At 42.0% G+C, this 144,179-nt stretch overlaps 1 protein-coding gene across 2 annotated transcripts; it reads left to right on the forward strand.

Annotated features, from left to right (window-relative positions):
* The first annotated feature begins 7,755 nt into the window (after positions 1-7,755).
* Positions 7,756-86,148, forward strand: CYRIB (CYFIP related Rac1 interactor B). Of its 2 annotated transcripts, XM_080339336.1 has the most exons (13): positions 7,756-8,526; positions 43,805-43,883; positions 55,508-55,544; positions 67,968-68,050; positions 74,050-74,171; positions 76,573-76,678; positions 77,716-77,852; positions 78,481-78,558; positions 78,657-78,773; positions 79,867-79,946; positions 80,909-81,035; positions 82,394-82,464; positions 85,098-86,148. In XM_080339336.1, exons 4-13 carry the CDS (start codon positions 67,978-67,980, stop codon positions 85,159-85,161), a joined length of 975 nt encoding a protein of 324 aa, XP_080195462.1. In that variant the 5' UTR covers positions 7,756-8,526; positions 43,805-43,883; positions 55,508-55,544; positions 67,968-67,977; the 3' UTR covers positions 85,162-86,148. The 2 variants fall into 2 exon arrangements, with proteins under 2 accessions (XP_080195462.1, XP_080195463.1); XM_080339337.1 differs by lacking the exons at positions 7,756-8,526; positions 43,805-43,883; positions 55,508-55,544; positions 67,968-68,050 and adding an exon at positions 66,860-66,938.
* Positions 86,149-144,179: the final 58,031 nt, after the last annotated feature.

A 144,179-nucleotide genomic window follows, 5' to 3' on the forward strand; every position in this document is an offset into this window, starting at 1 on the left:
CCCCCTCTCTGCCTCATTCCGTGTAGCCCCTCGGTCTTGCAGCAGGGACGCGTGTCCCCTGTTTGCCATCTGGTTGTGTGCGGGTGCTCTGAGCGCATCCCCTCCGCGCCAAACCCAAAGCGTGTCACACTCATCTGCAAAACCTTTCACATGCTCGGGGCCGGAGTCTGTCATCCGCACAACAGCGTGTTGTGCCTCAGGACGCAAGTGACCCCATTAAAACCACTTAGAAGCGGGCAGACTTACGACTGTCTCGCTGCCCTTATGTTTCTCTCTGCTCCCATGTGGGTCCCCAGGCCCTTTCACATCCCTGCCTGCGTAAGCCGGTCTTTGAGCAAACCATAGAAATGTTGTATTCTCTACATCTGCCCCTACCATCCTTTTAAAGGAAAATTGAACTGCAACATAATGGGAGCACGAAGAAACAGGTACCATTTGCCTTTTCTTGGAATAGAAGAAGATATAATTTAAAAATAAAGAGTCCTGTGAACAGTGTAAGAAAGGAATCCTGATTTTCTCCTGAGTTGGGTTCTGTGAACCCTGCGTTTCCCACTGGAGCTTTCTCGTTGTGAAACCTCCGGGCTCCTCTGTGTTCCCAGCTCTTCTGCCGTGTCCCCAGTGCCCCCACTGCAGCTCCCCCCAGTCTCTCTCTTACATCTCACCAGCCGGGCATGAGATGACACGTGCAGGGTGACTGGGCGGTACACACGTGCTGTTTGCTGTCCTGCATCATAAACCAGATTCCCAGGGGACAGCAGGCGGTAGGTCCTGGGACAGGGAGAACTGCTGCCCGGCACAGGCCAGGGGCTCATGGGCTCTGAGTGATGAGCCTTGCTCGGAAGCACATCGAGTCATAGAACAGGTTGGGTTTGAAGGGACCTTCAAAGCTCATCCAGTCCAACCCCCTGCAATGAGCAGGGACATCCTCACCCAGATCAGGTTGCTCAGAGCCCCGTCCAGCCTGGCCTGGGATGTCTCCAGGGATGGGGCATCTACCACCTCTCTGGGTGACCTGGGCTGGTGTTTCACCACCCTCATTGTCAAAAGTTTATTCCTCATGTCCAGCCTGAATCTCCTCTCTTCTAGTTTAAAACCATTATGCCTTGTCCTATCGTAAAACGCCCTTCTAAAAGTAGAGATGCTGTACTGCTCCATCTTTTGTACTCGGGTTAGTTGGTTTAGGACCAGCTTGGTGAGTGCTGTAGGATGTTGTATTTTGCCATGCGGAGACACCTCACCACAGTGGCAGAAAACCAGTGTGTACAACTGGTCTCAGTATTTGTGTTTTCCTCTCATCTAGAACTTAGACTGCGAGTTGCTTGGAGCAGGAATTGCACCAGTTTTACTGTAAAGCACCATAAGAGTCTTTCCAACTTAGTTTTTTTATGTATGAAGTTATTGAAGTTTAACAGTGTCACTTTAGACATTTAGAAATTATCAGAATGGGACATAGCATTGACAGGCTACCTAAACATGTTGCTTCATACAAGAAGTCCAAGGCCAGAAACATGGTCTAAGCTTCTCTGAGTTGCAGCCTGGTACCTCACAAGAGAAGACTATTTTGCTTCTTTCCACTTTTAAGCTTATTCACTGCCTAAGACAGGAATCATTTAGGATAATGACCATGTATTTAAAAAAACCCACTGTTTTGTGATGCGTGGTCATGGCGGGAAGCTGCTTTTTCTAGTCCGATCATTAACAGAACATGCACCTAAGCTCTGACTTCAGGAACCCAGATGTCTCAAATGGGACTGTATCCAGATCAGTATAAACAGGCACAGAATGTTTCCGAGCTCCTGCGTGGGATTTATCAGCTGGACATAAAAAATATTATACTTTCATCAGTTGGGTAGGTTTGGAATAAGTTTAAGTAATTGCAACGTGCAGTGTCAGCTTTACTCCTTTTTCCTTCTAACTGAATATTAAACAGCTGCATCTGGTGCTAGATTTAGTCCTAGGTGCCATATTCACGCTCAGGAAAAAGGAAGAACAAGGCGCCTGGTGCGCAGTGTTGCAGTTGCTCAGCAGAGGAAGCGTGTAAGTGCAAATCTATGTGTCTTGTTTTATGGCAGCCTTCATCTGCACCCACTCTGTCCCTCACAGATTACGGCATGGGGAAAAAGCCCTGGCTTTCCATTTCCTCTGCCAGCAAACTCTGCTTTGCAGTTAGACTTTTGCTTATGTGAGCAGTAAGGGCTCTGTTTCTCTCCTTCAAGGCTTCTTAAAATGATGAGTCTCAAAGACTTTAGAACCCAAATATACGTACCATGCAGGTGATGGGTGACTGGGAATTTCTTATCCCACAGAAAAATAGTGGTACCTACCCACTTCAGATGAAGTCACTGGATGGTCTACAAGAAAATGTATGTACTGATGGAAAAAGGGTTTATTCAAAGTTCTCTGCATTCAGCAACCAGCTACACTAAAATGATTGTAATGTCTGCTGCTCTTTGGAGCATATTGATGGAATTGCATGAAGGTAGCAGTATGATGGGTACAGCAGATGACTGTATCATAAGTGTTATTTTAAAGAGGAACGTAGAGTTCGTGGGCCAATAACTTCATCATAATCTTTTCTCCTCCCATTATTCAGTAGCCTTGTACTCAGCATCACCTTAGACCACGAACGAAGATTAATTTCATTTACAGTAGTTCAAATCAGTGTTGCAAAACTCATCCGGGTTGTGATCAGCTAAATTGCATTCTGCTTTTCAGATGGGAATAAACAGGCAGATCCTTTCAAACCGAACCAGTGGTGCAAGGGCAGAGTGGTGGTGAGACAGGGCGGCACGTGGGTGCCATGCGAGATGGAGGAACACGTGCTGTGGGATGCAGCCTCAGATGCTGGTCCTTGCTCACATCTCGCCCAGCAATGCCCAACACTGTTGTTTTGTGAAGTTTGTGTTTGTTCACTGAATTCTGAAAGGAGCCCCTGGGACTGATGCTCTCCAGAGCCTTTCCCTGACGTGCTTCAATGAACTTACCTATTTCTCCACCAAAAGATTGCAACATCCCCTGTGATCGGAAGAGGAAACTAAGGACTGATGTAGCAAAGGAAACAGCTGAGGCAAAGTGAAACCATCTCTTGACAATGTCCCTTCGCAACACCTCGACACAGCCCAAAAAATCACTTAAGAGCCAAATGCTATTCTGAGGCTTCCAAATAACAAATGAATTAAGCACTTTGAGGCAAAAGGAAAAAAAATAAACAATAAACAAAAGGCTCCAATGATGACATCACTACAAAAGATGTGATCAAAGTAAAACACCAGGCTCATGCTCCTGAGCTGGGCAGAATTCTCAATGCAATCGATGAATATTTGTTCCCATCAGGGCAGTACAATTGTGTTTGCTCAAAAAAAACCAACCCCAAACAAAAAAAATTATTGGGTTCTCTTCCAGAGACTAATGAAACAATCTAAACCTCTTAAATATTGCCTTCCCTGTTCTCTGAAACATTGATTCTGTCCATTAACTGGAATACTATTACATTGCTGATTGAGCTGAAACATTTCGAGGGGAGGACGGGAAAGAGGCTTTTGAGAAAGTTCCAGTTCAGATATATGGTTTATTTCCTACCGTGGTCCTGGTGGTTTGCTTTATTAATAAACTGGTTTGACTGGGGGCTAATGGGAGGTCAAGTGAAACGCCCGCCACTCTACATTGTCCTCCTGATCCACAGCTGCCTCTGACTTAGTGAAGCTCTTACTAAAGGCACCAACTGCTACCCAGAGTAAATGCAGTGACATTCAGGAGCTTTGCTGGACAAAGGTGCCTTTCGCTCAAGCAGCCAGGACCTCCTGAAGTGGCCATCGCTTTTCCGTTACGCTGAGCAAATCCCTGCTGAAGAATGGGTGTGTAACGTGTTTGTCCTCACCTGAGTGCCATAAATATGGAAGCGCAGTCTGTGGCCGTGACCTCCTGAGCTTGGTAATGCAGGATTATCTCAGTTGCTTAGCAGGGCTCTTCTGGAGCCCTCAGCACAGGACAGACATAGACCTGCTGGAGAGGGTCCAGAGGAGGCCACAGAAATGATCAGAAGCTGGAACAGCTCTGCTGTGAGGACAGGATGAGAGAGCTGGGATTGTTCAGCCTGGAGAAGAGGAGGCTCCAGTGAGACCTTATTGTGGACTTTCAGTACTTAAAAGAGGCCAGTAAGAAAGATGGGGACAGAATTTTAGCAGGGCCTGTTGTGACAGGACAAGGGGCGATGGTTTCAAACTAGAGGAGGGGAGATTCAGACTGGACATGAGGAGGAAATTTTTTACACTGAGGGTGGTGAAACACTGGCCCAGGTTGCCCAGAGAGGTGGTGGATGCCCCATCCCTGGAGACATCCCAGGCCAGGCTGGACGGGGCTCTGAGCAACCTGATCTGGGTGAAGATGTCCCTGCTCATGGCAGGGGGTTGGACTGGATGAGCTTTGAAGGTCCCTTCCAACCCAAACTGTTCTATGATTCTCTTGCTGGCCAGCTCACCTATTTGTTCGCAGTACAGGTTTTACCATCGTAGTTCCTGAAAACACGTCTTAGTGCAATGGTGGCCATGTGGTGATCACTGAAGAAATTACGTATTTCACAGACTTTAATAAGCAGCTTAAAGATCTCAGTGATTAATACCATGTTCTGCTCTATTCTATAACAGGTCTACTACTCTAGTATATGTTTCTATTTTCCAATACAGAAAAAATATGGTTAAAATAGCTGCAGTTCCTCTTTCCACCTTCCCTATGCTTACTGGTCTACAGTCTTCTTTCTAATGCAGGCTTAACACCTGCCATTTGCTCTTTATTCCTCTTTTTGCTTCCTTGTCTCATACGGGTGAGCTGTACTGTTCCGGAAAAGCAGCAAAATGTGAAAACAAAATAGTTTTATATTGTAAAATCACCATTATCTTAGATCACGGCCCAACACTGAGCCCTCGTGCATCATTTGACTTGAAGAAGTGTTTATTAATTGAGAGCACGCTGCATATGTTCGCTGGGGCTCCCCATCCAAAGAGGCCGAGCGGGTCATTTGCAGGGAGCAATTGCATCAACAGATGAGCAAACTCAGAAAATAATCTCAGACTTTGTAGTGGCAGAAGAGGAGATGACTAATGTAGTTAATTAGTCACGTGAAGTGACGGGGCACAGCACAAGGAGAGAATAGACTTTCACCGGCTCTGTCAGAGTAAAAAAGGATGAGCTCATGAAGCACTTTGGTTTCTCCACTTGCCACCTAAATATCAAAATGACCTTTTTTATTCTGGGGGGGAAAGGCATTTTGAGCTTGCGAGTGCCTGTCTCCATGCAAGTATAAAGCGATGTAATTGTTTGTCATTACGGGATCTGGCAGCACTTGGAAGCACCCAGTGGTTTGACCTTGGCTTTTTGTTTTGTCTGCACTTTTCAAGATTTGTGTAGATCACTCACATTTTGTTGCAACTGTTTATGTTTCCAAAGAGCTACATTTATGTCAGAGGATTGGTCCTGCCCAAAACGAAAGCCCTAAAGGACACTGCAGTGTGAATGTGACTGCTCATGCAACCCCATGTCTGCTTGCCCTGCGCTCCAGAAGGTGCAGAGGTCTGGAAGGGGGAGGGCGAAACCTGATGTCAGCTTTATCTGAACTGAAAGGTGCTATCAACCACAGCAGCGTGACAGGGACCTCTGCAAAGCTGCCTCTCCCCTCCCTTCTTGAAACGGTGCTGCGAGAAATCTCCTCTTTTTAAAAATAAATCTTTGTATATCGGATGCTTGCGCTCTATTTTCATCCATGTAACAGAACAGTTAGTGGTGTTTCCACCTCCCTGCCCAGACAAAGAAGGTTGTTGTCCCTGCTGAGGACAACTGGGAGAGGATGATGCCCTTTTCTCCTTTTGGCTTTCTCCCCTGGGCTACCATTAAGCTTAAAAGTAGCCCAAGTATTCTAACCGTGCGTGGCACCTGGGGGCAGGTTTGCTTCTGTGTTTTTATTTACCTATCTGTCTATATATAATATAAAGTCATCTCTTGTCACTGGTAGATATGCACACATCCATAGTACACATACATCCAATAGTACATTTGGAGCTTAATCTTTGCTCTGTGAAAATTCTCTGACCCATTTTCTTGCCTTAGTGTCTGTTATACCTACCTGGCAGCAACACAAAGCCATCCACAGGCATTTAGGACCATAAGAGCTGTTATGTCCTGTGACTACTCCTTTATTTTATGATACTAGCTGGCAAATGTAATCTCTAATTTTGTTTTTTATGTTTATTATAATAATAACCTAGCAAGATAATTTTCTATTTAGAAGGAGCAATTAAAAAAATTAAAAGCGAAGAACTAATAGAAGATTGATGGGTTTTTTAGTCATAAAATATTTTCTACAGCATTCAATATTTTTTTATGCTTCAATTATTACGTGGGATGTGGATGTCTTAGTATGCAGCTGCTGTCAAAGTATCAGTGATGCTCTGCGTCTGGGTGTTCTTACTTGTAGTTCTGAAAGATGAGATATCCAAATCAAGGGTACGTTACAATTTTGGAGGGCCCTAAAGAGTAAATATTGTTATAAAACTGTTTATGGTTTCAGTAGGAAATTTTCCTTGTCCCACCTCAACCTGCCAAGCCCCGAGCAGATGATAATGTTATGACCATCACAAATCATTCCTCTTGGGAAGGAGATGCCATTCTGCCCAAGCTGCTTCTGTGGGAATCTTCTTTCATGTCTTCTTGGACATCTGCTGTTTGCTGCAATCTACACAAACGTCGAGGAGCCTCTGAGCACTCCCCGTTCCCGTGGTAGGTGAAGGCAGCAGACAGGTATGGGATGTACTAGCCCAGGTCTTGCCCGAATGTTACCCCAGGACCAAAGCTAAAGCACGGTGATTTCCTTTGAGTTAATCAGGCAGGTTTTGCAGCTCAACTATACTCACAAATGGCTTCCTTTAAATCCCAGGCTACTCCTTTATCTAGAATACTTTAAAGTTATTAGTGTAGGGAATCCGTATGTCTTGAATCCTACCACGTTACGAAAGGAACTAAGTTTATCAGTTTAAGTCAACATCTACAGATAGCAAACTAAAAGAAGATAAATATGTTGACATATGAGTAAAACTGAGTTCCTTTCCATTTTTGTTCTTTCTCAAAGTGCGTCGGGGGGGACTTTGGTGTTCCCTTACATTTGGCAGTTACCAAACTGGTATTTGGCTCCTGAAGAGGAAGCAGCGGAAGCGGTCGGACTTTCACATGGTCCGATTGCCTCTTTCAGATTGAATAATCGCCTTTGCCAGCGGTAACGCTCCGCTGTTCGAGGCTGCGGGGAGTTCTGTCTCGGCTGTGTCCCTGTGCCCCTGCCCTGCTCGGGCTGCATCGGGTCCCCAGTGTCACCCAACACAGTGCGAGCCGCCCTTCGGCACCACGGGCGCTGTAGAGATTACAGGTTACTTTAAGAAACAAAAAAACACAAGCAGAACTTTTTATTTTGTTTTCTCTCTGTGCATACGTGTAATTTGACTGACGAAGCAAGCCCCAAACCAGGGTATTTGTGTTATCACCCTGCTTTGGCACATTAATCCACACCACAAGCAGCAATAATTCGGGGTGTGCGGTGTCCCAGTGTCACAACACCCAAATCCCAGTTGGATACGGGCAATAAAAAGGTGAAACCTTCATCAGTAGGATGTGTGCATGAAGAGGAAAGTACAAAATTAAGTGCATGAAATGCCCTTAAAATATATTTTTGTGCTTTTAAACACATTTTGTGTATATTTTCCATTTTAGGGGGGACAGGGAGCAGCTCGCCTGGGGTCAGTGGGGTCTGACAGCTCAGAGCTCACCAAGGGATGGGACTGCGAACTTTTATTTTGTGCTTAGATCTTACAAAGTGATCCCCCTGTGAAGAAATTTATGCACGACTTCCAGTCAGCAACCCCGCTTTTCGCAAAGAAACCTCATTTTCTTTCCCATCCCCGCTTCGCCTACAGCAAACATTTAAAAATCCCTGAGTCAGGCCTTAAAAAAAAATAAAATCAAAAATCACACAAGTGGCTTAAGCAGCGATCCGTAACGTTAAGTGAGTGGCTTTGATGAGTTGTTGTGGGAGGCGGGGGAGCTGCGGGAAGATGGCCGCCCCCTCCCGCGCTGCCCCGCGGCCCCTTTAAGGATGGACCCGCTCGCCTCCCGCCTGCCCGCCCGCCTCTCTTTCGCTCCCCCGCCCCTGCCTAAGACACTGGGAGTCGAAGCAGGTGCATGCGCACTGCGCTGGCAGCCTGGCGCGCTTGCGCAGTCACCTGCTGGCCGTCCACCCCCCCACCCCCCTCCCGCCGCGCCGGTACATCCGGGTCACCGCACGCCCGCCCGCACGGCCGGTCCCCTGTGGTGCTGTGCGGCTCGCTGCCCCTCCCCCTCCTCCCCCCTCCCCCCGGCTCCGGCGCTGTCGCATCCGCGCCCTCCCCTGCGCGGGGCTCCGGCCACGCCGCTGCTGTCGCTGCCTCCGGCCGAGCGGGGGGAGGCGGCGGCTCGGGCTGCCGTCCGCATCGCCGTCCGTAGGGCGGCTCGGTGAGTGTCAGCGGCGCGGCCGGTGGGGGGGCCGGGCGGGGCGCCTCGGTTCATCCCCCGCGTTCCCCTCAGCGCGGGCGGCGCGACCCCCGCTCCGGGGCCCCGGCAGCCTCTGAGGGGACGGGGCTCCCGCCGCCCCGGCTCCCATCTGTTGCTCTCCCCCCAGCTCCCCGGGCTGGACGCGCTTCCCCTCAGCAACTTCTCCGCGTCCCGCCGCCGTGCCCGGAGGGGCTGCCCGCCCGCCGGGGCCGCGGGGCGGGGGGAGAAGCGGCGGCCGCTGCCTCCCTCGCCTGGGGGAACCACGCTGAGCTAAACCGCCCTCCGCCGGGCTTCCCCCGCCGTCCGGCCGGGCCGCTTCCCCTCGCCGCGGCGGGTCGGGGGCGGGGGAGCCGCTTGCTCCCTGGTGCGGGCGGCTCCGCCGGCGTGTGGCGGCAGCCGGCGGTGCGTCCGGGGAGCCCGGTGTGGGGCGACCCCGGCACCTGGGGACGGGCAGGAATGCAGTGACAGTGTTAATGGTTAACCAGGGGGGAGGACACCTCTTGAAGGGACGTCTGCGCGCTCTCAAACGTGCAGCGAGTTAAGCAGAATACAAAAATCGCTGCGAATTTGGCATAGCTGGGGTGCATCCTGCAGTTCTGTGATGCCAGGACTGTAATTCCAGGTAGGGTTAAGGTGAATTCAGAAGCTGTAGCAGGAGGGTGTTGTTTCTAACCTATTCATTAAATAGCTGATAAAATCAAATTTTAATTGTATTTTAATTCTTTCTTGTGCAATTTAAGGACATGTGCAACTCAGTTCTATTTTGTTACTTTTTAATCTGATAACACATCACACACAGTAATAAAATAAGGGAAGTTTCGTCGCAGAAACATTTCAGATATCGAAGAAATCAAGTGACTGTGCATTATGAAGCTTCTTGAAGGATTTTTCATTTATCTTTTTCTATTCGAATGCATCGGCATCCTGGATCCACACGTCAGTGACAGTATGACAGCTGTCTTTTTGCTGTGGTGGTGGAGTCGTACTAACATTTAAAATCTGTCATTCTGAATTTCTGATAAAGTAGCGTGGAAATACAAGCATTGAGTAGCGTGTATGTTAATCCTGAAACCAGTAAAATATTTTCTAGATTGATCAAATAATCCGTCTTCTTTCACGTTACCGCTTCTGTTGTTACAAATTGCCACCTCTGTTTCGATCAAACTTTTCATACTTACACAAACTGTTTTCCTTTTTTTGTGCTCTGTTTGGACTTAAAGTAAACTTGTAAATTAACTCTCATTTTGCGTAGTAAGTTGTGGCAGATAGAGGTACTGGACAGGAGACATTTAGCAGTTAACCTGAGGTTGCCAAGGTTGGAATGTGAATCCAGACATAGAAGGTTCCACCGGATAAATGTCTTCATTCAGCAAGGTGCATTGTTAGACATTGCAAAACATACCTTCAGTTCTGTGTGGTAAGTTTAACAGCAAAAACCTAAACCACGTGAATAAGATACTGCTCTCCAATGAAACAGGAATGTTGTTTTATGTTTGACGTACAGAGAATATTCCATCGTTGAAACGGAAGCTTTCAATAGAAGAGCAGATAGCTTTTTATCTGAACTGTCAACTCTCTTATTGCGTATGTTACCTGTCAGAGAGTAGGGGCCATGGAAAGAAGCGATTCCAGAATCTATTTTAAAATATCCCTTTCAAAAAGTACCATGATTATATGAAAGTAAGAAATGAATTTGATCCTGTCTCTTATACAACTTCCACTTGTCATCAGGTGCTCTAGATTTTCTTCATTGTTTGCGGTTTGGCTGGGGCCACCTGAGGTGACGGATTATTGAAGAGATTGTCTTCTGGAATTCTATACCTCTTCATATGAAACCTTTTCTGCGGGAGCCATACTGACTGTAGAAACGTGATGTTAGTGGGTTCTGTTCTTGCATACGTAACTGTCCTGTCCCCTTATCTGAGTTTTGTAGGGGTCTTAATGTTAAAGAGAAAATGGAAACTCTTTTTATTGTGTCTTTTAGTAGTTATAGATCTTGGCAGAAAAATTAATAGAATGCAGTAGCTAAAATGGCTTAGGGGCAGTTATGTGGGGAAGATAATTCAAGGTGTCTGTCACCAGACTTCTAGTGGTGCTTACTAGACACCTGGAATTACAAATACTGTCTCTTTACAGTATTATTGCTAACTGCTGAATTATTGAGTAATACACTAAGAGAAATTGGCTCTGTCATTTGGAAAAGCCTGTGTAGGGGCCACTTTGGATTCGTGTAGCTGCTTAAGCACGCTGAATATAAATGTAGGTTTTTTTCCCCTTGCTGTATATCTAGGAGAATACACATATATAGACAGCCTGCAGCACCCTTCCCCCCCACCCCTGACTTTGATGGGTTTTTTTTTTTGGTTATTGCCTGCTCGCTGTGAAATAAATGGAACTAATGCATACCCCGTAGTAGACAGGCAAAATTAAACCTTACATGCAAGAAGTCGGATTTGGTTTTTAAGCAGTCAGGTTTGCTTGTGTGTTGGGTTTGTTTGGGGGTTGTTTTTTGAGTGTACATCAAGGTTATCACCTTCACCTGTACTTCTTAAAAGCTTGTGCTTTTATAATTACATTGACAGTTTTAATCATTGATTCAGATGGGCTTAAGTTAAGAATAATGACTCCTGTCTTTTAAGGTAATGTTAACTACCCTGAAGGGTATTATAAATCAATTTGATGAGACTTACTGGCTTTTAAAGTGTTTGAAAATACATCTCCAAAGCTGAAACATTTTGAGTGTTGTCCAATTGCATCTCATGGACTATCAGCTGTCAAGCTACAGGTGAGGTACACAGTGCAGGTTAATGCATGTGCTGAATCCACACCAGGTTTGAATGTCAGTGCCAACTCCTGTGCTTAGGACTGGGATGCAGAGTCATCCTGGTCATCGTTTTGGTCCAGCTGAATCCCCCCAAGTCTGTCAGGATGGCTGCAGAGTGATGAGAACCCAGGGGTCTGGGGATGTGAAGGAAGCTGTGCTTGAATTGGAAAGAGTTAAGTGCCGGGGAACATAAAGCATTGGAGCTACTTACTAGCTGTGGCACCTGAAATACATCTATGAATTAAGCAGAGTAAGATTTATTTCAGAGTATTTCCAGCTGTAAATGATGGCCCCTTGTATGCACCTTTTTGACATCTTTTCTGCTCCCACATGTTTGCATTTACCAAGAGCACTTATGAATGAAGGGACGGTCCTCTGTGCTTACCTTGTAAATCTTCATTTGATATTAATCTATGGATAATCTTTACTTAAGAGTATTAATATTTTCTTCCTTATGGTTGTGGGAAACTTAACACCTCTAACTACCCAACATGGACAAGTCTGCTTTTTCTCTTCATGTGTATGAAGAAACATGTAAGAAGGGCTTATTTGATTGCCTTTAATTTCAGGATCTCTTATAAATTCACCTCAGTTCCCCCCGTTCTGTGATTCAGGAATGTTCTCTCAAGTGCCACAAGTTGGCTGCTGCAGCTGGCAGAGTGTTTCAAACTGTCTAAAATTTGCTGAGGCTAATGGGCTCTCATATAGATGCTGTTTAACATTTGCAATTCCAGTGCTTACTGGAGGTATATGTATTGCAATTATATACACAGCATAGCTTAACAGAAACTGGCAACAATCAATCAGCAGTTTTAGAATTGACTAAGTAAAGCTGGAAGTATTTTTAGTTACAGCGCTTTCTCTTGTGTTCCCCATCTCCTGTGGTTTTGATTGCATTCTTCTTTTTAGAAATGGCATTTTGTCTTCTCTGTCATGTGAAAGCCTGATGCACAGAGAATACCTTCACTGTAGAAACAGTGAAACTCGTTACAGACTAAGCATATTGAAAGGTGCAAGTGAAATGGTGCATTCTTTTGCCTTTCACTCATGATAATTTGAATTTCAAGTTCCTTGTGAACAGTTGTAGATGTGAGGCAAAGGCTGACAATGTCCTGCTCCATGCGTGTATGTGGCTTATGAACTCATATCTGTTGGTAGAATCTGTCATCTGGTTGTGCTCCCATCTTCATTTACTATTGCTACTGAATCAGGTGGTCTTAGTGAAATATTTAGTAATTTGTTTCTGGTTAATTCTGGAAGTGTTAGTACTGGCTGTGAGGTTGATTTGTAAAAGGACTTTAGGTACCAGACTTACTATTTTTGAGTACTCTTTAACACTACTTTTTCAGCACCTAGAAAAAGCATTTTTGTTTGTAGTACCTAGACAAATATTGGTTATTTTGTGTATATCAGGAAGGATTATTTGCACTAACCTGAAGTTCTAGTATTGCGTTTGGGTAATGATATCTGACTGACCAAACCTAGTATTGTTTTCTGCTACATGGAATCATTGTGGGACTGAAGGAAAAAATGGAGACTAAATATTTCTGAAACAAAGAAGTTGTACTTATGTACTATCTTAAAGTGTATAAAGTTAGTTTCTTCTAATAGTGTTTGTATGGGAAGATTTATTTTTATTCATTTACTCCAGTTCAGTGGAAGTGCTGTATGGTTTGTGGTCTGTTTACTAAGTGTTTGGCTGATTCTCTGGCTTGTATCTATAGCACTTGGGATTCCCAGGTGGCCCCTGTGCAAATAGTATAATTGGGTCTGGGACAGCTTAGCTTGTGAGATCCAGTCCACTCAGTTTGGTGTGGCTGTAGCTACAAAAATAGCATGCCTTGCAAAACAGGCCTTCTGTCTGCCACCCACACCAAAACCCAGAGCTTGATCCTGTAGGCAGTTAATACGTTTGTCTGGAAGGCTGATTCCCATCAGCAGATGCTTTACCTGAATTGGTGACCACCAGGCAAAGAAAAAAAAATTGTGTCGGTAATCACTTTATAAAGTGCAGCAGAATGTTGTCCTAGATACACTTTGAAAAACACATTTTACTTCGGACTGCAGGGCTTAACTGTTTCCCCGTAGCAGGAGGCAATTCTGTGAGTGAATTCTGTTTAACTGGCATACTTCAAAAGACTCTTAAATTCAGCCGTGAGGCAATTCTGGTTCTCCTTCAGTACTAGATTATTAAATTAAATGGAGTGTTAGCGTGAGTAACTTTTTTCTGGTGTACTGTATAAGGTAATAGATGAGTTCCTAGGAGCCCTAGTTGTAAATTAGCTGACTGGAAAGCCCTGTTTCTGTGACTAGTGGCTCTAGCAGTTGTGTAACTTCAAAAGTTAGATCTAATTTTTTATGCTCCCAGTCAGGTGTGGCACTGGATGATGGCTGGTTCTCCTTTTCAGTGTAGCAGTCTTGAGGGTAACGTCCTCATAGGGAAAGGAAATTCTTGTCTTTTTGTGTTGGACAACAAAGGTGTTTGTTTCGACTTCTGATGTACAAATCAGTTTGACCTTTCTACTGAAAAAAATAAGTAGTTTTCTGAATTGTATCACTGCTGGTCTGGGAAAAACGAAAAAGCTGTAAGCATTAATAAGAAATGTATTCATAGCTCTTATTTTTTTAAAGCCAGACCTTCCTGTTTAGTGTCCCTGAAAGTGAAACTTCTCAAGCAAAGTGCGTTCTGGGTGTGAAAAGCCAGTTCATTTCTTTTTGTTATATTTGCGGCTTTTATGTGCCGAGACATACAGTTATTTGAAAATGTTCTTTCTTAACGTGGAAGTGAAATATGTAACCACCAGACTTCATGAGGCTTCATCTCAAAGATAAAATTGCTAACCTTTTATATAAATGAAGATCACAAAGACAAGGCAGAACATTATTTAAAGATTGCTTATGTGTAGTAGTTAATTGATTTAGAGTTTAGATTTCCTGCTCGTGTGTAGAAGTCATATGTGGATTTGTCAGCTGAATAGGCAATTGGATTATAATGATACCTTTGAAATTTTTGCCTGGAGTACTTGTAGATTACTTGCTGCTTGTTCCCATGTTCAACTGGTTGAAGTCATATTCTCCTAAATGCTAAAATAGTACTTTAAATGCTTTAACTTTACCTTTGCATCTCCGAGTTCAGAGCTGAATTAATTTCTTAGCAGTAGTAGCAGAACAACGTGACCTAGTCGATATCTCCTACCTTGAAGTTCAGAGGATGATCTTACACAAGGCTTTCAACTAACCTAATAAAACCGAAGTTGTTTTCTAATATTTTCTGAAGTTTCTGGTTTTAGCAACATTCACACTCGTTATGGAGAGACTATCCGTTGTTCTGTAACTGTGGCTTCCTAATAAACAAAGAGTAGAATCATGTCCTGATAGGGAACTTACTGTAGGTGAGACTGGCAGTAAAGTCTAGTAAATGGCAGTGTAAGAGACTATTAAGACCTAATACTTTGTGCAAATAATGTTACATAATATTAATGTTAATATTGTGTCAGATTTTCAAAGGAATTTCAGTCAAACTACTTCAGTAGCTGCCAAAAGTGAGGCTTGGGAACAGATGTTGTAACTGTAGTCTTAAAATCTTTTGACAGCTCTTCAAATAGCTTTAGTGTTTCTCAGCTTTATAGTGGAGTGTTTTTGCAGGGCCTACACCTCTTACTTTGCTTCTCTCCTTGTCCCTAGTCCAGAATGGGCCTCAGTTTGACCCCATTACAGTCCTATGAAAACTCATGCTCTAATAACCATGTATCCAGCCAGGCAGCATGGGAGGAGAAATGGGTTTGGATGGAGATGACAGCTGAGGTGAGGAGTGATGGCAATTAACTAGGAGGAGGAGCAGCATGCTTTGAGTTGAAAGCAGGGAAGGATATTAATTAGGATCTGAGACTGGGTTGGGGACAAGTTGTTCAAAAACTAGTGGAGGGGTTTGAGTTTGGCTCTGTGGAGAGTATCAGTCAGGTACCGAGGAATGATGCTGCCCGTCACACAGTACCTTGGGGACATCAAGGGAAATGAGGATTTGCCAGACAAAGGAAATATGGAAAAGAGCTGGCAGGGAGAAGGCTGAACAGGATAAGTAAGAGCAGAAGCTGGGATTTTGTAATGAAGGCAGATGGGTCTGTTGGATAAGGAGCTCGAGATGGTGAGAGTCAGAAAAACTGTGAGGAAGGGACTACAGTGAAATAAAACATACTAAGTTTTGTCCATTGCTATTGGTAGCTATCATGTCTTCACTGCGTTAGCTTAGTATGTGTTACTAGGTGGTAGAATTCAGTGTTGTGACCATGTGGTTCTGTTTCTGATGTGCCATGTAGCCATGAGGATTAATTGTCTGGGCTTATCTCCTAATTAGGAGTTTTTACTTGGTCTTTTCTGTTAAGCTGCAAAGCAGTGCTCAAAAGTAAAGAAACTGCAGAAAGCAAGCACCCTTGAATACATAGTTGTGTGCCATTTCATCCATTGGAACCCTTGCTTTATCCCTAGCATGAAGTGGCTGGTGTTAGTTTAGTGAACAAAGAGCTCAATGGTTTGTCTTAGTTCCCTAATACCTTACCAGACACTTCCTAGGTCGCTTCAGAGATACAATTAATTTCCTCTTGGATAGTCTGGTATGGCTTTCTGTACAGTTATTTATTATCAGGATGGTCTAGTGAGATGAGGAAGTGGTTTCCTTCCGATTTTACGCATGAGGAGCAAAGGCACGAAGAAGAGAAGTTCAGCTAGTTTTGCATGGTTAGAAAGGACTGGAACCTGAGTCTTTAGACCACTTTACATATTGCAGCCACATCCTCATCGAACTTGCAGCTTTCTGTTGCTGCGATTCCATTTTAATACCATATGCTAATAACTTCACAGTTGTTTCCTGTGTTGGTTTGCTGTCTCTTTGGACATGTAGCTACCATAAAGGAGTTGGAGAACATGGTAAGGTTGCGTTTATTGCAGCAGCAGAAAGTGGCCTTTTAATTTTGTCATAAAGGCAAAGTTATTTCTTGTTTCTTCTTGTATGAATATGTTGCTTACTCAGAGAAATGAGGAAGGATTAATTCTACCCTTGTGTGACTCTCAAGAACTCATACTCTGGTATTAGTAACTCCCACAAACTTTTGGTATCAATGCAGGTTGGTGTATTCCTTAGCTGTACTGCATTCACACAGCTTTAGGGCCGAACTTAAAGGGCTAAACTGCCATGTGTTGTAAAAAGACACCTATTTTTAGTGCTTAAACATTATGGAAAAATCGAAGTGGTGGTTTGCAACTGTATTAACAGAATTGTGGGCACTGAATTGTTTTCCTTTATGGTGAAGAAAGGAGGAACAAGCTGACTTATATTTTTCAGTTGGGACTCTCTGAGTCAGTTACATTGCTCTGCTTGGCTGTTTAATTTGACAGATAGTTCTGTGCTACTCTAGCCGCTGGAAGGGAGGAACCATAAACTCTTCCTGGTTTGTAGAGCCTTGTGGCTTCTCAAGTTTCTCTTCAGAAGAGAAACCATATCAACCAGTGTAAGAAGTATAAAGCTGCTATTTCTTCTGTCGTTAGAAGGAAGGTTAAAAAGTCTTTGCTACCCTGTTTTCTGTTTGTTTATCACACAAAGTTTTTCTTAGGAGCTTCTGTTTAAGACAAATCCTATGAATGAGGCTTATACTGGTTAGAAAACTGTATTGTATTTAGAAAAAGAGAGTATTTACTCCTGGGTAAAGAAAAGAACAGCAGCCTCTGCTGATGAAGCTGTGTTTTTTTGCCTTTTCTTGCCAGGCCTACTGTGTTGGCTTATGTTCAGTTAATATTTGGCTGTTCAGCTTTGCAGCTAGCAGGACTAAGAACACTTTTGCTGGAAATTTGCTTTCTCTTGAAAGCTTTGCATTCATTGGTAGGAAATCTCTTTTGGGGTCTTAAGGTAGAGATTTTTCTCTGCTGCTAGGGAGGGGGAATGATCACAGGAGTGCTTTTGATCTGAAGATTTAGTCTATACTCAGGGTTTCTTAAAAGCCCAGCTGCCTTCTGATGTGATACTGAGTATGTGACAAACATTACTTGAGGAACTTTCATGTGGAAAAGGACACTTAAAGATTTTAAACAATGGGAGCCTCAGGTGCTGTTTTCTGGCCTTAGGTAGGCTTTTTGTGTGTTTAGTTATGTGATCTGTCAGCTCTGCCCACCTTTACCTCTGTGGGTGGATTTATGCAGTTTAAGTATCTTCAGTTGAAGTCAAAATTGTAGTGACACTCTATAAAAGAACATGAAGTGCAACATGCTGAAACATCGCTAAGTGTGGGTGAGTCAGGACAGCTGGGAGTAACAGCCCTAAAAGAGAAAAGGAAGTACAGTCATGATAAAACTTTGTTAAAAAACAAAACAAAACCAACCAACAACAGAAAACCCCCACAAACAAACAAAAACACAACAAAAACAACAAATCAGCAACCATCTTGTCTCCAGAGGATGGGACTGCAATAAGGTGATATAGTTCATAATGTATAGTTACTCTATTTGTGCATAGATTTTTATATGCATGTGTCTATATCTATAAAAATGCATGTGCATCCACGTACCTTCATGTGTGTGCAGACACTTTTCAGTATGGTTAGCTATATTATATCTCAATGCAATGCAAGTAAGAGCACTTAGTATCCCAAGTAAATTTGAGCTGATGTAGACCCCACATGTCTTACTAGCAAACTAATATTTTAATTGCTAGCCAAAATACTTAAGTGGTTTTTCAGGCCTTTATTGTGGTATGCCAGTGATACAGGCTCTGCTTATGCTCATGTTCCATCTGTTGGGGACAGTCCTCTCTGCCAGGGGTCAAACACGTGTGCACTCGCTCATCATGGCACACTATGTGCTGCTGACAGTTGTCAGGAAGTAAAAAATACGAGTACAATATAGTTCACTTTTCAAAATGTGTTGGCTTTACAGCACTGCCAGAATGATTCAATGCTGCTTAATTTTATGTTCTTGATGTATATGCAGTAGCTTCAGAAAAAGAACTAAAAGTCACTAACTTAAAGTTATTCGTATTTAGCTTCCACAATTATATAGCTTTAACTTCCTCAGAGAACGTTGTCTTTAGTTTTAGTATTTTTGCATGTTGAAAATTGAAAGCCAAATGCTTTATTTCAAATAAAAAGCACGATTGCTGTGCTTAGAATTCGTCTATTAATAATTCCTGGTTCTGAATAAGTGTTAAGAAAAAAAAACCCACAGCAAACTAAATTTAGTTTAGTCCTAGTAAAATGCTGTTCTCAGCAAAAGGATTAGGAGATTCATTTTTTTTTCATGTGTTGTAAATGAGCACAGATTTGATTTAACAGTTCAAGATATTTCTTAATAACCTAATCATAAGAAAAATAAACTATTTAATGTTAGTACTTAAGTGTATCTTTTTGCAAGGACAGTGTTCAGTCTTTTTGGAGATGGTATTAAAGCTCATCTTTGTAAGTTCAGAGGAAGGAAAAGAAAAGGAAGACAGTGAGTGAAAGCCTTGTTAGATATGTCTGAATAGTCATAGTCATCTTAGTATTTTATAAATACCCTAATTCTTTAAAGTACAATTTGATGCTCATGTGTAGTTTTTTGTTTGATTTAAAGCTGGTTTAGTTAAGATATTCTTCTTCCCCTTGCCTTAGGAGATCCCAGAGTATGTATTTCTACACTTCATCTGCTGCCCTTCACCGAAGGAGGGCACCTCATAAAAGTATTTTTTCTCTTGTCAGACAGTTACTGTGCGTAACACCATCTCTTCCTTACTGCTGTCAGCTGTGCTCTGCTTTGTGAATTGCTGAGCTGCTGCTTCAGGACAGGCTTGTAATGGAAAGGCAAAGGCTGTGGAATAGAAGGAACTGGAAGGCAGGGTTCATGCTCTTGTTTTGCGTGTGATCAGATAGTTTCACTCTTACTGCTCTGTCCTCTCTAATCCTCTTTTATTTGGCGTTTATATAGAAAGCTCTTCTTGCTAGTACACCAGGAAATATCTGGCATAAGTATCATTCTTTGTGTTTTCTTTCTTTTGCTTTGACCAACCATACTTTGCTACTTTATTATCCCCTGAATACTCGTAAAATCAAATAATCTAAATTAACTGCTGCTAGTAGCATCTAATTCAGTAGTGCAGTAGCTCTGGTTGTTATCCTAGTGCTTCTTTCATTTAGCGTCATTAGTACTTGTAACCATCTCTACAGAGTTGAGGCTGGAACTGCCTGAAAAGGAAATGGTTTGAATTTTGCGTTTGAACTTCCTTTTTTTTCTTTTTTCCTCCCCCTCCCACTCTTCCTCCTGACTGAGCAGGTTGAGGAATCCTGGAAGCACATTTCTTAGGGTCTGTTTTTCAGCTCTGAATGCAGGGCCAGTTGGACTAGAAGTCCGGACAAGTTTTGTGTGAGCCGTGCTTTGGAACTGGGGATGGCTCCTTGAACAGGACAAGTCTTTTTTTTCCCTTTACACTGTGGTTCTCAGGGTTTCCCAGTACTTGTAATTGGGACAGACTGTAGTAGTCTGTTTTTCCTGACAAATACTCCTTTTGGGTCTGAGTAAAGCTTGCAGTACAGAAGCAAACCTTTATTCTTTGTGAAGAGCTATGAGCACAACTTTTATCCTTTCCAAAATAGTGCTTCCAGAAAAAGAGGATAAAATTATCACTTATGCAGTGGAACTGATCTTCAGGGTCAATACCTAAAGCTTTTCTAGTATCATTTGAGCAGAAGTAGTAAATTCAGCATCTATTTTTTTGTTAACTGGGTTGAGTTGTGTTTATCATAGGCTGCAGATAATACCTGTTGAACAACACAACTCTATCAGTGTCTGTTATCCTATGAAACTTTATAATGGCATATATTTCTTAGTTCATATGGGAATAATTCTGAAAATCTGGATGGGCTTTCATAGTTTAACTTAAGAAAAGCAGAAGACCTTTTCCAGACTTCTTCAGGTAGATGTCGTCTGTCCAGCCCTCCACGCCTTCCCACTCATTTTGTAGATTAATTATGAAAAGAAAACATTTTGAGGAAGTTTGACACAATAAATGTATCCTCAGCCTGGAAAGGGGCAATGAGTTCCTCCTTTGCTGTAGCGCCTGCTCCAAATAGGTGACTCCGTGTACCTTGCAAAATGGCACTGATTTAATCTTCGAATAGAAATGGTGTGGTCATGGTTTCTAAATATGCTGCGTTGTTGTTAAAATAACTAGCTAGACTCCAAATGAATTATATTGGAAAATATTTCTGAAAGCTACAGCCCCAGACCTGTCCCATGCTTAATGAGGCTTGCACCTTTTACGTTTGGCGTACGTGTATTAGTTTTATCTACACATGTGTTTATAGCAAACCACAGTACATATTGAGATGGAAACAGTATGTCAGGGCTTTTAGCTTCTCCAGAGCAGAAAGGATGGAAAAGTGTTGTCTAGTCTATTTGCCTGGTAACAGGGGATCAGTTCTGTCTGCTTGTCACATTCATAGGAAAATTATTACATTTGCATTTGTCTCATTGCCCAGCATCTGACTCACTGGAAGGCATGGATGGTAATGCATGGTCTGATGTGTAATACATATAAACATACTATTTAAAATATATAAATATAAAAATATATTTAAACACAATATCGAATAATAAGTGGTATGTGAGTTATTGTTTGTTTCAAAACCTTACAGACGGAGTATTTGGTTGAAAGTTGCACTGACAAGACCGACTGTACCAGCAGATCTGGGATTTTATTTCATTGTCTTGTTGACTGAGGTGCTCTGATCACAGTTGTTTAATTGTTCTGATCATGCAAATGTGTAGATGATTTAAAGAGGCCCATCTATTCTTCTTTGATGAAATGATCTGTAGTTGTATGTTCCATAAATAGGAGTAACTATCCAAAGGTAGAATTTGCTTGTTTTAAGTTAAATTTTCCTTTCTCAAGCCTTGGTACTGGTTGGGCTCCACAAAACAGAGTTGGGGAACTGGTCTGGATTTCAAACGAGTTTTAACGAGGGAACTTACCCACATTAACTCAGTGCTGTTCATGTGGGTATAACAGAGGAAATAAGGCAAGAACTGTTGCTTCTGCTGGCAGTCACAGCTTAAAATATAATAGGATAAAAGCTTTTATTTGAAGTGCTAGAGAGATCGAAGGAAACAAATACAGATCTTAATTTTATACTGAGCTTGCTCTTTAGAAAGACATTGTCCTTAAAGGTATTTTAACCATCTGCTTTCTCCCATATGTGAGGGATTGTTTATGTGTTGTTGGGTTTTTTTGTGTGGTTTATTGTTTTATGGTTTTGTTTTTCTTAATACATTAATTGCAAGGAATTAGTTTGCAGTAATTCACTCGTCATCAATGCTAAGGCCTTTCATTTATCTCTGCAATCCTTTGACGAAGTTGTCTGGCTGTGAAAAGCCCCAGATTTTCTTCTAACAGGAAAAAAATAAAGGTGTGCAGTTCTCTTGTCTGTGTCACTGCAGAAAATGAGCCAAAGAATTGAACGGGGACCTGTGTCAGTGCTGTATGTTCTCTTGAATGTGAGGCTTCCCCATTAAAGATCTTTTCCTTTAGCATGGTCTGTTAGCTTTCTGAAAGGAAACCTAAGGATGTGACTCAACCTTGCAGAAGGAAGGAAACATGAAATGCAGGCTGTTCTCCTGTTTGGAACTTAACAGCAAACCTTTGCAGCGGGCTCAGTATTATTGCTAAATAAGCGTAGAACCACTGTACAGTGCATGGAAAGTAGGGACAATACAGCCATGGGCGTGTTCTTGGCTTTGTGAGAAAGACACTGCAGTTAATGACATCTTGCATGTAAATAAAAAAGCAACCTACCCCTTAATTTAAATAATTTCGATCCAAAGGAGTGTCAAGTCCTTTTCTTTCTTCCCCCCTTTCTGATGATGTGGGAACAAAATCCTTTGTATCCTGATTGGTATGAGATGGGAGTTCGAGAGGGTGGATTCAGGTTTGCTGACACTGGTGTGCAAACAAGCGAGGTGTGGACAGGATGACAATAATACTACTGGTTCTCCATTTTTATAAATACTTGAGTCATTTTTTCATTCAGAAGTCTGAATATAATGATTCCTGTCATCTGTTTATCACTAATGAATTTCTGCTTGGTACAAATTTAGAAGTTGAAGTTGTAAGCATCAATATTAAACGTCATGTTTTGTGTCAGGCTTTTTTTTTTGGTCTAAAAGTAGCGTGCTAGCTAAGGAATGGAAGATGCAGCAGCCAAACAGTTATGTCTTTTATTACATTCTTCATCATAAAACACAGACCAACAACAACAAACCCAAACAAACCACTAAAACCATTGCCCACCCCGCAAGTCACAACTGGTAGTCCCCAAAGCAGAGCATTAAAGAAATATATGAAGCTTCCAGAAAATAATCTTACTCTAATAAAAGCTGAAGAGTTAAAAACGAATAAACAAAACCACACCATACTGTCATTGCCTTTTTCTGCTTGTTTGCAGAAATTCGATCTGCATGAATTTCAGAAAATGATTGACCTAGTTTCTTCGCTGGTAAATTACTATATATGCCTACTTTCTGTAAAATCTGGTCATAGACAAAACTAATGTTTAAGTTGATTGAATATCTTAGAATGTAAATATAGGATTCTGACTTAAACGTCTTAGGCCTAGAGTCTCTTGCTTTGCAAGTCCAAATTTTGTGACTGAGTTAAGCTTCAGTTAGTCTTTTTTGCTGCTTTGTACAGCAGGAGAAACAGGTTAACCTGCGGAATGGAGTAGGAACAAGTTCTCCCTGCTTTTATTGGTGTGAAGCTAATGTGCTAAAAAGGGGGGAGGGGAGGGCAGGAAGAATGTACTTGCCAATTAGCAGCTACTGTAGTTGTCAAACAGAGCTGCACTTAATGTTATTCAGTGTTAGACAGTCTTGTTTACTATGGAATTGTACAATTCGGCTACTTATTGTTTGCTTACTTTTCTGAGCCATATAGTTTTTCTCTATGAAAATACTATAAAAACTGGATTATTGATACTGGTCTGCACGAGATGAATCTTGATAGCTTTTGCTGCTTGAAAGTAGGATTTTTCTGCTAAGAGGTGTAGTTCAGATTGTGTGTGGTATTTTTTTCGTTATTGTGATTCCTGTTTGTATTAAAATATTGTGTAAACTAGCTATTTTGGTGGCTTCACTTTTTCTGAAGTTAATAGCATTCTATAAATTACACACATAAGCTATGTGAAAAAACAAGAGCAAAAGTGTCATGAAAGCTATTATACTATAACATGCTTCCCCCACGCCCCCTGATTATACCACCACCTCCCACCTACCCCACCCCATGTCCCCTATTTCCATTTATCCCATCTGTGGGTTTAATCCCACCTTCCCACTTGGTAGTGCCCTGCGCTTGCTGAGTGTGTTTCCAAGGTGCTTTTCCATTTCTCTTCCCCCCCCTGCCCCGGCTTTTCTAGCATGCCAGGCTGGGGTGGTGGCAGGTTCATCCCCGCATCCCACCGTGGCTCCTGGGGCCCCATCCCAGTCGTGCTGAATGGTTGAAGGCTCAGGATGTTGTTGAAGGTCTCAGGGATGTTGTCATTGGGGGTGAGCAGCTTTGCAGGCAGGGAGAGTGAGCTAATATGGTTGGAGATGGCTCTGCCAGTGCCAGCAGGGTCCCCAGGCATGGGGATGCTGCTGAGACTGTCCTGGGTGATGAAGCAGTCCCATAGCATCTGCTTCTGCAGTGGCTGGTTGTCCGCTGGGCGCCCAACAGCTTGGGTGTGGGGGGCAGCACAGCGGCTGGGGATAGCGTTGATGGTGCTGCCCCTGTGGGGGTGGCCATGTCTTGAAGGCTGAACCTTGCAAACCACCCCTTCATGTCCTGGTAAACAGGAAAGCCCAGCAGCAGCACCAGTGTGGCAGGAACTGCTGCTCCCCTCTGAAGACTGAAGGGTGTGTAGTGTTGTGGTTCACCCTGGGGGTCCCAGGGGCTGCCCAGGCTGGATGGGTCCTGGGACCCCCAATGGCTTGGATGTGTAGGGGAGCAGCACAGTGGCTGAGGATGTTGTTGCTTTGTAGTGCCTCCCTGGGGGTGCCTCTGTTGTTAAGGCTCAGCCTTGCGAGCTGCCTCTTCATGTCCTGATACCCATAAAGGTATGGTGGTAGCACCGACCTGGCTGGGGCCACTGCTCATCTCTGAAGTCTGAAAGTTGTGTTGTGGTTGGCTCTGGGGGATCCCAGGGGCTGTCCAGGTTGGAGGGTTCCCAGGGCCCCACAGGGCAGCAGCTGGCAGAGATGCAGCATGATGGCCAAGCGTGGTGGTGGCTTGTGGAGGCGGGTTCTTGGCCATCCATGGGGTGCAGAAAAGCGGTGTCAAAGAGGCAGCCACAGGGAGCTATCTGTAGACCTGCATGGGTGAGTGAGAGCTGTGCTGGGCCAGGGGGACTCTCTGAGGTCACCTGCTGAGCCAACCCTGACTGTTGGTGTCCCCTGGCTCTGCACCAGGCATGTGGAGAGCTTGTGGCTGGGGCATTCCCTGTGGGGTGATCTGCTGTGCTGACAGGATGGGGTTGCAGATCAGGGAGGAGAATCGCCTGTGGGAGGTGAAACAGAAGACATGTCCCCAGGTACTCAGGAAAATCTTTGTAAAATGTGTTTACTGGGCAAGCATCACCCAGGCAAGGGCAGGGATGCTTGCACAGGATTACTGAAGCCCTGTGGTAAAAATGCTGGGAGGATGGAGGTGCCAGGGATGCTGATGGTGCCAGGGTGCCAGAGCAGAGGGGGTACCATACCTGCTGGGGATGTCTGGGGTACCGCTGCTGCTGGGGGTGCGCAGGCTGCGGGGAAGCACCGCTCCTGCATGGCCTGTCTGTACAAGTTTGCTGAGCCTGAGAGAGGAGCAATAGCTGGTAGCCACCTCTGCTCTTGCCCCCGAGAGCATCCCCAGGCTTCAGGGGTCAGGGTTGGTCCCTACCTCTGGTGTAGAAGGTTTCAGGATGGACAAAAGGCTGGAGCATCAGGCGGACCAGTGGCTGCACAGTGGGAGCTGCACTTCTGGTGGTGCCGTGATCCTTTCTATCTCTTGGTTGCCAGCTGTGGTCTTCTGTTTGAGGGTTGCCTGGGAGGGAATGTTGGGGCTCCCTGTGTTCCACCCCATCCCCAAGAGCCTCCCCAGTTCTTCACAGGGAGGGAAAGGGCTAAGCGAGGCGCTGGGGTGCCTTTGCCTCTACAGGCAGCTATGGACAGGTGAGGTGGAGGTGTCACACTATACATAAGGTAGAGGTTTGGTTGTATAGTTAGTGGTGGTGCAGTCAAGAGTCTCTGGGTGAGGATTAGGGGGATAGAAAACAAAGGAGGTGACATAGCGGGATTGCCCAGCCAGGATGTAAGCACCAAGGAGTTACTTTATGGCAATTAGGAGAAATCTCTGGATCGGTAGTCCTTGTTCTTATGAGAGGTTTCAACTTTCCAGGCATCAGTTGGCATAACTGTACTGATGTGACAAACAGGTCAGGGAAATTCTTGAAGTTTGTGGAAGATAATTTCCTGTCACAAGTACTCAAGTGAACCAGTGAGGAAGGATGCCTTCCTAGGCTTGCTGTAATAGAATCACAGAATGGTTTGGGTTGGAAGGGGCCTTTAAAGCAACTAGATGAATGTGATCTGGTGGAAGATGTCCTTCTTCATTGCAGGAAGGTCGGACTAAATGACCTTTAAAGGTCCCTTGCAACCCAAACTATTCTATGATTCTAGGTTTCTTAGAGTCCTGTCCAACCTGAACTTCAGTGTTTCCAGGGATGAGGCATCTGCCATTTCTCTGGGCAACCTGGGCCAGTATTTTACAACCTTCATCATAAAAAATGTCTTCCTCATGTCTGGCCTGAATCTCCCCTCCTTACGTTTAAAACCATCACCCCTTGTCCTATCACAACAGGCCTTGCTAAGAAGTCCGTCCCCATCTTTCTTATAGGACCCCTTAAGTACTGAATGGCTACAGTAAGGTCTCCCCAGAGCCTTCTCCAGGCTGAACAACCCCAACTCTCTCAGCCTATGCTCATAGCAGAGCTGTTACAGCCCTCTCGTTATCCTTGTGGAGATCCTCTGGATCCTCTCCAACAGGTCCACGTCTTCCTGGTACTAAGGGCTCCAGAGCTGGATGCAGGACTCCAGGTGGGGTCTTGCCAGAGCAGAGGGACAGAATCACCTCCCTCAACCTGCTGGCCATGCTGCTTTGAAGGCAGCCCAGGACACTTGTTCTGGGCTGCAAGTGCACACTGCTGGCTCATGTCCATTTTTTCATCCACCAGTACCCCAAGTCCTTCTCAGCAGGGCTGCTCGTAATCCTAAACCAGGTGTAGGACTTTGCACTTGGCCTTGTTGAACATCTAAAAGGTTCACATAGGTCCCCTTCTTGAGATTGTCCAGGTCCTTCTGGATGGCATCCCATCCCTCAGGGGTGTCAGCCACACCACTCGGCTTGATGTTGTGTGCAAATTTGCTGAGGGTGCACCCGATCCCAGTTTTATTGATGAGGACATTAAACAGTACTGGTCTGAACACAGACCCCTGAGGGACACTGCTTGTCACCAGTCTCTACCCAGATGTTGAGCCATTGACCACTACTCTCTGGATGTGACAATCCAGCCAATTCCTTACCCACCAAACAGTTTAGACATCAAATCCAGTTCTCTCCAATTCGGAGAGAACGATGTTGGGGGAGACCGTGAAGTCTTTCTCCCTTCACAAATGTAACATGATTCTCAGCAGTCAGTGATGAGTGGGGAAAACCTGTTTCTAGATGTTTCTCTCATCTGGTGATTTTCACTGGCTTTGTGTTATACATCCATGGTCTGAACTGCATGTTTCCATCATGTTCTGTTAAGGATATGTAGTTCATCAGAATTGGAAGAACAACTTAAAACAGTGTGGTACAGCTTTGTTTTTGGACTTGTGTTTTAATCACTTATGTGGCTTTTAGCCTCCTTTAGCATCAGCAAAGAAGGAGCAGTTTCACAAACACACGGTCGAACCTGCTCAAACAGCAAAAGTGAAAAGAACTTTTTTGCTCTCCAAAATCTCTGAACAGTTTGTCCTAATCTGAAGGTCATCAGAAGGCAGTAAATAACATGCTGTTGAGGAAAGCTGGAGTTTAACTCTCCCTCAGACAATAATTATGCTTTTTATTTTCTTGTGACACTATGCTGCTAGTGCAAATAGCCAGGGAAACTCTTACCTAGTGCTGGCAGTTAGTGGAACATCCTAAAAATCCAAGATTTTGGTGATGTACATTTCATGTTAAACGTAAGCCCTGCCAAGAAGTTAAACAGCACATTATTTCAGGTTCAGATCTGTTTCAATATAATGCTGCATTTCTGATCCTTGCAGAAATCTATTGCAAATGTGACTTATCTCTGCCCTGTGGTCATTATTTAAGACCTTGTTTTACTAACCTGTTGTCTTGAAGCAAACCTGGGATAAGCACTAGCCTCCCCAGATAGTTCTGACAACTGTTTTGTTGGAAGATAATTGGGAAGGCTTATCTTTGTAGTGGCTTCCTACCCGTGAAGAAACCCAAACCAAACCCTAAACTGTATCTGTGTAAAACTGACTTAAATTGTGTATCTAACTGAAACAGTAATTTAGCAAAAGAAGTATTTGTTAATGACTCTTTTTACAACCTAAAATAATTTTTGTTGCAGAGCAGCAGCTTTTATGCATGTGTGTAAAGAGGATCAGGAAATGACTGCAGTTCCAAGTGGTTATTGTGCTGGCTACTGTTAAGGTAACTGGCATAGTGCTATGATGGTGTCGGGGGAAATGAATAAGATTTTACTTCTTCCAGCAAGTTCTTTTTGCTGTTGTCTTCTGTTGTACACTGACAAAGTATTTCTTTTTATTTTAAATCTCAGTATTCATTAAACACAATTTGACTAGATTTAACTTTAGATGGCTGCATTTAAAACTGTCTCATGGACAGTATTTTTCTTATGATATACCTGGAAACTATGTTAGGTAGAAGAACTGGGCTTGGCTGTGTGAAAGATAGGCTGGAAGGTTTAAAACACAAACCTCACCGTTGATAAATCTATTGTCTGTAAACTAAGATGATAATACAGTCTCACTGCATTAAGTGTAGTGTTCACAGTGGCACAACTGAGTTTTCTAGGCAACTCTTGATTACTTGACAGTCTCAGTGTTGTTGCAGTATTTAAAGCGTAAGGCAAATGGCAGAGGAGTCTTTGTTTAGCGTTAGGAGTTGAGAGGAATTGTGTTGAATAAGCTCGCAAAGTAAAACTGAAATCTGTTTGAGTATATAACAGTAATATATTGACTGATATGCATTTTGAGTTGAGGGCTGTGCGTTCTTGGGATTGGAATTACTCCGAAGCATAGTGATTTTCTATGAGTTCTAAAACCTTTAGAATAAAAGAAGGTTGTTGAAAAGTCACAGTGTTGACTCTTACCTGCCAACAAGAAAGATGAGATTGTTTGTAATGGAAGATGCAAGAAAGCTGTAAGTGTATGTATACTAGAAGTGTGCTTGACAGGAAGGACTCCTCTGTGGCAACACAAGTGTTGATGAAAGTTTGACAAAGCCAGACTGCTACCTAACCCATAACTACAGCTGCTTTATTGGAACCAGTTACAGTTCTTTTCTCATCTTTCTTCCCCTCTAATTTTTTAATATTTTCTTTATTTTTTTAAATTATTTTTACTTCCCACTTTTTCTTGCAAACTCTTTTTGTGTTGTACAGCAATAAAAGATGTATCTTTCTGTCTCCCCCAGGAGATAATGGGGACAGGTGATAAAGTGGTTAATATTACCTCCTACCACTACCTCTGTCTAGTAGTTCCTTCTTGGCTTAAATAAACTGGCAGCAGTTCTTGTCAATGTTTATAGTTCATGATGTTCATTTTCAGTTTCAGGTTTTTAAGTCTGTGTATCTCAAGGCTTTTCTTCTGATGGTATCCAGTTTGTAAAGAAGTGGCAGTAATTCTTACTAATCCAACTGTGATAAACTGTCGTCACTGACAAGTGACTTATGGGAGACCTCAAAGGGTTATGTCTGTAACCGTCTTATGAAATTCCAGCATCCTTCCTGTTTTTGCATGGATTCTAAGGTCAAAAAAAGCTGGTCATTCGGGCCAACTGATCTTACTGTTGTGGGGAGGAGAAACAGGTGTTGGCCAGATCTGATAACAGAACAGATCTTTACGCTAGGAACCACTTAGTGTCTTGCAAATACCTTTTAAAAAATGTCCCTCCTTCAAAGTTGTGAAGGCAAATGCTTTAAGCAAAAGTTTGGAGATAATCCTGTGATCTTTGTCACAAGTGATTGCTACTGTCAGTGTGCATTCAGGAGTAACATGGGACTGACTGCCTTGATGCCAGCTTTTGAATTATGTGCCTTTGTGCCAGTTTTGTTTAATATTCATTTTGTATGTACTTTAGGATATAATGGGGGACTCCACTCACAAGGAGATATTTCATTTGCCCTTTGCACATGATTTTTCAAATAGATACAAAATGTAAAAGCAATCTTGCATACTATCTCAACATAGAAAGAACCAGGAATGACGTCTTGATTTTTATCTCCTTTCTACCGTGGAAAGGAACAAACTGCCATGACTTCTCTTGCCAATAAAGAATACTTTTCCGCATTTCTTTGAGTATAGCTGTATAGAGACAGCGTAAGTAATGTTTTAAAACCAGAAGAACATTATTCTTGACTGACAGAGCAGATATCACGTCTTGCTTAACTTCCCCTTTTAGTCAAGTAACAGTGGTTAGCTGAAAGCTTGCCTGCACTTAACCTCAATACAATGCAGCTGTATAAATTAATGTTTTGAATAGTTCTGAGTTAAGAGATTTATAAGAATAAGGCTGGCAGCTGTAGATACTTCTTCATTCTCCCTGGCATTTCAGGTAAGTTCAGAGTTGACCTCTTATTTGAATAATTTGCTCATGAAACTTTGGACAAGGACTTGGTTCTGTATGCAGAGATTTCTCAAAGAACTGTATTATTTTGGCCTGATCTCTTTTCTGCAAATGATTGGAGGACAAGGGGTTTTTTTTTATGTCTTTCCTAACTACACTGAGCATCTGGGACTGCTTGCTCTCTGCCTTCAGAAATGGAATAAAAAAATACATATATTATGCATGTGGGCAGGTTTTGGTTTCTCTAACTTACAATAACATCTATTTTAGTCTCCGAGTATCTATTTTGTAAATAGGGAAAAGTAGACTTGGCTAGAATTTTTGAAAGCAGAAATGAAGTCTTAAAGTTCAGTCGCTTCAGAAGTGCTCATTTTTCCTTAAAATATCCAGTTAGGTATTTTAAACGAGCAAACAGGCCAGGAATAAATTTTTATTCTTCAACACAGGGCTACAGGCTAAGGAAAAGGCTGAAAGCTACGAATTTGCATTCTGGGATTGGTGTTTATAGTAGTGACTTTGAACTGTGTTGCAACACTTTTGACTGCTTTACTGATTTGAATATCTCTGATAACAGTGCTTGCACATCAGAGAAGCCTGTTGGGAGTAAGTGTGTAGCTTGATGGCAGATGAAATCCACTACTGACAGATTCACGAATAGTGACACAAACAATATAACTTAATAAAACTATTGTTAATTAAACTTTCAGAACGTTTTATTGTTAAAACTTCTGGAGAGCTCTGATTTTTGATAAAGTGCAGTGATAAATTAAGATTAAAACACTAAACTATTATGATGTTCTCTTGTAGAACATGTTTCTGACTGTCAACTTGTGAAAGGTTCTGATGTGGCTGAGCAAAATTTAGATTAATTTCTGTGTAGAAAGAGCGAGTTGTTTAGGGTTCTTTGCTTCGCTGTTTTTCCATTGTAAATATCTAAAGTGATGTAAGATGTGAAATGCATATCTCATAATAAACCATTTTATTCACTTGCTAGGACACACGACTGAACTTTACACGTAAAACTGATAGCATTAAATATTAATTCAATCTAAACTGGGAATTTTCTAACTCTTCTTTTGTATATGTGAGACAGCAGCTTTGTGGGAGCCCAGGACGGAGTACAGTGACTCTTGATTGAAAACCTTTTCATGAACAGAAACATTTAGAAGAGTAGATAGATTGGGTATAACCATCAGGGACCTAGTTTCTTCTTTTTTTGTTTTGGTCTTTTGTTTTGGCCCTGTCTGGGCTTGATACACAAGATGGAAAGGAGAAGTGTACTTCTTCTGAACTTCCATGTCATTCTGCATAAACATGACTTAAAGCTACTTGAGTTTGGCTCCTGAGCAAATGATGGCTTTTGCTGTTCATCTGCTCTTACCAGTCATATAAAGGTCTCAAAGAAAATGAACTAAGTACTCTGCTTTTGGCTTTATGGATTATGGGCTTATGACAAAGTAGAAAGAGCTGCAGTTGAAAGGAGGTTGAGAGTCACTGCCCTTAGGTAGTGTAGCTTTTATTGGCTGGTAGAAAGGTTATAACTATGTTTTCTGAAATAAATCTGTTTCAGTGGCTTGGCACTACCTCAATGAACCTTTTTGGAACAGTGATCCTTGACATCAGTGAGTGCTCAAGCAGCTCTTTCCTACTATGGGCAGCGCGTGCTCAATGGCAGAAGCCGAATGTCTGTAAAATACTGTTTGATAATTTCTTATGATAATCAAAACTTTGTTAGTGTATGTACAGGGGTTTATGGTAATGAAGAAATTACTTCCTTATACTTTAATTTCCTGCAGTGCGTTGCTGTCACAGTGCTGTGTATGTGAGCAACAACTGTGAAGGAGGCTTGAGAAACTGCCTTGCAAATAAGGGCTTTCCTACAACTAACATGAATTAGTTCTTGTCAGTGTCCTTTGTGTTTGGTGCCATTTTCCAGTATCACCAGGATGTAACGCCATCTATGGAAAGTTCTGGATGCCTAAAGCTATGGATTTTGAAGCCACTTCTTATAGGAATGGTACCCCTTATTTGCAGGTTTCAAAGTTGGCAAAGGAAGTACAATGACTAATGCCTCTGCTATCTATTAAAAAGGTGTCATGGAAGACAGACTTAGAGAGGTACCACCTTTCTGAATGAGCCTTGTTTCCCTACCTAGCTTCTTAAGAAAAATATTTTTCCACAGTTTCGTGAGCTGCTCGATAAATTCTCTGTTACTGTACGTGTTCGCAGTTGTCTCATAAGCGTGGTGTTCGTGATCTTGGAGAATGCTCTGGCTGACCAACAAACCAAGAAGCTGGTTGTACTTTTCCGGGGCCAGTTTATTCTTCAGAATCTTGGTATATGAGGTAGGGTAGAATTTGTGAATCTTTCTAGTGGTTTGAGTTGAGCTCTGGATCGTCATCAAGACCACAAACTTATCTTTGAATCATAAGGCTTCCCCATGAGAGCGTTTTTTTTCTATACATTTTATTTTAGTACACCCAGTAGAATGTAAATTGTACTCTTACACTCATTTTTCATCTTAAAAAGTTGTCCTAATTTAAGTTCAATGTTCTTTTTTAACAAGTACATTCTAACTAGAGGATGTTTTATGACGCTCTGCTGTAATAATCCAACAAAAAACAATGTTACAGTTCATTGACCTGAATGAAACTGGTTTTGTTTTTCTGAAGCATGTTTAACATGTGCATCTTGTCCTTCTTTTAATTATGTTTATTTGGAATCTCCATGGAAGGTTAACTTGATCAGCAGTTTGGAACACCTGCATAATGGTTTTTTGATTCAAAATAGTTTTAATAAAAGATTTTATGGGTAGAACTATAATCCATTTGTTGAAGTGCAGTAACTGTTTATGTCCAGGATTAGATTGGAGTGTCTCAAATGATTCGTTAATTTCTTGCTATCTGTAAGGCCCAAGAAGCTTAAGTTTTCAACAGCAGAACAATAGATTTCATTATTTTTCAGGTTGACACATGAGAGTTTAACATCAATATATTTGCCAGGTAGAAATGCAGTATCTGATTTTTGGAGTCTGTACTGCTTCAGCAACTTCTGTTTGTAATGTGGAGTAGTGCGGATATTTCAGAGGTGTTCTGCATGTGTGCTTCACCCAGTGCATCCTCACTGACTGCCTTTAGGGTCAATAAAGAGCCTTTTCTGTGCTTATCCCCTTCAAGATTCAGCCAGTGAGACCTTTACCAACTCTTGCTCTAGCAGAATTCAAAGGCTGCACACCTGGCTGTAGTCCTGCTGTGCTTTGCTTCATTACAGATGAGAAACTGAGGTACAGCAGTGTTAATTACCTGAAAGCAAATAGGAAGTCCATAGCTAAAAACTGGCATCACATGTGTGTTTCTTTAGTTACTGCAGCATTAAACTGAGTATATGTAGTTGAATAACTCCTAATAAAACTTGTTTGTAAGATAGAAGCAAGGTTAGTAATTCCCTGTGAAACTTCTTTAGCTCCTCAGCAATGACACATTGACTGAAAGTATATCCGAGTGAAAACCTTTCATCCTTTCAGATCTGGTAGAATTCAGTCATGTTGTGTGGTGTTTTTTCTTCTATTTTTGCTGATATTTGTATTCTTAAGCAAATAACTGCATTTCCACAGAAAAAATATGGGCGATGAAGGCCCAGAAGGCCAACATCCATTTCTAGATTTGGGTGATAAGACATTGAATAAGTTAATATTTGTCTTGTTATTAAATCTTTGAAAGCCAGCTTAGGTTTTATTGAAAGGCAAGCTACCAAAAGCCACTTGATCAGCCAAAGGTGTTTTGCATTGCTCTTATGAAGTTGGCTTGCCTGATTTAGTATGCTTTCTGTGATGCTCATGACAGCACTGGAAAGCAATTTTCTGGTTTAGCCACAGTGACAAGCATATCTTTATTAATGAGATTTATCATTACGTAAGTCTTCTCGCTTCCTCTGGCTTGTTGTTGTCATATTCCAGTGTTCAGGGATTGCTGGCAAATGTCTGCTGTGTTGGAAAGTTCCTACTATAGGAGGTTTTGCTATAAGAACACCCATAAATCATCTAGTTCTTTGGCAGTGTCTTTGCCACATGAAATGTCCCTGATAAATTGCATAAGTTCATGAGTGGCAATGCAATTAATTCCATAGTAGGTAATGTTTGTTCTAACCCGTGATGAGACTCAAACTAAACCCCGTCTATTGTGAAAGTTAAAGACCTTCACTTATTCTGAGACTCCTTACAACAGAGATGATACAGAAGTTTTCAATAGATGCACTGAGTGAATCTGAGGCCAAGAAGGGTTTAATCAGTCCTGTTATAGCTTCTGTAGGTTCTATAGGTTATTTAGCTTCTCCAAGTACTCTTAATTGTGTATGTGTGTGTAGCCTTTTCCTGTCGTTAGCCAGACACGCATGTGGTGTACAGCTAATCTGTGCATCTGCACCAAATCCAACACTCCCTGTGGGCACTGAATCATAGTCCTCAAACAGATGAGTACTACAGCACCACATGATGGAGCCAGGTCCTTCCTCGAAGGCACGTGTCTGTGCTGCGTGTGCACACACTCTGTTTACACCTCTTGCCAAGCTGGAGCTTGCACTGCACTTCCATTACACACTTCCATTATCACACCTTTCCAGATATTGCGTTTCTGGAGAGCTCAGGAGTCCCTGCCTTTCATTTTGCTGAACATAAACCTCATATGCTCTGGTTGCCCGATGCGGTAAGGGCCCTATGGGTTTCTCATGAGGGAGCAGCCTCAAGCACGTTCCACCTGTAGAGTGACTCTTGTGTCACGTGGTTTGAAAGCACTTTACAAATGGAGTCCCTCATCTAAATTTGGACATTGTGGAAGCCACACACCTTAATTTCAAGTCTGGTTACACTTATTAGTGCCATTTATCCCTGTTACTCTACTATTCTTGACATTCATGGACCTAGGACTTTGAGTGCCTGAAGGTATGTCCAGTGCTTGTACTAATGGTGCTCTTGTTGCACGTCCTTGCATCCACTTCCAAACTTAATGGTAAGTGGATGAAGGAAATCTGCTACAGCCACGTCTGGTGCTGGAGTTTTACTTACGTACAGCAACTTTGTGTCTACTGAAATTATGATGAGCGTGATTCTACAATGCGAGTTTTACGTTATTATCTGAATTTTATGTCGTACAGTGCTTCATGTGTATATTTGAGTTTTGTGGCTGCATTTCTTCATGAAAAAAGGTATTTCAGAATCTGTTAGCCTTCAAGTAAGTCCTTCTAGCTGTATAGTAGGAAAAAAGCTTTGCAGTGTGACAAGTCTCTTAATAAAAGTAGGGTTTTTTTCCTACCTCACTGCTGTTCCAGGGTGAAGTTCGATTTGAAAAGGATGAACTGACTCCCTTGTTGCATGTATGTAACTATTTGAATGCTGGTGTTTGTTATTTCAGTTCAGCAGAAAAATGTAAGACTTGTTCTTAAATGATTCCTTTGTTACTCCAAATACAGGGTAATATAGAAAAATTGCTGTGCTTCTGTTTTGACAGAGGTTGTAAACAGGCACGTTAAATGTAGGAGAAATGCTTTTGGAGATGATGGCATCTGCAAGTACACTTTGAACAAAGACCTTGTGCTCTCTCAGTGCAGACCTAAATGGGAGGATGTGGGAGTGTAAGAGTGGCTTAAAGTTCATCAGATTTCCGGTACAGAAACAGGACTCCAGTTGCCTTTCATGTCTCTCTAGTGAGAAGCGGATGTAGAAGCTGAGGTAGGCTGCAGACAGCCTTCTGGGGGTGAGACTTCCTACTCAAAGTCTCAAACATGAACTCTGCAGTATCTTTTTTTTAGGCAAATATTGGATTCTAAAAAGATCATTCAAACTGTTTAAGTTAAGAGCTTAAAGTATTTGCACATCAGATAAAGTTAGCCACTGTAAACATGGCTAAGAGCTGGAAGTAATGCCTGTGAACTAGTCTCTGTGAACTAGATAACAAGGTTGTGTAAATCCAGCTGATTAGGAAACAGGAAAAAAACCATATATTGACCAGCTATCTAGATCCAGGGGTTCATAGCATCTCTCCTCCCCCTTCAGAGACTCTTTGGCATAATAAACTACTGATTGTAGCATAAAGGAAGCCTTAACTCTAATCTGTATTTGAGGACTCTTGAATTCAGCGTCTGCTTGTAAGCCAGGCTGATGCCTCGCTCAGCTGAAGCTGGGACACTTCATGAATAGAGGTTTAAGGGGTGGATTCAGGAAAGACTAAACACAGCAGAACCTGGTGAGAAGGAATTTTTATGGAGTGTGAAAGTCTTTGGGTTTAGTCTTCGCTTACAATAGATCTCTTTCCGATGGAGATCTTAAAACTGTTCTTGGAGAGTTTGGATATGCACCTTCTATGTTCTTGTTAAGTTACTGAAGAGTTGACATAGATCGCTTGTACCTTTAACTGCTAAAGCAGGGTCTTCAAAAGCAGTCCTGCTGGTCTGCTGACTCTGGTCACACAGGGACCTTCTTTCCCTTTCTTTCATTGTGCCTCTTTAATCTTTTTCATTGTGCTTCTCAAGAGAGTAGAAAAATGAGGACTGGTCTGATGTTAATTCCTGCTTTCTATAGTGTAATTAAAACCTTTGGTCAGGTGTTGGGTATCCAAGGAGCAGCCATATATTTGAAGAGATATGTAGCATCTGTACCTCAGAATGAAGAAACCTTCCAAGTTGTGCCTGTTTATGGCTAAAAGTTTACAGGTCAAAGTGTACATACCAATAACTTGCTCCTGACATCTGATTGCCAGAATTATCAGAGCGTTTGCAAGGATTGCACATTTCTCACCAACTTTTTGTTCCTCCTTTGTAGTGTGTGAAGAACATCCTCACACCAGCAGTAGGAAAAGATTACTCCTGTTTCAGTCTGTGTGTAACTGTAGGTACCTGCCCTTTATACCCTGCTATGGAAACCTGTTCCATGACTGATCTGGAGGACGTGTTACCTGTGTCCTGCCTCGTCATCTCAGAGCTGAGTCATTCAAAGACTTTAGTCGGTCTCTAAGAAGTAGCTCAATTTTAAAGGGGAACTGAAGAAAATTTTAAGTCCAGCCTCAAAGGTATTCTTGACTGCCTGTAGTCAGTCTGTCTTACATTAGTGTATTCAAATGATTGTGTACAGTACAGTTGCACTTCCACATTTGTCTTTGAAACAGAGGAATATGGTCATTGTATGGTTTAACCGAATAGGTGTTTAGCAGTTTTGTTTTTCTCTTTTACATAAGAGTTGCATTCTTCCTACTGCTGCACTGCATTTACAGTAAATATAGGCTCTGCACCCCAAGGTCCCTCCTGGATCTGCAGCACATTGTATTCCCAATTGCAATTAATAAGTAATAAAATAAAGCTGGTAAAGGGTAGTCATCTTCTAAGACTCAGTCCCTCTGTAATACTGAAAGTTGTTTTGCAAACCTTTATTTGTAAGGGAAGGTGTTAAAGCATGCAACGCTACTGAGCTCAAAATATCAAGGCCAGTGTTTGAAAGCTGAGATATGGCACTGACAGGAGAAAAAGTGTTCACGGTTAGAAATCCTTTCTATGACTTTGGAGTAATTTACAGAGGAAAAGCTGGTCAGTATTCTGTTCAGTAAATTATACTTGAATGACGTGTTGTGTGGGACTGATAATGCTTTAAACCTGTGGCAAAGGTTTGCTGGGGGGACAAGGGAAGGTTATATGTAAGTCTTTTTCATCTGTCTTTGCAAATCTTAATTAGCTCTACAATCTTGATTTACACACAAAATTAACTTCTAGTACATGAATATGTTTTGATGCTTTCCAGCTCAAACATATAAGGAAGGTCATATTAAAGTCCTGTGACTGTTGAATGAAGAAAAGTACTAGTTTGATGTTGAAAAGGGTATCCCTTGGGGGCTGTGTTGTTACCTGGAAGGAGAGCTGGGCAATATTCTGGGAGTAAATAGTTTTAACTTTGTAATGTGTCATAGCATTGTTATTATTAACTGTATGATGTATAGTTGAAGCTCAAACTATTGAGTTTTAGTATTATTATTTTCGTCTTAAACACTCAGTTTCATTGCTGTCCTGAAAGTAAAGGTGTGAGAACTTTCTCCACTGCGTAGAAGTAAACTACTGGGGATTTTTTTAATAGATATCTGACCACCAATTCCTCAAATCACAGGAGAATCTCCTCTTTTTGCTGAAAATTAAAGTTTTGGCAATATATGTTGGTGATGCAAAAAAAAAAGTAGTCAATTTTCGTGAGAGATGAAATATTCAAACAACTTTTGTCAGGGATCTTCATGAATATTAGTATTTATAGGTTTTCCTGTTTTTGTAGGACACTGGATGTGTTGCTTTCTGCCTCTTTTATAGCTGCCTTGCTCTGAACAGTAGCCTGTCAGCAGCTCTGCAGGGATTACTTTGCTCAGTTTGTGTGCTGTCTTATGTCTCGCAACAGAGTTCTTTATAAGCTACCATAAGCCTTCTGACACTTAGTTATCTTTATGGGTATTTATGTGTGTGGTATTTTTTTTTTGGTCTACTCTGCTTTTCAGATATATCTTAACCTGTTGATGGGCTGTTGTCACTGTTTGTTGTGATCTGTGTTGGGGAGGTTACATCACCTCAAATCCATGTTGCTGTCTCTCTGCGCTCTCTATGTTTGGGGCTCGGCAAAGTCAAGCACAGCCAAAGATGATGTGTGAAACATGATTTTACATGCAGCTCGTATCAGTACAACAGTGTTGGGTGCACAAGCTAATGCCAGGTGGAGTTATTCCTAAGTGTACTCCAGAAAAAGCTTTTCATTTGAAACAACCTGCATATTAAGTTGTGAAATCTGTTTCTCCGGGCTTTTGAAGAAGCCCAATCACAGAGGAAATGAAACGGCATCTTGGGCCACCCCAGATGGTCACCTTGATAGTGTCCTTGGGAGGTGAGTGTCTGCCTGCAGCACAGGTTATTGGGTTGCAGCACAAACCCATCGAGGGTTTGTGCAAAATTTAGGGAAATGCTGTTTTGATCTCTGTTTCCCTCTGCATCTCAGCCCTGAGTCATCCCTGTTACCTGCTTGTGAACACTTACAGCCAGATCCAACACAGGACTCACCTGGGCTGTGAGTGGCAGCCTTCCTTCAATGGTGGCGAAAGCTCAGCGATTATTTAAGGTAATTTTAAGCCTCTACCTCAAAACTGCTATTTCTGGCAGTCAGTACCTCTTTTGCCAGTGTTTCAGCAAACTGTATTGCATGGAGTACTCTGAATCTTTCAGTAAAACGTGCTGACCCCTGTGTTTACTGGCTTTACCATTCTCTCCTGAGAACCGCAGGTACTAATAAACTTCTCAGAAATGTTCTTCCTTGTAGCTCCAATGAGCGCAAAACTTGCAGGCTTGAGAATGGTGACTGTGATTCTGCCTGTTGAAACACGTATGCCAGAGGAAAACAAACACTGTGCGATTCGCCGAAGTTTTTGCATCTGTATGTTTAAGAGTTTTCTTGAGCGTGAATTTTGTGTGGAGAACAAGATCTAATCAGGTGCTGTACTTCAGAGTTTAATTCCGCCTTCCCCTTAAGTGACAAAACTAATGAAGAAAGAGATAGTTGCTCAAATGAAGAAGTGAAGTTTCCCTAACTTACCAGTAACAAGTAAGTTTATTGTCTGCTGCCTTCTTTTGAACTCATCCTGCAAAGCTATGCCAACACAATGTGTGGAGGGCAAGCAAGGATACCTTCTGAGAATGAGCTTACTCTGTTGTTCACCTGCTACTCTCGTTAGCCTCTCAAAGGAAGAGTTACTTTGCTCCACAAAGGTCTGCTGAAATAAAGAAAAATAATTTTTGAGCAAATATTGGCTGAAAACTATGTTGGCAGCTTAGCTTTTCTCAGCTGTGTTATTTATGCTGTAGATTATGGTTTGGGGATCTGTTATTTAAAAAAAATAAAGAAGCTGTCTTGACAGCTTTTTTCAACTGAACCAGATTAATCTAGATGATGTATAAGGAATTGTTTCCTTGAAAGTTTAGGAGATCTTCCAAAGGGGCTGTGTGTCTGCAGGTTTCTGTTCTGTGCCATGTCAGCACATGGTCTTTCCGATGTCCCACGCTGCCCGGCTGCTCCTGGCCGGCACCCCTGTACAGCAGCTGCTCTCATGTTCCTCCTGTCCCACCAGACTTCATTCTGTGCCCAGCACTGGCAGGTTACATAGTTCCTCTGCATATGGATGTTTCCATGATCCCTCCATTCCATGGTACATATTGCTGTTCTGCCAGGTTGACTTTTCCCAGGCAGAACTGCTGTGCAGCTGTGCCTGCTGGCACTTGCTTCCCATGCTCGCTTGGAGGCTGGTCTGTGGGTATGGGGTATTATGGGGTATTACTGGGGAGGAGTGACAGCATGGGGGAAGCTGAGCAGTCAGGAGGAGGGAGCAATACAGAGCTGTGTGGGACTGGAAGGACAGGTGAGTCTCATGCAGGCTTAGATACTGCTCTCGGGAAGACAAAATCACAGAATAGTTGTGGTTGGAAGGGACCTCTGGAGATCATCTGGTCCAACCCACCTGCTAAAGCAGGTTCACCAGAGCAGATCACACAGGAATGTGTCCAGGTGGGTTTGAATGTCTCCAGAGAAGGAGATTCCACAGCCTCTCTGGGCAGCCTGTTCCAGGCTCTGGCACCTTCAGAGTAAAAAAGTTTCTCCCCATGTTCAGATGGAACCTCCTGTCCTTCAGTCTGTGCCTGTTGCCCCACATCCTGTCATTGGGCACCACTGAAAAGAGTCTGGTCCCATCCTCTTGACATCCACCCTTGAGGTATTTATAAGCACTGATGAGATCCCCTCTCAGCTTCTCTTGTCCAGGCTGAACAGACCCAGCTCTCTCAGTCTCTCCTCATAAGAAAGATGCTCCAGAGCCCTAAACATCTTTGCAGCTCTCTGCTGGGCTCCCTCCAGTAATTCCTTGTCCTTCTTAAACTGGGGAGCCCAAAACTGGACACAGTACTCCAGATGTGTCCTCACCAGAGGAGAGTAGAGGGGAAGGAACAGCCTCCCTCAACCTGCTTGTCACACTCTTCCTAATGCACCTCAGGTACCATTGGCCTTCTGGGCCACAGGGCATATTGTTGACTCATGGTCAGCATGCTGTTGACCAAACTCCCAGGTGCTTCTCTGCAGTGCTGCTTTCCAGCAGGTCTGCCACTACCTTGTGCTGGTGCCTGAGGTTATTTCTCCCCAGGTGCAGGACCCTACACTTGCCCTGGTTAAACTTTACCGGGTTCTTCTCTGCCCAGCCCTCCAGCCTGTCCAGGTCTCGCTGGATGTCAGCACAGCCTCTGGTGTGTCAGCCCTTCCTCCTGGTTTGGTATCATCAGCAAACTTGCAGAGGGTGCACTCAGTCTCTTCATCCACGTCATTGATGAACAGGTTGAACAGGACTAGACCTGACACTGACCCCTGGGGGATTCCACTAACTACAGGCCTCCAACCAGACTCTGCATCGTTGATCACAATAAGTATGTAGCGATGAGGAAGTGTAAACATTCAGATTTGGCAGCATGATATGTGAGAAGTGTAACACAAGTTTTCTCTTTAATGAAATGATCAGTTGTCCTTGAAAAAAATCCATTCTCTGGAACTGAATAGGAAGTTTTTCATACTGCAGTGTAGCAGGGCTGGAGGAAGTATCTTTGAGTGTGTTGGAGGAAACTGGAGATGTTGCAATTGCATAAATGCTCATTTAGCCAGGAGAGCTTTCAAATCCCTTTGCCAGGCTGTGGACAGTGACGGTGCCGCTCTGCTCAGCACCTTACCAAGCATCATGTGAGTGTAAGACCGTACGGTTTCCATTCAGAAGTCTTCGACTGAATTGTTAACCTTACACAGTTACTTGGCAAGAGGACCATGAATTCAAGTGTCTGAAACAGGGTAGTGGAACAATTGTTAAAGCCCATGCTTTAACCAAGTGAATAAGGTGTCTTGATGTTTTTTAGATTCCATTTTCTCTGGAGGGGGGGTAGGGGTGTGGGGCAAACAAAAAAAACTTGCCAGACACCTGCTTATCTTAGATGCTGCCTTGGCACGAATTGGCAAAAGTTGTCCTTGACTCACATTACTCTCTTTTTGTTTTTACTTTTGAGCTCTCTGCAACTATTTGCTTTGATGTAGCTGCAAATAGGATCCCTTGTGGTTTTTGTCAATTAAATTTTGCGTAGTAACTCAGAGTCCTTGCCTCCTTCTCTTCTAGCTGCACTGTTCAGGTCACAAGGTTTTCTTTTGCAGAGGAGGGGTGGGGGGGAATGGGTGGTATCTTTTGATGATAGTTTTCGTTGTGACTAAAATCATTCCCAGGCCCTGATACTGCATAGTTCTTCTCTCTCCCTCCCTTCCCAAGCTAGGACAAATCGGTAATACCAATTTCACTGCAAAGCAGCATATTTTTTGTTAAATGCTTGTTAATCAGGATTATTTGATGTAAGTGAAGCTGCCGACAGCTGATAAATACAAATGAACACTGAATATTTTTTGCCTCTTCAGCTGGACTTGCAATGACATGATGAGGATTTTTATGCTAAAACAGATGCATTGCAGAATGTGGTTGACTTTGCTGTATAGGTAGAAACAGAATTGTAGCACAAAATGGAAAGATCACTCTTAAAAAGAAACCTTGAGATGTGATGTATTGACAGGGTGGATTCTAGTATCAGGAACAATACCTGAAGTAGGAGCAATAGTCCTTTTACTGGAGACAAGTTGATGATAAATACTCAAGTATGTAAAGTAGAAGAAATTCCTGAAAAAGAAGCAGCCTATAAAATCCCAAATGGAAGAGGCTTATGAAGCTTTTGCCACAACAGAAAGCTGCCAGTTTTGGCCAGTTCATCTTTCGGTTACTGTACTAAAAAAGGTAGAGTGTTTGCATAAACCTCCAAATGAACTTGAAGAACCTTGGGATGCTTGCAGTGCCACATTTCCATAAGAAATGCTGTTCTGACTGTACAAATACTGATTTTCTAAACTAGAGACTTAGCTTTGAAGCAGGAAATCTTAAGCAATCCTAGAACAAATTTAGAAAGGTAAAAACTGTCATTGGCCGCATTGGTCTTTAACTGATAAATCAGATTGTAGCCATGAAGCATTTTTTCCTGTGCGCGATATATATGACACTGTAAATAAAACTTGAACCAAAACCTACTTTTTCTGCTGCAGCTATGTGTAACTTGGCTCAGTAATGCAGAGATGTAATGCTCTATTTTCTTGTGCTGTAACTATGTGTGACTTAACTCAGTGGTGATGCGATGCAGTGCTCTATTTCTGATGCTTGTGATCATGGATAGCTAATTGCCTTCCTGAGTCACAGAAGAGTTTGTAACGATGCCTCTGCATTTGCCTGTAGTGTCGCATCCACAGAACCTCAAGTGGTTTTGAAGTCGGCGTGTTTTATTTGCATTCCTAAAGAATTATGTAGGTTCCTTGGCACTGCAGGGTTAACTTTGATTTACCCCTGGCACTGGATTATGTAATTTAAATACCGTGTATTGTTTGTTTAATGGTTTTTCTTCTGTTTGTTCAGATCCTGAAGGCGAGCTGCTGCATTGGCAATCTGAGGAAGGGAGTTCTCTCTGAAGACTGCAAGAAGATACTACCAACTGGTAAACACTTCCTTAGGTGTCTTTGCTTATAGAATGTTTTATTGTTTTCCATATTTTGTTAGGCTAAGGAGTACAAAGTATTTTGATCTATTGAAAGCACAAGGAGTTCATGCAATGATTTTAAATTAATTGTAGTTTACCAGACAGAAGGCTCAGTAGCAATGGATAATGTGGGCATTTAACTTGGAATACAAAGTGATTAAATTTGCACTCTCACAGTAGGAGACAAAAGACTAGCTTTTTCTGTAGTGCGACATCAAGTATTTTCTCTTTGCCTTTTCCACTGAGACTAATACAATGATACTAATACAACCTTTTATGATACAAAGGCAATTTGAAGTGTGATAGTGCAAACACTGAAATTTCAAATCTGATGCTTCAGAGACTGGAGAAAGAGGAAAAAAAGAAACTTCAAGGAAATCTGGTTTGGAATTTGAACATGGCTACGATGCTAATTTGAGTGTCCAGGTGCTTTGGAAGATTCCATTAATGTGCTCATAATTATCATATGAATGTTCAAGACATAATTTTCACTGAAAGTAATATGTGATAATAAAACTGAGGATGTATTGTAGTTCACGGGTATTTAAAGTCATCTGTAGGGTGCCTGTAGGTTCATAATAGTAGAAGGATCATCAGTGAAGGACTATGACCACTTAGTAGCAGTTTACCAGCCTATAAGGTAAGACATTGAGCTACACTATGACAAGGAAATATGAGCATTTAGGACCTCTGAATTTGTCTTGACATAGCTAAATCACATTGATAGTAGGTAGCAGATTTGCAGCTCACTTTTCAAATGCTTAATGTTGTAAATGAAGTAGTAGTCTCTTGTATGGGGGAAGACATCCACAATGTAAACTAAACAACTCTGTTCCTCTATGATTATACTTTACTACATACCTTCTGTAAAGCTTGAATCCTGCCCTTCTGTTTACTGCTGCCATTTGAGCTGCAGAGCTGAGTAAACTTGTGTCAGGAGAGGGTTCTTAGCTGGGAACAGGCTGATGCAGCTGGGTCCAAGGATAAACTGGAAAGAAGCAGCATCTTTACCAGTAAGGAAACATTAAGCTTTTATGACCCAAATATTTACGGATGCTGTATTAATCTTCACATGCCAGTTAATTTGCCTAAATTTTTTAAGGAATCCAGTATAACTTTATGAAGTTATATAGTGTAGCTGTTGGTAATAACCAGCATTCACAGGCAATATTGAAATACTTTGTTCTGTTACTCTGCCAGACCTAGATTGACAGGAAAGTTTTGAAGGCTTATAGTGGTCAATAATATGCATCTAGGAGAAATGACACAGCGAATAAAATGTTTCACTTTATGTACAGCTCTTTGTGGGTGATAATTTCAAAACCTTTGTTGCCTGGCTCTGTAAAATTGCAGCTCCTGATGGTAAAATGTGTATGAGACTCCTTCCCAAATACCCACTTTCCAAAGGCATGTCCCTCACTTTACAGGAGAAAGAACCACTGGCATGTAGTATGTCACAACTTGAGGTACCAAGGCACTGCTGTTACCAACACAAGTTTTGAACCACATTGTAATTATGTGGTAGTAGTTTTTAGGTTAATTCTTTGGATTATTCTGATACTATTCTGATATTCTGATTATTATGTGAATAAATAACGTATGTCTGTCACTAAATTTGAGTGCATATACAAAAGCGAAAAGCTCATTAGCCTAACGGTGAGGGGTCCTCCATCCACTTCCTTGTGCTGGCTTCTCTTCTCACCCTGTCATCCCCCCATCTCTCTCTGAGAGAGTTTAACAGGATGGCCATGCTTAGTGAAACCTTGGTAACTCTAGAAAGTAGATCTTTGTCTGCAACTGTAGTAAAGAACTAGTTTTAATTCAGCGTTCCCTTTAGAACCAAGCAGTGCTCTTCAGCTGAGGGGTAGTGCTGCACAAACTTGATTTCACTGTTTCCACCACTAACTTTGATCTAGGAAGACATCAACCGAGAGCCTGTTGAGCCACATTTTAGACCTGACTCACGTCTCGGCTCAAGCCCCCAAATCTGGGAATATGCTGAAAAGAGAATGCAACGTGTGAACATGACATCCCTTGGGGTAGAGAGTGTCTGGGTCTTGCGTGAGCGGTGCCAAGACAGAAATATTAAACCAGCTGGACCTTGGTGTGCAGACTGGTGCAAATGTTTGTGTAGGACATGTGTGCCTGTTTTATGCAGGTGGTATTTCTTTTGGTTATGGTGTTTCAGCTGTCCATTATCACATACACTATAGGGCGTATAACATTTTAATGTTTGCCCTATTTTTCTTGTATTAAGTTTTCTTTTTCATTAAGTTAACTTACTTGTATGGGATTATTTTTCCAGAGTATCAGTCATTTAGAAAAAGTCTTGCTAATTATCTCTTGCTTTTGCATTTATCTCTAATAATTATTCTTATTCGATAGCTTTATCTTTCATATGCAGCTTGAACTTGTCTGCATGCTTGAAGATTTAAAAATCTTTGTCTGTAACTTAGAACTGTTCCCCTGTAATGATGATGAGATGTTTTGAGCAAACGGATTAACGTGTTGTAGAGTCCCTGTTCCAGCACTGGTACTGCAGTGTTTGTGGATTAACAGTTTTTGCATTTTGTGCTAATTTTAATAAATATGAAAACATATTTAATAAATATGAAAACACCTTTATGTTTGCAAAGTGGAAGCAAATGCATACCTGGCATTTTCTTATTAATTTTGAGAATTCTTTGTTGTGGCTTGTATAGCTCTTACAATAGTAGCATTTGTCTGGCTGACACATCTTTAAATGTTCTGCTTCCTTGTGAGGAGAATGTTTAAAATCTCTTTGGTAACCATTTCAAGCATTTTAGTGCAAATTCCTCAATATGTGCTGAACTTAAAAAAGGCAGGGAGGTTCGTTTCTAGTTGTCCCCGTACCTGTGTGCCTACGAAAGGTTAGAAGTGAAGGATTTTGTTCAGAAGAGGTATTGCATTGAGTAAGGGAATATTGCATGTTACAGACTTCTCTATGCCTATGACTTTCTGGGAAGTTTATATATATCAAGTCAAATATGCTGCAAGAAATATAAAGCAAGGTGCTGTTTTGTTTTGCTCAGTGCGGAATGATTTCTTGATTAAATGAGGAAATAAAAAGTGGGACATTTTTAACATCTATGTGTGCTTCAGAAGGGTTATTTTTAGTTTGTGGAAACCCATGTAACCAATGTAGAAAGTAGTGAAGTTAGAAATGCTTCCGAGCAACCTGAAAAGCTTTTACTGCAGAGACTACAAGATACCAGCTGTAGGGTAATGTGGGAACCATCGGGGTAAAAGAATAATCCATCACAATGAAGTTATGTACTGTAAATACATGAAGAAAAATTAATATCTTTCTGACAGCTGAAACCACTTTTACTTCCAAATTGTGCCACAAGTAAAAAACAATATCCTTTGGTAGTGTTGCTCTAAATATATTGCTGTAGGCTTGCCTATAAATTCCATTTGCGGAGCTTCTTGAATTGATTTGTTGTTCGTGTGGAAGTGGGTTTGTTGAAATGGTTCTCAATATGTGGAGATTAAGTACTTCTTGTGTTTTTGACACTCAGTATAAAATATGTTGGTAGAAATTGAGACCATGTTGTTGTTGCTCTACCAGCATGCATTTATTTTGTATTTATGTTGGTAAGGCAAGAAGGAGGAATAGGTGGCAGTTTTTTTAGGCTGAACTGAGCTGTCTTCTATTTATTTGTTGTATTTATCTTGAGGCTTGTTTGAGGTGGCTGACTCCCATAGCATCGGAGTAGATTGAGAGGCTAAAAAAGTTTGTGCAATCCTGAGTCTTTTGAAGTCTAATAGTACGTATTAGCAATGAATGCAAATAATGTGCCTGTGTTGATGCAATGTAATGTGGTATCTTTCCTCCCACACAGGACATAAAATTATTTAAAACCTTGAATGAAGATGGTAGTAACCTGCAAATGATCAGTGACAGGGTTTTCTTTACTGTAATCAAGCAGAATTCAGTGTAGAACTCTTCGGAAACATCCTTCCTTTACATGCAATAATCCTACTGCAGCAGTTAATAGAGTAAGTTTAAAAATAAGTGAGTTCTGAATCTGGTTTAATGGTTCATTTAGTAAACTGTGTTCTGCTTGAGACTTCAGCCATGCTGATTTGTTTATGAAGGTAAAGCTGCTATTTTTCTCTACCTGTAAATAATAGTTCAGGACAACGTGAACTGTTTAATTCTGGTTGTCCAATGAGCCTTCAAATAAGAGACATAAATTTAAGGGTTGTTTTGACTTTTCGAAAAGTCACTTTTAAACAGACCAGCAAAATATGTAAACTTTTCTCGTCAGAAGGACATTTGTCCTGAAAAGCTGTTCTTGTTGAGACAGGTGACTGGATTTTCATATTACATTTTATTCGTCTGTCCTATAAGGTTCGTGTCAAATGTTTCTTATTTCATTTCCAGACTTACAGAAGGACTCTTATGTGCTTATTAAAGGGCATTTCTAGGTTTGGTGAAGGTGTGTTTGTTTTGGTTTTTAACTCTATATGGACTTGGATGATTAACATGTAGTCCTTCAGATCTGGTTAATGTTCAGCTTACTGCTTGACCACAGAATGGCAGTTTTGTTGTTGGGAATATAGAATATATATAGATTCCATCAGGATCCTTAAGTCCAACTCCCTGCTTTCCTCAGGGCTACCTAAAACTAAACCGTGTGACTAAGAGCGTCATCCAGATGCTCCTTGAAGTCTGACAGGCTTGGTGCTGTGACCACAGCCCTGGGGAGCCTGTTCAGAGACCGACCACCCTCCCAGTGAAGAACCTTCTCCTAATGTCCAATCTGAACTTCCCGTGACACAGTTTGCCTCTTTTTAGCTCATTGTGGGATTGATTTTGGAAAAGATTGAGCAGAAATACCGTGCAGCTGTTGACTTGCTATCGTGCAAGAATTAAGACCTTGTTGTACAGCTCCTGTTTCGTTGTTTGTTATTTTCCTGACTGTTGGACACAGCTGTTGAGTATAGACAATGGTCCCTAGGGGATGGGCCCAGACATTCCCATACGGTGTCTATTATGGTTGACACCCTGTATTGTGTAACTTTGGTGCACGCTTCCATCTTAAATGCTACCCAATAAACATTTGGTCATAGATTAAAAATAACATAGTTAGAGTCTTCCTTTCTGGACACCTAGTGATTGACATGATTGTTGTGAGTATTCTTATAATATATTTTGGCATCTGATCACCTGTGTTTTTCTTTGTGTTAGAATAATTTCAAACTTCTGTTAATGGAACATTAGTGTTTAGCTGTTCTGAAAAGCTTCCCACTTCCATTCCCCTCCCCTCCTTTTTAATTTTAGCTGAAACAGTTATTACAAATCTTTCCATGTAGGTAGAGCTGAAGGCACTTGTGGGCAAGGTGGAGGTGCTGTCAGGAGTCCTGTATGACTATATGACAGCGACTCTGGCAAGAGCAGAGCTCCTCTGATCCTTCTCAGCAGAAATCACTGCTTGTCCCAAGGCTCTGTCATGGAGTCACTCTTGCCCACTGTTGCCTCCTGGCTTGTGCATGAGTTAGGACTATGGAGAGGCTGTCTTTACTGAGACTGGCTTAGTAAGGCAGTACTAGGGAACTTAGGGGGGAAGGAGTTAAAGCGAACTGCTTGGGTAGATATATATAACCTGCTCAGACATTGAGTTTGTGAGAAGCTCATGGCAGAACATACTGATGTAGGTTTCCATAAGAAGGGCTTTTCAGCCTTTTTGGAAGCTAGTCTGTGTTTTTTGAAGTCTGGGATAAACCAAATCCATTGCTTCTGAGCAGCAGAGATGCTGTCTGGGAGACTTTGTAGCTGTAGCCTAATCAGCTTAGATCTAGATTCATCTTACACTTTTACAGATCAGAGCATTAACTATGGCTTCAGCTCTCAATTTCTGATAACTGCTGAGGAACCAGTTGATGGTTTCAACTCAATAAAACCAGTAAAATGTTGTTTTAAGGGCTAAGGCTCTTCTGTGTTTGGTTTCCTTTCATGGTAGAAGTTCCTTTCTGTTCATATTACTTAGTACAGTCCTGAGGAAGGTGGATTTTACCTTGAACGTAGAAACCCAGATTGTAAGAAATAAGGACTCATCTGTTTAAGTGTTACCGAATAGGGCTATGGGTCTTGGGGCTGCTCGGAGGTGATAAGACACCACTAATAATGGTGAATGGGAAAGCCCTTTTGACCTTTTCTTGTCTTACTGTTTTTGTTATGAGTGTTGCTGCAAACTTTCTGGGACAGGGTACGGTTTCGCTTCTGTTATGCTGATACGAGTTGGAACTCTGAGTCTTAAACTTTGCTGTATTCCTAAGAAATTATATCATTTGTATAGCTGAGATAAAAAAAAGCTGTTGAATCACTTGGTTGGTATTCAGGAACACTTAACAACTGGGTGTTAACAGCTTAACATCAAAGGAAGCATCTACTGCAGAAAAATAGCAACCTGAAGGAGTCACAGGGAAGTTAAACATGCAATACATAGCAAACAGCAATATCATTTAATGTGAAAGCATCCGACATATCTCTTCCTAGCTTAGGAACACTTAAGCACTTTTTTTGAGGACTGAAAACCTTCATGATATATAGTTCTTTAAATTCTCCTTGTGTAATATACCCAGAGCTAAATCACTTCAGGATTTAGATTTAGGAAAGTTCAAAAGGAGTATAAGAGATAATATGCTACCAGAAATAGCAAGATCAGTTGTTTGAATAATTGACTATTAGACACAGGACTTGCTTCAATAATTCCTGCAGGCGCTTTTTTTTTTCCATCAGTGAAAGAGGAGGTTGTGTAGCCTGGACTGAAATATCACAGTTTTACCCCCCCACCTCACCACAAACAGAAAAAATCCACCCCAAATTAAACAACCCAAAGAAGTCCCATCTCCGTCTTCCTAAAACTCCTTATTTGTCTTCTGGTTACCCAACATTTAATATTCTCACTAGCTTTGAGAAGTTAAAAAGTTTATTTGGAAACATGTAAATTAATTTTCTGATTTGATTGAAAAAATCCTTTGTCTTGGTCTTCAACTTACAGGGTTTTTTTTCCTCTATGTAAAACTTGGACCAGATGCAAAATTGAAGATTATGATAATTCATTTTACCGTTTCCACTAAGCCAAAGCAGTGGTTTGTTGTGGAAAACATACCCGCAATAAGTGGATGAAATACAGTTTTTCATGCTGAATATTAGTCTTACATACGTGTAAATATCCTCTTATGCTGTATAAGCTTCACAATTATCTGTGCCACTGTAGCTGTGTAGAATATGGGTTATATTGGCATGAATGCATTTTAATCTGTGAATAAAGGACCAAGCTGACCGTGTGCTTTTGGCAGGTGTTGACACGGGTTGAGAACTGCCAAGGAAGTTTTCGTATCAGATCAGCCTTTCTGTCGTTATATTACAAACCTAAAGCACAGGTTTGAGTGCTGCAAGTAATATGGAATACTGTAAGACAGCATTGAGAAATTACATAGGTTAGGGAAGAGCTTAATATAACATAGAGACTTTTAAGATAAAATTAAGCTTCAGAAGGGTAAAGAAAAATGAGAAGAAAGATTTGAGCTGGAGCCAGAAGTCAGAGAGGTGGTTTTATAGCAGTCAGCCATGGATTTGCTTTCTTACAAAGAATTAAGGTTACTTTGCAGTAGTGTTGGACTGACTTTGCATAGACTTAATCTAATGCCCTATCGCCATACAGATATCACAGAATCTTCTTTTAGAATCTCTGATGATAACATTGGAGTTCACCTCCATTCGGTATTGACCCATGGGTTCATCTGCAGATGCCCTGAAACTTCCTTTGAAACATGATTAGCTATGATTTACTTTTTATAGCCTAGCCATCAGTTATTGTTACTAGACGAAAAATCGGGTTTTATTACTAAACGTTTCTTAGTGTTCTTTTTTTAATACCTACAAGATGTGGGATGTATTTGACCTGCAGTTGGACTGGGCTTATTTTTTATGTTTTAAACCACTCCATTTTTGGAGTGGTTTCCTCCAACTTAATTTCAAGTCTGTAACTGAAGCAAGAGAGTGAAAGTGTCTAAAAATTACTGGAATGGTGCAGGCTTGGAGCCAGGGCCTGTGCTGTTCAGCAGTGTGTACAAGGAGTTAAGATTCGTGGATGAAGAACATCTGGGCTGCAATCCACCTCTGGCTCACAGAGGTCAAGGTGGTGCCGCTCACCAAGGGAAATCCTAATGCGAACTTGAACTTCAAACACGCAATTTAAACATTTGCTCTGTGAAAGGCTGGGTGCCTAATACTTCACATGGTGTGCATGAATCCTGTGCAAGCTTTCTTTAATATAAAGTGTTGTCAGTTTTGGGAAGTAATTATTTCAAAGATCCCCGATGAGCTGAGGTACCGATAGAGTACACAGACAGTAAATTAGGTTCTTATTGCGGAGCTGTTGTCGATTCTTTCTTACTACTCAAATGTTTTCAGTTCTTCATAGGCAGACAAACCCAAGTGTTGGCAAAGCTCACAAAATGACCATTGCTGTAGCAATTTTTGACTGATAGTTGCTGACAAGTCTGTGCTTTTGTTTAGGGCCTTCTTCATCACTGCGCAGGAGACACTGGTTTCACACTGAAAGGTACTAGTTAGCTTTTATCTTCTGAAATATTTCACATGCTGCCGAGTTAAGCAACATCAATACCAATATGAGGCGGATACCCGAACACAGGGCTTATTCAGTGGTTAGCCAGTTATTAGATTTTTTTTCAAATTTCATTATCTACAATGATGCCAACCAAGTTTACTCAGTGTATGTTCTATATTTGCGTACCATTTAACTTGTGTCAGCTACAGGCTTTTCCTCTGACAAACTGAGTGATGCTTGGTTTTGTTTTCTTCTGAAGATGAATAGCAGCAGTTTAAATTATTCACTGGCCCTCTCTAATGGGTGTAGGTGTCTTTCCACGTTTGTTCTCCAGCTGTTGTGGTAGTTATTTTAATTACTATAGTTGGCCTGAGATGTTAGTGTATGCTTTGACCTTTCTGCTGTGGTAGAGTTTGGCTACAAGTCAAGAGAGAGGAGAGTGTGTGATAGAGACTCATACAATGGGATGCATTAATCTTCGTGCTATTTGACTCCGTAAAATGGTACTAAAAAAAAAAAGGCTAAACAAAATCTGTGAACTGTTAACCCATTGAATAAAAGATAATTTTCCTGCCCAGAGCTGCTTCTCTCCGTATTATAATGTTAAATACTTGGCTGCCTCAGAATCACAAGAAACTGAAAAAAAAAAAAGCTTGGTTCTGTATTATTCAATTTTTACTACCTATTAAATTGTGTAATATACGTGTCTCATCTTGTGCCTGTTGCTATTCTTTGAGTCAGTCAGAAGGCAGCTCAGATACTTTGCAGATCCTCTGTACTAACTGGGAGAACCCAAGTAAAACACTCTGAACCTGACAATAGGCAGCTGTTCATTTAGATACTCTCGTGTCTGAAGCGAAATGCAAAAATTGTGTGAAGAGTTCATCTCACCTCTAGTTCATATCTGGCCTTTTTTGATGGATGTTTACTGATTATTCCTCGCTGACTGCTAGAGATCTGCAAGTCAATTTCTTCCCCATTTAGACAGTGCTTTATTACATTGCAAAGTGCTAACCTCTACATCTAAAATACCATGAGATATGAAGTCACGCTGTACAAAAATCAAATATCTATCAGCTTGCCAGCATGAACCAAGTTGATAGCCTGATCTGAACTGCTCTGCATGAAGGCACGCTCATCGGGACTGAAAGATAGAAATCCAGTTAATGGATTCCTGTGCTCACATCTCTTTGCCCATTATTGATGACAGTCCAACTGCCCTATAATTCTCAGCTTTCCTGGTTGCTTCCCTGTTGCCTAATGGCTTTCCTAGGCCATTCACTTATTCATTGAAGCCTGCAGGACCAGCTGCCTGAGCATCAACACACTTTGCTTACAGGTGGCAAGTGCTTGTGAGTGCAAGTGCAGTATCATACTGGAAGGATGTAAAGACCTGAGCAATTCTAGTTGTTTGTTTGTTTGGGGTTTTGTTTGTTTGTTTGGGGTTTTGTTTGCTTGTTTGGGGTTGTTGTTCTTTAATAATAATTTTATCAGTTGGAAATTTAGACATTTCTGTTTGATAGTGAACTAATGCTATTAGAAAACATTTTTTTCTAAAAGCCCCTGTCCTCACTGCTATAGTGTTGTGGTTTGTTTGTTTTCCTCTCTGTTACTTTTAGATTTATTTCTATAGTCTGGGCATTCTAATGAATCTGCACTTCTCCTTTTTCTCTCTAGCCCAGTGAATTAAGTTGGACTCTCACCCAAAATCTTCTTAATAAGAGCTCCTGACAACCCCCAGAAAATCTCTACACCTATTTTTAGGTGAAACTTTTTAGTGTTCTTAAATGTTTTGTCATATTTGATTTTTCTTTCACTTTTTTTTTTCCAGGAAATTAGAGTTTGTAGTGGTGGGTCGAACTTTGGTTTCGTTTTCTCTTTTCACAGTATCAATTATGTTCATTTCTGACCTGCAAGGGAGCAACGTTTTCCAGTCAGCGTCTGCTTTTTGTTGCTTTATCTCAAAGCACAAACCGAGCAGTTTGCAGTCATGAGGAGGGGAAAAAAACATATTGAAATTATGCTTAGTGAGAGTGGGTGAGCTTTAGGGAAGTTGCAACAGCTCCTACCAAGATAGTGCTGATAACCCTTCTGTTGTCCTGTGAATGAGTTGTTGTCCTGAACTACTTGTTGTTGCTTACTCCTGAGAAAGTGAAGGGAATCTGAAACTGGTAAAGGAAAACACAGTTGCTACTCAAGGAATATCCTTGTCAAGGGGAAAGCCTCTTTGAGGGAGATGCATACACTGTAAAGAATGGAGAAATAATTTTTTCCGGGTCTAACAATGTCCAACAGGCTTTTCTTTTTGCTTTATGAGATACTGTAGTACTCCATATCTTCTCATTTGAACTGTACTATTAACATAATTATCTCACCAGCCTTAGGTTGGTTAATAATGTGTATGGCACACTGAGGCTGTGCAAGAAGGTGAGTTTTCTTTGTTAAGTGAATGGATTTCAGTGGTGACGTGAAGATGCCTTCTGTGCAGGGCAGCATGCAAGCCAGGAATGTTTTCAAGAGCTAATTTTGTGTGACTGAATTAAGGATCCTGTCTTATTCTCTCTAAAGTTTGTGTCTGCAAGGGGAGAGGCAAGTGGAACAATTTGCCATTGGTATTTTATTGCAGCTTTGACTCTTCAGTAATTAAGTTTATTTTATTATGGGTTATGTGTTCTTATAGATTATCTAACACCAGCAGCCTTTTTCCCTAGAAACATGTTTTTTTTTGCCAAATAATTGTGTTCCCTCTGTACTTAAACAACTAGAGACAAAACACAGTTCTGCATTCTGTTTTAACATATTTTTTCAACAGTCACAGTGACGTGTATCCAGAACTGTGTTCATGAAGTAGACTCAGAAAAATAGTTCAGTGTCTGGAATAGAAACACATTGCTTTTAGAAGGTCACATAGTGTTACATTTAAGACTTTTGGTGCAAAAGAATGAATTTTCATAGTCTCTCTTTCTTTTAAAACAGACTGGAAGCTGAAAACAGAGTGCAGCACTGGCTGTAGGTAAGAATTGCAACTTCCCCTGCTTGAAAACTCTCTTGACATACGAGAAGCAAAAATTATGCTGTATTAACTGGTCTGAAAATTAGACATTTTCTCTTCGAGAACTCCTCTTCCCCCCCTTTGTTTCTACAACTGTGAAATTTCTAGTGTTCATTGCAAAGTGGTGATCTATAAACTGATTTATGCCTCTCTGTGGTTAAAGATGTTAAGCCAGGTTGCAAGTGCTTGGTTTTTAGCGTGCATGGTACCTCATCACACAGCCTGGTAATGGTTTTGGAAACTCTTCACCGTAGCAATGTGAAGAAGTCCCATTGTTTCAGTAAAGGCATTTTTAGTGTGCAATAGCCTGACCACGTTGAAGAACTTATCCTGGAAGATTGTGCTTAAACATCTTGGAAGATGTGGGTGAAGAGATGATGTGTTGGTGTTTATTCTTCCTCAGTCTCTTTACTAAAGTTACTGTGTAACTTCAAATCCTTTCTGAAACAGGGGCCTCATACCAGAAACTAATTTCTGAACTGACTTACAAGGCTGAAGAGGTAGCATGTGCTCGTGTGAAGGTTTTAGCTTTTAGTTTTATAACCTTCTACTTGTCATCTGAGGTACCGCGGAGAGTGTGTGTGTTACGCTTCATGTTCATTGTGCTGTGCCAGCGTAGGTGACTGTCTGCTGGCAGACTGGGAAGATAACGCTACCAAATGTGAGGTAGGATTCATTTTTCTTCTGTTTCTGATGAATCATCAAAAAGCTCTTTCAATTCTGGGGAGCTGATTAAATTGATTTGTCTTCAGTTTTGTTGAGAAGAGTAGAAAACATTTCAAGTGCTGTTTCCGAAACTACGTGCGTACTCCATTCAGAAATTCAGAGGATGCGTCTTTATAAATGTGTCGCTGAAGTAATTGTCCCTTATTGTACTGCGTCATTGATGTATTAAAATACTTGTTTTGCAGAATCACTGGTTTTGATGAGGTTTGTATCACATATTTGTAATTCTTAGAGGAGCTTATGGCAATGCTGGGTCAGACCAACAGTCCTTGTAGCCTCCCATCTTGCTTCTTTGGGGTTATGGAATGAATCTAGGAACTGGGCAAGCATAAGGCAGTATTCTCCAAATCTACTGTAAGCTAATAGAAAAACATCCAATACCAGCAGTAGTAAGACCTTTTCTGTTTGGTACCTTTTACTTCTGAAGTCATGGGTAAGTATTATCAAAACTGCAATTCAAACTAGCACAAACGTTTATTTGCAGCATGGGGTACATTTGCAAAGGATACATTGTAAGAATCGTTATAATAAACCCAGTCAGACCATGGGTCTGTCTAACCAGGAATGAACATCTTCCCTCTGCACGTGTGCACTTGGTTTTGCTCATCCTTTCACACCTCCCACTTGTTCTTCTGCTAGAACAGTGCTGCTTCTCCTCAAGAAGGTGAGAGTTATCCAAAAAACTAGTGCAACTCAAGGGATGTTGCTGGAAATGGTACAGCCTGCAAAAGGACAAAAACGTCCAGTGAACAGCTACAGCACATGGAAAGATACTTCTGTTTTCTTTTAAAAAAAGTACATGAATCAATAGTATTTTTGTTATTGAAGGAAAAATATTTATAAACCAAGGTAGTGTTGTCCAGCTCAGCAGCCCTGAAGTTCAGGTGTGATTGTTGATGCTTTCATTCTCTCCAGCTATTATGCGACAAAGTAGCTGCCAAATGTTTAACAGGATCTTAAACCAGCTGGGAAGCACCAGAGTAAAGGGTTTGGTGGGACTGGCAAAGCCTGACCCAAGCAACACTTTGAACAGGAAAGCACCAGTAAGCCAGCAAGAGTAAAGATCTGGAGATGATTAAAAACTTTGGTTAAGCTTCAAAGAATGGGGCAAACTTAACTCAATGTCACTTTCTGAATAAGGTTAAGACTTGAAAAAAGCTTAATAGCTGCTGAAACCTGACCCTTCAAATGTGAGCAGATGCCTAAGGAAGAGCAAGAACAGGGAGAGCATGGAATGGTGGTGGTTTTAGTAAGTATTTCCAGGTCAGGTATTTTTCTGAGCCAGATGTGATTATTAAATGTATTCAGTATACTGAATGGCTTTCTGTTTTGCGTATGTACCTGGTTTTCTCCCAGAATTGCTACAAACTCCTTCTGAGAGAAGATGATCTTAATGGATTGCAGGCTGTATAATATCACTGGAGAATAGCAAATGTCCCTCCATATTTCCAAAAGGGGATGAAAATAAATTGTCTTATGATATCTTACACTTATGGGACACCTTTAATTCAATTTCAAGATTAAAATAAAGTTGGAGGTATGTTAGGAGGGATGGAAAATGAGATAAAAGATGATTATATTTAGCACCCCTGGAGGAATCTAGACCAATGTGGTATGGGTTTTTGTTTTGTTTGGTTTTGGTTTCTTTTCCACTTGCTTTCTAACAAGAAAAACTATTCAGACTGAACAAAAGTCGGTGATACTTGACTCATGACATTAACTGAAGAAGTAACTTGAAATAACAAAAATGGCTGTAGAACCTTGATCTTGCAAGAAGTCTCTCAAGAAACTTCAAAGAAGCAAAAAACCACGTAGAGACCAATTTTATGCCCCCTCACTCTCCATGCTGCCTAATGGCTGTCTGCTTTGTGACTGTTTCCAAAAACAGATGGGATGGGAAGGAGAATCATTCCGCCAGTCATCCTCTGTTGTGCCATCAGTAACTTAATGTGTTTCATTAGCCTTCTGTATTCTGCAAACACACTTTGTCTGACTAGTGTCTCAGACACAGCCGGTGCCACAGAATAATCCAAAAGCTGTCCCGAAATACAGAAACCTGCCCTTCCAGCTACACTATTTGCAAGGCCATGGGACTTCTCTTCCCTCTCGGGAGTTCAGAGCTGCTGTGATGCTGAACTGGATTCTCAGAGGGACAGTCAGTGTCCAGTTTGTACACACAGGGTTTGTGATTTAGTACTGTGATACTCCAGAAATAATCTCTTGAGATAGAATATGTAAATGTGTATTTATATCCATCAACTTGATGACTAGATGATTTGTCACAATGTTGTTGGTGTAGGATTTGCAAGCCAAGGCACTGAAGGGGTGCAACAGTTCTCAACCAAACTAAGAGAACACATTTCATTTGAGTATTAAAGAGCAATGCAGATTATTGTTCCCCTTGTCCTAGTACATTAGGTGGCAGCATTACCAAGGCTGTTTCTCAGAGCCTCAATGCACCCTTCTCCAGCTTGAGCGCTGACATGGATGTGAGTTTGATTCTTATAGACAGGAATTCACCTGTTTTGAAAGAAAACACACTTCCAAAGAAAACAAGGCTTGAAGAGACGTGCTTTTTCATAACTGAAATGCCAACTAAAAGGTGGCAGATCAGTTGGGCCAGACACTACAACGAAATTAGGGATTGAAGTTCTTCTTTTTTCTAGCAATTAAGTAAAACTCACAGGCTTTTTGTTTTGTTTTCTGAAGCGCTGGTAGGAGGAGGACTCATACAAATTATTTTGGGGTGGTTTTGTGGGGTTTTTTGAAGACAGGGTTGACAGCTGTTAAATTACAGGCTGACATCGCTGAAATGTGAAACTTTCTTGGTAATGTGGTAGTATAGCACAGTTTTAATAGACATACCATCTTTTGTGGAGTATGAAACTATTTTGTAAAGGAAATTTAAAAAAAGCAATCTGTAAATCTACCACATCTCTTGTTAAATGCTTTTTTTACATCTTTATATACCTGATAAAATTAAGAATATTGTCAGCTTACTTTGACAAAAGACGGACTTCAAGATCAACCGCTGTTTCTGTGATAATGTCACAGCATCGTGGACCAAATACAGTATTAGGGCTGGAAGGAAATTGCTGGCGCTCAGGTTGTCGAACACGTTTGTTCCAAGCTGCTTTTTCCGTGGGAGATGGAGCTGTGAGGTGGTGACCTCTGTTGGAGGAGTTACAGCACTGCAAAGGGCTTTTCAGATTTCAGACTAAAGGAGAAAACGAAGGGGAAGTTGCATTTGAATGTAAGTGTCCCTGAACTAAAAAAAAGTTGTGAGTTGTTGTGTGTGGTTTGTTTTTTTAATTTTTATTTCTTTCCTCCTAATGGTTGCAATGTAATTGAATTAAAAAAAAAAGAGCGTTATGCAGAATTAAGCTGGAAAGCATGTTGAGCTCGTATATACAGTTATTTTTTCTTTTAGCCCCAGATTCACTCTTGGAAGACGTGTGTGGTTACTCGTTGGAGGGTAAATTAGAGCAGATTTTTGGAGTGGAGTCTCACGCTTTTCAATACAAGTTCTGTTTTTAAAATAATTGGGGTTTATTCCAGGCTTGTGTGGGCACACTTAGATATTTTATTGTAGCTCATCAAGTAAGTTATTCAGTGTCAGCTGCGCTACTAAAATATTCCCGAATTAACAAGGCTTTAAAAGTCCCTCTTCTAAAGCAACTGTGGATTCCTCAGTGTCTTTCTCTTGGTTTCCTCTAAGTGGAAAAATGAACTGAATAAACACTGACCTGACCGAACTTCACAATTCTGGTTTTGAGGAATGTGAGACTTTCTTCACTAGACTATTTGCCTTGGCAGGCCTCCATTTTCCTGATAGGACGAGCTTTGAATTTGGTTTTGTTCAGAAAGCAGACTTTATTGATGATGTGTGATCTCAAAACAAATGAAACTTCAGCTTCAACTAGAACAGTTTATTGTATCAAAGTCAGTTTAGCCAAGAGGACCAACATCAGAGACAGCTTTCAGCAGCTTTTAAGTAGCCTGAATACCTACTTTCCTATACACAAACATTTTCTATCTGGCAGGGTAAATGTTTTTTCACTATTCAGGTAAGATATTGATGATCGAAGCCCCAGGAATTCAACGAAGCTTGGTGTGTGTGGTTTGGGGGGGTGTTGTGTTTGTTTTGTGGGTTTTTTTTGATGGTGGTTTTGTGGTGTTTTTTTTAATATAACTTTTATTCTTCATTTATAGTTGACTGGCAATTAGCGGTTATTGGAACAGTAACCACTAGGTGTCAGGAGCAGAAAGCACCACACAGATACCTGTATAGGTTTAGACTGTGAACTATGTCATAAACCTGTATAGAAAAACTGATGAGATCTTATGTTTGCTAGAAGTTGTCCAGCAGTGAATGAAAATGTGTTTTATGCAGAAATGGTGACCGGTGTTGCACTTCCTATCTGTGTTTGGTTCAGCAGTTAGATGTCAGTATCTGAAGGGACAGGTTTAATATTAATAATTTTACTATATCTATCATGAGTCCTGAAAATAAGACCGGCTTATCCAAAATCTAACTTGTTTTAAACTAGTAGCGCTAAGCTTCTCCTTCCTAAATCTAAAACTGATACTTCCCATTGTTTTCCAGACTGAATAACTACTTTTTGTTGTTGGTGGTTTTGTTTACTGTTACCTCAATAATTCTTTTGTGTCTGGACAATGTGGTTTTTTACCTTTGGATTTTGTTTAATCATAGATCCTTATTAAACACCACTAATATCAATAGTAGGAATTAGAATGTGTCAGAGCTCCTCCAGCACTATTCAGAAGAGAAATAAATGGACAAGAGACTTGGAAAAACATGTTTGAATCCAAGGAAAACGTTAGGATCTTCTGAAATAGTGATTCCTACAGTGTAGTTGATAAGCCTGTTTCCATCTCTGCAGCACTCCCTGGCTCTTAAGGTTGAGAGCGAGTATATTCTCAGTGCCTGCGAAGCTCGAATGCTTCCTCAGGAGAGAAAACGATGCTCAGTCCTATAGGTTCTTTGCCCTGTGATGCTGCGTGTTGCTAAGGGCTGACTGGGATTCAGCTCATGTGGGCAGCCACCTATTTAATGTCTCTTGCTTTTTTTTCCCCTTCCTGTTCATGGCTAAATGCTATAGGCAAAAAATGTTCAGTAAGCCTTGAAACATTTGCCAGGCTGATAGGATTATCATTCTAGAAAAACAGTATAGGGAGTCATCCAGCTAGGTTTTTCTTTATGGAGTGACACTGTAACTGTTGTAACATATAGTGTTATACTTTATCCATAGGCTTTTAATATTATAAGTGTTTTTCACTTACTATTTTACCACAGTGTCTCTAAATTGGAGGTCTATTCCACACATGCGTCACCAACTGAAAACTTCAAACTCAATCCCTGGAAGAAAATATTTGCTCTTTATTAGATATGCTTTCCATATAGCGTTGTGCTTCACTTCCTCCTCCACACACCAGGGCATGGCTGTGAGGTTTTTGTGTAGTACAGTTTTCATGCTCTGGATGTTCCTCTTCAGTCTGAAGCTTCACTAAAAGTAGTCTTGGGAATACTGTATGGTTTTCCAAAAGATAATGTTTTCTTGAAGCCAGCATTCTTCAATGGTCAGAAACACATTTTTTTCATCTATTTAACTGTCGGGTTTGTTTATTTAGCATACTGTTCTTCCAGGAGAACAAAGCAAAATGTAAAATGCCACTTAAAAATGTCTTTGTAGTATTTTACCTTTAACAAGAGTAAGTTTTTCAGCTGCACACCAGTTGCAAGCAAAATCCTTGTTAATGTACAATTTTTCTTTCAGGTGTGAGAGGGGGGAATTTCTTTAGCCCTCAGCTGAATTTAGTTGCATCATGTATTTCTATTAAATTTCCCCTGGGCTTGGCTGTGGGGAAAAAAAAGAATCCTGAAACGCATCAGGGATGTTTTCAGCATGAAGGGCATGCGTGCAAGGCTTGTTTTGAAAATATGCCTTTGCTTTCCGCTTGTCTGATCATGACACTACACGCAACATCATACAACCCCATAAGGCTGTAATGGGCCAAATCATTGTAATGAAATGTGGCATTCCGTATGTCTTCCTCCGCAAGTAGGTCAAGTTTAAACCATGTTCTTGGCTCACGCTGTGATTTCCCATAACCTGCTCCACGTGGCTGGAGTGTTGTGCTGAGTGCGGAGAATGCCAGGAGGGATTCTGGGCAGCTTCACAGGGACACTCAGTTTTTGGACAGATACTAGTGGGTTTTTTTTCTGCTCTGGTTTTATGCTGTTGGATTCACGACAAGAGAAGATTTCAGTGGTTTTAAGTGTGCTTTTACCAAATCTTATGCTGTTGGTTTAACTAATGAGTTACTTCTGGACACTACTCTATAAAATCTTAAAATCAATAAGACTCCTGGGAGAAAAAACAGTTTGCAAGTGTTGAAGTGTACTATATTCTGAATTAGAATAGAATAGAATAGAATAGAATAGAATAGAATAGAATAGAGGTTGACAATCTGAAGCTGTGGAAGAACAAATAGATAGCAACCTAAATCCTGACCAGCCTTAAGTAGAGTTAATATTTTTATGTTGATTATTACAATATGCAAAGTTCTCCATGGTAAGGATTACAGCTTCGGTGTGGATTTCATTCCGGTTGCACTGAAGCAATTGTGGGTCAAAATGTGTGTTAGCACCCACAAAAGTCACCTCCAGTCAGTGTTTTAAGTCAGCTGTTTGGCTCTGAGACAGAGCCCAGCTACAGGATATAAAACTCGGTCAATATTAGTTTTTGCTATTGGCTTTGGTCTTTATACAGGCTCAAATCTTTCTCGAGTTGGGGCTGACTGATGTGGCGATGTGCCCCAGTTGGATGCAGTTAGTGCTGGAAGTTGTCCTTGACTAGACAATGATAGCCCAGTGTCAGGGCTGGTTAACTGCAACCATGTCTGACTTTCTAAACCAGTAATTCTACTCACTTTAGCTGAAGTTGTGGACTTGGGAATTGGCAGAGTGCTTGGTAAATCAGTACTGACTGGACACACCATGGGAGTGATTTACCAAGGTATTTATAGAACTACCAAAGTCATCTGTGCTGGTGATGCTTTTACAGGGCATCAAATAGCAGTAGAGGTCTCTGAAGACTGGCTGGTTTTGTAGACTGTTTCTATTACTATGTGCAGGTTGTCATCATCTTTGATATTAGAGCCGGTAGTGGACCTTCTTTCATGTGATGTGAGCCCAGTAGAAATGAAGATGTCAAGCCACTTTGAACAAAACAAGCATCTTTAGTTAATCTGGATCTGTCAGGAGTCTGGTGTGTGTATAATCTAGGCAGCTTTACTCTAGATCGATCAGGTGTTCTGCTGACATAGCCGCCTTGCAGAAATATCAGGTTTCATTTTTCCTTCTATAGGGTTCCACCTGAGTGCAACAGCTCAACTCTTCTTGCTGCTTAGCTCTAACTTTGAAGCAAAATAATGTACAGCAGTGTAGAGCCATGTAATGTGAGCCATGGTATGTTGACCTGTGGCTGCTTCCATGTATCTGGGAAGTTCCACACTGTGACACTATGGTCTTGTTTCCAGAAGGTCATAAGATAGCTCAAGAAACTAGTACTTAGACTTGCCAGGAGAGTAAATTCCTATGTGTTGGATCTTGCATTCATTACCTTGAATGCTAAGGAGAGAGAAAGTGGCTTCCCAAGAAATACTACATCAATTATGTCTTCTCAGCTTCAGTCTAAATTGAGTTTTCAAGCTCCTTTTCTAGCTTCTTGAAGTCTGACTTTTTAGATTACAAACTTGTAGAAATGGTCTGTTTCACAGTTCTTGCAACAAATCTTCTGGTATTAAAAAATAATTTATATTCTTGAATAACTGTTAAAGTCCATCTTGGTACAAGTTTCAAAAGCACGGTGTTTGTCCATCCTCTTCTAGATTTCGGTTCACGCCATAAGAGCTCAATATACGATGAATGCTTTACTGCTAAGAAAGCAAATGTGATCAGGTGTCTTAGTATGTGAAGCTATAACATGGTGGAAGTTTATCGAGATTTTCTCGGTGTGCTGAATGCACAAGGGAAGAGGTCTGTAATAAACAAGTGTTCATGCAACTTTGTATTCATGTAAATTGAAATGTATCCCTATATTGTATGTTTTCATCTTGTTGCTGTCATAGTTGAATTAATCCATTCTGATCATCTTCAATTCCTCTTGTTCTCTTAGGGAGGCTGTTCACTCAACTGTTACCGTGAGGTCAGTTGCATCTTCTGCCTGAGTTTGTTTCATATCTGCTGTTTCAGATACGTGCTTCTCTATTTGTTAAACTTGCTCCCAGAAAAAAAACCCACATATATTCTTACTGGCAAACTTTGAAGGGTGAAGGTCTCAGTGAAGGTGTTTGTGTTGCAAACCTGAGCCCCCGACCCTTTACTCAGTGTAGGAAGTGGTAGGGATTCAACTGAACCTGGTGCAGCTGAAAAGCCAAAACGTGGCAGTAGTTGTAGGTATAGCTGGAGTTCTCTTTAGACAGTAAACACCATTCACTGCTGTGTATTCACTGCTTGCTTCTTAACATTGGAATTGAAACATGTAATACGCTGTTCTGAGACTGAGGTTTGGTTTTTAAATCTGAATCTACAGACTCAATCAGCTTTAGGCAGCTTGTGCTTTTGGCTTTTTATTATGCTGGTTGAAAATATTTAAGAATGCCTGTGTATTTCAGCTTTTTCCAGATTACAAATGTCCTAGTTGTTGGGGACTGGGTTGGGTGGCTTTTCCAGTCCTATGTTACAGAACATGGTTGCGAGATGCTGGAGAGTGTTTGCTTTTCTTTCTGATGTTACTTGTTTACACAGCATTGGTGCATCTGTAGCATTTGAAGAGTTTGCTAAACTGTGGTATAGAAAGCTCTGGAAAAGCTGCCTCTTTTTTAAAAAAACCCCATATTTTGATAGATTATTTAAGTTAAATCTCTAAATGGGACACACTAATTTAAAACTTCCTTGAATAATGGGTGTTTCTTGCAAGCTTGGAATCTGATCCAACTCTCCAGAAAACGAAGTTCAAATGCTTAGGAAACAGGACTTAGGTTTTCTGGTGTTTCAAGGAGAAAGTTGAATGTACAGAAAAGCAAGTGTACACCTAGTGTACGCCTTTATGTGCAGAACCCACTGTCACCAGCTGGATTACACTCAAAGTTGCTTTCTAAAAATCTAGAGTTTTAACTTTTGGTGACTCTGTAGAGGTTGCTGGAGCAATGACTAATGTAACTAGTTGTTGGAGCAAACACTGAGTAATTTTCAACAATCTGGTATTAATTCCCACTTCCTTCTCTAGCTTTTGTTGATTGAGTGATTTATTACTGAATGTTGTGGATCCTGAAAAGTAAATTGTGTGCTTTTCTTAGTTTGCTTTTCCCTAACGCACCAGTTTTTCTTATGGAACTCAAGAAATCTGGCAACACAGTTTCTGCAAATCTGTTTTGCCAGACAATTTGGTTTAATTTCACATTGCTTCAGTTTTCTTGATTCCTAATAAATTAGTAACTCTTACTGTCACACTGCTTCCCTCCAAGTAAGCATCAGTCTTCAATAAAAGTAAAAATCGGGGGGGAAAAAAGGGCATGCACTAGTAGTTTGATAGAGTTACACTAATTTGAAATTGATTTTTAGATCTTATGCTTGAATCAACATGTCAGACTGTTGATGGCTTGTTCTTAAATAATTTGCAGTCAGATTTTTGGGTAGTGTCTTGTGCTTATCTTGCAGCAGCACTCTGAACTCCTGATATTGTAGGGCAATGATTCTTACGTATGTTTTCAGCTCTGTAAAACATGAGAGAGTCCTTGGAAAGGCTGCCTTGTTATGAAATGCAGTTTTCATAGTCCTACTGAAGGTATTGATTTCTGAAACAATAATGTTTGCAACTGTTTATGTATCTGACCTGGATTAATCTGATGACTATGTAATTTTTCTTCCACTTCTCATTTCTTTTAGCTGGGATGTGACAGCAAACATAAGAAGAACTGTTGAAACTTAATTATCTCCTGGGTTTTGAAAAGTCTATCACATTTAACTTGTCACTTTACATGATTTAATGGGGAAAAGTGTTCATTGGCCACAGATGACTACTAAGAGCCTTTTGAAATTTGTTTTGGGTTATGGAGAGACAGCAAAAATTAAGCTTATGATGACACCAGTTCCATTTGAGGTTCCTTTTGTCCTGAGCGAATGGCTTTGGCTTTGTCGCTGCAGTTATACCAAACAATTGCTCAGTCATCATAAGTAACATAATTGTTCAGCTGTATTAAACAAGGATGATAAAGAGCCAGTAATGCAGATCTTTATTTTTGTCAAAGCTATAACTCTTAATTTTTTCAATAATCATTCCTCCCTGAGAAGAATGGGAATGGAAATGCGCTGTAAGTGCATGTTTTCTACCTCCCACCAGAAGGTGATGGATCCAGTGTGCAAAACCCAATGGGAGCCCTGCTCTGCTGAGCTCCAGGCGTGTACTCAAAGTGGGAAACAGTTATTGGAACTAAATTATTTTGCCATTTTTATTTTTAGGTTTGCTGGCATGGGTAATCTCATTAAGGTGCTAACCAGGGACATAGACCACAATGCAGCACATTTTTTCTTGGATTTTGAAAGTAAGTCTCTCGGCCCTTCACAGCTGGCGCGTTTCAAATGGTAACAGTAGGGTTGCTTATACCTGCTGCAGTGAAGGCTAGGGGACTCTGTTGCAAATCTATGATTTGGAAGAATAAAGAGTTGCATGTGGTTTTTTTTCCATTCTTTTTTCTTTTATTTTTCTTTTTTTTTCGCCTTCCAATAGCAGCCAAGCCACCATCATGCTACTGTGTAAATTTTCTTTTCCTTGTGCTCAGTTGTTTTGGGTCTCTGTGGTCAGTGATGTCTGTCCATCTGCCTGCAAATCAAGTAATCATAAACCGAAAAAATTCTGTCAGTATGCCTTAGTAATCCGTGCTGAGCAGCTGTTCACTGTAATCCTATACAAGAGTGAGTACTAAATCGTTCCTGATCCTGGTTTAGTCATTCATGGTGCAGTTAATGTGCATTATTTACATCTGGAAGTCTGAAGTGGAGTTACCTGAGCTTCACGAATGCTTTAGGCAACGTGTGTAAAAGAGCTGTGGCATACTTGTGTTAGCATTTTCTGCACACTGAAATGATATTTTCTGTTTCTAGAATGGCTTTCTGACAAAATTATAAGGGCTGAGAAAATGAAAGCTCTTTCTTTCCGTTGTCCCATCGGGTAAAAATCCGTAGCATGGCTACCATGGCAATGTTTGCAGATGTGGTACTCGGCTCTCAACGTGACGCTCCTGCTCAGGACTGGTGCTGGGGGTACCGGGGCAGAACTGGTCCCTGGCGATGCCTTCACCTGGGGTTCTGCTCCTTTCTCGAAGGGACAGCCCTGAAGATGCTGGTGACATTGTCACTTCTTCCAGGCAAGCTGCATTGCATCTTTGGGACCACCAGCTGGACACCCTCAAGGTGGGGGTGTCCCCCACCCCTCAGGGTGACAGCCCAAAGGACGGGTTCCTGCCTGATGGAACTCTCTGGTCTTCTTTCCCCCACTGCTTCAATCAACCGTATTTGGGCTGTTCCTTCTTATAAAAAGACAATTTTCTTTTCTCTCATTCTTGTCTTGGCAGGTACCTTAACATGGGGAACCTTCTAAAAGTTTTGACATGCACAGACCTTGAGCAGGGGCCAAATTTTTTCCTTGATTTTGAAAGTGAGAAGATGATTTTTATATCTCTATTACTCTTTGCCTGCAGTAGACTGCATTTGTCATGTACTAAATGTATGTTTTCACTTTGCCATCCTTCTAACAGCTTTGCACGCCTGAGCTATGGATAATTGTTCAGCAGATTTTTGTAGAAAGCAATAATTTGTTTTAAAACAACTTCCCTTTCTAAAATGGAGAATCTTTATTTCAGCGAGGGCTTTCAAATTATATTTTACTGTTGGAATCTGATATGGTTCTTGTTTTAAACCAAAATTCTGTTTGCTTTCAATCAAAACTTTAATTTGAATTATTTGAAGACATACTGAAATTACAAGGAGATACATACGCCTTAAAGCATGGAACATGGATTACTTTTCTTCTAGTGTGCCCCTGCATACTCAATAATGCTGCATATACAGATTGGCTCACAACAGCTATTCATAGCTCTTCAAATCATCGCATTAAAGGTGTATATGTGAACCTTATTTGATTTGGCATTGAAATTTGACTGTTAACCTCATCCTTCCTTAAAAGGGGGACTAAGAGCATAGAGACGAAATTGCTTTTGAAAAGATGTATAACTTGTCTGATCAATGCCAAGCATTCTGGAAGGTTCACATATTGTTACTATTTCTTGCTTTTACTTTTTGTTGCTTGCTATAATGTAGCCAAAGAATGGCAGGTAAGTGGTGTTGGCTGCTGCTCTGCATGTTTAATTACTTTATTTTGGGATATGCTGTTGCTTTATCTAGCTGCACATCAAGCAGAAAATAAGAAAACTAATGTTCAAGTGCATTTTGACCCTGTAATAAAGTACAATGGAATAACAACAAAAAATTGCTGATGTATTGTGATATGGATAATTTGAAATTCACTATATCTTCTTTTCTTCCCCCAAATTGTTTTTCAGTTCTGTTTGATGAAGCAATAGCAATTACTTATATAAGTTCTAATGTGAAAGTGAATGCTTGGAGAAATTGTTATTGCTTCAATGATGTTTAAAGTGATAACTTTTCTAAACTCTTATCCTGTACTGTTGATTCTATCAATTATTTAGTCTGAATTTATTGTTATTTGAAGATGATAGTCATGCAAATTAGTCATAAAGGGAAGATAATCAAGGGCTGTGTTCAAAAATCAGAAATCAAAGCTGTTGTTTAAAGCCAGTTTGAATCTCACATATCATCAGAATAGGTATGATTTAGTGAAGTGGGGAGAACTGATATGGGAGAATAATGGAGTTGTGAAGCTCTGGCTTAATCTGCAAACCGTTCAATTGGACTGTATTAAATTCAAGGTAGATGGATACAAGATGCATAATTCTGAAATCAATTTCAATAAAAATTGCTGCTATATAAAAAACCCCGATTCTTTAGCTATCCATTTTGTTTTCAATGCATGTTTTGAGCATGAACAAGATTTGGCATGAGAGTAAGCAGGTTGCTGCCATGAAATGTTTACATACACAGTCAAATTAAGCGACTTACATCATGGCTGAATTGTTAGACTGTTCTTTGTTCGTTTTGGACCCTGTTCTGCGTTTGTTTCTGCTGCTATACTGTGTGTCTATGCTTCTTTCTACTGTGTTTTAGATAGCTCGCCTTGACAGGATCTTGGCTTTGACACAGTCAAGATCTTTCTTCAAGACTTGACACTTAATCCTGTGATACTTAATGTCGTGTTTTTATGTGGAAGGGCAAGTAAGCTCTGTATTAAAAACAAATTTAGCAGTTCTATGTTATGCCTGGCCCAATAATACACAGTTTGGAGTCTTTTGTTCTTAAATCTGTATCTATCTTTGGAGTGAGCAGGCTGGTTAAATGTTTCTTGCACGATACCATAAAGAGCAAAAAGTCTGATGTCCATAAAGCTTTATAGGGATACAAACACAAAATTTAGAAAGGTTTCAGACTTTAAGATTTTTTTTCCACATATCTATTATATCTTGGTGCAAGATCCCAGTGATTTGTGTGACTATCAGAATACATAGGAAAAAAAGTTCCGATAAATGATATAATGGGCTGTTGGGTTTTCCTTGCCTCAGCACTGGTTAATCTTATGTTGTCTTTGGTCGTCCACCTTACCTATTTGTAGCAAATAGTTGTCTTATTCTACTAAATACTCTGCAGTGCCACTTTAACATGGGCAGAGGAAAACACACAGCTTTGGAAGGACAATATTAATATTGTTAACATAAACTAGCCACCTACAATGTGGGAAACTTACAGCTCAACTTTTACCTTGGTGTCATTACTGTCACAGTGCAAATCCTTTCCAAATTGACTGATTTGAATAGTAGCTCAAACGCGGAGTGCTTTGGGTTGCAGATGGGGATCTCAAACTAGTGCTGAAAGTAATTCTGCATTGCCTCCAAAGAGCTTGGCTGGATTTCAGAGGAGCCACAATGATAGCATTCTCCATCATAACGATGATAGGGGTGAATAAATTATTTCATCTCCAGCAGTCTGGGATTTTTCCCTCCCTTGGTCGTGAGTTTTAGCCCAGCCAGTTTCAGATGCCTTGATGTGTTCTTCATCCCTGGGAAAAATCTCAGTTTAAATAGTGTTTGCTGTGCAGTATAAACTTTTAACCCCAAATTTCTCTCCCTACTAGTTCTGTAGGCTAGCCAAATATCTTTTAAAATAGCCACTAAATGTGTGTGTTCCCCGCATGCAATATGTTGTCACACTTCCACAGCATTTAGTTCACATAACAGCGTTTGTATATTGTTTCAAGTCTATTCTCTTGTCTTTAATACATTATCATGTGAGCTTTCTGAACTCTAAGTGTATATTGCATCTAGTGCAGTAACGTTCTGATTTAATTTAAAATTACTTTAAAGAATAACTCTCCATTTACTTGAGGGACCTCGGTCTTCTCTTACTATTGGACTATAAATGGGAAAGTTGCCCTGAGTAACCAGGGGTTGGCTTACTTGGCAATACAAAGCTCAGAACATTTTTGGTGCGCTCACTGTATTTGCCGGATAAAGGCAAAGCCTTGTCATAAAGGCGTAGCGGGAACTTGCATCCATGGAAAGGGAGAAGGGGAATTCCTGAAATTGTATTCCTTGTTCATCCTGCTGTTCGGATGCCCGGCAGCGCTGGTCGCTTTTTCTTGGTTGTCAGGTCTAACTTGAGAAGTGAAGTCCCTTTTCTGCTCCGTGCACCCCGCATTGAGGGAACGAGTTCCACGATTAGTGATGCCCCAGGGAAAATCCCGTAGCGTGAGTCCGCAGGTACATCCCAATACAGCGGAATCCTACCTCCAGCTGTGCAAGATCACAGCAGTGCTTAGGAGGAGCCCATCTGTGATGGGCTTTCAAAATAAAATGCTCTAACATGCACTGAGAAGTAAATAAACTAATTGCTCTGAGCCAGCTAGCACTACATTTTATATATTGTGCCTTTAAAATCTGTCCTAATATGTTCTTAAACATATTGTGACATGAATATAGAAGAATTTAGATTTACTTTTTAAATTCAAGCTGTTTTCTAGGTGCAGAACAGTTACAAATGGGAGAGGAACTTAGCTGGGACAAATCAGGCTTACAGCTTTCTTTTGTTGTAGAGGACTAGGTGCACCAAAATGAACTACATACCAAAAGAAATAGAGTCATAGAATCGTTTTGGTTGGAAGAGGCACTCAGGATCGAGTCCAACCATAACCTAACCTAACTCTAGCACTAAACCATGTCCCTAAGAACCTTGTCTAAATGCCTTTTAAACACCTCCGGGGATGGTGACTCCACCACTGCCCTGGGCAGCCTGTTCCAATGCCTTTCCATGAAGAAATTTTTCCTAATATCCAGTCTAAACCTCCCCTGGTTCAACTTGAGGCCATTATTACTTGAGGCAAATAATGCAGTACCTACTGGATTTTAAAAACATTTGTATTCATAAGTTGGTTATAATCAAAACATGCAAAAAATCCCCCAGACCCCCACCACCCCAACAAGTTAACCATTGCTTTAGATTTCCTGGAACACTTTAGAGAAATGATTATATTCTAAATGACAGACACAAACAGAGGTGTTGAAGGTGATGACTTGCATAGCCAGCTGTTCAGTGACGGCCACTAAATTTGTATCAGAAATATGATTTTCATTTTTAAACTTGAAGGTCATAGTACTATCTCTTCTGCTTGGTGGTGGGTTTTGAGAGGAGGAGGGTTCTTGCGCCTCTCTGTCCCCATTGAAGAATGAGCTCTGCTTACTAGAAGGGGTAAAGAAAAAAACACAATGAAAAATTAAATAGGCAAGAGATGCGCGTAGTGCGAGACGATCCAAGTGGCAAGTCTTGATTGCATTATTTAACACCACAATCTGGAATGTTACAGAGCTTCACGTTTTAGTCTGTACTTCACTGTAGCATTTCATGTTTGTGCATGAACTGCTGCCAGTCAACTGGTGCTTACCTGTCTGCTCTTCTCCCTCATTTTTTGTCTTCATTTCTTACAGCAGTCTTCAGCAGCTTTCAAAATTATAAATGTGGCCTTTGTGATGATCTGAAAAGCATTGGTGACTTTTACTCGATGCCTAATCAATGTGGTGCTCTTATGCTTTTCTTTTTTAAAAGGAGTGACCGGCTTTTTTTTTTTACCCATGATGATTTTTGGTGGTTCTCAAAATATCCCAGTTAAACTGTTGCAAGGTCTATATATAGGCATATTTGCTAATAATGCCCACTCTTTATGCATTAAACCATCAAAATAAGAAGTACTATGCAAAAATTACAGCAAAATCCAGACAGGCGATGCATGTGAAACTTATTTTATCCTCATACAAACTTCATTTTTTTTTCTAATGTGTAACATTGTGATTTTTTTTTAATGTATGTATATACGTAAATTCCATCACTGTTAGTGGGAGTTATACAAATGGATCATGGAAAAAGCACTTTTAAAAAAACTTTTTCCAGACTCTTTAAACTGCACAAATGTATTGTCCATAGATAGCTTTTGTTTGTTCCTGTAAAAAGGAATCTATTGTTAATAGCTTAACTCTTGGAATGGGAAATTCTGGATTAAAATGTCCTGATATTTATTTCATAACATAATTTGCCCATGTAAACAGAGAAGTAGGGGCTTTTTTTTTTTGTAAGATCTTCAGTAACTATTTTTTTAATATAAATATGAAAGAAACTAACCTTATAGCTTATCTTCCATCAGAATTTTATAGGAAAATTTCTCTTATCACATAAACCAGGTCTGAGATATTTGTAGCTGGTGATTATTTTTAAAGGTTAAAGCCTTTTGATTCTTCTCAAAACATACTCCTTATTGAATGACAGTTCTTTAAACATGTATGTGTAGCTTTTTTGAATTTATGCTCAAATATACTTTCTGGAAGTCTAATTATAGAAAATTAGCTAATATAGAAAATAGCTAATTATAGAAAAACTGGGAGGCAGGATGTATCCTTAAAGAAGGAGGAAGAAAAGATAAGTTTACACTAGCTCTTTTTGGTCTACAATCTGATTTTACAGTTGGTGCAATGAAGAATATGTTTTGAGAATTATATATATTTAGAAGTAAAAGTTATAGTTCCTTTCCCACCCAGCAAAAAGGCAGGGAAGATGGAAAATAATCTGGTGCAGTATTTCTCAATAACAATTGGCATGAACACCTCCTGAGACAGCTGCAGGGAGCGTGTTGAGTGCTCACCCAAGTCTCGTCCATTGAGCTTGTCTTGCACTCCATGGTGAGACCGATAGAATAGTCATCAAGATGACTTGCCAGGATTTCTCCTCCTAATCCAATATTAAATAAGTCAGGAAGGATAGATTCCAGGTGGATTTGGAGGGATGCTAAGTGAAGCTACAAGACTACTAAAATGAATGTGATTACTCTCTTGGAGTTCCTCATACATTGTAGTAGCTCTTCAGAGAATGAAAGTTCTTGAGGATTTGCCGCATGAAGATTTTATCCCGTAGGTGATGGTGTGCCTATTGAATTACATATTGTTGTTAAAAATATATATATATATAATATGTTCTGCTGTTTAGATGCCCAACCTACAGAATCTGAAAAGGAAATTTATAATCAGGTGAATGTAGTGTTAAAGGATGCAGAAGGAATACTGGAAGACTTGCAGTCATATAGAGGAGCTGGCCATGAAATCCGAGAGGTGAGCGAGAGCGTTACGATTGTGCACAACCTGCGGTTGTTCATTGTCTGATCTAACCAAATGCTGCTGGATTTTAACTTTGCTTGCAGGAGCTGTTTTGGCAGAGCATGTTATCTATTAAAATTGCTGTCTTGAATTTCTACTCTGGAATGTTCCATTTTAGCAGTGAAACAGATGTCACTTGTTTCAGTAATACTAATGCACATGTGTAATAGCAAATTATGCTTCTCAAACTTCTTATGGAATTGTTATTGATTTTTCTTTATATTCCCATGGAAGCTCTTCTTGAGTTAGTGTCGAATTTGGGAAGAGCGTGGCGTGACTAGAATGCAATGTTGAGCAGTGTCGACATCTTTTTGTATGCTAATTGGAGAAGTCTGATGTATGGTAATCCTGACACAAAAGACATCTCATTTTTCAAAACCTTTTAATTGGCTTTTATTTACCGAAGTAGATGTTAGGAACAGAAGCAAAGTTTCTTTACAGCATGTCACTCCATTTTACCTTTAAGAAAGGGTTGAATAAATACTCTCTCAACCCCCTTCCCTTCTTCCCCAGATGCAGCATTAGGGTTACTTTCCTCCTCAAGTGAGAGTGTGCTATCAGCAAGTTTGCTGATGACACCAAGCTGGGAGGAGTGGCTGACAGGCCAGAGGCTGTGCTGCCATCCAGAGACCTGGACAGGATGGAGAGTTGGGCGGGGAAAAATGTAATGAAATATAACAAAGGCAAGTGTAGAGTCTTACATCTGGGCAGGAACAACCCCAGGTTCCAGTATAAGTTGGGGAATGACCTATTAGAGAGCAGTGTAGGGGAAAGGGACCTGGGTAACAGCAGGATGACCATGAGCCAGCACTGTGCCCTTGTGGCCAGGAAGGCCAATGTCATCCAGGGGTGTATTAGAAGGGGGGGGTGGTTAGCAGGTCAGAGAGGTCCTCCTTCCCCTCTACTCTGCCCTGGGGAGACCACACCTGGAATGTTGTGTCCGGTTCTGAGCCCCTCAGTTCAAGAAGGACACGGAACTGCTGGAGAGAGTCCAGCACAGGGCAACAAAATGATGGAGTGGAGCATCTCCCTTATGAGGAAAGGCTGAGGGAGCTGTGTCTCTTTAGCTTGGAGAAGAGGAGACTGAGGGGTGACCTCATTAAAGTTTACAGATATATAAAGGGTGAGTGTCACAAGGATGGAGCCAGGTTCTTCTCAGTGACAACCAACGATAGGACAAGGGGTAATGGGTACAAACTGGAACACAAGAGGTTCCATTTAAATTTGAGAAGAAACTTCTCAGTGAGGGTGACAGACACTGGAACAGGCTGCCCAGGGGGGTTGTGGAGTCTCCTTCTCTGGAGACATTCAAAACCCGCCTGAACACCTTCCTGTGTAACCTCATCCGGGTGTTCCTGCTCCAGCAGGGGGATTGGACTGGATGAGCTTTTGAGGTCCCTTCCAATCTCTGATGTTCTGTGATTCTGTGTGAGTTACTGTAACGTACTCTTAAGAAATCCTAGTACATGGAGGAACCTCTGCTCACTCCAGGTGAGCTTGAGATACTCAGAGCCTTTCAGCGTTAAAGTACCATGGGTTTTTATTCAGTTTGTGTTGAATTCAAAAGGTAGGTTTAAGGATGTGGAGGTGGACATCTCAGGAAAGAAGCTTCCTAGGGACTAGAGAGGGTTGTCCTGCAGCTCACAGCCCAGGGGCAACTGAAACGGGGTTTGGAATCAAGGAGTCGAGTGTGAAAATGCAGCAGGAGAGTTATGAACATTTTTATGTCTGTTTTCTTAGCAATTTTCAGTTGCTAAGTAGTCTAGTTTCTGTCTTAAAAACCTGGAGACAATTTCGGGTTTTATCTATCTGGGAAAATTACTGTAAAGACAAGGTCTGTCCACATATACCTCTAAGCTCTGGTATAGACCGTGTCTCGGTGGTGCATTATGTTACTGATAATTAAATGTTCCTACTGAAATATTCTGCCTGAGTTTCATAGCAGATTTGATTTATTTTCTTTGCAAATTTAGAAATTGGCGATAGATACCAACATTACGATGGGGCTTTGATCATTCAACTTTTTTAGTGGAAATACCCCAATGAAGTTGTTGATTTTAATTAACTAGATCTCATTATGTAAATCTTATTTGAGTAGTTTTATTTTTAACAATTTTTTCATACTTTCTCCAAGTTGTTTTCGTATTCAGGATACTTATTTTCAACACAAGTGTTTAGAAATTTTTGGAGCAGGCATGGGTTAGTACAGGCTTATCTCTTAACTGGAAATTTCTCAGTAGGTGGAACTTTTAATCACTAGTTCCTCAAACAATTGCCCTGCATATTTTTCTTTTCAGTACTGTATCAGTTAATCTAAACCTCCTTTTTAATTTTTATTTTATTTTTCTAATTTAAGGCAATACAGCATCCCAATGACGAGAAGCTGCAAGAGAAGGCGTGGGGTGCAGTTGTTCCACTAGTAGGCAAACTAAAGAAATTCTATGAATTTTCTCAAAGACTAGGTAAGTGGAATTGTATTAACTTAGGGTTTTTTTATCTTGATACATTTGGCATACTCAGATGTGATCACATCTAGGTCAACCCCTTGTTAGTATTGAAAGCTCATATTGCATAGATTCCTTCTATACACTGCACTGGATTTTATTTATATCTGGGTACAGCCTTCTTGCATGTGAAAGCGAACTGCTGCAGCGGATACCCGAGAGGGGAGAATGGGAGCAGAATAGTCATCCTCTCCTTTAGTAACTCTAGAAAGCAGTAATGGGCTGATTGTTTTTAACATTATTACACTCATTCATCGTGAATGAATTCTGTTCATGTTTCTGATACCAAGAGTAATTAAAAGTGATTGTATTATTCTCTCCCAAACACCAAAATAATGTGGTCTGTGGAAATGCCCAGCGTTGGTTCCTGCAGCTGCAGTACTTAAGATGACACTTTGTGCCTTTTACAGAACTGGCTTGACCGATGTTGTGTCGAAGCTGATAAAACCTATTAGACTGAATTTGTTTTTTTCACAAACTCTGTTGTTACCTCACTTCTAGACAAAGTTATTAACATAGCTCATGAAAAAATGAGCTAAAAAAGTTGAAGCTTTTTGCAGGCAAGTTTTGCTTTGTTAAAGAGGTGAGGTATTTTTCTCAAAATGAGCAGGAAGTTACATCGTAAGTTTGTCTTAAAAACAAATAAAACATTACTTTTGCTGATAACACAAAATTCAAGGAATACATACTTATCTTAACCTGTGTTAGCAAACAGCAGCCTTTATGTTTTCCACAAAAGTCGCAGACAAAGCTTGAGTAAAACTTTTCAAGAAGTTCATTCGTGGCTGTTAGTGCTGATTACACTCAGTCTTTACAGCAGTTTGTAAGTAAATATGATAACGGTGTCACATAGAAGCAATTCTTCAAGCCCTGTTATTATTAACTACCATGTATTTTGGTAGATGTATGTTTTAAGTCTAGCACGCAGAATGACAGTCAGAGATGCAAGAAGCAGGTGCAGTTGGATGTTGTAAAATCCTCTCCCCTCATTTCAGAGGCAGGACTGAGAGGTCTGTTGGGAGCCCTGACGAGCACTCCGTATTCACCAACGCAGCACCTGGAGCGAGAGCAGGCTCTTGCTAAGCAGTTTGCAGAAATTCTTCACTTTACACTCCGATTTGATGAGCTCAAGGTAAGAACTTGTAATTTTGTAAGCACACAAGCTAGCAAAAAGAAACTAAGTCTGTTTACTGAAGCAGTCTAGTTGTGTTCTCTTCTACAATAGAGCATGGATTGGGTACTCAAATATCTACTGTGCTTGGCTTGTTCCCATGACCTACAGTTAGATTAAAGTGAAAAGCAGATGAAAAACTGCATTAGCTTTAGGCAGTTGTTGTATTTCAGCTCATATTAATCATGTTTCTTCATCTGAATTTGGCATATCTTTTGGGATAATGCTGCTTCTTCTATTATGTGCACACCCATAGTCCAGCTATTTTCTTACTAATGTGCAAGGCACAAAATTAATTTGCTGGTCTGAACCATGGACTTAAACTAACGAAGGCATTTTTTTCAACCTACTAATTTCAGACTGCTATTTAGGAGACTACTCCTTTTCTCGTTCTTGTTAGATCTTGTTCTGAAAAATCTGAGAATTTAACCAGAAAGCTTTGTTCCACATATCACTTCCCAACATGTCACAGGCCTTTTTACTTCAGAAGGGTGAATATTTTCTTGTTCTCAGTATTATATTTTATGAAAACTTGTCCTTATATTTTTCTTGAGTTTGTCACAACTCTTTTGCTTCCATATCTGTATAGATGACAAATCCTGCTATACAGAATGACTTCAGCTACTACAGAAGAACTCTGAGCCGTATGAGGATTAACAATGTCCCAGTAGGTAACCTTTGGGTGATGCAAAATGTCATCTTATACTACCACCTCTCACTTTGATGTACAGAACAACTACATTATTTTTTTCGTTCTGTTTATAGGCGGAGGGAGAAAATGAAGTAAATAATGAGTTGGCAAACAGAATGTCTTTATTTTACGCTGAAGCAACGCCAATGTTGAAAACCTTAAGTGATGCTACAACAAAGTTTGTGTCAGAGGTAAGAGTATAAATTTGTGGTTTGGATAGTGTAATTTGAAGCACTGCAGGGCCTGGCATCACTTTGGAACATAGAACTCTTCTACCAGACTTAATCTGGCATCAAGAAATCAAACTTGTTTTTTGGAGCCACAAGAAATATAAAGTATCTTTCTCAGATGCCAAAGAGATTAGAATAAATTAATCTACCCACCATGTGGATGTCACACAGCTTTCATGGGTAGCGTAACAATATTGGTAGCAGTGGCTTTCTGCAAGGAGAGGTAAGTATGTTGCCTGCATCTTGGTGGTGGTTTAGAGCAAAAACTTCAGAAAATTGTGCTTGAAAGAGGAAAGGGAATTGAAATGTAGCTTTGTTTTCTCCTTCCCAGGACCCTTGTGTTTTGCTGTCTGAAGTCAAGTATATTTTCATTATTGCAGAAGAGGGGGAGGAACCTGAACTGGAAAAGTAGTCCAACAACTTGATACATCCCTATTTATCTTTAACTACCTAAATAAAAATCAGTGATAAAATCCAGTCACTACAAATATTGTGCTTTATTCCTGGTAACTGGGATGATTTGTCTTGCATGCAAAGAATGCACACTATTTGTTAATAAAAAAATAATTATATGTTACATGATTAATACAAAGATACATTTGGGTTTTAGTATTTTTTACCAAATTCTGCTTTACACTTGAAATGCTTTGAGAAAAACAGCCTCTTATCTTACAGTTCTTTGAGGTGTTTGTCTGCAACAATTTTAAGTCTTACTGTTGCAGCAGATGCAGGTATTTGGTTACAGGAATTTCTGTCTTTAAAGAGCAAGTAAGATGATTCTTTTAAAACTTCCCAGAAGTAAATAGTGTCAGTGGTGTATTCAACTACAAACAAGCAAGCAAATGCCACATGTGGTAGCATTTGTTCTTTTAAGTTGCTAATCTTTATTGTAACGTTATTAAAATCTAGTGCAAAGCCACCTAATTTACCATAGCTGTATTGACGTTTTTAATTCCTCCACGTGGCTGTGCCAGCAGATCACTGATTTGATTTTAGTTTTTTAGTGGAGTATTTCACAATAATTGAATTGGAAACTGTTTATTTTCTTCTGCAGAATAAAAATTTACCGATAGAGAATACTACAGATTGCTTAAGCACCATGGCCAGTGTGTGCAGGGTCATGCTGGAAACCCCGTGAGTATAAACAGCACTTGTATTGTGTATGAATCACATGACTTGTGATGCATAAAGTGAAAAAAAATATAATTGGGGTATTTAGGAACTGTGGTGTTTTCTTTTTATCGACTTAGTTTTTTAACCTTGACGTGAAACTAACTTGTCTCGTTTTGCTAGCCATGCAAATCATGTGGTCTACTTTTCTGAACGTATTAATATTTAAAAATAGAATGGCTATGAAAGCTAGACAACCTCTTGGCACTCTTTAGAAATGGATTTTTCATCTATAATTCAGGAAAATACACAATTTGAGCATGATTGCCTAGGGCCTCCTGAAAGAGGGGTTACGGGCAATGCATTGGAAGGTGCCTCCTTGCAAGTTGGCTGGAACAAAATTATGGTGCCCCTGCCTGGGGAATTATGAGGCAACTTTTGGGCACAAATGCAGTCTGTTGTCTGCTGTAAATTTAAGAGCCACTGGGAGTATGAACAAAAAGTCAAACTAAACTTTGGGGTTTTTTACCTGTTTCTTGTGGATTCTAAATAGTTTCTCATTGGTAAAATTACTAAGGCATGAGGTATGTCTTCTTTAAAGAAGTTTCTGTCCAAATACGGCAGTGTATTTATTTTGGAGCACATTAAGAGGTCCAAATATTTATATTCATACCCTGCCGAGGTAGGAATGATCAGTCCCATTCAAGAAAGTGGTTGTGTTGTTCTTTAAGCTTTCTCTTTTTTTACCTCTGAGTCAGAAGTTTGATTTGTGTCTATAGAGTAAAGGGTGGAGAGGAAAAGGGTAGGAAGCATGGGGTTAATGGGTGTTTGTTTTTTGGGGGGTTGTGTGGGGTGGATTTTTTGTCTGTTTTGTTTAGTCTCTAAGGATTTATAGTAGAATTTTTCTCTTTAGTCTTATTTTGGCCATTGCTAGCTATGTACTCCTTGTGTCTTAATAGATAATAATCTGTGTTTCTAAATTACAGTGAATATAGAAGCAGGTTTACAAATGAGGAAACAGTATCATTCTGTCTGAGGGTAATGGTGGGTGTCATCATACTCTATGACCACGTGCATCCGGTGGGCGCTTTTGCCAAAACTTCAAAAATTGATGTAAGTTTATTGTTACTAAATAATCTTTTGAGTATTTAAGTTGTATGGAGGCTCTTTTTCTGTCCTCCAGGTTCTAGCTGCAGATGGACACTTTGAACACATGCTAAATGAATAATGGCACCTGTTAGCAAAGCATCTGCTTAAGTGAAAAACACAAACTAGGCCTTCAGACACATAAATGGTCCTTGTTAGGTCATGAAGAATCTGTTTTGATGGAATTCAGGTGGTGTCTCCAAGTACTTGTGAACAGTGGTTGTGTTGGAACATCCAAATCAGGATGACCATGAGCCAGCACTGTGCCCTTGTGGCCAGGAAGGCCAGTGGCATCCTGGGGTGGATTAGAAGAGGGGTGTAGTTAGTAGGTTGAGAGAGGTTCTCCTTCCCCTCTACTCTGCCCTGGTGAGGCCACATCTGGAATATTGTGTCCAGTTCTGGGCCCCTCAGTTCCAGAAGGACAGGGAACTGCTGGAGAGAGTCCAGCACAGGGCAACAAAGATGAGGGAGTGGAGCATTTCCCATGTGAGGAAAGGCTGAGGGAGCTGGGACTCTTTAGCTTGGAGAAGAGGAGACTGAGGGGTGACCTCATTAAAGTTTACAGATATATAAAGGGTGAGTGTCACAAGGATGGAGCCAGGTTCTTCTCAGTGACAACCAACGATAGGACAAGGGGTAATGGGTACAAACTGGAACACAAGAGGTTCCATTTAAATTTGAGAAGAAACTTCTCAGTGAGGGTGACAGACACTGGAACAGGCTGCCCAGGGGGTTTGTGGAGTCTCCTCCTCTGGAGACATTCAAAACCTGTCTGGACATGTTCCTGTGTAACCTCATCTGGCTGTTCCTGCTCCGGCAGGGGGATTGGACTGGATGATCTTTTGAGGTCCCTTCCAATCCCTGACATTCTGTGATTCTGTGACTGGAAATAACAAGGGTATCTGGCTAGTTCCTGACTGTCTGATAAAAATTTAGGTTCATCATTTACCAGTCTTCAATCTACCAGTCTATCCATTGTATTAGCTACAGTTTGTCATTATTTCGCTGGCTGAATATAATCGTTCGTAATGGATTTATGATAAACAAAGATATTTTTGCTTATAGTTACTTCCTTTTTTTTTTACATTTTATACAGCAGAGCTTGATATCAAACTTGTATTGCCTGAAGATATGCAGGTTTTTAAGCAGCTAAGCCATTCTGTCATAGGAAAATGTAATACTGAAATCTGAATTCTTTTCTAATATAAAGAAAATGCCCTTACAGTCCTGCAGTTTTTAAATACTTGTTATTTTCTTTCTGAGAAACTGAATATAAACCACTTTCTGTATTAACATGAAAAAACTGTATCTTTTTTAACTCCTAGATGAAAGGATGCATCAAAGTTCTTAAAGACCAGCCTCCTAACAGTGTAGAAGGCCTTCTAAATGCTCTCAGGTACTCTTATTCTTTTATTTGAAATATTTTTATGTGACTTTTCATAAATTGTCCATGGCATTTTCTTCAGCAGTCAAGCATTCAGCAATGTTAAGTTAAAAGGGGAATGTTGTTCCAGTGTGTCTTAAGACAGGATTACATGAAGAAACTGCTGGATTTTTAAGCTGTGTCAGAAACTTGCAGTTGTTCATTCTAAGACCACTTTTTGACTATTTTAACTACTTGCAAGTTAAGAGTGAGTCTGCAGGGGTAAATGTGACAGAGCAGACATTGTACCTGCAGTTAAAACGGATGACAAAATATAATACCCAGAAGTTAACCGTGATCACACTGACTGCTTGGATCAGTTTGCATTGGCTGTACCCTCAGCTGTGTGTGATTTGACCATAGCTTAATGATTTTATTTATTGTTAGCAGAATACCAGAGTAGTTTCATGTGATTTTTATGTTTCGCAGGTAGCTTCAGACACGTAAGGCAGATAGTTTTTTGGTACCTGGCTAGTAATTGTTCACCTTTCACAAAGTATTTATAGGGAGGTGCGTAACACAAGAGCCTGTCTTTGCTGTAGAATAGAGGAGACAAGAAGTTGCCATGTTAATTGGAGAGGTAAAGAAAAATGGGTAATTCTATGAGTGTGGAAACCTAAAACCTGCTGATCTGGGACGTAAAGCCCTATCTGTAGTCAGCAGCTTGTTCTTCATGAGGGTGTCCAGCATCAGAGGAGTGGCAAGAGGTGCCAGAATGTCACAGGCAGATGAGGGCTTCATTCTTGTCCCTACTTGAAAAAGTACTGTACTGCTTTGGTACCAGTTGACTGTAGCTGGTTATTGCTATTCATACACTCACTTTGAAGTGTGGAAGCTTTATTTTGTCTTGCCTGAAGGTGTGTAGTAATGCTTTATTTTCCTTATCTCTAGTGAAACTGCTTTGATTTCATGTCCCCTCCTTTTTGTGTTGTTAAGATGTGGTAAGAAGTGGAACAATGTGATAAGTGGCTTTACTTGCAAAGTTTTTTCAGATTTGTAGCTAAAGAAAGAAAATAAATCTGGGCTTAATTTGAGACTTCATGTGAGTTTTTCCATGCCTAAATCATTTTGTTACTCATCTCTGAACCTCTCCTGTACGTGATTGGTTTTTGAGATGGTGATCAGTAAAAACACAAGCTTCCAAAGGGAAAAATGCTATATTAGCTTTTATTCTCTGACTAATTTATTGTGATTGCAGCTGCAGATGAACACAGATCTTTATTGCTACCCCATTTTTCCTCATTACGGTTGCACTGTTACTAAAGTACATGGAAAGTATCGCTCAGGTTCTTGCTCCATTGCACATTATTTTGTGGTTAGTTGTGTAAATTCAGTCTGTGCTGTTATGCTGACCTTTCACTGCACTGACCCATTTCATGTGTACACATGTTAACAGTCCTGATTTCATACACTTGATTACTTAGTAGGATATTGAAATCTTTCTTAAATCACATTTGGAATTGTTAGGAGGAGATGCAGAGGTGAGGTGCCATGTGCATGTGTGGTGAAAGCAGATTCATCATGAGAAAATAAGTCCAAATCTAAGTCCCTGATTCTGGAGGAGTGCTGGAAATTTGTGTGTTATCAAGAGAGAGATAATGTGTCTTAAAAGAAATGGAAGATGCTATGGATTTTGGAGGGAAATCAGCTGTTTGTAATTTGAAATTCATCTAAGTATTGTAATCACGTTCAGCTTTTTCACATGGGCAGAATACCAAGTGCTATAACTTTTCAGGGCTTTAGAAAACCTTAGGCCTCTTGTTTGTGAAAAGTATCAATTAGCAGGAAGTGCTGGAATATATATTGGTATTAATTTCCAAAACAAAAAGTCATTGTATATTCTTCAAGCTAAAGTATCACTGCAGTTGTGGATAACAATGGAAGTTCTCATTTAATAGGTTAAATTATGGAGTAAGTTTTTAATTGCTTTTAGATTACAGTCAGGGAAGGAAGATAAAGGAAATTAATCATATACAAAGATTACATCATTAAGGATATACAGTATTTTCATTTAAAATAAGAGATGACTAAGCTTTCTGTAGTGTTTTTAAAAATGTGCTTGTGTCCTAGAGAATTTTGAAGGGGGAAGGGATTAGAATAAACACATCTGTATACTCTTTAGTTTTATCAGCACAGTTACTTAAGTAAGCAGGAAATTAGGCTGAAAAGTGATTAAAGCCATTCTCATTGAGGGATCTTAGAAAGTTTTGGTCACTGGAAGTTTTGAAAAAATTTCTGGAGCTGTGTTGTATTTGAGGCTGTTTCCTATGAACACAGACCTCAGAGTTACTAGTAATTACTTATCACAACTGGTAGCACAAGTTTACTATGAATCGGCCTATAAGCATAAGAACAAACATCCAGCTGAGGCTCATTTTTAACCTCGATTAAGGCTGTTGCGTTCTAGTTCTGATTGATAGTAACATTTGCCGATCAGAATGTCTGATGTGTGTACTTGTAACTGTGCAGTGGGTGATGATCAGTGGCTGAGGGTTCTACTCCAGTACAATCATGTCGAGCCGTAAACAATGAAATTACATATTTGTTAAGCCAAAGTAAAACAGCATCCGTGCTCCTCTCAACTTGATTTTTATTTCTGTGTTTAGGTACACAACAAAGCATTTGAATGATGAGACTACCTCCAAGCAAATTAAATCCATGTTGCAATAACAGTTACCTGGAATTGGCACCTGCTGTAGACAGACAGTATTCTGCAATGACTGAGATGCACAGATTTTTTTTTTTAGTGATTGCAACTACTATCTCGTTCATTCTTGCTTTTTATTTTCTCTCTTCCTGTTTACCCTTTTTTTTTTTTTAATCACTTTCTTGTTCTTAAGTAAGCTCAGACTTCTTTTCTGTGCCAAATCAATGAAAATTATCAATTCTGGAAAGTATTTCTACTTTTCAGAATAGCCATCCTAAGTGGCAGCTAATTATGCGTTGCATTTGGATTTCTCTGTACTGGGGAAAGATTTGTGACTTGAACTAAATATTTTTAAACTTGTGGTTTTTTTTTTTTTCTTTTTTTGAAAAACTAATATTTAATATTGCTTCTTCTGCATGGCAAGACTGCCTACTTCTGCTATTTAAAAATCCCTCGATGACTTCATTTTCTATTGCAGCTTATTTTCATGTGCAACCATGAGGAAATTAAAAGCAGATTTGTTTAAATTAACTGTGTTTGTACAAAATGGTACCCAACACAAAGGTTTTTTTAAATGAGTAAAAAACTGTTTTGTTTAAAAGTTATGTTTGCATTTTGACTCATTTTTGTAAGGATGTATGTTGTATGTTTAACCTTTAATAACTAACGTTAAACTGTGGTGTGTGCGTAGCAAAATTACGTATGCATGTTCATGTCAAATGATTGGCTGTGGATAAGATAATAAAATCAGCTTTCATTTTTCTAAGTGTGGTTTGATTTACCAGTATTTTGAGTGAGATGTCTTCGTGCTCTTTGGATTTTTACAAAAAAAAAAATAATAAATTTATACATTTTATATAGTGAAAACTCTGCTGTTTCATTACCAGTAACCACTAGTCTAATCCACTGATTTAAGCCTGGCTTGTTTCAGGGTTCTTGCTTTTCAACTCTGCGCTGCTTCCCTGTTGTCACGGTCCATTCGGCGATAGACTCGTGATGGCTCTTTTACCTTGATCTCAGAGCGCAAAATTAAGGTGACCAAAATGCCAAGGGGTTCTAATTCAATCAAGCAGTGTTACTTTATTAATTTGCCCGTGAAGAGAGAGTAAGAAAAATAAAGGGGAAAGAAACAGGGAAAACTAAAGGAAAAGATGAGAAATGAGGTTGCGTTTATCACCAGTTGAGTTCCAAAGGCATCCCTTTGGTCTCCGGGTCCTGTGGAGTCCTGCCGGTTCTCCGTCGTGGTTCAAGATCCTTTGGCGGGAAGATCTTCAATGGTGTCCATTCTGGAGTCACCTTCTGTGCTTCTTCACACCCCCACCTTGCTCACCTTGTTTTAGGCCAGTCTCTGCCTAGACTTCGCAACCCAGGCTCGATAGATCCACTCTTTCTTTTGCCAGCGCTTACGTGTCCAGCATTCAGGGGTCTTTCTCTGGTCCATTGAGTGACCTCAGGACCCTTGGTGAGCTTCTGGGCATGCTCCTTTTCGTTGACTATTGTTTGAGCGAGCAGGTGAGGGACACGTGTAACTGAGGCTGCAGGTAAGAACACATTCTTCTGCATGGCAGCTATTGTTCCTGAGTTGAAGAGACCCTCATAACAATAGCTTTCAGGAGGTGGGGGCTGGTTTGGCTGAAGCAGCAGGCAAAGTCCACAGAACAGCCATTGTTAGCAGGAGCCCCCCCATATCGGAGAAACAGTGCCACAATGCTTCTCCTCGGGCCTCTCTCCAAGTCATTGTCCATGCGTTCTTTTGGTCTCAGCTTCACTTCTCGAAGTTCTTGATGGCGATGTTCAGGCAGATACTGCTCCATCTTGGGACCGACTCTCACACCTGTCCCCAGAAAGCTCACTTATACAGGGATTTTGGGGAAGAACTTTGTGCAATCCCCATAGATCCCAGTGGACATTGCTGAAGAACCTGCATCTTGGCTGCCCATTTTGACACCTCAGTAGAGTAATCAGAAATGAAGTTCCAGATGAGGAAGAGATTATTTTATTTGGATCTAGAGACTTTGAACTGTGTGCAGAATCTGTATAATGTTAGCGTAGTAAGCAATGTTTCCTCTTTGGCTGCCATTTCACCAGAGCAACTGTTAAGCTTTGATGGGTCAGTGAGGAAAATCTTTTTTGAGGAGGTAAGAAGATAACAGAAAAAAGATACTTGAGAATTACTAGAAAGAGCATCTCAGGCAAATAGCACATTTTGCATTGATGGGCAAACATGAGTGCACCTCATGTGTGTGGTGCTGTTGTGATTATGCCCAAAATGAGTTGTCAGCATCCTGGAAAGGAGATTTGAAACCTGCAGGCAAGCGTGAACAATCTCAGCTTTATTTGCTGGACAAATATTTTGTAACTTTGCATGTCACGCTAGCTCTAAATAAAACATACCGGTGTGACCATGCTGGATTTCTTGACCACAACCCTCTTCTGTGCCAGCAGGACAGATTCTCCTTTTTGTGGTTGTTGGAAAGAGATCTGCAAAATTTTAAATCACAGGATGTCAGGGATTGGAAGGGACCTCGAAAGCTCATGTAGTGCAATCCCCCTGCCGGAGCAGGAACACCCAGATGAGGTTACACAGGAAGGTGTCCACGTGGGTGTGAATGTCTCCAGAGAAGGAGACTCCACAACCCCCCTGGGCAGCCTATTCCAGTGTCTGTCACCCTCACTGAGAAGAAGTTTCTTCTCAAATTTAAGTGGAACCTCCTGTGTTCCAGTTTGTACCCATTACCCCTTGTCCTATCATTGGTTGTCACTGAGAAGAGCCTGGCTCCATCCTCCTGACACTCACCCTTTATATATCTGTAAACATTAATGAGGTCACCCCTCAAGTCTCCTCCAAACTAAAGAGCCCCAGCTCCCTCAGCCTTTCCTCATGAGGGAGATGCGCCACTCCCTTCAGCATCTTTGTTGCCCTGCGCTGGACCCTCTCCAGCAGTTCCGTGTCCTTCTGGAACTGAGGGGCCCAGAACTGGACACAATATTCCAGATGTGGTCTCACCAGGGCAGAGCAGAGGGGCAGGAGAACTGCTCTGGACCTACTGACCACCCCCCTTCTAATACACCCCAGGTACCATTGCCCTTCCTGGCCACAAGGGCCCAGTGCTGGCTCATGGTCATCTTGCTGTCCCCCAGGTCCCTTTCCCCTACGCTGCTCTCTAACAGGTCATTCCCCAACTTATACTGGAACCTGGGGTTGTTCCTGCCCATATGCAAGGCTCTACACTTGCCCTTGTTATATTTCATTACATTTTTCCCTGCCCAACTCTCCAGCCTGTCCAGGTCTCTGATGGCAGCACCGGAGGAAGAGTTCAAAGGAAGCATAAGTGTGTATTGTGGGTACCTGTGCATCTCTCTCTGTTAAGCAGGGTAATACATTTTTCTTTGGTGTTAAGAATGCTCAGCGGAATTTCTTGCTGCGGAGAAAGCAAAGCATGTACTGTCTGCAGGATTAAAATACTCTGGCACAGCACTGCTCTCCAGTCCTGGCAGCATCACAGTTGAGTCCAGCTGAGAAAGAACTAAAGCTGATTTTGCGTTTTTTTTTTAATTCCCAGAATTGTACGAGTGTTACAAACTGTGTACAACCAGCCATTCTGCATGTGTCTGAAAGGCGAACTGTCCTCATGCATTCATCAGCCCTAGGAAAAAATTCATGTCATCTCAACCTTGTTACTGTGAGTACAGTTATCAAATAATAATCACAGAAGGGGCAAATCATATTCCTGTCCGGTGTTATTTTTTGGAAATGAAGCTTTCTGTGTAACCTCATCTGGGTGTTCCTGCTCTGGCAGGGGGATTGGACTGGATGATCTTTCGAGGTCCCTTCCAGTCCCTGACATTCTGTGATTATTATCTGTAAACTAGATTTCACAGAGATGTTAAGCACAACTTGGATATTTGACAGTTTATTTCTGATCTAATTAGAAAACGCGTGGAACAGTAAATCCAGCCTGGATACTGTTACGGAAGAATGAGCCATAACACAGATTTCTTCATCTTTGTCTGCCTCAGTGGCTACTGACTAAAACAACACAGAACTTCTTCAGTCAGCTGTTTTGGACAACTCTTCCTTTCTGCTGTCGTGCCAGTATCTTGGCTTTTAAATATCCTTGTTCCTGTGGTCTGAGGATAATTGGAGCTTTCCTTTTTTTCCTCCAGCATTTGCGTTGTGCAGTGTCTCTGTGTACACAGCTGGGAAGGAGATTAGAGCTGGCGTGTGCCTTCGAGTTGGCCAACCCACAGCTCTGAGGCTGCCCTGCTCTGGTGCTTTCCAGGAGAAGACAACAGGCCTGCCAGTGCATCAGGCATCAGCTGGTCACGTTTGAGCTGGAACTGCTGGGTATTCACTGCACAAGCTTTCGTGCTTATACTTCACAAAACCACTCTTTGATCTTCTTCCTCTCTCTAATTATTTTTTTCAGTGGTGCCCAATGACAGGAAAAGGGGCAGCAGGCACAGACTGGAGCACAGGAGGTTCCATCTGAATATGAGGAGAAACTTCTTTATTCTGAAGGTGCCAGAGCCCTGGAACAGGCTGCCCAGAGAGGCTGTGGAATCTCCTTCTCTGGAGATATCCAAAACCTGCCTGGATGGGATCTTGGGTAACCTGCTGTAGGTGAACCTGCTTTAGCAGGTGGGTTGGACTAGATGATCTCCAGAGGTCCCTTCCAGTCTGTGGCAGTGGACAGAAGAGTAGCTGGCAGGCTCAGATTTTCTGTAAATTTGGGGGGAAAATTGCTCACTTTGGCTGGCACTGCCCTGTTGTGACAGCCTTTGGTGCTGAGGTACAGGGCTGGGTGGCACTTGATGGTTTAAGTAAATGCTCAAATTAGCCATCCTCCCTCTGCTGTGAGCTGGCGTAACCAACCCGTAACTGCTGTGGGTGTAGATCTTCTCCTTGCCATGCTGCCTCCGAATGTAAGCGCTATTGCTCCTTTCTTGTGGGCCTCAAAGTTGGGGCACAGGTGTGTCTTTGGAGTATTGTGTCCAGTTCTGGGCCCTTCAGTTCCAGAAGGACAGGGAACTGCTGGAGAGAGTCCAGCGCAGGGCAACCAAGATGCTGAAGGGAGTGGAGTATCTCCCTTATGAGGAAAGGCTGAGGGAGCTGGGGCTCTTTAGTTTGGAGGAGACTGAGGGGTGACCTCATTAATGTTTACAGATATCTAAAGGGTGAGTGCCACGAGGATGGAGCCAGGCTCTTCTCGGTGACAACCAGTGATAGGACAAGGGGTAATGGATTCAAACTGGAACACAGGAGATTCCACTTAAATTTGAGAAGAAACTTCTTCACGGTGAGGGTGACAGACATTGGAACAGGCTGCCCAGGGGGGTTGTGGAGTCTCCTTCTCTGGAGACATTCAAAACCCACCTGGACATGTTCCTGTGCGACCTCACCTAGGCGTTCCTGCTCCAACAGGGGGATTGGACTGGATGATCTTTTGAGGTCCCTTCCAATCCCAAACATACTGTGATACTGTGAAATGGGTCCATGGTGACTTGTGCAATGCATGTCACTGTTCGCATTGACTGCTTAGCTTCACTCCTGACCACAGGGCCAATAGTCTGTGTGCCACCCCACAAGCCCTGGAATTCATTCTTGCAGTTCTTTAGTACCAGCCTGGTTTTGTCATGCTGATTTAGTTCTTAAAAGTACACAAATTACGGAAACGTTTCAAAATGTTTCTCCTAAAAAAGTAAGCTTTCCTGTCTGTATCTTCTGCTTATAAACCACATCAGGCTTTCACTTTTCCAGAAATACTCCCTGTTTCCTAGGAGTTTCACTATGACTGGAGCAGATCTGGAGAGGGAGATCCTGGAATAGCTTGTTGCAGGTGGACTTGGGGTGTTTTGGGCAAACACCTTGTTCTGGATGCACCGTCCCCTGGCTGGTCCCTCCTGGCTCACAATGGTGCTGGAACAGTCTGCCCAGGGAAGTGGTGGAGGCACCGTCCCTGGAGGGGTTTAAAAAATGCATAGATGAGGTTCCTTAGGGACACGGTTTAGCGGTGGATTGGGCAGTGTTAGGCTAATGGTTAAAGGTCCTTTCCAACCAAGACGATTCTATGAAAGCCAATGTCAGCGTGTCCTATGCAGTGGGGATGTGGTGACTCTGCAGGCTCTTACTGTTCTAGAAGGTTTTCCATCCTCCTTTTCTTCAGGTTTTCTACACTTTGTGTTGTTTTTCTGTCCCTGAAATGGCACCTCAGAAGCAGATGTAAATAATTAACAAGGAGTTGTTTATGCAGTCGCAGTGAGTTTGTAGTCATGGCATTTCAAAAGTGTGTCTGTGTGGAAACTCGTTTACTGGGCACTGCAGACACATCTCCTACCAAGTCTTGCTCGTGCCTTGATCCCCTTCCCGGCTGTGGACAGGAAGTTGCTTGATGTTCAAAATTTTGAGAAATGCATCTTTGTGAAGCAGCTTCTTTTATCAAAAATGAAAACTAGCCCTGCATTGCCAGGCTGTTTGCCCTTGGTCTTTCTTTTGGTCTTTTTATTGGGCTAAGCAAAGTACAGGGTGTTTCAAAAAGGGCTCAATTTGAAATCACCGTTGCTTTGAAATTTGGTCCATCTATTTGAAACACCCCGTGTTTTCACTCCTTTTCCCAAGCCTGGTGTGATGCCTGATGATCAGTATCAGCTCTTCCTCTGGGGCAGTGAAGCAAGGAGCAAAGCAATACCAGGATAAAGTTCATGTGATCAATTTGCATATCGTTTTGTAATGACTTGCTATCACATGGGATATTTAAAAACTGGATGATTGCATCCATCTCAGTGCCCCAGATCTGGGGCAGAGCTTTGCTTCTCCCCTCTTTGGTACTAATGATCCTTTCAGGTTGATCTCATCCTCCTGTTTTGTTACTGTGATGATAAGAGGGTACCTGGCCAGGCTTATCGCTTCTCTCAAAGCAGGGGGCTGTACCTGGTGAGCAGATGTAGCCCCATATAATCTGACCATCTCTCTTGAATCTGAGCGATGCTCTTGGTCCCCTTTTGTCCCAGCTCTAGTAGCGTGAAGTGAGCGTTTGTGGAGGTTTATGGGGCAGAGGTGAAGTCATCTAGTTACTTGTGGGGTTGTTACAAGACGTGGGCAAGTGGCAGGGTAAAGCTTTCCAAGTGCTGTAATTATTAATGTTTCACCAGCAAATATGTGCAAATGGTCTGGGAACTCCCGGGACCACCTTCGCTTGCTGCCTTTCCTTGCCTGCCCTGCAACCACATCCATGTGGTTGAGAGTCACAGCTTCATGCAAGAGCCTTTGTTTTGATTTTGAACAGCATTCATCTAGTGTATATGGAAACAGGTTGGTGCAGTCTCGTTATCTTCTGTGTGCTGCTGTGGTTAAGAGTGATTGAGGACAGGTCCTCAGATGGCTCCAGGAACCTCTGTACAACAAGAGTTGGAGAAATTCAGAAGGTCTATTTGTCTTCTTCTCCACAGCAGTCTGAACTACACCCCCTGCAGGCTCCTGCCCTGCGGACCCACGTTCTCTGCTCACACTTGAGCCTTATGCAGAACACAACGCGTTGCTGCAGGGCTCCGAGCAGGGGTGTCAAATTGATTGTCACAGGGGAGGCACATCAGCCTCGCGATTGCCTTCCAAGGGCCAAATGTAACTTTAGGGCTGTATAAATGTAGGGCTGATGTGGCCGCTGGTGAAAATGAGTTTGACACCTCTGGCTCAGAGGTGCTTGATAAATGAGGTGAGGAGTTAAAAGCAGCTGGTGATCATGATGATGAAGTGGGACATGGGAGAGCTGTGCCCTCTCCTGGCTCGTTGGTAATGGCAAATCCCTTTTGATCCCAAGGTCTCCAGAGGTGTCTCTCTGCATGTTCTCCCCTTCCTCGCCATCCAGCTCGTATCACTGGTGTCCCTGTCTACAGAAGCATGGAGAGCTCCTGCTGGAGGTGACATCTACTCCAGGTTCCAGTATAAGTTGGGGAATGACCTATTAGAGAGCAGTGTAGCAGAAAGGGACCTGGGGGTACTAGGGGACAGCAGGATGACCATGAGCCAGCACTGTGTCCTTGTGGCCAGGAAAGCCAATGGCATCCTGGGGTGTATTAGAAGGGGGGTGGTTAGTAGATCGAGAGAAGTCCTCCTTCCCCTCTACTCTGCCCTGGTGAGACCACATCTGGAATATTGTGTCCAGTTCTGGGCCCCTCAGTTCCAAAAGGACACGGAACTGCTGGAGAGTCTAGCACAGGGCAACAAAGATGGTGAAGGGAGTGGAGCATCTCCCTTATGAGGAAAGGCTGAGGGAGCTGGGGCTCTTTAGCTTGGAGGAGACTGAGGGGTGACCTCATTAATGTTTATAAATATGTAAAGGGTGAGTGTAGTGTCAGGAGGATGGAGCCAGGCTCTTCTTGGTGACAACCAATGGTAGGACAAGGGGCAATGGATTCAAACTGGAACACAAGAGGTTCCAGTTAAATTTGAGAAGAAACTTCTCAGTGAGGGTGACAGACACTGGAACAGGCTGCCCAGGGGGGTTGTGGAGTCTCCTCTGGAGACATTCAAACCCGCCTGGACACCTTCCTGTGTAACCTCATCTGGGTGTTCCTGCTCCAGCAGGGGGATTGGACTGAATGATCTTTTGAGGTCCCTTCCAATCCCTGACATTCTGTGATCTGTACATCCTCTATGGCTTTGTCCCTTGCTGGTAACCATGTGCACCATTACGTGACTGATGCAGAGAAGACGTGGCCTCTATAGTCATGGGAGTCTAAGACAGCCCCAAGTGAGAGCTGCCCTGTCACGAGCCTCTATTGGCCTGATCTGCCGACCTTCTTTTTGTTGTACAAATGCAAGAAAGAAGCAGAGCTGCTTATTTTATCCTGGCTCCTCATCTTCCCGCACTGTGTGATTTCACACGTGCCCATTGTGTCAAAGTGAGGCTCAAACGTTGGCCAAATGACGGGCTGGTCTCCAGGCTTGGGAAAGGAGTATGTGCAAACATCCAGCTCATCCCATGGGGCTGGAAACACATCATGTGAAAGGGCACGAGACACGCGTCCCAATTGCAGGGTGGAGGGAGATATTGCAGTATGAACCTGATGTCCCCATAACCAGCTATGTGACCCCTGATCAGCACTGGTGTAATTAAAAGCAGCGTGGGAGTGCATATGCTGAAAAGCTTGAGCTCAAGTAATGTGGAAGTCTTAACTGGGCTATTTCCTAGCTTTTAAGCGATTGCTTTTAGCATCTTTAGCATCCTTCCTGTTTTTTTAGGATGATACACTCTACATTCAGCACTGGGCTGCTTTGAAATGGTTTGTAGTCCCTGAGAGTGAAATGCCATGTTGGACCCAGGCTGGAGGTGCTTCCTGCGTTTACCAGCTGATTGACAGCGTTCTGGCTAGAGGAATGATGGTTTAATGCCATGGAAAGGAACATTGATGTCACGAGGAGTTTCCTAACATGTCTCTTACACTAACATAACTATCTTGCCAGAGAAGTGGAAGAGAGTGGCTCCTTGGAGACATTTAAGCCAGACTGAATAAAGGGTGAGAGGTGTCTGTTGGGAAATGTTGCAGCACTGAGATGGGCCAGACCGACCGACAAGTCTTTTCCATCTTAAGCAGAAGTTTGCGCTGGAAATTACACTTACGAAATATTCCCGCGTAGGCGGTTTGAAGTGTCGAACTTCAGAAGCGTCAGACCGAACTATAATCCACAAAACATCAATAATATCTAAAAATACAACTTTGACCGGAGTTGCAGAAAACCCTTTCTTTTGTATTGTATAAACCAAAAAAATGCTCTTGGGAAAGCACAGCAGGGAAGAGCAGCCGGCTGTCCTGAAGGTGGCAGTGATGCTCTTCTCAAACCGACCCTATTTACTGGCTAAATGCCACCGTTCTTTGAGAGCGACTGTCCCACCCACAAACTCTCCCTTCTATAAATTACTGCAATATTACTTTTCCCTTCAAAGGCTCGGTGATCCATTGCTCTCTTTATTTCTCCCCTCATTTTGACACATTAACACAACTTGCTTCATGCTCTGGCTTTGCAAATGAGGAGCAATTGATGCCGCGGTGTAATTGCGCGTCTGCTCTCAAGGAGGGAACTCATTTGAAAAAACGAATGGCCCCAGACCCCAAAGTTGTGCCCTGGCTGGTCTGCAAGTCTCTAAAGAATTTTGAAATGTGCTCTTAATCAAAAGCTAATTAGATGTCTTAATTAGTTTTTACAGGGTGGGTTTGGTTATGGGAGGCGCTGCCTGGGTCGTTGTGACACAGGAAGCTCTTGCTCGGGGAGCAGAGCAGGTAGAGCAGAGCAGTGGGGTTTCAATCAGTCACTTTGCTGAAGGGCCTTCAGCCTCACAAGGCACCATCATTTTTAGTGTCTGTCCCCTGTCACCTCCAGCACAGACAGCTGTCTCTCACCAGCGAGGCTTTGGGGATGATGCTGTTTGCAGGGGTGGCACTCGCTGCTTTCATCCAGCTCGGCAAATTCGCGGCCCCTTCCCACACTCTGGACTCAAATTTACTCTTCAGGTCTGGTCCCTGCAGCCCCAAACCTCTCCCCGGTGCAGAGATGGCTCATCCAAGTCTCCGATCTGGAAACCCTTAAAAGACAAATCTGATGGGAGACCAAGCCCACCCCATCTGCACCGGGGAGACATTTCTCCTGGAGTCTGGGGGACTCGAGATCAGACCATGGGAAATTTCTGTGGTCGGAGCCTAGATCAGCATTTACAGCTATTGCTATGAAGAGTGCTCTGTGCGCCTGTGTGTATGTTATATATCTTTTAAATAGCCTACTGTATCACCACTGCAAATGCTGTAAGCTCACAATAAAACCTCTGTTGCAGGTAAGGGAGGAGCTGATATTGTGCACTGCAGTGATTTCTTCAGTCTGTTGCATCTCCCCTCGCCCCCAGCCTGGAATTTGGGACTTTTCCCAAAATTGTTTTGTTTTCCTTTTTTTTTTTTTCCTCCTCAGTAATGCCATTAACAACTTGAGACTACATCCAATGCAGAGAAGTTTCTGGGGTCTAATTAGCCTGAGGTCGGGAATATCCCATGCTGAGCTCCTCTTGCAGAGGAAGAGTTTGGCTCCGAATCCTCGCCGTGTTTTCGGGTCTGAGCAAGCGGCCGAGGGCTGCGTGGAGCCGCCCGGGGAGCGTCTCCGAGGGGCTGTGTAAGGGGATCGGAATTTGGTCAGTCTGCGCCGCTTCCTCTTCAGAAAGGCGTTGGAGATGGAGCGGGGCTGCCCGGGCCGAGCGCCGGGCTGGGTTTTGGGGCCATGCCAGAGGAGTGGCAGTGGGTAGCAGGCACGGTGAGCGCTGCTTCAGGTGCTTTGATAAAACAAGCAATATGTGACCTCCGGAGCCCAAATGATGTCTGTGTGACTGAGTCGCCAATGAGATTTCAGGCACCCTTTAAAGGCTGTTTTTTGTGCAAGGAGAACGCATATGCTAACAAGCACGGGGTGGGCTGTAAATGGGGAAAGCAGACAAACTTGTATTGCAGAAGTTTCTGGGGATGCTAATAGAGCTGCATCCAGAGGGCAGAATCTTCCCTTTCTTCTCTGGGAGCGATTCAGGCACTCAGCAGTGCTGTCGCATCTTCTAACCAACAGCCCATTGCCAGAAACGCCTGTTCCTCAGCAGACGAAGAGCATCAATGCTCCTCTGGTTTCTCTTTGGTAACTCTTTAGTAGCATGACTGGAAGACTATCACCTACCAGGACTTGGACCAGACGCTGCTTCCCATCCTCTGTGTCTGTCAGCCCTGCTGATCATTGGGTGCTATCTCGCTGGGGAAGAGCGTTGTAGGAAAATGCACCAAAATAGTTTGAATTTTTTGCACAGGGGTTCACAGAGTGAACAGCAATGGCGCACAGACTGGCCAGGGTTGGTGTTTCTAAAGCTGCCGAGTCCCACAGGAATCAACCTCCTCCCACTTACTTCTTTGGACATCGGCGTGCAGCCACCACTGACAGGTTCGGTGAGCTCAGTTCTCAGTTCTAGTGCTGTCACTGCAAGGATTGCAAATGGCATTGCGTGGTCTGTACCAACAATAGACCATCACTCCCAGTTTGCTGGCCCACGAGTGGATGTGCACTCCCCCAGCTGGCTGACACCACCACGTTATGGATAGTGGCACTTCGTGGTGGCATCATCATTTGCCAGCGCTGCCGTTGCGTCCCCTCGCCTGTTGGTAGTGGCACTGACTGGTCTGCCTTGGGGTGCTTGTGCTTTCCCCGCTTGGATTGACTCCGTGGGCTTGGCAGATCCCACAGAAACCTGTTTGCTTCTGTTCTCCCCCAGCTCAGACAGACACATCGATGGGACATCTCTGCTGGGGCTCACCTGCACACAAGCTGACCTGGGTGGCTGAGGTATTTCTGTATCTCCTCCCTGCAGAAAGAACAGATTTACCGCTGGTGAGGCACCAGCTGTAGGGTAAATCTGGCACAGCCTGCAGCACGTAGGTGGCTCTTGATGGCACAAAACGCTGCCATATGTCACTGGACCAGCACCTACTACCCCAGCACATCTGTTCAGGATCCTGCTGTGTGCCACTTCCCTGTGGCATTCCTCATCATACGCCTTCTCCAAGGCACTGGCGAGCTAGAGCCTGTAACATTCAAAAGATCCCCAGATGTTGGGGACAGTAGTTTGAGGTTGACCATTTAATCCTGGAATGTGTTACAGCAAAAGCAAACACATTTGGGCAGGAGGCAAAACATTCTCATGTTGAAGCTGTGAATCTGAGGGACCCCATCAGCCTTCCTGACCATAAGCACATCTCGTAGCCCTGCATTGTAAAAGACTGGCCCAAACCCAGCCACTTCCACAACAAACCTCTCCACGCATTCCTGCCTTGGTGGACTGAAAGCAGAAGGAGTGCTAACCTGGGTACGTATGGCTACATATGTTGTGAGACATTTGTATTAAAGCACCCGGTCGAGGTTGGGGAATAAATGCCGTAACCATTACAAAATGGGTGGTGAAAATAAGTTTCCCCCTCATTTAGAATAAAACAGTGAATGAATCCAGCATTTTATGGAGGGAAGGAGGCTGTATATAATAATTGAAAGTTTCAGTGAATTATATAGATCATATTGTTAATCAGTAAGTACTATGATCTTTACTTGCTTTCTTTATAGAGTTTATCTGTAAAGGTGTTTGAACTTGGGTCTCCTGTGGTGGGAAGATGTTTTCTCGTTCTAGCTTTCTCATATGCTAGAAAAGCGCTTTACCAAATAGTTTGCGGCATCTAATTTGTGTGTGTATATATATACATATGAAATGTTTATATTATATAAATAAAACACAGATGTTTGTAATAGACAAGCTATTAATTACAGCTCCTCATGGGGGAAGAAAAAGACAAAAAAGGTAGCTATGGTAATGATTTGCCTGTAACCAAACATCTGATTTTATGTAATAATATATGTCTATAATTTGTGTAGAAATGGAAACGTTTGTAGCAAGCAAAGCATAAGTTACAATTGCCTTTCTAGAAATTTAGGAGCTGTTAAGCTCACTCAGACCTGCGAGTCTTCTAGCCCAGGACTCTGACAATGACCAGAACGGGGAGGACCGAGGGTGTTCCAAGAAACACTGCAACGAGCAGTAAGATTGCCCCTTATCTCGGAAAAGTTTCCATTCCTCCCCTTCCCTCTGCAATTAGAGGTTAGCTAATGCCTCACATCATGAGAGTTTACATCTTTCTTGAGACTTCTTTTCAAAAATAGCTTTAAATATTTACTGCTGTAACTCTGGTCGTGCTTGTTATTCATCAAAATGTCTAATCATGGTTGGAGTCTTGCCAAGGTTTTATCATCTTTCAGCTTCATCCCATTTTCCTACTGCAATGATGATCTAAGGATGGGTGAGTGCGATGAACTGTAGAATGACCAAATAAAGAATGGTAATGGCAAATTACTGGAAAGCAACGAAGTTTTCCTATATATAGTTTTTTCTGTTTCATGTAACTTACTGTAGCAGGAGCAAAAAAAAAGCACAACCACAGGCATTGACAACACATTTTGGGATGGTTTTCCACCCAGATAGCTCTATGTTGATGCCAATCTTGAACCCTACTGTGCAGAACGGGCCCCTGCTGGCAGGATCTGCAATGTGCTGCTGGCTCAGAGCCACCTCAGGTTGGGGATCCGAGACCTCAGCTGGACCAGCCCCTTCCCCATCACCTTCCCTCTCCTTTTCATCTGCTCAGGCCAGGTCTTGAGGACACAGCTGCAAGTATTGCCCATGGGGAGCAAAGCAGGGGATCAGGGTGACTCAGTCTCAGAGATATATGTCAGAGGGATGGAGCACCTCTCCTGTGAGGACAGGCTGAGAGAGTTGGGGTTGTTCAGCCTGGAGAAGAGCAGGCTCTGGGGAGACCTAATTGCAACCTGGTGGCTGATGAGAAAGATGGGGACAGACTTTTTAGGAGGCCCTGTTGCGATAGGTCAAGGGCGAATGGTTTTGAAGTAAAGGAGGGGATATTGACGCTGGACATGAGGATGAATTTTTTGACAATGAGGGTGGTGAAACACTGGCCCAGGTTGCCCAGAGAGGTGGTAGATGCCCCATCCCTGGCGACATCCCAGGCCAGGCTGAACAGGGCTCTGAGCACCCTGAGCTGGTGAAGATGTCCCTGTTCGTTGCAGGGGGTTGGACTGGATGAGCTTTGAAGGTCCCTTCCAACCTTGATTGGTGTGGCCTTGGTGAGTGTTGTAGCCACGTTTGGCACAGAGGTGACACTGTCACAGGTGGAGGTCAGCATGGTGGAGGTGCGCAGCAGGGTGGACCTGTCCTGTGTGCCTGGGGATGTGGGATTTACCTGCATGTGTGCATCCAGCAGATGCTTTTTTGGTAACTCAGTAGCCAAATGTCACACTAGTGCTGATAGATGGTGCCAAAATAGCTCATGGCAACATCTCTTTTCCCTGAGAGCCATAGGCTGTGACCCTACGTAACCAGTATCAGAGAGAAGCTGCGTTAAACGATGGAGGTATGAAATGATAGTGGTTCATCTGCAGGAGAAAAACAGTAGCTGGCAGCTCCTCAGGGCACAGAGCTTTTCAGAGGCACCTCGGTCCCTCGGGGATTCACCCTGTGGGGTCCGGATGGGTCTCTGCCAGGCACGGGGTTACTTGGATGAAAGCAAAGCACTGGGGAAATGAAACAGGGTTCTGGTGGGATGATAAGCTCATCACAGGCTCCCTGTTTGATGGTAGTGATGGATGAGATCTCACTGATAAACGATCTGTCATGATACTCTCAGGATTGATCTCAGTGTTAAAAGCTTGTTTGATGTAGAGGAGTTTGGTATCCTTCTCACTCCTATCACACTGATAGGCCAGTGATGTTTAGCCGAGATAAATGCTCTGCTGTATTCCACAGCCTGGCTCTCTTTTTCATCATTTGTATTGATAGCAGGCATTATTATAAATATATTAATTGTTTTTCAGGAGGGAGTTGTGAAATTGGCAGTTGAGGGGCTCTCTTGCAAGAGGGAGACAGCATCTTCTCAGGCTGAGTGAATATTTAATCTTGGATCCATTCTTTCCCATGTCTCCTTCCATGGTCAGAGCTGCTGAATAGAGGGGAAACAAATTTAATCTGACTTGGAAAGTTCAGCGAATATTCAGTAAATCATCTGTTCACTGTGGAAGGAAGCCTTGCATTTGCTAGAAAAATTCAGAAGCATTTTCCAGTGTTGGATCTTCAGGAGGCAAAGCATCTTTCTAAAAAAAACTGCTAACAATATTAGTGTGTACATTTGTATTTAAGTACAAATCTAGGTACCTCAAGACATTTTATTTAAAAGTTGAGTCCTCATAGTGCTAGGAGCTATAGAAAGAGATAAGAAATAGGAGAGTTGCTGCGCTAGTGGTCAGATCAAAATGATAGATGGTAGCACAGTGGGATGTAACATGGAATGGTTTGGACAAATGAAGTGGAAGAGACAACTATTATAAAATTAAGTTTTTAAAAAGGCAATATCCTAATTCACCTAACTGTTTTCTCTGAGCACGACTTAGCAGCCCCCAAGTGAAATAACATTGTGGCGTGATTTAATGTAAGGGCAATGTGGCCATGTAGCAAGTTTGCCAGAAAGTGGGAAAAAGCTGCATGACTCAAAAGTTGAGTCTCATAGCTCCTTGAGGTGAGGAAAGATCTCCCAGATGCCTCGTCACCTCCTGGGGTCCCTCCCCAAAAAACCTTGAAGATAAAAGCAGACCCCTCAGCTCAGCGCCGCAGGGGGATGCTCGAGAGTGAAGCTGAGACTATTCGGTGTGTTGTTCTTTATCCCATCTTAACTATTGCTTAAAATCACACTTGTTCTTCAGGCTTGGCTTATTCCTCTAGCAGGCAATTTATCCGAATGAGCAAATAGCACCGCGCTCTTCTCCTTCAGCTACAGCTGGTTCAGATCTGATTAGTGTCTCTGACTACTCGAAATTGCTCTTTGTCGGATGCGCTGCCTGGTGCTTTCCTGCACGCAAGCGATGAGGTTGTAAGTACCAGACTTTGGCCTCTGTCCCCAGCGTTCCTGACAGAGAGGCTGAGGTAGCACATAAACCCGTCCTCATGCATTTAGATGTCTTCATCAGCGGAGAGCACCGTTTGGGAAGGAGACATTTAAAAATCTCTTTGTTGGGTTTATAGGTTCTTTAAAGCCACTTAGTCATTTGGTAGCAGGTTAAAATTAGTCCATACAAGATGAGGCATCAACACAGTCTTTTCCCAGAGCTCCTTATTAGCATTGATTTTTCAGTCAGGAGAAGAGTCGAGTAGTGGAAGATTAAATTAATGATACTGCGGTCTGTATGGTTTGCCTGGAAATGCCTGGCACCTTGCGCAGGGCCCTTACCACGTGGTTTGCCATGATACAAAACCTGAAGATTCAGCAACAAGAACACAGGAAGGTCATTCCCATTTTTAGGCTGTTATTTTGACTGGGATGAAAACCATTTCCCCCCCCGCCTTTTGTTTCACTAATAGTCAGTGGTTGACATGACGAGACCCTCGTTATTCAGCACTTCATTTAGATAATCTGGTGATTGTGGTCTTTGAATTCATAAGTGTAGTTAGAATTAATACGTTAATTCTTTCAGAGAAATGCAGTAAGAATTATCATGGTTGTGGTGTTTTGGTTTGGGGATTTTGTGGGGATTTTTTTTGCGTCTTTTTTGTTTGTTTGTTTTATATTTTTGTGGGGTTTTTTGTATTTTTATGGTTTTTAGCCATATTTGAGGTAATGCTCTGCAAAACCGTGCACTGGAAGGATGGGATGCATTCCTGGTCCTTGCATGTCACTGCTTGGCTCTTGCAGACAAAAGGGCTGATGCAGCATCTGTTGAAATGAATGGGACTTGTCCCCTGGGCTTGGTGGGCAGCAGAGCGGTGGGACGGGAGGAGGCTGGAGCATGCTCTGTATTCTTTGTGCTCTTGGGATCCCCACGTTGGCACCCTGTGATATACGCTGGAAGGAATTAGTTGTTAAAGAGATGAAGATAAAAGAACCTAGAGGCTAATGGGTTCCCTCAGGCAGCTTCATTTCTGGACATCTTTTTGTCTTGGGCTAGTCAGACCTACCTTGAATGATGCCAAAGCACGAGTCCCATCTTAGCTCTCTCAATAGTGAGAGACAAGTGTGTCTTCAGCTTGATTCATCTTGTCCTGACATCGTGAGACAAACAAGATTGTTGTCTTTCTGAAGGTATCTCTCTGCTTGTGACAACAGGGAGAACCTTGGTGGCCCAGTTTATTTCTTAGATAACTCAAGTTGTGTCTGATCAATGCTGGGGGTTTTTTTGTTGCCTTTTTCTGAAGGGCCACAGTTGAACCAGCACAGGTATGCTATAGGTATTCATGGCATGGACATCTGAGTTGTAAGACCAAGGAGGTCATGGAACTCTGGCACAACTATATCCTGACACTTTCCATTTTCTTTTTTTTGGTCCTTTGGAAGCAGCAGGGACTGGAGTCAGTGTACCACTGATAGTGATTGAACCACTGAGCTTTTTTGAGAAAAATCTGCAGACCAGCTTGTTTTGCATGAGTGAAATCACCAGAACCGTAATCTTGTACAAAGCTGTAATTACAAACTTTTTAAATGACAAACAACGAGAAAAAAATTAATCATAAGCTTTGTCCAACAATTGACCAGTTACCAGCATTCTCCATAGACATTGTCAAATACCTGTTGATAAGTGAAAAGTCCTTTTTTTGGTTTGTTTGTATTTCTTTGAAGCTTTTCACAGACCTATTTCCAGTTCCTTGAAGCCCATCAGTGGTTGTCCATACTTTACAGGCTGCAAAGCATGGGTTTAACAGATATTTTGGAGTTGGACCCATGTGTCCCATGAGAGGGGGATCTCAGAGCCTATGGAAGAACTGATGAGGTGACTTCTTGGAAGGAGCAAGCCTAAAGGTGACCATGGAGGGGCCACAGTAAGAAGCCAACTGTCCATGGGGTGATGTTGTGCTGAGCCTCTCTGGAGAGAGGGAGAGTAGGTGAGGAGAGTTAAAAGGAAGAAGGGACTGGAAATAATGACTGCATCTCCCCTTTTACATATATATATTTGCCTTCAGCCTCTCTCTTAGAGTGATTAAGCAAGTTCCCAAGCCCAAATTTTGTCTAGTGGAACAAAAGCATACCAAGTATTGTTTCTCAGGATGCTAACACGCTAGGTTGGGGTCCTTGAGGAAGATGCGACCCCTGTCTCTGCACCTTCATTAACTCTCCTTCTGCCTCTCCCCAAAACGATGTGTTCAAGCACTGCAGGAACATCATGTCATCAGTGCTGTAGCAGCCAGTTTCTTTATCCTGTTCAATGCCATCATTTCATAAATCAGATCAGAAGACGACACTGGGTCATTCTGTCCTGACTGAAGTGATTAAGTAGATCTGTGCTATTAACTACAGTTATCTTCTGAAAATGTCAGACTGCCTGCCAAGATCTTGCCATGAGTTGAATAAGCATCTGCTGGCTGAGGATTCAGACTCTGGAGTGGAGGCGATCGTACGTAACTGCAAAATGCAAACTCAAGGATTGAGCAGCCCCCTCCCACCCCTAGATCCTGCATCTTGCTGCCCCTCGGTGTTGTGGTTCTGCACAGAAAACTCACATGTTTAGTCCCAGCTGTATGGGTTTTGTCCAGCTGAGATATAATGTGTCTGACTGTTGTTCCTTGTAGCGGGAAAGAAGTTCTGAGGAAGTTAAATATTATTTTTGAAAGACAGAACTTTGTATTCAGGGTATAAATTCAGTTGTTCCCCCCAAACATCTGTCAAGTATTGTGGCTGCGTCTGAGAGATTTTAGAGAAGGAGCCTTGGCCCTGCTGTTAAACGTAGTACAAGAAAACAGAGAGTACATGAAATTGCTGCTTTAAGGAGGGAGAACATTTGCAGCATTGCAAAATGACACAGGGAGCTTTTACTGCAGGCTGGGATGGGATTAACATCCCCGCAGCAGTGTTTTGAACTGCCTCCTGGCTGCCTGGAGGTCGTTCAGGACCTGCTGCCCCCCCGCCGTGACCGTGCCGGCCGTTTGCATTCTTCATCCACAAATGGATGCTGGCTCACACGTCGGCTCTTTAATGGTTCCCTTTAGGATCTGAGGACGTAAAGCATTAGGAAACTTGCAGTGTTGTAATAAAAGGCGCTGTGGATGCTTGGTAAGACAAAGTATTAGAGGTTTCCTCCTGCATAAGTAGTGTGTGTGTGTGTATGTAGGGGTGTGTGTGTATTTAGATGTGTGTATGTTTATATATACACACACGTTTGCTTCAGGTTAGTGCATAGACAGAAAGGCAGGGCTTACCACTCTTTCCTAGGTTAGGGAAAGACCACTGATGTTCCTAACACATGAAAACACAAGTGATGGTCAATTTCGTGTATTGTACTTTATTGTTTTTTAGGATTGCTTTGCAGGCATATGAGGATGTTGAAGAGCTATACACGAAGAGTCTTTACAACAGAAATGCCTTTTATGTTGGCAGTGGGAAGGCAGGACTCTCAGGTTTTATTTCTCTTGGACTTTTGAATGTTACTTTGTCTATTGCACTAAGCCTCTCTGGACCTCCCGTTTGCTGTATTTACTGTCAGCTTTGCTTCTAGTGGAAGGATTCAGAATTGTGGGTGTTTAGGTGAGTGTGTTCATTTGCAGGTGGTTAAAGAAATGACATAAGGTCATTGTTGCTGGATTGGTGAGCATGATTTAGTGGCAAGGTCTAGTTAGATTTACTGGGTTCAACTTCTTGTTTATATGAGTGTCTGCCTCAGCAAAGAAGGAGCATCTCTAGAATCATCACAGCAAGAGCATCTCAGCTTTAGAAGAAGGAGCAGCCATGGGACTTGGGAAGGATGGGGATGGTCTGTCCTCCAGTCCTCATTGTGCTAATAGGGGTCTCCAACATGAGTCCTACAGGATTAACTCTCTTCAGGTGAGAATTTTCCATGTAGAATCATAGAATCATTTTTGTGGGAAGAGACCTTTAAGATCATCAAGTCCAACCATGACCTAATTCTAGTACTAAACCATGTCCCTAAGAACCTCAACTATACATCTTTTAAACACCTCCAGGGATGGTGACTCCACCACTGCCCTGGGCAGCCTATTCCAATGTCTGACAACCCTTTCCATGAATAAATGTTTCCTAATATCCAATCTGAACCTTCCCTGGTGCAACTTGAGGCCATTTCCTCTCATCCTATCACTTGCTACTTGGGAGAAGAGACCAACCCCCTCCATGCTACAACCTCCTTTCAGGTAGTTGCAGACAGCGATAAGGTCTCCCCTCAGCCTCCTTTTCTCCATGATAAACAGCCCCAGTTCCCTCAGCTGCTCCTCATCAGACTTGTGCTCCAGACCCCTCACCAGCGTCATTGACCTTCTCTGAACCCTCTCCAGCACCTCAATGTCTTTCCTGAGTAAGGGGCCCAAAACTGAACACAGGATTCCAGGTGCAACCTCACCAGTGCTGAGTACAGGGGGATGATCACTGCCGTGGTCATGCTGGCCACACTATTCCTGATACAAGCCAGGATGCTGTTGGCCTTTTTGGCCACCTGAGCACACTGCTGGCTCAGAATGTAACAGTACTGAGCTGAGCAGGGCATGTTTCTTTGCTGTTAATTCAGTGCTGTGCTGGTAGAATTGGCCCCTTGTGGGCTGGTGTCAGTGGCTACAGGCATTTCCCCTTGGCATGCTGAGCCATATGGACGCAAGGACACATGCGGCTTTCACAGCCGGTGGTTTTGCTGCAGCTGACTTTTTGCCTTTAAAGTTTTGATTGCCTGAGATAAATACTCAAGCTCAGAAGCAGTGTGGCAGCGATGACCCCCGGCTTGTTGGCCGTAAGAATTTATTTGCTTGTTTATCACCCACCCTTGTAATACCTTAAGCGCAAGGTCAGGAGAGGAAAAGATTTAAAAGCCTTTTTTTATAGGTTCATGTAAATAGCAGTGCCATCAACAGTGTTATCCCAGCAGGATGTTAAACCTCAAATTTTTCTATGGAGTTTTAAAATAAATTCCTAAAATAGGACATAGTTCAAAATCACTTAATTTTCAAATGCATTTTATTGAATTTGTGCGTAACTTTGTTGACATTCACAGGGAATGAGAACTGTTGTGTCACAACCTCAGCTGCTGCAATCTGGCACAATGCCACCAAAGCCAAAGGGGGAACGATAATTTCCATCAATTGAGGCTTTTGGCATTGTGAAGTGGTGAGGAAGGGACACAAATTGTTTCCCCACATGTCCCATAGTGAGTGACCCAGTGTCTCCAACCTCTGCATGGCAAGTTTATAATTTTCTTTTGCTACTTAGCAGTTTCAATCTAACCCCTTTTCCCCACTTCTTCCTGCCAAAAGTGAAATGCAATAAATCAGTCAGATCTCCCTCACTCTGGATGCATCTCAAAATCCCTTGGAAATAAAGTTACTGCATTCTAGTAATAGTTGGCGTGGATTTTTTCCATCCATGGCGGATGGCTACTAATTGTGGACCTGCTTTTCAGGCAGTTGCAGAGGGTTGTCAGTGAGAATTTTGTTAATATCCATCACAGTTTTGGGTGACAGATGTTGATTTGTGAAATATTACAAAAAAACCCACTGAGAGGCTGGGCACTCTTCTTGCATTAGGGGTTTTAACAAAGAACTGCAGAAATAAATACACACATATGTCGGGCTTTTTTTTTCTTCTTCTCTTTCTCTGGTTTATCATGTATGTATCATGTTCCCTAAAGTTCTTGGAAAAACTCATTTCTTGACTATGGAATTACTTTTAACCATGTATTTGTTTCCTTAAAGGCATCCACCCACCAATTATTGTTTGCTGCTTCCTCCCCTCAGTTTCTTTGCTTGCCACAAACAGACTTATTCCCAGTGCCTAATATTAGTGATGTCCAAGGGCAAGTCTGAAGTTGGTGCAAATGTGCCAGTTTTTAACTGATTTCTCTGTGGAGAAGGAAAGGAGAATGTTATGTGTGAGTTGTGAATGTCCTTTAGCCTCTTGTATGAGTGCAAGTGCTTTACATGGGTGGAGAACAGATGGAGTTTGGACATGGAACTACGGAGCAGGGAGCAACAGGGGCTCAGATGCCAGGACCCTGTGCTTTACCTACAAGGCTGTATTGCACCTCAGTGACATCTCATCTCTTTCATACCAAAATGTGTGCTGTTGAAGGGAAGGGCAAAGCAGCCTAATTTGCTTCTTGCAAGCTGCTTGTGTCCCACACGTGGGACCTCCTGATGTTGGGCAGATGATGGGGAGAGGGAGATGTCCTCAGAGGAGTTCGGGTGGAGAGTGAGGCCAAGGGAAATCTGCTTTGCCTCAGCCTCTCTCACCTGGTTGATCTGAGCCCTTTGAGGGTTTGTGACACAGTGAAATGTTGTGTGAGAGCTGGAAGCCCTCCAGGTATCTCTGGTAAGGAAAAGCTGCTGTGGTTGCATCTCCAAGCTTAGGCTGACTTGGGGATGCACCAGAGTTAGACATGCTCAGCTTGATTTGCATGAACTAATGAGCTACTTTGCTACATTTAAATCACATGAACACCATATACTGCAGAAGAAGACAAGGGAAGTTGTAATGGGTTAAAAGATAGACTTTTCACATGCTGGCTTCCACCCTCCTGTCCTTCCCCCAAACCAGGAGTCTTTTTCACTCTCCTGCCCTCAACCTGAGCTCTGTAGGACACCAGCTAAGGGAACATACTCGCTTTGTACGGTGAATTAATGAGTTCAAACGGTCACCTTACACAGCAGAGATGTGTGGGAAAGAAAACCTGTGTCAATGTGAAACATGTGTGCGCCTGTCCAGAGGATGAGGCATCTGATTCATAAATCAGTGGCCAGGAGGTAAGGAGAGACGTGTAGGTTTGGTAACAACTGTTGGACTTAAATGGTGCATTTTAACTCTTTTTCATCTTTGGTCTCCCAATAAGATAATATTTTTGACTAATATGTTTCATCTCTGTTGCTGACCAGGTTATAAATCATCCAGAAAGCCATTGTGTTCCTGTTTTGTGTTATCTGGTGATTCCTGGTGATGCTCTCTGCACACGAGCACTATCAAAATCTGCGTGGTACGTGTGTGGGGAATGAAAGAAGACTGCAAGAGTTGTCCAAGGTGTGTCTTGTATGTCCCTTTGGGCTACTTGGAGTGTGTTAATGCTGCAGTGAGTAGGACATAAGGAAATTCAAAACCTGCTTATCTAGGCTGGAAGCATTTCCACCAAAGACACATGAATGTGTCCTAGGGGAAGACAAAGAGAATAATATTGTCCTGCTTATATCAATTGCTCCTTTAAAAAAGGCTCAGTCTGAATGTCAGGCGGGGTGTTGTCCCATTGCAGTGACATGTGCAGCCTCCCAAGAATGCCTGCGTACCGGGTGCAGGCAGCTCTCAGGGATGGGGTAACGTGGGTCTGATACCCAGAAATAGCTTTGTGACTGAACCTGGGCTTGCAGCATCTCCTCTTCTCTGGTGTGGTTTCAGCTCTTGCAGATGTAGCAGGTGTGGAGGTTGAGGTGGGCCCCAAACCTGGGGTGCTGACCTAGCCCATGAAAGCAGGCTAAGAAGGGAAGAGCTGGTCTAGGTCGGAGAGAAAATAGGTGAAAAGAAACTTGCCCATTTTGCCAGAAGATGGCAATTCCATCTAATTTGTTAGAAATGTTTCCCTTTTCCCCCCTGTTCCGTCTGCATCGAGCATAGCCTTCTGGGCTGAGGGAGAGGAAGACTGTGCTGAAGCAAACCGCACCGTGTCCTCCCACACCGCAAAGATCAAGCAGGTCCTGATGAGAATCTGCAGCTCCCATTTACGCCACACATGATGTTCCCGATCCCTGCAGCACTCGTGGTAGTTTCTGTGGTTCTTCCTCCATAACTAACTCCAATTGGCACAGCTGAGACATCAGCAAGATGAATCCCTGGAGAGCAGCCAGCTCTTGCTTTTATTTTGCACTTATGTTGCGGATGTCAAGCCTTTGAATGAGGCCTCAGGCCCCCGTTGCAGCGCAGGGCAGACAAATACAAACAGGGTGTTCTTGTCTTGTGAGGACAACGCGGAGTCACAAGATCTCCGACGGGATGCCAGACTGCAAGCGTTTGTTGTGGTCCAAGCCACCGCTTATTTCCTTCGGTGACGCAAACTCGTGTCAGCCCTTTCCGATGGCTGGGTGCGTGCGGATGGAGATGTTAACCTCGGCGGCATTCCTGCGCTTGTGTGTGCGCACGTGTTTGCGCAAATCCAGAAATGACAGGCTTGATTCAAAGAGGACTGGGTGGGGTTGTTTGGTCTGTGGGCTGCCAGAGGTTTGAACCAACCAGGCGCTGTTGGGATGAACATCTCTGGGTGAAGATCTGGAAGGAGCATGGGGTGTGTAGCACCTCATGTCACTGAGAGCAGCAGAGGCTGGATCTTAAACTATTCAAGCTGCAGGCAATAGCTACCCAGCAAGAGCTAAACATTTGTAATAGACATCTGTAACAGATGTGGGAAAGAAATAGCCTATGATAATAATCATAGCCTTGGAGATAAATAGCCTTCTGCCAGTGGCTTCCAGTGCAATCATTTACAATCTGGGCAAAGCAGAGATTAGGCTTAATGATTGCATGACATTGAACGTGCCTCCTACTCTGGGAGGAGGAAAGAAAATGCTTCATACTGAATGAGTGCCTACAGCTTTAGAATTTATAAACTATCTGCTTGTTTGTTAAGAAGAATTATTTAATCCTCAATACCTCAGAAGCCGCTTTTCCATTTAATAACAATGCTTCTCTGATCTCTGGTTTTCATATAGTTGTATGTTTTTGAGACATGACGCCAGGGCAGGACTATGTGTGACAGCAGCAGACTAATGGTTGCTGTTGTTGATTTGCACCACCTTACTGAATGTTAATAGTTGAAAATGCACCTTCATTATATGTGCAGAAGGATTTATCATTTCCAGAATATTCTGTAGAATATTCCAGGTGACACTGATTCATCCCTTCCTGTCCCTGACGTTGTACGACTCCTTGAAAACATCACCCTGTTCCTGTAAAAGAAAGAAATTCCCACTGATTTGACTGATGCAGAAATAACAACCTGAACAGAAAACCTAGGTGCTTTGGGATGAAAAAGGCCCTTTTCTCTGTGGGAATAAAAAATATGGTCCATATAAGTTCTTCCAAAGAAATTTGATTTATTTTATAATTTTTTGCTATCTTTCCATGCAGTGGAAACTTGTCTAATGCTTTTCTGGTTAATGATGAAGATTTCTAGACGCTACATCAGCAATAAGATTTCCTTGGTTTTATTCTGTTTTTATACAGGCAAGTACACACAAACTGAATTTCTGACTTGACATCCTCAGGGAGACATGGGACAACTTCAAAAGCCTGTACCTAAACTAAAACATTTGGCTGAGATATTTGGCCCCACCAACTGCAGCTGTGGGGCTCCTGTGCAGCAGGATTCCATGATGCTGAAGTGGATGTGGCTGTAGCCCAAATAGCTTTTCCAAAAGGAACCTTTGCTCTTATATTTGGGAAAGTTTCTACAGAGCCCACCATATGCTTTGATTTGCCCTGAGCTGGAAAATGTGAATGAAATTACTGTAAACATTTTCTTGCCTGATAGATTTTCCACTCCCACCTTAAAATATTGTCTTTTTATTTCTTTAAGTCTCAGATCTGATGCTTGAATTAACTGGGTTTTTTTTTTTTTGTATGATTCCCAGAGGATATAAAAAAATAGGTAAATTAATTACATTACAAATCAGACTGGAGTGTTACTACAGGTGCAGAAAGCTTTTCTCTGCCATTCTAACTTCTCCAATTTTATTATCTGGCATGACAAATTTCCTACAATTGACCTATCAGCTATCCAGCAGTGAAGTATATGGCCAGTCATTCTTCTTAGTGAAAATCAGCCAATCCTTTTTTAACATGGAATTAATGAAGTGATGAAAATTTACATCAGCAAAGGATTTATCGTAGTATTTAACACACAGCCTTACTACTGAATTAAAGACATTAAACGGTTCCATAAATACCAAGCATTGTTGATAATCCAAGACTTGAAGTCTTACTTCTGCCTCTTTATAGTTAGGCTGGTAGAGAATAAGCATTAAAGGGAGATATTTTTTCCCCTTTAGTTCTGAATGTGCTTATTTTTGTTGCAGCAGTAAAGAGAAATGATTACTTGAGCAAAAATTAGGATAATGCGAATTGGTGATATAAAAAAATCTATTTTTGTTTAGGTAGAAGGTTTTCATTGTATACACAAAAAGATATTCTGGTATCCCTATATCTTTCCTCTGTTGTCTTTGTGTTTGCTTTACAGAGGATTCAAATGTCAAATGCCAATATGCATACAGCCAAATGGGCCAATGAGCTGTCCTCGTCTTCTTCACTGACCCTCAATTCTTTATTTCACCTTAATGGAGGGAAGATAGAGGTAATTCTTATGGCCTAACACCTGGTTGATCATCTATAGTTTAAATGAGACCCCGAAGAACATGAGTTTTCAGAATGAAAGAATCTATGCGGTCATTGTGAACCTATTAAGGAAAACCTGACAGTCCCAGAAATGGCGTTCATAAAATGCATACTCAGCAATTATTGGTTTTTTGATGATTGGATGGGTGAGTGTTTTGGAGTGCTGCTGTTGCACACTATTCCAAATTCTTTCCTAGTGTGTTTAAAAAAACCAAAACAAACAAACCACACCAGGGTTTGTGCTCTTACTGTTGGATGTAGGCGGTGTCTGTGTAATCAATGGGGGAGAGTGGGAACTCATAGGCCAGCAGTGAAATAAAGACAGGGTGCTACCTGGGCCAGATGAGGAGACTGTGAGTGCTTCTGGACTAATAAGCAAAGCCAAGTCCCAAATGTCATGACTAAACTCTTTCTTCTTGTTTTCTACCAAGCAGAGAAGACATATCCAAACAGTCTTGAGAAAATATAGTTCCTGAGCTGTGCCCGAATGTCACCTGGGAGGAAGATGGTTGACACAGGTCAAACCACCTAAGGGAACCCACCGGCACTTCCATGTTGAGGGCAGTCATGGTTCAGTGCTCAAGCCTCTGCCCTGACCAGGGTTCTTTTGCAAGTAGGGATATAAGGTTGCTAACTGTGAACACTGGTTTTGGGCAGAAGGTAGGACTGTTGAGCACTGCAGTCATTTGGAACTGTTGCATGGTTCAAGGGCTTCCTTAAGAATATACTTAAATTTTGTGACATGCGTACCTGTGTCCCCAAGAAGTCTTAATTCAAGGTCTAGATATGGACTATTTCTTGGTTCCAGAATGATACTGATACGATGCCCAAATATGCTATACAAAAAAGACCAAGTCTTTAATATTCAGAGTTTTTTCTTGTTTTACGTTAATGGTTTAAGAGACAGAGGGACTGAGAACTGCTGACCTCTGTCTTCGTGCAAAATCAGCCCATTCACCTCTGCATCAGACTCCATCTCTGAAAGAGACATGAAAACTGCCTCTAATTCATCACATAGCTGGAAGGGATTTGGAGGTGAAACTACTTATTGCAGGCATCTTCCCAAACTCCCACCCTGGCTCTTGCATGAGTAGACTCACTCTCAGTTGACAAATCACTATTCATCATGATTTCATAGGAAAACAGGAGATGAGATAGCTTTTTCACATGTTTTTTGTCTTTCCAGCTACCTAGGAGCAATCAAAAGTATCTACATATCTATTCAAAAGGAATGCTGTTAACTTCCCATGGAGAAGCACTCCCAGTGCTGGACTTTTGCTATATGCATGTGTAAATGCTCCACTGTAAACCATAGAAATGATAGTTTTGGGACAAGAACAAATATATCTCTAATAAAAGTGGGTGTTGACTGCCAGCTTCAGCCCAAAGCCACATCCTTTTGGTGCTCCTCTGTTCTCTTAGCACCTAAATCTGACCTTGATCTGAACTTAGCATAACTGCTCTGTCCTAAGAATTGCGTTTCTGGGCCCCTGGTGTCAGCACAAGATATTTCCGTAATACAGTGATAGCTACATGCAATTGTGTAATCTTTCCAAGCCAACAGGGTCATCCACCTTGTGTTGTTAATGACTGTTACACTCTAAAAAACAAAACAGTGTGCTGCAAACTCTGAACAGAACGTCCCATCACATCTGCTGACCCCAGGCAGACTGGCTGTTCAGTGCAGAAAGGGCTTTTAGAATAGGGCTTATGGAATCATCTGAATCATAGAGTCATATAATCATCTGAAGAAGATCTCAAGACTACTTGTTGCTAGTAGTACTCTGAAATAGTGGATTAAGGCCTTGGAAGGAGTCTTGCTGGACATGCTGTCAAGAGAAGCCTGCACGGGATTTATTGAGTTCACTCATGCTGTCACAAAACAGTAACATTGAATATCGATCTCTTGTGGCTGGAATACAAGGAACAAGGGTTAGTTCACAAAGAAAAATGTTGGGGTTTTGCAAAGGAGAAGTGTGAGCATAGATTCATCCCTTTGCAGGACATGAAGAGAGACTTGCACACTTGCATGACCTCGTCCTGCAGGGAAGTCCCTGCATGTTCCAGAGGAGAAGTTATGGCTGCTGGAGCAATGAATTTGAAGTAACAGGCTTTAGCACGCTCTGACTCTAGCAGGGTTGCAGGCTGGAGCGCTTTTGCCTTGGCCTTGTGGCAAGCCGGGCTTGTACCTTGAGATCAGTGGTGTGCTATTGGTTTTGTTTCTTTCAGCTTGAGGGGGAACATGCACAAGGTTTTTGGTTCTGAATCTAACACTGGTATGCAGACACCTAACTGCTAAGGTGGTGGACCCAGTCATTTGACAGCCGTTGTATTACCAGGCTTTCTCCAGAGAATGTTCAAGGTTCAGACCTTTGGATTCAGGGACTCAGGGATTCACAGACCAAATCCCAAATCTCAGATCATCCTGCACAGTGAGAGTGAAAGTGGTCAGGCATTGGAATGGCCACCCAGGGAGGTGCTGGACTCACCGTCCCTGGAGGTTTTTAAACTGAGATTGGACATGGCACTTAGTGCCATGATCTAGTCAATGGACTGGAGTTGGACCAAGGGTTGGACTTGATGATCTCTGAGGTCTTTTCCAACCCAGTCGATTCTGTGATTCCTTGAAAAGCTACAGCCGCATGGACTCTCCTTTGAAGGCTGTCGTGTTCTCGCTAAATGCTGATGTTCCTTATTTTTAATTCTGTGCTGCCATGAAGTAACTCAGCACAAAGTATACTATTTGTTTTCCATCACCTTGAGTTCCCCAGCTTCCTCAGCCAAGCCTCAGCCTTGTTTGGCTCACACAGAGTCTCTTCCATCCACTTTGGTGATGGTAATGCTCGGTGGTGTGATGGTTTGTGTTGGTGGTGGTCAGGTTCTTAATGCAGGTATGATCAAGGGCACAGGAGCTAATTCACTCAGAGTATGGTGTGTCCTTTGAAATACACTCACTTTGCAATGACATCCACAGAAAACATCCACTTGACCTCTCTCCTTACCACAAAGAAGCTAGAAGTTCCTCCTTTGCTAAGGTGAGAAATTCTTCAAGTCCAGGCTGGACAGGGCTCAGAGCAACCTGATCTGGTTGAAGATGTCCCTGCTCATTGCAGGGGAGTTGGACTAGATGACCTTGAAAGGTCTCTTCCAACCCTTTGATTCTTGCTGGTACTTGAGAGACCAAAATGAAAAAGATGGAGTTTGTTAGATCAGATGGGGATGAGTGCCTTCTTGAGTGCCGTCAGTTCCTCTCCTCTCGTTTCTCAGTGGAGGAAAGACAGACAGAGCTTGAATTTAGAGCACAGCTTAGGCCAAATCAGCACAAGGCCTGAGCTCAGGTCCAAATTTTTCTTACTCGGGTTTGGCTGCTGTTGGTGGATATCTTCCAAGATGTGATTGTTGCATGAGCCTTTTGCAATCTTGGCTGGAGCCCTAGTGGAGACTTTCAAGCTTCATGTTGGTGAAATACGCTCTTTTCTAAAGTAAGAGTGTAGAAACCATTTTCTGGATGAGTGAATGTAGAATTGGAGGAATGAGGCAAGACAACATTTTAATTTAGAGACCAGTATGGGGTAGTAACAAGTGGTGCAAATATTCCAAGAAAAAGCTTAGGCTGGAAATGAAAATGTTTGTGTCTATCAGAAAAAGCTGCTCTAGAAGAGATTCCTAGAAGAGCAATGAGCTCATGGGCAGTTTTTCCCAGAGGAGGATGTGGCTTCCCCACTATTTTTGCCTTCTGCGTTTTTTAAGCAAAAGCCTTTGTAAGAGCAATATCTCAGTGTAGACAGCTGTGACAGCTGTGGATGGTTACTGTGGCCCAGCAGAGACACAGTCATGTCGGGATAGAGTCTGGGCAGTCGGGTAGGACTGTGAAAATGTGAGGTATCCTCTAGCAAAGTAACCAGCAGTAACATAAAAAATGAGGTAGCATTTTGGGAATGGAGAGCACTGTTTGTTTGTGCTTTGCTGGGGGAGAGGCCTGTGCACAAACTCAGATGTCCCCAAGTGCACTGCTGGGCTATATTGTGTTATTTTTCTGTATAGTCCAAGGCCTACACACTTTGCTGAATTTTGTCCCTCAGAAGTATCCCTTTTTTTTTTTTCCTCATCTTGGCTTAATTTTCCTTTGGATTATTGACCTTTGCCTTTGTACTGCGTGATGGTACATAGCTCCTGTGTTATTTCTAGAAATAAACAAAAGCTGCTCACACTTCTGTTAACATGACTCTGATGACTGTGGGGATTTGGGACAATGAGATTGGGGCAGGTTGGGTTCATTTCATGCTGTAGGTATCAGTGAAATGTCAGCTTCTACGTCTCTAACGTGTACTCACCAGTTTGTCATATGCAGGGACAGGAGTTGAACTCTATGATCCTTATGGGTCCCTTCCAACTAAGGACATTCTATGATTCAATGAAAAACTTACAACGTATTTACTGTCTAAACACACCAGTAGCTTTGCCGATCTCATCCTAATATACTTTTATAATGTGTACTATTATAGTGCATCTATTTGATTTTAAAAAGGAATATCACTTATGTAAAAATTAACCTTACATTAAGGTTAATTTTCTAAGTTTGCCATTTATGCCTGTGCATATCAAGAGAGATGGAAGCACATATCTGCCAGTACATTGGCATCAGGCTCATCTCCACATGGGTGCTGTTACGGCAGAGCTGAAGTCCAGCCTCTAGTTTAATCCTGGGGAGTCCTGTAAAGAGACTCCTGCCCTTCTGTATCCAGGTAGGGTGATATTTGCTGCCACCTGGGGACACATGGAAACCTACTGAGAAAGTCCTTTCTGTAGGACTTAATTTTTGTTGTTATTTTTATATTGGGGTGGTGCTGTGACAAGATGCTGCTGGGTACAGAGGGAAGGGACGTTGATGTGGGGATGCATCTCTCTGCAGCATTAGGTAATCTGGAGTGTTATGGGGGTACCTGTTCTTGAACATACAGGGTCTCATGAAAGCTCCCACTGCCTCAGTTTCTTTCTTGTTCCTCAAATAACAGCAATCATTGTGCTTATGAATGCACAGGATTAGAGGTGAGTATTTAACAGCATTAATTCACTGTCTTTGTGAGAGCTCCTTCCTTCTTCACTCACACCCCGGAGTGGTTAAACCTTCTCTCTGCCAAAATATAATAAATTGTAGGTCTGACCCCTAACGATTCCTCGTCCGGGAAGCTAGAGATGTGGGCAATTTATCTCCCAATGATTAAACCAGCAGACAAAAAAGGGCAAAATGCCTGGACTAAATGACTGCCCATGCATTATTCAGCTGGCTGTGGGGAGCTCTGTGGGGGGACAAGTGGAGGCCAGCAATCGCCACGGCCCTTGGGGTGGCTCCCATGGGGTGTGCACCCCACACCAGTCCTCATCCCCATTACGTCCCCCCTGGGGAGTCATGGGGCTGTAGATGGCAGCAAAGGCTGTGGGATGAGAAAGTTCAGTTTGGGCTGGTTTCATCAGCTCCTGGGGAGGCGGTGGGTGCGCAGATGATGGCCTGAACAGGCAGTATAAAGAGGAAGGATGTTCAACCTCCTGTTGGGGCCAAGACAAAGACTTTGGAGAGGATCTGTCCTCTGGACAGCAGGGGAGAGGAGAGAACTTTGCATTTGTATGTGTTTAACCATATGTTTGACTGGAAAGCCCACTGCCCTGTCCAGATAATCCAAATCCCATCTTTGCTTTTACTGCTGTTGGTCTGTCTGTTGGTCCATGTACAAGGATGGAGCTGTACAGAGTGATCAGGAGGTCTTGGCATCCTCCTCAGGCACACAGGGACCTGTCTGCTGCTCAGAGACAGAGAGGGACACTGGAGGAGGTGCAGCAGATCATCTCTTCCTCTGCTCTGTTTTGATGGTTGCTAATTTATTCTTTTCCTCAGCTTCAATTTTAGTGCTCAACAGGATGTGCAAATGTTAAGCTTTTACTTTCAGATATAAGTTGTGGGGTGTCCTGTAATCTGCATCAGCAGTGCCTCAGCATCTGTGGTGGTTCAACTCTTGTCTCCGCAGCTGGACAATGAGTCAATGGATGGGACGCAGACCTCAGGGATGAACTCCCTGATGTTTTCTCCTAGAAATGATGGGGATCCTAATTGAGCTGAGGCTAATGATTAATGTGTCACATCTGGCACGTGAGGCTGCACAGGACTTCAAGGAGCATCGCTAATACCCATTTTGGTTTAGGGGTGAGCTCTACTGGCTTTCCTGACTGATGGGCAGCTTTGGTGCATTAACCCCCTATTAGCCTTGGTAGCCAAGATAAGGGTCATCATATTCTATGATTCTATATTGTTTAAACTCACAAGGTTGAGACATGCAGGTACAAAGGAATAGACCCAGAAAAGTGTTCTTCAGTGAGCTCAGATGTTGGCCTTTCATCCTTAACTGGACTATGGTGCTCCTGGCACTGCTGCTGGAGAGCAGAGGGAATTTCCCCACTCGACCGCTCCTTTCCTAATTCTTCCCTGAGCTCTTGGTTGAAATGCCCAGGAAAACTGATCAGGCGCCAGCAAGTATATATCTGATAATATGAAAAACTGTATTTTCCTCTTGGACAATCCAATGAAAGATCCACATTCACTCTTTGGCAAAATCACCTTAAATCTTTTCCTTTAGGCTCCTTCTAGCTTTGTGTGATGTAAGACTATGGCAGGGGGTGTGCACAGCTGCTAAGGAGTGAGCACTGCAGTGCTATTTGCTGAAATAATGTTACTTGGCAGGCTAAAAATCTGAGTGCAAGCCATTGTTAAACTGTGCCAACTGGCTATTTTGAGTCTGGGAAATAGACAATACCTCTAGGGTGCTAAAAGTTCAGGAATTTTTTTATTTTGATTACACATACATAATAGAGAAACCAGTGCCCTTTGCTCCAGTGGGACATTAAGCGAGTGTTGAAAAGCAGCAGGGTCCTGGCTGATGCCCCTCTGCAGTGAAATGTGTCTTCTACAAAGTATGGGAAAGGGTTTTGGCCAGTGATTGGAGTCAGGACAAGTTTTTCATCCCAGAGCAGTGAGGAAAACTGCCTGGCTGGGGGCGAATGTGCTACAACGACCCTGTAGGAAGTAGGTGGGTATCTCTGTGCCAGGGATGGATGGCAATCCCAAGTAGCTGCTCCAGTGCGATTGTGTAGCCTCATCCCCCGTGAGTCAGACCTGCCTCATACCCCAATAACTTTTTTCCCTTGGGCAGCCCTTACGTGCCATATCATATCACAGAGGTCCATGCCGTTACAAAACTCAGCCTAGCTGAAAATGGTCAAAAAGCACTTTGGGGTCTGTCATTACAGCTCTTCTATAACAGCTTTGGGACTTGCATGACAGGATCTAACGATGGTGTCACTTACATCAGTATCTGTCCAGACTTACTGGAATTGGTTGAACTGAGGGTAATGTGAGGGCTGGTGAAACTGGATGGATGCAACTGTAATGTGAGAACAAAAAGAAATCAGCTCTGGTCCATGAATAATAGAGATTCCTCATTTGCAGGATGTGGGGCAATTGTTTAATTGTTTTCCTTTTTGTCACTTCTTTTAAAGCAGCATATTTAAAAACAAGGTCTCAGGAGATGGGGTGAGTCTGCAAAGCCGTCATGCCCCTGCCTGGGGTATGGACATCCACAAACAGTGACCCCCAAGGAGCTGCTCCCCAGAGAGACCACCCTTCCCATCTCCATGGCCCAAAGGCGCTGTAGGATTTGTGTGCTTCTACTCAAAGGGCCTTTGAAGGAGACAGCGAGTGCTAAGGGAGAGCTAACAAACGATCCCTCCTGCACCTCCTCGCCCTCCTGGCAGCCTGGGGGCCGCATGGCTTTAATTAATCAGTCGGCTCACGCAGCGACGCTGACACAAATGGCACCTGCTGTCGTCCTCTCCCACGTAAGTGCCGGTGATAAATGGCAGGGGGTGTGCTGGCCAGTGATTCCAGTTGGCCGAGCAGAGATGGATGCTTGTGTCCCTCTCTGTGACGGAGGAGTTAATCATAATGAAGAGTGAACATGTAGGGCAAACAGCTCCAGCCTGCTCTTCCAAGGAGGGTGCTGTGGGCTAGTTCACAGAGATCCTGTGGTTTAGAAAGGCACATAGGGAAGTCTGTTCTCCCTCATGTGCCAGCAGTTAGGTTTGATGCAGGTTAGTCACATTTTAGAGGACGTTTTATGTACCTGTGCATGGAAGGTTGTTAGCTGCTGCTCATCCTTAGCCCTTCCTGGGTACAATGTACGAGTTCCTCTCCCTCAGCAGAAATGTCCTTGCTGGTGCCACCAGGAGTGCAGCTCTGCTCCAGCCTGTGGGACATGGAGACACTGCTTCTGACATGCCTGTGTCTGCTAGGCAGGGCTTCAAGGTGGCTCTAGGTTCCCCAGTGGAAATGGGCTCTGCATGTATCCTTAGTTCCTGCTCACCCAGAGCATTTTTCATGGTCCTTTTGGTACATCCAGAGGGAGAAGTCTGGGTTTTCCAGGTACTCTGGATCCCCCATTGCTCCTCTCCCTGACAGCACTGTCTCACCGGTGAAACCCCAAAGCCTTGTCCATGATGCATATACCTTCTAGGACAGGAGAGATTATGAACAGTATTGTGACCCACGCTCTGGCATGTTGTGAAGTGATGCTCTGTGCCTGGAGAATCAGGAAAAGGGACAAAGCCATTAGAAGGCTATGTACTTGTTTCCATATCTAGTCAAGGAGTCATACAGAAGGTCTGTGTCCAGCATCTGTGTGGCTCAGTGCAATTCTTGCCCCAGCACCTGAGCTCAGCCACTGATCTCAGTGGCAGTGACTAGTAACAGTAAAAATGTTTTGAAAGGAGCCAGGACAGGGGACACTTATGCATGTGCCCAACTGTCCTTCTGCAGAAGTGTTTCACAGGTATCAAAGATACTCAGGTAAGGAGATATCTGGTGGTGGAAATGACACAAGGGCTGGAGGAGGAGTGTAGTGATGGGGCCAAGACCAGGTCCACTTTTCCAAAGCTGAGCTCTGTGGGATTTGTCCTGTCTGTGGTGTAAGGGACTGGATAGGGAATGCAAAGTCTGGAGCACAAAGCCTCATTCTCTGGTACTCAGATTAATTGCACATAGACTGCAAAATCTCTGGTGACCCTCCCAGGCCTGGCCTACCAGACTGAAAGATCTTGTGATGGATGCACACAACCCCCCCTAACCAAACCAGCAGCACTTTGGTAGAGGCTCCAAAGGAGGTAAAAGCTGAGCTGCAGCTGGGCCAAGAACTCCTTTTAGGAAACCCACAAGGAAGAAGAACAACACACTGAACGCAAGTTGTGGGTGTAGAGAGTCTCGTGCATATGTTTCCCACTGCATGCAATTGGACTTATGAGCCCTTCGTTCCATAAATATGACAGTCTGGGTGAACCTACCTTGAGCTCTCTCTGCCAGACAAGCATGGCTGTAAGGCAATGATCTTCGACTAACCATAGATCATTGGATGAGCCCAATTTAAGTTTTGCATTAATAATTTAGCTTAAGGAAGTACATTTTAAACAGAATGAATCACTTAGAATTATAAGGTCTTGTGACTTTTAATATACTGTCTGTTTCGTGTTAGGTAAGCTAAATTTGCTGAAATTTAAACTACATGCTGTAAAGTTCTGTTCATATTTACCAAACTTGTATCTACTTAATGAAAATAAAGTAGCTATAAACCATCAACACCACCTGCAAGATAAGGTCTGTTTTATACCTTATTGCGGAAAATGGGATCCATTCAAAGCAAATAACACTTTCAAGGCCAGCATGAAATGCCTATGGACTGTAGCTAAACAAAATAAGGGCCTGTCTGAAGACAGTGAAAGAAACTAATGAAAAGTAAGAAGATCCCAGATGGAAATATTGCTGTTGGACTGAATCATTGTTTGAGGGGCAGGTAAACAGTCTGTAAGGATATAATTACTCAGCAACCTCTATGTTCGGTTCAACACCTCTGCAAAGGCACCCAGCTTGAGCTGACCCTGTTGCTGTACTACTCCATTAAATTGTTTATTTCTGTGAACTTTGATGCCTCAGAGTTTGCTTTGAGAGACCTAGGATCCAGACTCACCAGCAATGAACTTCAATGCCTGAGAGCTTACTTTGGGAGACCTAGGGTCCATATTTCAGAGGGACCTGGCACCAGACCCCTGGAGGGGAGGTAAGCGTGTTGAGATGCAGAATGAGGAAACTTTGAAATCTTAGCCAAGTGATACAAAGAATTGGGTGTGTGCATATAATCTTTTGGCCATAAACACATATAATCCCTTACCTGTTTTCCCTTACCCTTTATGTCTCTCAGATATAAACCATTGACCAAGTCTGGGGCTAAGTTTGGATCCAGCCTCATCTAGGCTTCTCTCTGAGAAGGAGTTTAGAAAGCAAGAAGATCCATCCTGAACCTCATGACTCAATGGGAGGGCCTGCCCTACCCTTTTGCATCTCCTGTCCCCACAGAAATCTCTCTAAAACACCTCTCACCCAATTCTCCTTCACAATTTCCTCCATGCACTCGCCCAGTTTCTCCATGCACTAAGTGATAGAGTGAACCTTGCCATCTGTTAAATTGCACTTTTCTTTAAGTGATCTAAACACTGCTCTGGAGCAAGAAGGACCCTAAATCACTCATCTGCAACAATTATGAACAGCTTCCACTGAGAGATTCATTGGAGCCTTCTCCAGCAGCCAAGGAGAGATATTTTGGTGTCTGCAGTGTTTCATTGACTATGTTACATGACTGAAAAATTGATATTTATATTGGTTTTGACTTCTCCAGGATGATTTCAGCAACCCCTATTAAGGATCTCATTCCTGAAGTAATTCTGTAGTTATTGAGAGTAATCTTCATAAATGATGCTATACTTCTGCATAATCTCATCCAATTAATTTTATTGTATCAGCTGTGGGGTTTTTTTTTGTGTGTTTGGTTTTGGTTATTTACTTATTTATTTATTTATTTATTTATTAATTTAGAGAATTGGTGTAGAGTTCCTTGTTGTTTTTAAAAAAGAAGACCCCCAAAATACTTCCAAGCACCAGCTTCTTTCAGTCTGTGCTGAGCAGTGTGATTAAAGGCTGAAAATACATGTTTCTGTCTGAAGTGCAATTTTAATATAAAGAAGTGTCCAGTCTTTTCTCCTCTGACAGCTCATTGTACAGATCTGTGTGTCAGTGCACCATATGGGGACATTATCCAGACTGGGGTCACCAGAACGACCTTTACTCATTGCTCTGCCACTGAGCTGGACATGCAGGGAACCAGAGATGCTGTCTGCATGCCAAATGAGATCAATGTCCCTGATCTTCCCTCTTCTCTGCTTTGGGACCCATTGATCACTGTCAGTGAGCGTCCGCTGTGTCTCCCCTGAATAAAGCTTTGTTTTATCTTGCTGTCCAGATCCCATCAAGGGCTGAAAACTCCTTTTGACTTCAGTGATATCTGGATCTTTTTCTTTCAAACAGAGAATATAAAAGACATGATTAACTCTGCTCCAGATCTCCTGAAGAAAAAGATGGAGTTGACTCAAGAACAACCTGTGCTGTTCTAGGCACACAGGGCAGGTTTTGATTTGCAATACGGTTGCCGTTAGAAAGCAGAGGACTTTGTGGTCTGCCCACATCCATGGACCAGCCTGGTTCTCCTGCCCTCTTCTCAGACTCCAGGTTCTGGCTGCTGTCCAAGATGGGACACAAGATCTTGCACTGGATTAATTGTCCCACATCTCCCCATCCATGTGAAACAGATAAATCCCTTTCTTTCCTTTTACTACTCTGGGCTGGAAGTTGTTGAAACTCAAAGTACTGGATGTGCGCTGCCCAGAGTTTTACTGTTAACCTTCTTTGCACCAATGAGAGCTGAAGGAACTTCTGATATATGTGGGGATGTATACTCCAGGGCATTCCAGAGCTTTGTTATAATGACCCCAAATGTTAATGTTTCTGTTCTTTCTTGCAACACTGGACTTCTGGTGCTCCCAGGTTGGTGCTGGTATCCGTGAGTGGAGAGATGGCCCTGACACCTCACAAATTGTTCCTGAGCAAGCTGACACAAGGGGTGGTAGTTGGATATATATCTCTCATTTCTAGCTTGCACCAGCCCCTTCCAGATACTTGTCAAATTTTCCCTTGGAAAGTGGAAATGGAAGGTGGGATGAGATGGTGGGGTTTGCACACTTTTCATTGATCACACACTTCCATCCTAGGGTTCACCAGTCCTGTGAAGCTACACTAGCAGCATCGCTTATGTTTTCAGCAGAGAGACCTTGGTGTGACTGCACTGTGGAAACTGAACCGCTTCAACCACTGCAGTGTGTCTTGGGACAGGAATGAAATGACCACTGATGCAGTCTTGTTGCACTAGTTTTGCAGGTAATCAACACTTCTTGTAAGTGACATGGGGGGAAAGTTCAAGGCACATTTGATCCTTAAATAGCTGAATTTCTTAATTATCACAGGAGACCTCAAAACACTTAGGTTTAATGTACCACAAGTGTAACTAGACTCTCCCATTGTATTCCCTGTACCTTTGCTTCCCACAAAGTGCATTCTCATCTTATCCCTTTGGACCACTTCTAAAGTGTGAGCCCACTGTGAAAACCCTTTATGATTTAGTACTATGGCACACTAACCATTTTGTTTTACTGCCTCCAAACCCTGCTTAATGAGCTGACAGAAAATTCTCCCCAGGAGAAGAAAAAAGTTTTGAGAGTTGAAATAACTTGGAGCAGGTTCTTTTCTTGATCAATAAGGCCATGAGTCAACAGTGAGAGGAAAGGCAATGCTGAGAGTTCCTTTCACCCAATGCTCCCTGACTGCTCAGGTGTCTCTTCTCCTGTAGGCTCCTTCTTGTTCCCTCCAGGGATGTGATAGATGCTTTGGAGATCAGAAGGAATCAGGAAATGACACAGTAGTGCCTCTGCTTCACCTCCTGAGCCATGCGTATCATGGGAGTGAAACAGGAGTGTAGAGCCATTACTGATTTAAATTGGGAACACTTACAGAGTCCTGAATTTCACGTCTTTGTGTAAATCCTTGTAGTTATGTCAAGTCCCAAGCAACAGATTATCTCTGTTCATCTTTAAGGAGTGTCAGGTTTTGTATTCCTCCAAGTTCTCTATTTGAGACACTTAGATTTGATTTCCCTTGAAGTGTTCAAGGTCAGGTTGGATGGGACTCGGAGCAATCTGATCTAGTGAAAGATATCCCTCCCTATGGCAGGGGTATTGGACTAGATGACCCTTTAACGTCCCTTCCAACCCAAACCTTTCTATGATTCTTTGATTTTCAGTTGTTCTAAGCATCCACAGGTTCTGTTACTGCTTAGCTATGTGCTTTTATCCAGATGCCCCTTTGCAACATGTTCTCCCCATTTTCAAACTTTGGTAGAACTGTGATTTGGCTTTGCTTCTACAAAATCAATTATACATATACAACCGCTCCCTTGCTCTCTCTCCAGTATTTTTACTTCATTATGTTTCCCAGACGCATACATTTTAACATCCCTTGTCACGTTATTCTCAGACACAGGGGGAAGTACAAACTGCTGCATTAAATCACATAGCGGCAATGAGCCCAAGCAATAGTCAGTGGTGCATGGATGTGTCAATTAAGAATGCATCATACTTGCACAGTCTGGATGCTTTTCTCCTTCAGAGGCATCTGATTGTTTGCTTGCAATTATTTGGTAAGTCTAATGAGGCTGAAAAGAGGTCAGATCACCTGTAAATGTCTTAGAAGTGTGGAAGCAGATGTGAACCTATGTCTATAAAATTTAATGTTCCAAAGGCTTCAAAGTAAAACAGAACAATTTCCCTGGTGTCCTGACTCTGCAGACTGAATATAAAAGCAGTTCTCTCCTAATCTGCATAACCTTTGAGAGTCTGGAAAGAAACTGCCTGGCAAAATCAGAGACTTGTTGCGTTCAGTCTGTCACCTGTCAAACCCAATGCTGTCATTTCAGAATAAATATGAATATGCCGATATTTCTGTTCATCGTGCTCTGGCTGTAGAGATCACTTCTGAAAAAAATGCAGGGCTAATGATATTTTACTATGGTCACAGGTGGTTTCTAATGAAATTAGTGGCTAAGCTCCCATTGATTTTCCTAGACGAAGAACCAGGACTCTTGCGTGTGTTTATAAATCACAGTAAATTGTACTTTATGCAAGACTGAGATTACAAAGATTGTGGTTTCCTATGCTATGTCCTGGGAAACCTTTCTATCCCAGAGAGTTAAGGGGACATATATTCTTTCACCTTGGGAAAGCTCTGGTCACCTGAATTGGAGAATAAGCTCGAGTTAGATTATGTTTATCCCTTTAAAGATTAAAAAGGACTTGCCTGTTTAATGTTGTCTCTTGTTATTACATTATTAGTAATTATTAATAGCATTGTTATTCCTTTGTGAGTTCATTTTAGGTATCGAATAAACATGTAAGCTATTTACCTTCCAAAAAGCTTAGCTCCTGGATAGACAAGTGAATAAGCAGACAATGTTAGCAACTCTAAATTAGAAAGAGATACCTAAGCACAAACTTAGCCAGACCTTGAGTTTACATATGTATAATGTGAAGCATGCATAATGTCTCTGAGGCTAATCACCAGTGCCAGATTCAGGAGGAATCCCAAAGATTCCTGAAAACATTTTGCACCAACTTCTCTTAAAATCAATAAAATCCAGCTCTGGAGCATTTGAAAATCTGGCTGGTTAACTAATTTTTAAAAAATGCTTTTGAATTTCAGATTCAAGTAGCTTTCCTAGTGTCATGTTGGGTATTTCTGGAGGGGCTGGCACAGGAATCCAAATTCCTTCATTCTCATTCCACTTACTTTACCACTTCCCATCCTCCTTTTCCTATACGCAGATATGAAATAGGGACACTTGTACCCATCTGGCGTCCTTTTTGGAGCTTTGTAGAAGTTCATTTCACAATGTTTTAAAGTGCTTAGAAGATTTCTACTTAAAAAAAACATGTTATTGGAACTAACACATTTTTTCTTACTTCCGCCTTTTTAAATTTTTTTTTAATTTTTTTTTTTTAAAGTTATAAATCTACTTGCCAAAGTTACATCCTTCTGTGGCTTGGTCGTTGGTCAGTTCCACATCAATGTGTTCATTATATATTATGCTGATGTGGAAATTGCCGGAAATTATTGCTTCCTATTACATAACTGTTGCTGCGTATCTGATGTGCTTTCTGATGCTCAGGGGAACAGAAAGAGCTGTGACTCTAATTGCTGTTGCAGTTTTTGCAGACCCTTGTCTGCAGGTCATCATTGGCTTTCAACAGTTGCATGACGTGATTTTCTTGAGATGCTCAGTTTTTTCTTGAAATAGCTTTGTGTTTAAAGGTTCCTTTACTGTCCCTATAAAATCAAAGCTGATATTTGTATGTTTTGCATAGGTATGCTGGAAGTTGTGAAGAGCTAGATCCCCACATTGCACAGGTATCTCAGGCAATGGGATCAAGCAGCTTAAATTAAGTATATGTAGGGCTCAAACATACAATGGAGACATGGCAATTGAACCCACTGAAGTGTAGGGGCTGAGCTTCTATAGCTCTCCACAACCATCAGAGCACACGCTCTTGGCCTGATGATGAGGTCAAGTCTCTTATCTTAAACTTTGATAAAGAACATTAAAGTTACATTATATTTCCACATATCCGGAGACAAGCAATCATATGGACAGTCTCCACCATTCAGCTGATCACTGATAATTAATGAAGCCACTGTTTCTCAGCTGTGTACACCAAGCCCTTGGTGATATTAACACCTGATAGGGCTACTGGCTTCTGCAAAGTGGTGTAGCATCAAGGTTGTGACAGTGGCAGCCCATGTTCTCCCTTTTAATGTACCACAGAGCCAGCATCAGACCAAACTGTGCCAGTGGAAAGTATGAAAGTTTCACATTTCAGCAAACTGAAATCAGAGTTGCATGGATAGATTTGAGTCAACTTTGAAGTTGTCAACCTACGGCGTAAGTAATAAACCCAACCAGAGTCTATGCAATAAACTCTTGTGGCACAGTTCATAGCATATCATCCAGCAAACACTTCATCAATCAAATATGCCATGCGATTGGTGCATATCGTTTTGGGAAGACAGTCAGAACTGATTTAAAGTTTTCAGAGGTAAATAATATGCTGCATGTGAACAAAAATAACACATAAATGTCCAGAAAGAAGTAAGAAAAATAAGTTTGCTCATTAGGAACTGTGGAGTGCTTTCGGGATACATTGAATATTAATGAATGAGCCTAGTCAAAATTCAAAACCCTTGGTAGTAGCTGTTTTTTAAACTGCATACATAGGGCAAAGACTGGCCTAAATGAATAAATACGTGTAAGGCAGGACACCACTGTTATCTTCTGCTATGGGCTTGTGGCCTATCGCCTTGCTTGACCCTGGCCAACAACTGAAAAGGTGCAGCTGCGCTTCTACTGCTCACGGGCTTCTACTGTTCATCAAGTTTGTGCAGCAAATCATACGTATTTCATCTGAGACCTCCATGCATGCCTACACACACAGTGCTTAGGGCTTTGAGATGCTTAAGTGGTCCTGCAGGATGGTGTGAGTTGTTATGGCATGTAGACAACAAGGGGAGCACAAGATCCAGGATTGGCCGGGACGTCAGGTTTCAACACCCCCTTTACCACTCTGCTGTAAAATTTCCTATTGAACGTTATGCATCTGAGATCAACATTAGAAAGTGATTAGGCTATCTGACTGCTGCTGGAAAAAACACTGCAAGTATCAGCAAAATAAATGACTTTTTAGTGTGTAATATCAAATTCATGTAGACAGAAGAGTCACTTTTATTTCTGTCTCTTCAAGTGAGACATAGTTTAAACTGAATCATAGTGCAGAATTTGGTGCATCTTTAAAATAAGAATCCACTCTAAGTAGGGCTAATAATCTGTCTCACACAGTAAGATCAAAAGATCTTGGGTAAAACCCAGGTTAGAAGGGACCTCAGGAAGTTTCTTGTCTGACCTCCAACTCAAAGAAGGGTCAACTATGAGACCAGAGCACATTGCTCAGAACTTTTTCTCATTTGGTTTTCAAAATCTCCAAGGATGGAGAGAACACAGTCGCTTGAGCAGCCTGTTCCAATCCTTGGTGGTCCTTATCAAGATCTCATAAGACTTTTGAAAAAAATGTTTCAAGGGTGTAATTCTGCTTGTTTTCCTCAGACCATCCAGTCCAGTCACTGCACTGGCAGCAGTCATCTGACAAAGGTGGACAGATCCTCTGGATTTTAGGTAAAGGACAGAAGTGTTTGGAGTAATGCAACAACAAGTAAGCAGGAATATTTGGTGATTGTCTCAAGAGTGCATAGTCAAAGGATCATAGGGTCATTAGGGGCAGCCAACATGGCTTCACCAAGGGGAAATCGTGCTTGACCAACCTCATTGTCTTTTATGAGGACATAACGAGGTCGATAGATGATGGCAGAGGGGTGGACATGGTCTACCTTGACTTGAGTGAAGCATTTATCACAGTCTCCCACAGCATCCTTACAGCTAAACTGAAGAAGTGCGGTTTGGACGATCGGGTAGTGAGGTGGACCGTGAACTGGCTGAAGCAAAGAAGCCAGGGAGTCGTGGTCAATGGGGCGAAGTCAAGTTGGAGGCCTGTATCTAGTGGAGTGCCTCAAGGGTCAGTACTGGGGCCTGTATTATTCAATATATTCACCAATGATTTGGACGAGGGACTAGAGTGTACTATCAGCAAGTTTGCTGATGACACCAAGCTGGGAGGAGTGGCTGACAAGCCAGAGGCTGTGCCGCCATCCAGAGACCTGGACAGGCTGGAGAGTTGGGTGGGGAAAAAATTGATTAAATATAACAAGGGCAAGTGTAGAGTATTGCATCTGGGTAGGAACAACCCCAGGTTCCAGTATAAGTTGGGGAATGACCTATTAGAGAGCAGCGTAGGGGAAAGGGACCTGGGGGTTCTGGTGGACAGCAGAACGACCATGAGCCAGCACTGTGCCCTTGTGGCCAAGAAGGCCAATGGCATCCTGGGGTGGATTAGAAGAGGGGTGGTTAGTAGGTGGTTGAGAGAGGTTCTCCTGCCCCTCTACTCTGCCCTGGTGAGACCACACCTGGAATATTGTGTCCAGCTCTGGGCCCCTCAGTTCCAGAAGGACAGGGAACTGCTGGAGAGAGTCCAGCACAGGGCAACAAAGATGATGGAGTGGAGCATCTCCTTTAGGATGAAAGGCTGAGGGAGCTGGATCTCTTTAGTTTGGAGAAGAGGAGACTTAGGGGTGACCTTATTAATGTTTACAAATATACAAAGGGTGAGTGTCAGGAGGATGGAGCCAGGCTCTTCTTGGTGACAACCAATGATACGACAAGGGGAACTGGTTACAAGCTGGAACACAAGAGGTTCCACTTAAATTTGAGAAGAAACTTCTTCTCGGTGAGGGTGACAGACACTGGAAGAGGCTGGGTTGTGGAGTCTCCTTCTCTGGAGACATTGAAAACCTGCCTGGACACCTTCCTGTGTAACCTCATCTGGGTGTTCCTGCTCCAGCAGGAGGATTGGACTGGGTGATATTTTGAGGTCCTTTCCAATCCCTGACATTCTGTGATTCTGTGAAATCAGGGATTTTAAGAGCAGGAATTAAGAAGGTATCTGAGAACATGCTTAAATGGGTTTTGTCAGAACTAAGTGGCATAAGTTCTCTTAATAATTTTTTACAATGTTCATAATTAAAAAAAAAAAAAAATTAAGTGCCTTGGAATGTATTTTTGTTTGTTTACCTTCCATTTTCATGGACATTAGAGATCTGAGTAAGAGAGTGAGTTGTAGTCAGGGAGGAGTATCATGTGATTAATGTGCCAGGACAGGTGATTACTGTATAACTAATCATCTACTAGTGGCTGTGACCAAGGGGCTGGGATCACATCAGTGCCTTGCTGGTGGTTTCTGCAATGTCTTTGGGCATATTTTCAAATTTCTATTCAGCTCCTCATACAGAAAATTACACTGCTTGCTTTCTCCCCATATTTGTCATGGCTATTTAGAAAGGCTTTTTTGACAGGTAGTATCTCTTACAATCCTTGTGCAAGGGACCTCACACAAAGGACCTTGTTCTTGGAGACCTCTATGTCCTACTGTTGTACAAATAATAAACAGAACGAAGTGCCACACTAGTGCTTAGCTCATGCTGACAGGATTTCTTTAAACCAATTCTTTTTTAATGTTGATTTTTTTTTTCCTCCTTTCACACCTTAACTTTCTGTGCTCCACCGGTTCCCACTAGTCTTGCTAAGCGTAGCAAGACCATCAAGATACAGGAAAACTTCCAGTCACTTTCTCTCTCACAATTCTTTCCTCTGCAGGTGCCTTAGTGAAAGTAAAGGAAACTGCATGGCTGATCCATTCAGATTTATAGTCATGATCCACTGGGTTGTGATTCTTCTCAGCTGTTTTTCCTGGACTTTTCCTGGCATAGTCTGGTTGTATTTTATGTCAGAACCAAGAAGCAGAATGCTTGAATGTTTTTGCTGACTTCTCAAAATGCTGCCACAGATAAGCTCAAAGAGATGGCACTTCTCTGCTGGGCAAGTGCCTGCCAAGGCTGACCACAGGTCCCCAAGACTCGAGGGCTTAATCCTCTGTGATATAATTCGTGAGCTGCTTTGCAGGAGAAGGAACCCTTCAGTTCTCGTATGTCTCCCTGGAATATTACAGCATTGTTTCCCAGGTTGGCTCCCAGTGTTGTGGTGAAAGTAAAAACAACAATCCAATGACAAAACCTGTCCTGAGATAAGTCTGTATAAGAAGTATTGAAGTAAGCTTGTTTCCTCAAACCCCTTGTGAGTGTGAGGAAGGTCATACTCTTAGCAGACTGTAATTAGGGAATTTTATCAAAGTATTGAAGGTTCTTCTTGACTTGATGTTTCATCATTTTTCCTATGGTGCCTCAATTTCCATCAGTGTACTGCTTGACCAAGTCATTAGTTTTGCAAAACAGGGTCAGAGGGTGATAATCGTAACCCTGTATATACCTGTCTGTTGAAACCTTGAAGGCCAGAGATGGTGCTGCTGCTTATTCAGGTGGGGTTACATATAGATATCTTGCCTTAAATCATAACAATAATAATACTTTGCATCTACTGTTTCTTAAATTACATTATATTATTTGTTCTTACTGTGATAATTAGCTAGATAACGACTGGTGATTTATAGTTTGGAAATAAATTACTTGTAATGGTAGGCTGCAGTTCATCTGTAAACAATAGGACTCCATATAGGAATTATCAAGTCTGACGGCTACAGTGCTTAAGACTTCATTTAGAACTACTTTAAATTTATGCCCATATAAACCTCATCATGGTGATGGGATAGTTTATGAGTCAGCACCTGATACTTGATTGAATATTGAGTAATACCTTATTCCAGGGGATGTACTATTTCCTTCAGTCAGGCGTGAATGATAGCTGCAATGTCATGTAAACCCATGTCTTAGCAACTACTTGTCATTGTGAATAAGACCCTTATAATCTTGTTCTTGTTTTCCCTCTATTTGTAAAATTCAATTGAAAAGGGAGATGATCTGCTTTGGGTTAACATGAAGAAGAGTTACCTCTTTATCTTTCTCAGTATTTTTTACTGCTTGATAGTAAGGGATGGAGGGAAGCATTATGAGCAGTAGAGCCCCAGCAATCTAGTTTCTTATGTGTTTATCTATTGGGGGAGGGTATAAGAGGTACCATTTCTGTGGATTCTTGGTATATAAAATAAATTACTTCACATTGACCTTGCTGTCATTAACAAGTCTTGCTCTCCTACCTATGCTCAGGAAAACTGTAGGAGTGCGGCATCTCAGAGGTGGTTATTATTTTGCCACATTTGATTGGTGTGGATTGACATATTCAAGCTATTGGTGAAGGACTGCCTGACAGAAAATATTTTTATCATAAGCCTTATTTATTCAAGGAACCAAGTTAGAAAGAAATAAAAACTTTGGGATTAGATTTTTCAAACCAAGTGCCTTAGAGCCTTTCAGCTATAATGTCTGGTGTATGGGTGATTTAACATTTTCTACATGGTGCTCCTGATTTAAACCAAGAGGAGTATTAATTGGTTTCAAAGAAATCCAAGCCTTTTAAAGATGTTCTACCAACAGAAAACTAGGAAACAGAGACTGGATCGGTGATACTGAGCTGCAGACTGGAAAAGAGCCTTGGTAAGATAATGACTCTTCTGCTCTAACATGAACATTCCCTTCTGCTGAAGCCTCAGCAGCAGTGTTAGCATGAATGCAGGTATCGTGCTCTGGCGAGAGCTGTTCTGGCCACAGACACTGAGACCCTGTTTGGCATCTCCTTCCCACTAAACACGTGCAGTCACCCTGTGAGCAAAGTTCAGTCCAAGTTATGTGGGCAATTTTACTACAGAATTGAGTGTAGTTTTTTCAGGCTGGATGTTGATGAGTCTTTTCAATGTCAGTCGATCAAGAGCTCAATGATAGAGGAAACTGTTTTCAACAGAAAACATGCCCATAAACAGTAATTGCCAGGATACTATGATGCTCACAGGTTCCTTAACAAAGCAAAAGATGCCTTTTCTTTTGCTTTTATGCTTGACCTTTCAATTATAGAGTTTTAGTTTCATATTGCGCCAACACTTCTCTAACAACAGAAACATGGTCATTGACAGGACTGAGATTTTGATCACTGTCCAAAGTGTTTAAGCATTTTGTTTACCTGCAGTTGCCAATTTGTTGAGAATGGAATGACTTGAACATGCAAAATTTTACGGCAATAAAATAAGAAATTAAGGCAACGGAGAGGCTCCTGTGGAATCTTTATGACTGTTCTCATTCTTATAGTGCCTTTCCTTTAAGGCTTAACAGTATTTTGTATAGTTTATAAAGCATGAAATTTAAGTACTGAACACAAGGATGTTCTACTTAAACTGTAAGAGAATTACAACAGGCGGGTCTGGAGTCAAAAGGAAAAATGAACTAGAAATACTCATAAATACATTAAATATGAATTGGGAGGTAGATGAAGCTTGTTTTACCTATATTCTATTTATAGAGAATTCCTTGTGTGTGTACATGTCAATATCTGCACTTATAGCATATACACACATTCTTTAACAGAAAAGCATGGTGCTCTGATGATTGAAAGGGCTATGCTGGCATTTTTCAGAGATGGGCTATAGGATGAGGAGTCAGAAATGGGGCAGTGCTGAATGAGGTTATTTATTACTTGTTGAAGAGATGTGGCTTACTGGATGCCAGCAAGACCAACTCAACCCTATATGCTTTACTTTGGGTGAAGGTGGATGTTGCTGCTTACCTCAAGGCTGCCTGACCTGTTGCCTCTAGGAATCTCATTTCTCAGCCTCCAATTGCTGTCCTAAAAGTACTTTGCTTCTGTGTAGGACTGTCTCAAGCATTGAACAAGTGTTGAATACACTGGGTTGCAAAAAAAACCCATAACCCTGTCTTCACTAGGTCTGAAAAATCCTGCAGCTTTGAGCTGTGCCACTCTTGGGGCTGAGTCTGTGTCTCTGTCTGAACTGAGAGTGCTTCGCGTCTGGATTCCTGTTCACAATAGTTTGTTCAGGACCTAACAGACAGATTTTATCTTAAATCCTACAGTTGCCACACTGATTTGATGCAACAGTTTGAGATGCCTGATTTTTTTATTTTCTGGTATTCCATCAGATTGGAATTCACATCATTTTAGCACTTCCGGCAATTACACGGTATGACTTTGCAGTTTGTTCAGTTTTGCCACTCTATTGGAGACGGGCTAGGCTTTTTCTCTTTTACAACGAGGGAACTTATGTTTAAAAAAGAGGTTCAAATAAAGTAGATAATAACTATAGTATAAACCCCAACAAAATAAAATCGTCTTTTGGTAATCTATGTTTCCCTCAGCTTTGCCATATGGAATTCTCAATTTTGCTTGGCTGTGGATAACGTGGAATTTGTTAGTCCATACGTAAATCTAGTGTAGTTGTGATCTGCCATATCGTATTCATAGTTGCCAGCTGTTAAATGATATAACGAGATATGCTTGTTGTCAGTTGTAACAGAAAGCAATGTGGAACATTTCTCCATCTTTCTCACAGTATCAGTAAAACCTTTTCTTTTATAGCTAGGGTAATATTTCTCCAACCATGGAAGTAATTAATGGAAGCATACCATTAAACATAGTTTGTTTCCAGAATGCACAAGCCTGCGTGGGAACAGACCTAGGCAGCCTTTGACAAATACAATGAATGCACATCTCATATCTTTATGACATTATACATGAAGGTATAATTTTGGTTTGAATAATGATTTTTTTTTTTTTTCCAAGAAGAATATTATGAATGAGTTTACAAACAGAAATTGTCCTGTAGAGGTTTCAACAAAGTACATGTTGAGAGCAGGATTTGTGTGACAAGTGTTTTGCATCACATCAAAATGTTTGACTTCCTTTATTCCCATAAAAAATCTGAAGAATCAGGTGTCTTCAGCCAACTCATCATAACAGGTTTTGGGGAAGTAATGGGCAAATAATGGCATGACACATGCAACCATACATAGATATTGTCACTGACAGATGCTTGAAGACTCAAACAGTGGGACTGCACAGTTATTGTTTCCTAGGAACTAGTTATTGGGGAAAAAAGAATGCTCTGATGACAAAAGACTTGCCATTGAGATTGGCAGAAGAGTCCTTGGAGAACAGAACCTCATGCAGACTTATGAGAGGAAACAAGGAAAACTAGATTTGGATCAAATGGAAACAGTATCCTTGCTCTGAAATAATGGAATCTGAGATCTAGACATGTGGGTAGAAACCACCGCTTTTAGAAATATGTGGTGTGAATGCAAGAAGGTGTGAAATCAGAAGATAATTTTGAGAAGGAAAACTGCTGAAACCTTGATGACTTCTGTCTTGTCTGTGGTATTAAGCTCAGATGTCATGAAAACACAACTCTGCATCACCCTATGTGTGCCACTAGCCAGAAGTATTTTGACCACTTTTGTTCTTGTTGTTGTGGGGCAGCTGAGACACAGGACCCCATGGGATCATCCGTGTCCCTCTGCTGGGTGCTCAGCTCTCTCTCTGCCAACACACCCACTTGTGAAATTGTGCCCTCATTCTGTGCTTGAGGGGTCAAATGGGAGGCTGTGCTTTGACTTGGATCATTTGAGTGCATCAGTTTAAGCAACGATTACTCGAGCAGGTTGGTTGGTAAATAAGAGGAGCAGTGACTTCAGATGGAGACAGGGAGCTGCTCGTAAGATGGGAGAGGAACCTGCTCCCAGGGCTGACCTGCAGCAGAGCAGAGTGTGTTATTCCTGTTTCTGTTTGTTTCTACTCTGCTAGACAGCTCACAAGCTTTGATCCTGTCTGTCCAAGCAGCTTTTGGATGCTCTTTGTCCCTGCCTCCTTGCCCATGCAGTCTCCCTTCCCTGTGCTCTCTCTTGCCTTTTCTTTATTCCTCATCCCCTGTGGCTTTGCAGCTCGTTAGACACAAATTATCAGCTCAACTTGACACTCTGGGAACAGCAACTTATATATTTTTCAGTTGATTTCTCTGCTGCTTCTCTAGGATTTCTGATGAAGAGGAAGGTTACAGATGCTTTGGCCATCTGAATGATTATTAATGACCTCGGACTGAGGAGTACCCGAAACAAACCCCCTGAATTACAAAGTTTAGGCAATAAGCAGAGCAAGGGTCACCCAGACACAGGCATATTTCCCCCTACTGCCTCAGGGTTAAGAGTGGGTAATTGGTATTTCCAGTTTGGCTTCTTTCTCATTTTGTGTCATCCCATCATGGCATGCCAGGATGCATTACATTAAATGGCATCAAATAGTTGGGGACTGTGACACGATACATTATCTGACATGTCACCTCACACCCTGTCATAACACAGTGCACTCAAAGATCAGTGGGGACCAAAACTTCATTTGTCTGATTCCATTTTATCAGTCAACCCAAAGGGAGGAAAGCATGTTAATTATTTGCACGGTGGTTTGCATCCAGAGCTGGTGGGAAGAGGATGGGTTATGACGTGAGAAAGACAATACCTATGCTTCAGAATTATTTTTACACCTATTCTCCATGCAGGTAGGTGGAGGTCAGCAGGGTGTGATAGTGAAAGATCAGTCTCTAAGACCTGATGCATGATGCAAAATTAACAAAAGTATGAAAAGATACCTGAACAAGTGCTGGTTCCCCAGAACTGGCAGGCCCTGGAATTTGAACTAAGTATCCTTTGTGCTTTGAGGGAAAGAGTGATTACATGAGCCCCAAATGCAAGAATTTCTAAAAAACTTGTTCTGAGAAAACTGGTCTTAATATGTAGATTTTCACACAGAATCACAGAATGTTAGGGATTAGAAGGGACCTCGAAAGATCATCCAGTCCAATCCCCCTGCTGGAGCAGGAACACCTAGATTTTCCTATGCTTCATAAAATTAACTTCAATGGACATAAAGTGTCTGATAAATGAGTCTTCAATGGCTCTAGCTGTGATGTTTTAGGACATTTGTTGCTTGTTCTTAAGGTCTAAACTCTGAGCAGAAGGCAACAAGTATGTTGGTCTCAGCTACAGCTATATATAATTTAATGTGTTAGCTAATATTCTCATAAAAAGTCATTTTGTCTCATGGCGCGTGATTCTGGATATGGAGAAAAGGGAAGAGCACCTGATTTGGACAGCTGAAAAGAAAAAGGTTCTGTTGCCAACTAATTGTTAAACTAGAAATCAGTCTGGGCTCTTCCGGACTTCTTCATGTGCTTTTTGTGAGTAGTTGTATTTCTGTGACCAGGTGTTTGGAGCCCCAAACTAGGATTTTTATGAATAAATGAAGAGAGGTTTATTAAACACATGGATGTCACAGCAGCTTAGAAAGTGTTGCTTTAAAAACTACAAGTGTCACATGAACTCACAGACATAGTGCATGACCAAAAGAATCAGTCATGCATATCAATGAGTGAATTTAAATTGAAATACGGAAATATGTGCTGCAACTGGTGTGAGCAATGCTTATCTATATGATCAATTTAAAGCGGAAGAGGCTGAATCTTGGAGCACATTGCAGAAATTTGACTTAGCCTTGCTGAAGAAGGTGTTGCTGGTAACTTGCACATAGGAGCAAACCACTGGTGTTTTATTTCTGGCTGTGGAATGAGGCTGCTCTAGTGTGTGGTTGAATTATATCGCCCATGTCCTTCTTGCTCTGTTATGTTTTAGCATTAGTTTTAGGGCACTCCTTGACATGACTTGTACAGTGAGATGTAAGTAGTAAGCATGTTAGCACTGGAGTAACACAAAGCTGTGTCCAGTGCCAAGGTATTTGCTTCTGGTCCACATTTCCCTATGTTTTCCGGACTAGTTTGAATGGTGAATGAAAGTTGACATCAGTCCTTTGATGTAAAGTGGGTTGTGCATCCCTACTTAGCACAGATCTGCAGAGAGTACACATGAAACATCTTGACCAGCAACTGTGTTTCTTGAGGTAGGAAACTGTGTTCTCTCCTTTGGCTGCACCTATCCATGACAATGTCCCAGGTTTGTGGAGAGGGATGGTGGGGACATCGCATCTTCCCTCTGGAAAGCAGGAGGGGAAGGCATTGCTGACTCTAATGGTGAATTGGCCGCAGGGAAAGGAATTTCACCGTCTTCCATCAGGGTAATATCCTTCAAGTATAGCCAGCTTTATGACTTGGATCCACGGAAGCTGCACAGTGGAGAGATGGGTGAGACAATGAAGTCAGTGAAAAGTGTATCTCCACCCTGTAAAACCCATGTTAAGGTACACAGGAATGTCAATTTTGTGTCCAGTAGATGACAGTTCCATCTGAGTCCTTTATTTTGGAGATGAACATAGAAGCACTGGTAGACATATGCAAAACCACCAAAGATCAGGTCTGGTCACACAAATTTGTGATCATATTTGAGATATATTTTGGTGGAACTCTTAATGGAGACCATGCTGTCACCCACAAATTAAACAAAAACAGTGCCACAAAACATCCTTGGGATGGAGTAGTCCTGTTCCTGAGCTGTTAAAGCAAGTAATGAATGATGTCAAATATACAGTATGGGGTATTCTCAGCTGTTTTCAGAAGCGAGCTTTCAGCCTTCCCGTTGATGCTACTTGCTGTGGTTTAGATCTGGCATATTATGAAAAGGAAGAAAGAAAATTAGTAGGTTTTATCAACCATAATATTAAGCCAGGGAGTAGAAAAGGAAAATCTTCCCAAAGAAGATTAAAAAAATACTGAAAGTGTGAGTGAATTCTAGGAAATGGGAGTATTTTACATAGAACATTACTTATGATTCTCTTGTGGTTCAGCCCACAGAACAACACGGCTGCAATCTTTAGTATGAACTCCTATAGGTATGGTAAAGGAGAGAGTGGGAAGGAGTCTGGCATGAGCACTTAATAACGTGCACAATTAGAAAGTGTCAGAGGACAGGAAACGATTAAATGTGGGTAGGAGGAAGAAAATAAAGAAGAAATACACTTGGAGCTTTAAGGTGTGTGAGTTTTACTGACATGCCTGGTGCTCACCTAAGTTATTTCAGCTTTTGGTAGGAGAAGGCATCTCTGCAAAAGTAGGTGAAGGGCTATCAGAATTTGTACTGCAGAATTTGTACAGCTGAGAGATTTGGGTGCTGCAAATAATTAACTGCAGAAAACATCAGGAAAACAGAGATTTAGATTGCCTCATTTCAGTTATTCAAGTGAGGTGTCTCATTTAGGAGCCTAGTAACTTTAGCCCCCTTCAATAACCAATGAAGACAAAGAAGGATACAGATCTCGGTGGTCTCACAGAGGATAAGCATCCTTCTTCATGCTCTTAGCTCTTGTTTGCTCTGATTCAAAGCCAAGTTAAGTCAATAAAGTGGATTTCAACAGGCTTACTGTCACATCCATTGAAAACTGTCCTCTGAAGTCAGAAATTAAGGATGTAATTCAGTCCATCTAACATGGCCCTCTGCACATTCGGTCCCCATATAGCATGAAAAGAGCAACAAAGTCATCTCCCTGAGACACCTCTGTTGGGTAGGATGAGTTGCTCTGAGATGAATTCTTCTCCTTCGACTAGATAAAGTCCAGACAAACAGCTTAATCCGGATAAACAGCCAAAGACAGGTGGCTTAGAGGCTGTGCTAGAAGTTATGGTAGGGTGATGTGCTCAGGGTTAGTCCATATAATGGGCGAATTGCATGGTTTCTTGAGGAACTGAACTTAACAGATGACCGTTCACTTTGCTGGTCTCACTAGTGTGGTCGATGTGGAGGATGGAGTGAGAAAACATGTCATACTCATGGCAGAGAACTAGCCAGACTCAGTTCAGGTGAATCTGTGGTCCACATGGCTGAAGGCAGCTTGAAAATTTAGGGGTTTGATTTTCAAAGAGGATTTCTCGCAAGTGGCAAGGCCGGTTCCAGGAACAGTGCTGTGATGGCAGGGTGTGGAGAAGACAATGCCATTCCCCATGCTCGCCTCATTGTTGTTTTGATTATGCAACATTCCCTTCTGCCCACAACACTTGGGTCACTGTACCAAAACCCGTGAACTGATTTCCCCTTGGCCACGTTTTATTGCTGTTATCCTTCAAGACCGTCAATATCTAATTGAATGTGGGTTTTGTTGTAGGCTCAATGAATTCCATGTGTTCATTTCTTAGAAGCAATTTGACAACAATGAAGACAAGAAGAATTGCCAAAATAATTAAGACTCCTTTTTAGGGAAAAATAATTGAAATGATACAAGCCCAAATCCTGAGTGATGCTGAGTTGTATGGTGTACTTGACTTGAACAGAAGGTGCCAGAGGTTCAGGCAGGGTTTGTTCCAGACACATATGAAAATGTCCAGGAAAAGCTGTATCTATCATGTGGTGCAGTGTTGATTCACTAAAATGCAAAACCAGGTTTAACCTCTCCATCTTTTACCAGAAAGGTATGAGTGAAAGAATTTGATTTACATCACAAGAATCAATGTTTAACAATATAAAACCAAAACACACAAGATATCCTGATCAAAAATTTAAAATTAATAACTCACAAAACCATGTAACTGCTTGAGCAGACTGAGAAAAGTATGTGACACCTTTCACAAAATACTGGTTTTCCATAATCTGGGATGTTACACTGAGTGATTGCTGGTCTTGTTTGATCACTGACCAACTTGTAATCCTGAAGGATAAACACACACAGAGAACAAAAAACCCCAAATAAACAGACAAGGCAGGGAAAGCAATAACCTGAGAGCTGGCTGAGGACAGAATATATTTTGCTCTGCAGTAGATGTGAGATGACAAACTGCAAAATGTACTGCTTCTTTCAGTTTCTTAATTAATCATGACTGAACACAAGCATTTCATGCCTTTCTTCTCTCTCCGTTCTTTTCCTCTAATACACATTTTTCCTAACGACATCTGGCTCATTAAGCACTCAACAGCCTATTACACTGTGTTAACCCAACGCTTTCTGAGTGTGGACTCTGTGTAGATTTCCAGTTTATCATATTTTTCTCCCATATTGGCTCCATTCTGTGCCTTGTGCTCCTGTGCTCATAGCTGTGGTGATGGCCCATTTATTAAAACTATGTTGAAGGGCTGACTTTAAAATTCTTCCTTCTTTCTTTCCTGCCTCCTCTTCTTGCAGCCTAATGCCTCCTCTTAGTCTTTGGTTGCATTCTTATGGGATTAAGGGTTTTCTGTTTCCTAGAAGGAATAAAATATGGCTATCTGAGCCAGAGGAGTAGGAAATCTCTCTGTAAACTCCTTAATGGAGGTTTTTATGGGTTATATTTTCGCCTCATTTAGCTTTTATTTCAGTATGCCTCTTTTATCAGTCTGAGCATCTGAAGAAAACGACAACTTTATGGGAAGGCAAAGAGGAATCGTTGGATTAAAAGAAGATATGAAAACAGAACTCAAAGAACGGAAAGGTTTAAAAATAATAAAGGCCTAATAGGTGGTTCACTGAAGTAAAAATAAACGTGCTTTTTTGGATGGAGATTCCTGAGAGACTCTACATTGCCATCAACAGACTGCATGTGATGGACTGTAAAAGTGGGCAGATTAGCTTTCTTCACAGGTTTTAAAGTCAGTAAAGGGACTTTGATTTGCTTGAACTGCTTTGTCTCAGCAAAGGTCCTCATCATTCCCACATCAAGATGAATATTTCCTTTGGCCAAGTCATGTCATTATGGAAGATACCTGGCCTTTCAGACTTCATGGGAGTTACAAATCTACCGCTTTCCTTGGTAAGTTATTTCAGTGATTATTTGAACTCATTATTTAAAATGTGTATTTTACCTCACCTGAATCTAATTCCAAATTCTAGCTGGTTAGACATTGCATGCCTTTGGTCTGCTAAACTGAGCAACTTTTTATTTTCAGAAATATTTTCCATTCCCCAAATACAGACTGTGATTTCATTACCTCTCAGCTTTTTCTTAGAGAAGTTAAAGAAGCCGAGCTTCTTAAGTCTTTTGTTTTAAGACAGATTTTCCAGGCATCAAATCATTGCTGTAGCCTTTTTCTGATCTCTTTCCAGTGCTTCAGCTGCCTTCTTGGACTGTACATATTATTTGAGTAATGGTCTCACCAGCACTGTGTGCAGGGGTAATTATAACATTTCACTTTGACACAACATACTCTTAGTATAATGAAGCATTGTATCTTGTGTTTTACAGGGTAGTATATCCAAGACTTTTGGAAGTGCCTACTTCTGAATATGCTCTAAGAGTGACTTTGTCTTACATCTAGTAAGAATACTGCATTTCACCAGAGTGACGTTCAAAATAACGCAGTTTACCAAGCTGTAAACACAATCGACCCATTCCCATTATTGTTTACTGTCCTCCAAATGTTTGTGTCCTCTGAAAATTTCACCATCCTGGCTAAAGATGTTAAATAACATTGGACAAAAGGAGAACTCTGTAGGGCCCACAGAAAATACCCAGCCCTTTGATGATGATTCTCCATTAACAATTGCTTTTTAGGAGTCTAACTCTGGAAGAGACCTCCTGGGTTACTGAGTCTAATCCCCAGCTATTTCAAGTAACCACATCACACAGTCACTATTAGAAATCTAATTCAATTTTAATCCATTTAATATGTGCTGCCTTGGTTTTTATATAGTGCTGCTTTTGTAATCTGAATGCCATGTGATAGTAAGTCATTAAGTCATTATTTTATTTCTAGTAATGACAAAAAACAGCTGAACAGATTTTTATATATTGCAGCTTCAGTCTAGAAACAATGAACCAAAAAAAAGAGCCTGAGGTTTTTCTTCTTTACTCATTTCAAATGAAATGTTTTCAAAAATTAAAATAACAAATAAGATGACACCAGCGATGCACTGAAACACATTGCTGAAAAAATAACACATGGGATGTTTTTAGTAGGATGGTTCGAAGTTCCAGATGGATTTTTTCCTAAGCTCACAATGGCGGGAAGATAAAAACTAAATGGTAGAGATAATTGCCTTCCCCAATATTTTCTGTCTCCCCTCTACCAGAGATTGCTCCTTTCCTTTGCAGGGAAGCAGAATTGCATGTGAAGTAACATTTGAACCATGACCATTTGCACCCACGTTGTAGGTGATGGTTTGAGAAGCACATGACATACAGCTAAATGTCCACATTTAACTTTCCATTTGCCGCGAGCTTTTGCTGGGCTAATGTTGCTGGAAAAGGCCAGGCAGTCTCTGGAGCAGTGTCCTGCAGAAGTCATAGTCTACAGGAGTGAGTATCAGATGGTCAGTGTCACCTATTGAGTTCAGTGACAGGTGATGGCACATAGCACCTCAGGGTACCAACTCCTGGTGTGCAAGTGTGTATCGCTCTCTATTGCATACCTATCCGTGATCAAACAAGGTGTCTTTGTGTGTTTTAGGAGAAATGAATACAGTGCTCAAGCCTGTGTATTTACGTGTTTTGAGGACTTTGCTACATAACCTTTCTGTTTGGTAACTGGGAACTAGATGGACCTTGTTTGTATATAGACATATACTTTATTTGCTGGTTGTCAAAGTGGATTTAGGTAACATGTGTATCTTTCTTAAATGTTTGG

The sequence above is a fragment of the Nesoenas mayeri genome, assembly GCF_963082525.1.
Source record: "Nesoenas mayeri genome assembly, chromosome: 2".
NCBI classification, from domain to species: Eukaryota; Metazoa; Chordata; class Aves; order Columbiformes; family Columbidae; genus Nesoenas; species Nesoenas mayeri.

What these genes read in the sequence shown, in the direction of transcription:
- CYRIB (XM_080339336.1), top strand. Translation starts at nt 67,978, where the DNA reads ATGGGGAACCTTCTAAAAGTTTTGACATGCACAGACCTTGAGCAGGGG. An exon ending in CTGGCCATGAAATCCGAGAG is followed by an intron (nt 74,172 to 76,572) that starts GTGAGCGAGAGC and finishes TTCTAATTTAAG; the next exon opens with GCAATACAGCATCCCAATGA. An exon ending in TGAGGATTAACAATGTCCCA is followed by an intron (nt 78,559 to 78,656) that starts GTAGGTAACCTT and finishes TTCTGTTTATAG; the next exon opens with GCGGAGGGAGAAAATGAAGT.